At 40.2% G+C, this 144,179-nt stretch overlaps 6 protein-coding genes across 10 annotated transcripts in view; 3 read left to right on the top strand and 3 right to left on the bottom strand.

Moving 5' to 3' along the window:
* Positions 1-1,933, top strand: part of dmrt2b (doublesex and mab-3 related transcription factor 2b) — a 4,176-nt gene extending 2,243 nt beyond the window's left edge. The window contains exon 3 of the mRNA XM_084911121.1: positions 706-1,933. Coding sequence (XP_084767247.1) covers positions 706-1,556 — 851 coding nt within the window. The 3' untranslated portion in view covers positions 1,557-1,933. The remainder of the gene's footprint in view (positions 1-705) is intronic.
* A 35,032-nt stretch (positions 1,934-36,965) lies between these two features.
* On the top strand, positions 36,966-40,891 carry cfap144 (cilia and flagella associated protein 144). 2 transcript variants are annotated; one of them, XM_084910875.1, is made up of 4 exons: positions 36,966-37,167; positions 37,533-37,592; positions 37,703-37,806; positions 40,787-40,891. In XM_084910875.1, exons 1-4 carry the CDS (start codon positions 37,047-37,049, stop codon positions 40,865-40,867), a joined length of 366 nt encoding a protein of 121 aa, XP_084767001.1. In that variant the 5' UTR covers positions 36,966-37,046; the 3' UTR covers positions 40,868-40,891. The 2 variants fall into 2 exon arrangements, with proteins under 2 accessions (XP_084767001.1, XP_084767000.1); XM_084910874.1 differs by lacking the exon at positions 40,787-40,891 and adding an exon at positions 38,381-38,524.
* On the bottom strand, positions 38,535-41,689 carry ebna1bp2 (EBNA1 binding protein 2). The gene is made up of 9 exons (XM_084910873.1): positions 41,587-41,689; positions 41,235-41,318; positions 40,879-41,051; positions 40,396-40,519; positions 40,018-40,107; positions 39,831-39,906; positions 39,623-39,713; positions 39,346-39,508; positions 38,535-39,254 (listed from the first exon to the last, which is right to left on the bottom strand). Exons 1-9 carry the CDS (start codon positions 41,680-41,682, stop codon positions 39,207-39,209), a joined length of 945 nt encoding a protein of 314 aa, XP_084766999.1. The 5' UTR covers positions 41,683-41,689; the 3' UTR covers positions 38,535-39,206.
* Positions 41,690-72,488: 30,799 nt separating this feature from the next.
* On the top strand, positions 72,489-90,074 carry tmem125a (transmembrane protein 125a). Of its 3 annotated transcripts, XM_084909553.1 has the most exons (3): positions 72,489-72,876; positions 78,950-79,472; positions 83,644-90,074. In XM_084909553.1, the coding sequence occupies exon 3, from the start codon at positions 84,105-84,107 to the stop codon at positions 84,801-84,803; it is 699 nt and encodes a 232-aa protein (XP_084765679.1). In that variant the 5' UTR covers positions 72,489-72,876; positions 78,950-79,472; positions 83,644-84,104; the 3' UTR covers positions 84,804-90,074. The 3 variants fall into 3 exon arrangements, with proteins under 3 accessions (XP_084765679.1, XP_084765680.1, XP_084765681.1); XM_084909554.1 differs by lacking the exons at positions 72,489-72,876; positions 78,950-79,472 and adding an exon at positions 79,489-80,416; XM_084909555.1 differs by lacking the exons at positions 72,489-72,876; positions 78,950-79,472 and adding an exon at positions 80,444-82,714.
* A 502-nt stretch (positions 90,075-90,576) lies between these two features.
* On the bottom strand, positions 90,577-125,106 carry ap1m3 (adaptor related protein complex 1 subunit mu 3). 2 transcript variants are annotated; one of them, XM_084909552.1, is made up of 12 exons: positions 124,883-125,106; positions 114,892-115,048; positions 114,207-114,274; positions 113,386-113,516; positions 105,219-105,366; positions 103,528-103,654; positions 98,964-99,106; positions 97,877-97,948; positions 97,431-97,589; positions 95,263-95,388; positions 94,643-94,718; positions 90,577-92,049 (listed from the first exon to the last, which is right to left on the bottom strand). In XM_084909552.1, exons 1-12 carry the CDS (start codon positions 124,922-124,924, stop codon positions 92,027-92,029), a joined length of 1,272 nt encoding a protein of 423 aa, XP_084765678.1. In that variant the 5' UTR covers positions 124,925-125,106; the 3' UTR covers positions 90,577-92,026. The 2 variants fall into 2 exon arrangements, with proteins under 2 accessions (XP_084765678.1, XP_084765677.1); XM_084909551.1 differs by having other exon boundaries at positions 90,577-94,718.
* Positions 125,107-125,655: 549 nt separating this feature from the next.
* Positions 125,656-141,833, bottom strand: c17h1orf210 (chromosome 17 C1orf210 homolog). Its single transcript, XM_084911006.1, has 4 exons — positions 141,702-141,833; positions 128,900-129,435; positions 128,510-128,695; positions 125,656-127,522 (listed from the first exon to the last, which is right to left on the bottom strand). Exons 2-4 carry the CDS (start codon positions 128,946-128,948, stop codon positions 127,320-127,322), a joined length of 438 nt encoding a protein of 145 aa, XP_084767132.1. The 5' UTR covers positions 128,949-129,435; positions 141,702-141,833; the 3' UTR covers positions 125,656-127,319.
* Positions 141,834-144,179: the final 2,346 nt, after the last annotated feature.

The following is a 144,179-nucleotide window of genomic DNA, read 5'->3' as shown; positions in this document are numbered from 1 at the left end:
ATGATATTTAGGTTCATGCAACATCATAAATTAAGCTTTCCATGGAGCATATCATCATTCACCTGCTCCGTGCTGACATGGTAAAGCTTTTGAACGTCCTGTCAAAGCTGGAAGAGAAATAAAATTGTGCAGACGTAGTTTCCCTGTAGGTTTCCTCCAGCTTTAACCAGTAGAAACTCAATTTTAACTCTAACTGGCATTGTGGGAAACAGCTTTTCCCCCCAAATAAATGTATATTTGTCCCCAAATGGTGACAGTGACCTTCTCAGTGACATTTGCAGCCCCTGTGTAGAAACGTGTAATTGCATTAGCATTTGCAGGTCCTTTTGTAGTCAGTGTGCCACGGGTATTCCTTCTTAGTTTGGCTAGACACACTTCATTTATCCAAACAAACCCCCCATCATCGAGACTTCACTATTTCATAACAACAGGCCATTATTGTAATACACTGTGTGCATTATTACCTGCTGGCTTGCAGTCAAGACCTGCTGGAGGCTTTGTCTTCTTTATAGCCCTCTCTGTCTTCCCTGCGCTCTCAGTAAAGCAACAGTGACGCGGCTAACCAACTGCATTATTAAAATAATAAACAACAAAGTGCTCAGACATAAACACAGCAATTAATTGGTTGGAACAATATCATTGTCCATAAATTGACTGCATAAACAAATGTGTAATAGCAATATGTGGCTTTGCTCCCACGTTCAGGGATCAAACTTGCTGTGCCTCCAGAGGACGACACCCCTTGCTGGTCGAAGCAGACGCAACGTGATCAAACACACTTTACGTGCCCCTCCATCAGCGCCCGGATGAGGAAGAGACGAGCGTTTGCAGACAAAGAGCTGGAAAATGTGATGCTGGAGCATGAACTGAGACAGAGGGAGCTGCAGAATGACCTTTTCCCCCCCTCGGCCCTCCTTCCTATGCTTCACCCTCCACCCTTGCCCATCTCCCCTGGTCTCCACTGCTGCCCACCCAGCAAGGATCCCACAACTGAAGGGCAATCTAGCTATGTGCCCCTGTGCAAATACAAGCCCTTTTATGAGTGTGACTTCCAGCTTTATCAGTTCTTTCCCCTGAAGAGCAGGTACTCCACAGGAAATGACTATAATGACTTCTTGTTATGTCAGAGCTCCCAGCAAAGCAGACAGGAGAAGGAGGTGCAGAATGGATGGAAAGACAGCGAGAAGACAAAACAAGCAGAGGTCATTCCTTCGACATCCATACAAAGACTCCGAAATGATGGCAAGGCCATGTCATGTGCTATTCCTGTCAAATCCCTTTCAAAACGAGCAGAAATAATGGACTCAAATGGCTCTTCAACAGTCACACTTGCTATTTCTGCATCAGATCAGAGTGTCCTGGGTCAGCCAGACATCAGCGCACCCAGCAGGACTTTTGATCCCAGACCTTTGACAGCTAAGAGCTGGAGCTCAGACACTCCTGCCGCCCAGGCAGCTCCTCATGCCGACTCTGTTAAGAGCCCTCACGGCGGCTCAATCAGGACTCCGGCTGTGAGGCCATTACCTTTTTCTGTAGAGGCTTTGCTGAGGGCCTGACAGACAACTGCAAGCAGAGTATAGTGCATACTTTATTATGCACAACCCAACCTGAACTGTCTGAATATAATTACAAAAACTGATTTTATGGTACAGGTTTGGAAACGCTATTCTGTAAAGTGCCAAAAGTGAGAGATTTTTTAAAAACTATTTCTATAGAGTAAAATCACAGTGTTTGTGTTTTTTATTTCCATGAAAAGTTATTTTACTATATTTTATCTATTGAAAAAAGTAAAGCTAAAAGATATGTATATGTGCTACAATACCATATTTGTATTTCCATTCTGGGCTAATTACATCTTGCACCATGCATACTTTGAAAAAGTGTTTTCTTTTATCATCCCATGTCAGTAGTGCCATAAAAATCTACTGAACCACTCTGTCTGGACTCTCTTTCATCAGTCACGCTTTATTGTCTTCATCCTCAGAAGAAATACACAATACAGACATAAAACAAAGCCAATGAAAAAGTCAAGTGCTTGTTGAACTTGTGCCCATTCCTTACTCGATGCTCTGATTTTTAACTTGCAGTGCAGATGTCCCTGGCTGATTTCTGTGGTGCTCTCACAGGGCTGTTTAGGGTCTAAACAAGGTGCTGCTGCTCAGAAATAGAGCACTAGGTGAAGCTGGTTGTTTGTCAAGGAGACAGTTAAAGCACAAAGACTTTCATAAACAGCTTAACATTTATCTACTCCTTTTTTTTCACCAAAGAATAAATGCAATGTGCTTTAAATATTTATTAGCATTTGATAAGCTTTGCAGTTCTTCAGACAGAATACATGTAGCCAATCTGACATTATGACTGTATAAATATTGATCACACAGCACGCGGTTCAATATTTCACACAGTATCATTTCATCACACCAGCAGACTGAGGGGATATGGGAAATGCTCACCAAAAGGTTGACTGGGAGGCTGCCAGTGTTGCCTAGGCGACATTGTTCTTTATTGTATGCTGAGCCTGACGCCAGCCGAGTTTGTTTGAACACGCATTTGATCTATATCCGGTTTTTACTTCTTTCTCTTCTCCAGTTTTTTTTTGTTCTGCTCTGTAATCTCGCAGAGATGGAGGTCAGATACTTTTGACAACTCGGGACCTTGTGGCGTCAACACAGAGGTGATAGCGCAGAGGCTTTGTTTGCGAGAGTCTACCAGCATATCGGAGTGCCTCTCTCCCCCGTGTCTTTTCACAGACAGACAGGGAAGGGAGATTGGCACAAAAAGGGGGAAAAAAGAAGATGAGATTTTGAGCATGCAGTCGCAGAAGGTGGGGCGTCCTGTTTTATTGCGCGCTATCTGTGTCATTTTTTTTAAACAAAAATTAAAACCTGTTCTTTTCCAGGGAACACAAATGGCCAATTTCACAAAAGATACACATCAGTCACTGAGAGCTGATAATGACTTCTGTGAAGAATAACACAAATGATCTAAATCAGCTTCTCCTAGGAAAAAAGCTAATTTATCTGCTTGCTTTCGTTTTTGCAGTGTCCCTGTAGCCAAGCTTTGTGTCAGCTTAATAGGCAGTGAGTGCTCTGAAATGTCAATCACTCTCCAAAGATCTTGTTAGGACTGTGGAAAAACAGATTAGCTTTAATTATACTCTGTGCTCTTTTCATATGATATTGCACCTCCAAAAAATCCATCCAGAAGCAGAAGACTGAACGGGTTTCACTGCATTTAAAATACACTTCTGAAATGGAGGCCACTTCATGGGCTGAAAACTGATGCTGGTGAACACATCATATTGCTGGACAAATACATGTTAAAACTTAAGCCCCCCTCAATATTATTTATAAATAAGATTCAAGTGCTGCTGCATTCTCTGGACCCAAATTAATTTAATGCAATCTAATCCAACTTTAATTCTAGGGAAGTTTAACAAAGTAGATCAGTTAAAAGACGGCAATAAAATACAAAAACACATATTAAGATGCATCGATAAATAAAAATAAAACAGAAAATTAAAAGTCTGATGAGAAAGATTGAGATGTCAGAGGCAAAGAAACTGCTCTGTGGTATGATAAATCTGAATTTGAATTATGATTGGGCACATCCAGGAAAAATGAAGAAAGAATGTGTGTGCTGGGGAGGTGGGAGGTGGTCTTTGGTATCAGGCCAGTTTGCTGACAAAGTCATTCCAACAGGTTAAAACACGTTTTTGAGTCTTCTCAACCCCTCTCCTTAATTCCTGCCCCCCTCCTTTGGTCGGCCACCTCTTGCACTCTTGCGGTTCAGTCTTGCGTTGTGTCTCATTTCCATTTCAGCCAGATCAATTTCACTCAGTTCAGGGTAGAAAAGATTTGATGTGGCATTTCCTGTAAGTCTGATATGTATATTTTCATCTTACAGACTGCATCATTATCAGCAGTAGGAACAGTAAACGTTGCAGACACTATAATGCATCAGCCAGCAAGAGCTGATGTAGATGTGACAAAGAGCAACCTCTAGTTTTACATGCATTAAAAAACAATCAAGTTCACCTCCGATCGATAAAAATTCAATGTATAACCAAGAAATTGCAGTCTGTACCTACACCAGCATAGGCCTGTTCCTTTACTAGCACAAAGCCATCACACTACAAGTTTACTGTACAGTACTATCAACATGATCTTTTCCCCCTATTGCCTTCATTTACTTTCCCACCGTTCTGTGTTTATGCTAGGTGTGTACACAGGTAGACATGCAAGGAAGGTAAATTCTCATCAAGGGATTGTTATTATTATTTTTTTTAATAACTACACTCCAGCCTCACTTTCAGATCTGACTGACACAGCCTGAACTCTCTGCTTGTTTGGTATGACCGGTTAGCTCCCCCCTTGGACAGCTCATCAGCAACATTTAGTATCAGGGCTCAGTGGAAAGCCTTTGATCGTCCTGCCAGCTCCCCTCATTACAGAACGAGAGTGAGCTAAGAGCATATGTCTTGGCCCAGCAAGGTCATTACCCCTGGCACTTCTAAAAGAGACACAGTCTGAATTTAATGGTGTCGTAATAAGATGTGAGGGCAGGGAGAAGTACTCTTCAGGTTGGTGAACATCCTCTGGTCTGAATAGAAATAAACAGAATTCCTACTCACAGGGTCTTTAGTAGTGATCTTGTTGGCCTGTAAAAAATAAATTCATTTGACGAGGTGTGAAAACTCGGGTATAAAATTGAGTATATTTGGATAATAAATACTAAATTTCAAACATATTTCACTGAAACAAAACGGTTTGACTGCTATCTGAATGTTTACCCATCCAAAAGCCAATAAGGTGACAGATTTCCACATCTTGCCAAGAGCCTGAATATTACCACTACTACAACGAATAATAGGAGCTTAGAGCTAAGATTGGTGTTTTGGGTATATTTAATTCTTTATCACTCAAGTTTTATTGTTTTATTACTTCTGAGTTTTCTACAAACATAAACCTTGTTCATTAAAAACAAAAAATGTATTAAAAAATAGTATTATACTTATTATAATCCTTCATGTCGGGCACACAATACACAGCTCTGGGCAGAGAAGAAAGTGCCCTTTTTCTCAGTACAAAAACTCAAATTTCCTGTATGTTTTATGTGTTTGTATATCTCCAAGACACTATATTTAGTGTTCTGATTAATGTTATCATTACATTCCAATCTGCATTCCCTCCATTTATTTTTAACAAGTAGAATGCAACATTGAGTATCATGGTTCAGGGCAGCGCGTTTGATCTGTCTGCCAACTTGCACTTTGGATTTGTTCCTCTCCTACCCTGCCCTGCAACAGCCCTGCATGCTCTCTGGTGTTTGGTAGCCAAGCCTGACTCAGAGATACTGGTGTAGGGTTTCGTTGCTTACTTGTGTGTATCTGTGTAAGTGTGTGTGTGTGCTGCATGTGTGACAGACAGAGGTGCAACAGTCTTGCAATGATTTGTAGATACCGAACAGTAATGAAAGCATCTTCCGTGCTATACTGCATGAATCAGCTCACAGTGATTTTGATGCTTTACAGTGACCACTAAAAATACAACAGTCTGCTGTTTGACTGTTTCTAAAGCACAACTGAACCCAAATGATAGAAAGGTGTGCCTTCACCTCTTTGACTAAAAAGCTTAGTGTTGCATTTCAATCACAGTGGCCGCTTGAGTAATTTCTTTAGATGTTAGAGAACCATGCCAGGAATCAGTCATAGAGGATTTTCTAAATTTAACCAAGATAACTGAGATCTTTGTGTTTTGTTGTTTGATCTACAGAGTTTAATTTTTTTTAAGTCTGGCTCATAGTAAGAAGATATATGATCTCTGCGAGTGTCAGTTCAAGACATGACATGAAATATCTTATGAGGGATAGATGGTAAAAACAGAAAAACAAGACAAGATCAATAGATCACCAGACAGCCTGCCTAACTCTGTCTGCACACACCGATTCTGTGCACTGCAGTCCTTACTTTTAAATGAAGGACAACTTTACTGGCTTGTTACCCCCAGAAAAAAGGGGGTAACATGCCAGGTTTTTACAAGAAACAAAAAAATGCTTATACTGTTAGTATATTTAGGTAATTTTTGGCAATTCATAAGTAAGCGTAGGTAGTGCATGAGCATTTCTAATTATAGCATAACTTCATGTATTTTACAGGAGTGAAGAAATAGTTACATAAAAGCATAAGAAATTCATTAATACTCTGTAATAGTAATGGGTGATTTAGAGGAAAGGAGACACAATTATACTCTAAATAATTTTAAATACTGCATAATTTCTTGGTAATTTTGAGGAAAAACAAACAATATTTCCCCATCTTACATTGTAAGTATGCTGCACTTTTATTATGGAGTGGGCTAACCTTGCCTAACTTACAGGAAAGGAGACACTCCTGTACACCCCTTTTAAAAAATATGCTTGAACAGTGACTGTGAAAGAATAAATATAAGTTGGCTCTATCACTGTAAGATCACATAGCAAATTTTCATATTTATTTTTCTTTTAAGTTGTTAAGTGACAGCACATTTATGTTGGTAAAATGAAAGGACAAGGGAGTAATAGAAAATCTATCATGGACATCTATATAATGAATGTTATATATATGTGCGAGTGAATGTGTTAAGATGAATCCACTCCATATTACATCCACCGACCTGAAGAATACCTTGTATTTTAGATGTAAGATTGGGAAATGCTTAATTTTTGCAAAACTTTCATGAAATTGCACACTGCTTCCTTTGTATCCTGTAAAAACTTATTCTAGTGTACCAGTATTTAGGTATTTGTAGGTAAATGCATTTAGATTTCAAATAAAATAGAATCCCATTTAATATATGGGGAATTGCACCCTTGCTTGTGGACCATACAATAAAGTGTTACCAAAAAAAACAAATATCATTGCTTTGTGTGATTGTGATACTAAAGGCTACGTTTGTTCTGCTTCAGCAGATTTATTCGCAAGGATCAGACAATTCAGTCACAGGTGAAAGTGGTCTGTTTTTAACTTTTCATGCTACTTTAAGGTAGCAAATTCTCCATAAATTCTGTCATCGGAAGACAGAAACAACAAGGCTTTAATAGCAAACAAGAGTCTGGTCTGCCCTGTGACACAGACATTCCTAATTGAACATAGTTGGGTTCCCGTCTGACCACCACCACCCTTCATTTAACAGAAGAACAAACATACAGGCTCTCAGCTTAAAAGACAGCTCTGTGTGTAACCGAGTCTGCTGTGGTTGGACTAGAAATTTCACAGCTTTAAAAACATCTTTGAAACAGGCAGTGTAGAGTTCTCTACCCACTTACCCCCATCCTGTAGTATTTGGGATTTTCCACCCAGTGATGTGTGTGTGTGTACAGTATTTGTGTGCTCGCATATGTGTGTGTGTGTGTGCGTAGCGGCCCTGTCGCTATTCCAGCGGCCTTGGGGACGACCGAGGGTGCCCATGGCTGCAGCTGTGTGGCGATCCAGTTACCATCACATGGTGCAGCTTGGCTCCTGAAGAACTACCTCTGCAATATTAGAAACCGAAGGAGACCACAAGACCGCACTTTCTCTCAACTCTCATTCTCTCTCTCACTAGCTGTCTCAGCCTCCAAAGACCATTAAAACACCGAAGGAAAAACTGAAACAACAGCCTGCAACAAGCTTGCAATCCTGTGTAAGCATAACATCAAAATTATAATGAAAATTATGCAACTTTAATCATTTGTCCAGAACTTCCTGCTGTTTAATGAATCATTTATTGAGCCACAATACTGCAGCATACCCAGGATGGGTTTTATATGAGCTAAGTTGGATGCTACTGAACGATGTTGCTTAATCCTTTTCACCCCTTTCCTTCTCATTAATATGCCTTTTCCCTGCTTATCATTGCTCATCCCTTTCCTCCCCTAGGTACAGAGAATGAGGTACTTTTTGGAGAAGTGAACCCAAACAGAGCGAAGGGGGAAAAGGGGAAGAGCGCCGTAATCTTTTTCATCAGATATGAATGTTTAGCATATAAATACATTGTAATGCAGGTTTCCCAAAACCTTCTAGCAGCTCCACTCAGCTTTAGCTTAACCTTTGCAGGTCTGTACCTCAGCCTCAGGACTCTTACCTTTATAATATAAAACTAGCGCATGCCAGGCAAGTTCAGGAACTTTATAGACCAAGGGTGGCAGCAATAACATCAATGCAAAAACAGCTCAAACTGCCCCACCTTCATTAAAGCTGTGTTTATCCAGCTTGCTTCGGGTTTTATTCTATAGAAAATTCTGCAAACCCAAACTTAAACAATTCCATTGACCACATTCTGACTCCCGGTAATCCAATCCACCCTGATGTTATTCATGTCCTGATCTGTACCCCCTCCTTATGCTAACATATTGGCACCCTTTAACAAGTGATTGATTATCCCTGAGGCCTATAAGGGAAGGACAGTGGAGTTTAATGACATATAAACCTGTGTTTTGATGTGAGGTTCACGGACCTTTAAGAATAACAGCTGGCACAGGCAGAGCGCTGGGAGGGAGTGGCAACTGTTCAAGGAAAAGTGTCAAGTTAAGATGGCGTGATAGCAGGAACCCTGCGGCTCGCTATAACCCACGACAACCTGCCAAGATCAGCAACATGTTTTAAAACATTTTACTTTCCCTTTTAGTCAAAACAGATTATGCTCAGAGATGGACCCCTCGACCATGCAAGTGTCTGAGGTATTAAAAACACAGAGAGGAAAGAGGACGACATGCAATTGAATAGCGTTTACAGTGTAAATAGGGTCAGTAAAAAGATGTTATTAAACATCTCGAGTGTCAGCGGCGCACGTGTTAAAACCATTTACGGGGAACAAAGCGTCTATTTCAAGTTGGTGTTTTGACTGGTGGTGGAGTCGATGCCACTGTGTCTGTCTCCCTGCTCAGTTCCCTCGCGACTGGTTCGAAAATGTTTTTTTGTTTTGAAATGAAACATTTCCCTGAATCCAGATGGTGCATCCTCCTTAGAAATACAACCATGACAGATCCCAGAACATTTGCCCTCGCTCCCTCCCGGCCAGTCATGGCACATTTATAAAAAATTCTCCGGTTCCCTGATATTGTCAGGCATGCACACAAGCATCCAGCACGATTTTTCTCCCACACTGAGATCTGATGTGGTTTCTAAGAGTTCTTTTAATTTTTTGAGCAGTGTATGACACGGTAATGGGGGCTGATGGAGGATTGATTAAGCTCAGCTGATGTCTATTGCAATCTAATTTGCATCTCTCTCGGGTCCAGTGGACTGCTGACTTTGAACCAACATGATGTTATGAATCATGGATCTAAGTTTAATGATACTCTCTGAAATGGACATCAGGGTATTTAGAACTTCCAAGAAGCAAACAGGTGGAATACATTCAGAATTCAGGAATGAAACTCTCCCATAAATCTAGGCTTCAAAGCTTAAATATGAAATAATTAAATAAGAAAAATGGGATGCTTCACGCTGAAAAAAACAACAACCTGAGAACAAACATGATGTATAACTAGTAATAAACCTTTCTGCAGTTACAGCTCATTCCAAATGCAGCAGCGTATGTGCTGGGAATGCAAAGAGGTCAAAGAAACTTTTCATTTCAAAACTTATTTAACACACACATTTTCAGACACTCATCACATACATCATAAAGAGTACTCTTAAGCACTTGCGTTAAAGTCAGCTAGACTTCATGAATCCTCTTATGAGGCTTCTTCAGGTCTAAAACACTGATTGGGAGACACAGGCATCACCTTGGAGGTAGTGCTTAGAGGTCACCTGAGCCAAGGTGTAAATCAAAGTGTGGATCTTTAGATTGAAGGTGTGAATCCTTTGTGAGAGACTGCTTCACTGTGCCATTGTGTGATTTGGTAAGGTCACATGGGTCAAGATCTGAGTAGCTGCTTAGGCAAAGATCCCAAAAGTCCATCATAGGTGGCTAACAGCTGGTGTCATAGGCCACCACCTCTGTTTATTAATGGTCACTCACAGTCTTGTTGGTCCAATGTGTAATCTTCAGAGTCCTCATCTCATAGTAGATGAGGACATACAGATGAGTTTTGTCCTGATGATTGTAAGACTACCAAACTACAGAAATACCTAGCAGTACAAAGCCTGTGAAAACAGTTGTAGAATATCTCCTGAGGAGACTTCCAAATTTTAAAAAACAGCCATAATGGTGTCTAAGCAGTGGTCACCACAGTTCATTGCTTGGTTTCTTCATATTTTTTTAAAAGTTTGTTTTATAAACTGGAGGACTGGAACTGATTTTGCACTATTCAGACTTTAAATTTGGTATTTTTGTTGTGACCACAGAAAAGATGAAATAAAGTGGAATAAAAAATGGTTCAAGTAAAGGCCAAATGTATGCATACCTCTTCAGATTAGTAATTATTAAACCACAACACCTTGCCTTTGTGTTATAACTGATTTAGGTTCATAACTGATCCCCAGGTTGGAGCTACAAGTATTTCATGACCTGCACACAGCTGTTTGACAGGTTTCTGTCTTTCCAACAAAATCTTAAATCACAGCAGCAAACCAGCACTGCTGTGAAACAAAATGAGTGGGATTCACCATGATGTGTGTGGTTTGATGCTGGAGCTCTGCCTCTCCAAAACCTCGACGCCTGAGGAAAATGCAGCCATCTCTCAATCCACTTGAGTGGAATTGCCTCCTGTTTCAGAGTAACAAGACTTTTCAAGGTGGTGGTGTGTTAGGGGTGAGGGAGAGCAGCAACTGTGGAGGAGAAATTTTAGATTTCCACAACTACAGCGCAGATAAAGTGTTGTTGAGCATGCTTGCATGGATATGGGAGCATGACTGCTGTCATGCTGTCTTGTTATTGAGTCTCTCTGAAGTTACTCGCTCTCTTTCTCCTTCTAACACTCATTCATTCTCACACACAAAACTCTTGTAAGACAATAATAGGAATGAAACAGCACTCTTTTTCTCTCTTTTTTAACAGACAGCTCTGCGTCAATATTGCTCTTTCCCCAGCAGTGATCACACACAACCCTATGTCTCAATTTCCGTCTACACACAGCCAGCTCCCAAATCCAACACTCACACAAATGCGCACTGTCTTTTTAAAAAAAATATTCCCATTAAGTTGAGCGCCTAAATATCCTAGGTGTAGGACTGCTACCTTCTCCAGCCAGGCTACAGTCTTGCCACTGATGGATTTTTTCCCCAAAACATTTGCTCTGTAACACAAGCTAGTCTGTCTTGTGTTTTCACTTCAAACAAAGCTATTAATCACCTTAATCGCCCTCAATTAACCCCTTATGCCAGATGCTCGCTCTGCACGTCACACAAGTGACTGCTCATTCAGTCACCTCTGCCAAACAGGTGATGAATCACCACCACAAGGCAATCTCCACCACTGGCTAATTCATATGATATCACTGCTTCAGATGACAAAACATTAGCTAGAGGGAAATGGTGGAAACAGCCACGGGGGGCCCCAATAGAGATTAGTGATGCAGAAGGGTAAAGCATACGCCCAAAGCTGTGTGTATCTATATGCTGCATGCAGGAGGAGAGGGAATCCCTGAAGCACAGAAACACAAAAGAGCATAGTGCCGGAAAAGAGAGAAGAACAGTTTATTTTCCAAATTCTTAAAGGCAATTTAGTTCCAATCTTTACTTTCCCACAAAGACTGTTTTTCTCCCAACACTGCAGCAGGAAAACAATAAAAAGGGAACAATACACAAGAACAATGTAAGCGTGAACAAGACAGCAGTCCGTGAGATTAGTGATGTATTTTCAGCTTTCTGGGATGCTCACAAATCTATTTGGTGTTCAACTACAACCAAAACTACATTAACAATTACAATCAAATAACTGAGAATAGCTGGAAGCAACAAACTCTATGTCGATGTAATAACTCTAACTGCTGCTGCCAAAACAACCACGTACATAATTTGTTCCTGCAGTGTGTGAAACGATCCAAGCTTATTCGCAACAATTTGGTGTGACAGTATAGCTCATTATTTTTATAATATATTTGTCATGTGACACGGCTATTGTAGAAGGCACAAAGACAGTGAAACATCACGGCCCAGGTTTGACTGAGTGCTTTTTAAGGTTAGAAGACCTAAACTTAAAAACTTACGAACTGACTTTGGTTTGAACCAGAAGAAGAGATGCTGGTTTCTCCTGTTAAAGGCTGACATTTTCCTGACCCATCCATCCTCCCTGACCTCATTCCTACGTACACTCTGATTCCCTCCATTGCTTACATCATAATTACTATGGTAACTAGAGGGCTTTGTCACTGAGACAAAGATTAGCTTAAATGACTGACACGCTAATGTTTCAGAAAGATCACAGAATAACAGGCTTCAACCCAGCCATGAGGTAGGAAGGCTGCAATTACAACTTTGCAACTGAAGCAGAATATCTTGATTGTCATTGCCATGTGTTTATTATGCAGTGCATTCACATTTAGTTTGAGGCCCTACAGATCTGCTCTGTAACATCTTACAGATTGCAGTAGCTCAAAGAGGTGATGGCATGGGTGTGTGGGGTCCTCACAGATGCTGGTGGTGTTGTAGATTTCCCCCAGTGCTGACTCTCAGTGATCTTCTGAGCACTGGAGTCTACATGCAGGAGAGCCTCCTGGCCAGCTGCAGTGTAGCTGAATTAGTAAAATAAAATGTAATATGTTAAGATGCTCTCTATAGAGCAAAAGTAAAAGGTAGCCAGCGTCTTGGAGTCCATGGAAAGAACAGCTGCTGCTGTGCCTTCTGCTGCTGTGTAGTGGTGTTTTTGAGCTATGTGAAGTCCTCTAACACATGAACTCCCAGGTCCCTGATACTGGACACCTTCTCAACACCACTCCATGGATGAGGACTGGAGCGTGATCTGCAACATTCAGAGACAAAGTATTCACTAAGCACCAGTCCACCTGATTGTTTACTTCTCCTCTGTAAGCCAGTTTGTTGTTGTCAGTGATGAGATCAGTAGCCTCTCTATGGCGTTAGTGTTGTACATGGGGACACAGTCATAGATCTTGAAGAGGGATAATGGGATTAAGCAGTGTACCAGTGCTAAGATGTTTAGGGGCCCAGTGTCAAACCTTGAGCTCACTCTGACAAAAATGGGCTCAGCTGAACAGTGTTTCTGTCATACTGTTGGAGGATTAATCAATTAAATTTCACATTAAACCTTGAGGAAGGCATGGTGGGATGTCAGCACTGTCACCTCACAGGAAGAAGATCTTTTTCTCTGTGGAGTTTGTTCTCCCTGTGTCTGTCTGGGCACTCTGGTTTCATCCGTACTGAATAGTTCCACTCAAATATAAAATTTCTGTTTTGCTTTAACATAAAATTAATAAAAATATACTGCAGCACATCAACTTAAGGCTCAGCTTGACCCATAAAGGCAACAGGATAACCAGCTTTTTTTTAGAGATTAGGTATCTTACCCACGGGATCATCTTTTATCCTTGTACCGCTGATTGCTCATTGGGTTACTCGCACCAGGGTCTGCTGCCAAATGTTTGATATCCAAGATGGAAGTATGCTCCTTTGAACACAGCTTGTGGTGCTCTTCTGCTATAGCCTTTCATGAGCTGGATCACCACAGATGATGCCAACCATGCTTGTTGACAGCAAGGAAGACAAGTGCAGATTTAATCAGACCCACATGTAGCAGTCTGTGGGTGATATTCACATTGCAGGGTGTTGTCTTTCTTTATGAAACATCAAGGGGAATTAAAAGGGGATGGGTAAGTTGTTGGGTCGTATCAATGTGCTTGTAGAAAGCTATAAACAGATGGTGGACAACATGAGAGAGTAATTAGAAATTCATTCATATAAACACTTTTAAAGCAGCGTTCAGACAAGGCAGCTAAGCTTAACATGCCTTTGGGAACTCAGTCAAGCAGTTTAGTGCCTTCTTCAATAGGCGTGAACAGTGTTTAATATTAAAAGAAACAAAATATCAAGTGAGATCCTAATTAGCTAAGCAAGGGACCACAAAAGTTAGTGGATAATCCATCACCTGCTTACCCGGTATAAAATATTCAAAGATTAGAAGGAACACTGAATCCACTCCCACTCATCCCAGCTAGGATTAAAACCATCTGTCATAACAATAGCACAATAAATACTCCCCCAAATCTGAGGATAATAAAAGAGGGGAAAAGTGGGAGAAAAAAAGACAAGACTCATGAGATCTTAAAAAAAGAACATACATTTTATGACACCTTGCCACGTTCCCCCAGGAATGACTTTCATTGTGTAAATGAATCATTTCTAATCCCAAACTTCAGTGCCAGTGCAGTATATAAACCCCAAAGTGGGTACTTGCATCAATCATCCTACACAAACTCACACACGCACAAACACTCAATTAACTTGTTATTAAAATCTTGTAAATTTTGCATTTTCAATAATAATAATAATAATTCCAGTTTTTTTTTAATTTCAAATAAGCTTGCGCTATTCCGACTTGCAATTTCTGGCAAAGTGAGCTTCTGCTTTGAGTCCAGTTTATAATGGATCCACAGTCCATGTCCAGGTGAAATTGATGTAAGTTTAAGGTGGTCTAAATTGGCTTGAAATTGCAGCGAGCGGTTACCACTATTTTCTAACAATCAATCAAACTGATGAGTGTGGCAGAAGACTAACAGAAGAGCTGTAGTCACTCCAGATTAGGAACATATTCACAGACAGTGGCTACACTGTTACAGGCAAAAAGAAAAGAAAGACGGAGAGACAGCAGGCTGAGAGACAGCAGTGGAAGGATTTAGTCGCGTGTCTCTTCTCACTACGTAACCGGTTATTACAGCAGGGCAGCGAAGGCTCGGAGGCCCCCTGACTATCATTTATCAATCATCATAGGAGGAGGGAAAGACCTTCCTTCCCTCTGTGAGTTTCCACTTGTAGTAGTTATGTTCCTGAGCACTAAATCACTGCCCTATAGCGAGTCACTGACACCCTAGCGAGAGTGAACCACGAGCGAATGAATGGAGGGAACTGGGCTGCTGTTAAGTCACTGAGCCGAATCACTGACAGATAAATGAGAAAACATAGCAGTGACGGTGCTGACAAATGGGGCTACTTTCCTCTCACAAAATTAGAGTGCATTATAGTTTGTGGATGGATTAGTGGCAAAAATAGGACTGACGTTACCAAGCCCCGCTCAGTTTTCCGAGGGTTCAACCATCAGCGGTGATGCTAAGTAAACGGAGATCATATTGCATGAAAGTGCATGTCAAGTGTTACAACACATGTCGTAACACTTTTTAGAAGTGTTTTTTCCCCTTGTAATTCAGAACATTTTTCCTATGACCCACCAGATAGGGATATGATGTAAAGGTCTTGCTTCTATTAATGGATTACATGTTTACTGTGAACATTTTCAGTTCTATGAATCATCACAACATCTGAAAAAATATCACTGTAAGCTCCCCAAAAACATTAAACGTCCCCTTTATTATTTTTTTCCAAGAAAGAAAATGAATCATCATCATCATCATAATCAGCTTCTTTTCTTATGTGCCAGACTCGGCGCTTGTGTGTGCAAGTGAAAGCAAATGTGAGGGGAAGATAGAGACAGACAGATAGAAATGAAGAGAGTGGAGACAGCAAGGCTGCTGATTGTCAGACTGCGTGTCAGACCCGACGCCTGCCCCTCTTCCTGTGCTCTTTCCCTGTCATCCGGCAATCTGCCCCATCACAAATCTCAGACGCATCACTGTTCTTACACACACAATCACACATACGCAAAATCAGACTCAGAAACTCTGACTCTGGTTTTTGTGTGAGAACAATGTGTGTTCAGTCTTAGAAGTAGTTTTCTGTCCTCACACATGAGCTTTTGTTTGTTGCTGAGATAAAATAACCAAAAATGTGTTTAAAAATAACAGCGAGCATATATTCCGAGAGCCGAAGGTTTTGATGAATATGACAGAAAGGACCGTAAAGATACGTTTCCTGAAGGAAAAATTGTTCTTATTTTGGTCTGCTGCAAAGAAGTAAAGGAGATATGGGCAAGATTAGATAATCTTAAATCTCTTAGAGCCAAAGAAATGAATGTTGTTTGTTGCCTGGTGATGGCTTTGTTTATTCTAGGTTTATGCTATCCGCCTTCTGTGCTAAATGTATGTCCAGGTTGCTGGAGAACAAGATGAGAAACAGAGAAAATATGCAGTCAAATGATGTGAATTCTTGTTACCAACTTAAAATGAGTCATTGTTCCCTGGGAATCATCAGGTCAGGGGCAAAAAGGAAAGCTTCTGACGCTAATGAAGAAAGACATTTGTCAGACCAAAACCACAGAAACAACCAGCTATTACTCAGCAGTGATGCCTGAAGGTAGCTTTGCTTGTCACATGTCTTGTTCTGGGTCCTGCAAAGCCAATGCCATTCGAAAACACAGAATCGCATGCATCGCAAGACAAATTTACCTCTGTAAGTGACACACAGAGAAGTTAGTCTTGCACAGACACACACTGTCTCTCCAGCTGTGTCAACAGGTGCACATTTATTTAGTTGTGATTCAGTATTTGACATCACGATGGTAGTTACATAGGGACAGTGTTTAAATTTGTGTGTAAATGTGTTTTTTGAGGTTGATAGGTATAATGACTGTAATTAATGATACTGCTCCACTGGCAACACCTCATGATTTGTCACCACTTATACTGCCATTCAAATACACAGCATATAACTAATAACCTCAGCGAACAAGCGCACCAATACTGTGTGTAGAGTCATGTGAAAAAACACGTTTTCACAGGGCTCTGTGCAGTCCTAACTACACCATTACTGCTTCCATAGGAATTAAGAGGGTAAACAGCCGCTGCAGCCAGGTGCTGTTAATCAAATGCACGTGATTTACTGATCATTAGCAAGTGTAAGGACCAATATAAAAGCAGAAGTTTTGGCAGTTTGAGATCAGGAGTATTTAGCACATTTTCACAATCTTCATGGGAAGTGAAGCAAGAACAGAAAAAAAGAAAAAAAAAACAACAAAAAAGGACAGATAAAACCAAACACGGCATATCAGCACAAACACATCATCCTAGCTCCCAAGCACGGTGGTGGAAGGGTGATGATTTGAGCTTGTTTTGCATCCACAGGCTGAAAACAAAAGAATGAAAGTTCAGGAATTGTCTAGACGCCATCTGACTGAAATGCTGTGATGGGAAATTAAAAGAGCTGCACAGGAACTATTGCAATTGTAACATTGTAGCAAAGAGTTGATCAAAATTCCCCCACAATGATGAGAGAGTCACACAGAAAATGATTACTTAGAAGTTATTGCTGCTAAAGATGGTTTGATCAGCCACTGAATGTACTTGATTTTGCAGTCCTGTGATAATATTCTTTTCCACATAACTGTATGTGTGAGGAAGAACAATTTCTGCTTATGTGTAAGAATCTTTGTGAGCTTGAGTGTCAGTATACTGTCAGTATAACACAATGAAAGAGAAAGAGGGAGAGGGCGACAGAGGGAAAGAGAGATGGAGCTCTGGGAACGAGCTCTCAACATCTGTCACTTTGGAGAGCATCATAGCTGCCAGGAGGGAATGGACGATATTCCATGTGGGACAAATTAGGACACCGAAGAGAGAAAAAATAAAAGACAAACCCGCCGCCCCCGATGGAGTCATTTATGCTGAAGTGTGCCACTACATCTTACTTACAAAAAGGTTTTATTTTCTATTTGGTGGGGTCCCCAAAGTCTTTGGGGTTTCAATAATAAACCCTCACACTGCTTTTCCTCAGGGAGAGATTTCTCCTGGACATATTACTGCAGGCTGAAATTAATGTGGCAACATAATAGTCCAACATAATGTAAATAATATAATGTAATGCAATACACATCACCTGTAGCACACAGTCACAAAAAATGGGTTTTGGCTGTTTGGGCAAATTATTTCATAGTGATTTATGTTCTTGTGTGAGATTGACTTTTACATGCTGAAATTTCACTCCAATGCAAACAGCGCCATTGCTCACGGTTTGGTCAGAAGGATGAAACGCCATTAAAACTTTTAACTATCATATACATTTATGTGAAGCGATTAAGTTGTCTTGTTTGCTGTAACACACAAGAAGCCCATGCTGTTTGTCAAAGTGCACACTGTAACCATATTTTATTGAACCCAAATGACACTGGGTTTGTGATTTTCGTTGCACAGCCAGGAGGAATATAAGGTGTAATTAGAGAGGCGTGAACCTTCGTTTGAAAATGAAAATGTGCCTGGTTATGTATATCCACGCATGCTATATATTTAGTTGCAGAAATCATAAAAGAGTTCACAGCCTGCGCACTTGCACGCACACACACACACACACACACACACACACACACACACACACACACACAGATCCAGAGGGAATGCAATGAGTGTGTCTACGCTCTCCAGAGAGATACACAGAGATATATTCTTTCACAAACCCACCCAGCTGTCACATTACTGGCTTCAAGCTGTTACTTGGTAGATAAGAAATTTAAATAAAATGCTTGCGTTACACAGAAAAAAAAAAAATCCTCAAACGTTAAAGTCAATCTAAGAGCCAAACTATATCTATATTTGAAATCAGCTCACACTATAACAAACACTGAGCGATAAATAGCTGATTACATGCTATACAAGCCTCTGAGCTGTTGTAACAAACCACAGAGATACAGCAGACTTTGAGCCACAAGTTTAAAAAACATCTATGCACGAATCTGTTTCAGTTTTTCGTTTACTGTGTTGAAATCAGAAAAGGTTAAAAGGAAAATCTGTTGTCCTTGAGATGAATCAGACAAAAAATTGGTCACAAATGTATAGTAGCTGAATATATTTTCAGTCCTTGAAGGAAAAAATAGTCTCCTTTCAAACCTAATTTAAAATAATAAAAAATCAGAATGTCTTAAACATTTTAAGCTTCATATTGTTATAATAAATGTGTCGACCCGGTCAGTGTGCACTAGTAAACTTAAAGGACAGGACTTGATGTTGATTGCATAAAAACTGGTTAGCATTTCTTATCCTTGTGCTGGAAGGTTTAGGGTTAGGCCCCAAACAGATCCGCTCATGTAAATTAAACACTGAAAACCACTCTTGCCCAAAAATATGCTTATGACCTCTAAATGCATTCCATCACCCAAAACAGTTATCATCATTCCAAACAGGAGCCTGCAAGGAGTGAAAGGTTTTTGCAAGTAATTCCAGCAAAAGCATCTCCAAAACACACACACATGGACACTCAGTCTTGGTCGCTGCATCCTTTGCTGTCTTTAGAGGCCAGTCATGGCAGAACACAAGCCCCATCTCTGACGTGCCTGGACAAAGGAGGCCTCTCCAGATGAATCTCTGTGTGAAGTGGGGGTCACTGCTGTTGGCTGTAACATAATATCTGTTTTTGGATGGTGAAGAGTGACAGAAAGCAAGATGAGCAGTGATCCCAGAAAAGAATGAAAGGAGGGAAATGACGGAGGAGTTGTGTTAGTACCTGGGTACCACTTTAGTGCAACTGAAGATTACTTTCATTCAGTTTCAAGAATAAATACCTTAATGCCGTTTCAACGTGGTGAATCAGGAGTGACTGAAGTTGGTGAAACCTCGCATCATAAGTACAAACAGGTATGCCCCCCTTTTTTTAAATTTATAGAAAATGCACCCATTCATCTTCTTAACTAGTAATTTTGCTGAATAGTGAGTCACTCAAACTTGGGCACTTGATAGCAAAATTTGGAAAAGACTGATCCGTCTTTTCACTGGGCCGTTGTCTTCTTCCAGAGTTTGTGTCCTCGTCCTAAACTTTTACCTTTCTCTCTGTTGCTGTCTGTATTCGAAGCAACGCAACACAAATGCACATAGAGAAGCAACACATCACCGGCAGCTGGTGCTGTGTCAACAAATGCAATCGTTTAAAGATGAAACCCATTACGAGTCATAATGTGGCTGGAATGAGGCCCTGCACATAAACAGCCTCCACTGTTGTTCCATGTCTCAGCATACACTTCACTTTGCCAGCACTTTATTTTGTGACACATTACCGTATCAGAGACGCACACATTAACACCTGCGCAGACACACACTCACATGCAGACATGGGCCCGTTTTAATGGGAGAGCTGTAAAAAGATGGACTGCCGAGACACTGCCAGGTGAAAAGTGTGATGATGGGTTGTTGGCAGCAGCTCTTGGCTGAGTACCAGCCATCCATGTAAAGCCATGTAAGCCCTCCAGGTGTGTGTATACTGGACGTGCACACAAGCTTGTGTGTGTGTATGTGAATGCATGAAGATACATATTGCACATGTTCTCAGTCTTGCTACAGGAAAATGCCAGTCAGCGGTTTAACCATCGCGGGAGAGCACAGGGGAACGTTTAACCCACTTCCCGTTGATGCGGCACCTCTCTTTTCACTCTACACACACACACACACATAAACCCAATCCTATTTTGCATGATGTCGCCAGGCATTATACAGAATAAGAAGCAAATGTCAGCTAAGCCATTTTTCTTTTGATGCTTACGTCTGTAGGAGCCGTGATCCAGATGTGGATGAGACATTGGTTCATTTTTTTCCAGTTAAGCCAACACTTTGAAAGCCAGGAATCCTTGAAGGGATACATCGCTTCACTCTGGAAGGGCATGTGAAGACAATAGAAGCGGTGCAATGGTCGACCTACGTGTTGACCCAAAGTCTAGCAGAGCTCTGCAGCGATCGATCTCCAAACTCAAATGGCTCTGAGGCCGAAATACGAATGATTACTTCAGAATAAAGAAAGGCGAAGGGTAAGCAGCGTTTCTGGAAGCACAAAAGACAGTTTCTTTTTTTGTTGGTGTGCTTGCTATCACTAACATAATGCACCTTAACCACACAAAAAACATTTGACAACTATGTCCATAAGTCTTCTTTCAAGTGTTTGCCCTGACAGAATAAAAACAATCTGGATTTTCTTTTTTTTTCTTTTTTACTGTCTAGAGTTTCTTTATGATGGACAAGCTCGATTTCTAGCAGCTACTTCACTACTGACCTGCATTGTGAAGGGCTCCAAACGCTGTAGTTTTAATGAGCTGTCTGTCTGGGAGTCCATTTGCTTTTAATAAGCTCATCAATCTCTATATGCTCTCCTCCAGGCACAGCCAAATCAAAAAACGATTGCGGTTCCCATCTTTCACCTTACAGTCAGGCACTCCTATTGATAAATAGTCCGGCTTAATTGAAGCCCAGAAAAGAAGTTGTTTACTTTCCTTTTTTTTTGATCTGTATTCGGCCTCAAGTTTTTCCGGTTGAAGTCTGAAAAGCGGAATATGAAAGAAATGATGAGTTTGTGAAGAGATGATATAGAGTTTGTGGGTGATCGTGAGAGATGAAGAGTAGTAAACTGGAGAAAATGAGAGGAGAATTGCATCACCTTTTCTTGGCTGATGAAATAGCTTAAAACTTAAGGTGATGACACCACGCCTGGCCGCCTCACCGTGAAAGTCTGGTCAGCCATTTTCTTGCTCTGCAGCAGATAATGATTATTCAAACAAGGTCTGACGGCACCTGTCTTCGAGTATCTCGGTGGAAGCCACTGGAAGTGTTGCCTAAAACCTCCCGTCCTGCATTAACATAGATTAAAGACATTTTTCCGAATATTGAAGTGTCAGTGAGGCAAGATTTTTTCATTTTGCTTTCACAAGCACCTTTTTTTTAAAACTTTATCGCACCATTACCTAGACCGTCACTTTGAAGTTCTGTTTCATCTTTTATAAAACTTTGACCGGCTTCAACAAATTCTCAAATAATACTTTGCAGTTCTTTACCTCAGCAACAGAAAGATTGGGATTTTATTTGGAGAACACTGGAATTTTATCCCTTTCCCAAAATTTCCTCAATGCGTACTTAATTTCTTGATCATTTTATACTTTACCAGGAAAACACCTGCCTTATGGATGGTTTTTGCCAGGCCTTCTCATCCAACCTGGCCTCACAGAAGCGCCTCTGCAAGAATGGTGAAAAATTAAAGAAGAAACATTTTAATGGAAAAAAGACTTACAGATAAACATCCATGGGTTTATTACATTGACAAGAAAGATGCAGTGTAACAGAGAAGGGAATGAGGAAGACTGTTCATTCCGAGTCCTTCAAAAGATTTGGTTCTTCAAGCATTCAACATATTTGTTAGGCTTCAAGGATGCACAATGCATTCTGGGAGGAAGACATTTATTTTCTGCAAATTTAAACTGAAATAAAAAACCCACGTTAGTAAGCACTTTGTGCAGCTAGATGCTTAAAAGCAGTGCTCACATACTTTTTGAAAGGCAGTTTTTATTGCTATAATTTATAATAAGTTGAGTTTAAAGACAAAAACGTGGACAAAGAGGTGATTTTTTTTTTAAAGCACATTATTTTACACTTTGCCAACTTAGATGTCTGTTGTTGCTTTGAGACGAGTATCTTTAACTCCAGAAACCAGCTTCTCAAGTGTCAAGCTTCTACCAGTTCCTCATGAAAACGCTGAGCCGCAGCCAAAATTCGACTCCTCTTTTGTCGCTCGGTTAAAGTGCTAGCCGTTGACAGATCTGACATTTAGCTGGACGAGAAGAGAAAGGAGAGCAGGAACTTAGTTCTGATTTCTCAAACTTCCAAAACGATCCACTTACAAGTGCAGGTGTGTAGAGGAAATATCCCCTTTAGAATATGTAGCACACCCAGTATTTAGCCTGGCTACATGTTTCCTGTAAAGGTTACAGGAAAGGGATTTTTTTTTCAGCAGATAATGAGTTTTGCCCACTTGCACGGGGAAAAGCTTTTGTTTTTACAACATGCATCACTGTCACCTCATATTTCTGATACATTTTATGATTCCTTAATCTTACCACTCTTATGCGTTGCTGTTGCAGGTTTTTGACTCACTTTTCTCACCTGGCATGTAGAAACATAATCTTTGTGTGACCTTGTGTGAGCCACCGTCACACCTTATTATATCTGTGCTGATACAGATTCAGCAATGCCCAGCTCTACCTTGGACCTTACATTCCTTGCCAAGTTATATACGGCCCGTTTTAAGTTTCCTAATTGATGGCTTGACATATTTATTATCCCAGCATGTCATGGCTGGTTTGGAGTCTTTCACTAAGCTCATGTTGGGAGTGATTAAGTGGCCCTCTTCACTTTCAGTGTCTCATATCCGTGTCAGATGAAAATCTCCTATCTTGGAGAAGGACTTTAGCGAAGCTGTGAGGTAGCTTTATAACTTTATTTTATTGTTTTTTATTAGTCCTTTATTTATCCAGGTAAAAATATAACTGATGCTAGATTATTAAAGAAAAGAAAAATGAAATATATCAAAGTGCGTTACAAGCATGAAACCTCTGAGCTGATGGAGAATGGTGTATAATTTCTGGAGGATAACAAAAAAAATGTTTCCGTTTGCTTTAAAATTAAAGATCTCCTCAGCGTAGCGATGGTCTGTTGAGTGTTGAGGTCTGTCTTGAGCTCCTTTCACTTGATGGGAGTGAATGAGTGCTAAGCCGTGATACAGCCAGATCTTTTTCAGAAAAAACAAAGTGGACCTCTTTGACCAGGAATTTGACATGAGTGATAACCCCATCGCTCTCTCCCAACAATCTCCCTATTCAAGAGATCTGAGCCATGGACACTTGGGTTTGTGTTATCAGCCCTGGAGCTACAGAGGGTTAATGATGTAAAACCAGTGAGGCAGTAAACACCATAGTGGAAGAGAGAACTGCTTATCTAAAGGTCAGAGAAACGACAGGTACGCTGACGACATTAGGCATCACTTAGATTTTTACCAATGAATTATAAGAAAAATAAACCAGACTGCAATGACGGGAACAAAATGAGATAAAACACTCACAACTACTGGCTACTTGATTGACCTTGCATGAGATCAGCAAGAAATGATAGTGTTGCATACAACTCAGAGCTCATTCACTTACCTGGGTGAGGAGATAAGGGGAGAATCATACAAAGCAAGTTTTATCTAACATGTTGCAAAATGCATAAGCATTTTTTAGCACAATTGTTCTGCGATTTATCATTTCATGCTGAAATCGTAACGTCAAAAGAAAATTAAATGTCTGTCAGTTATGGCTCCACTGCTCAGACTTTATAAATCTGGAGGGTTTTATTATAGTCACAATTGTAAGGAGTGGTTATTTTCTCTTAATGTATATCTTGATATTTAAAATTTTCAGTGTTGCATGAATAAAGCGTATCAGCTTCAAGTACTCCAAATCCACTATTTGGCAACTGTTCCCATTAAGGTAATTTTACTGTGAAGTGTTAAGCCCACCAGCAGTGCTTTTAATAATCACAGGCTCATCAATTCTCCTCTATGTATCTCTTGACTTGCTAAGATACTGTCTATTGACATTTTTTGAAATAGTAGCTGGTTTATCTTGGTCTTAATGCAGAGAATATGAAAAATCCCTGAATAACAAGACACTTAAGCGCTGGGCTGAAAAGCAGTCATTATGAAGATGATTGTCTGAGCAAATGCAATGACGGGGATTCATGGCTCACGTCTCTTTCTCGGGCAAAATTTACTGATGTTGTCCAAAAATATTCTCTCATAAGATGTTTAGAAGCCAGGAGGGGAAGGCTGCTATTAAGTCTCAGTGTGATCTGTTCTGTTATTTCACAGTAGCACTGAAAAAATCACTGCATTAAAATAATGTGGAATCACTTTTTTATAAATGGGATTGTTTCATGTTGTGATAAGGCTTTCGTGAGCTGTCAGATCAGACAGTTTTATAAAACCTTGAAATTGTTTTTCACGTTCCTGAGGCAATTCTTTCTCCTGCTATAAACTAATTTGGATAGAATATTTTCCAAACAAATTAAAAGGTTGGATATGCCTGCAAACTCATTTCAGCTTACTGAAAGGAGACTTCTGCTGCTTTCTTAAATAAGCTGCACACATTCTTATCTTCTGCTCCCCAACTTTTCATCTCTAAAATAACATTATCTTAAAGTCACAAAACAGTTGACAGCAAAGTGATTTTGCTTTGAGATCGTCACAGCAGGTAGCTCTGTTTTACTCTACTAGAGAAATGTGGGAGAAATTCTAATAATAAGAAATTCTTAATAACTTGACTGACACAGAAAATATGGTGAAAATCAGTTGCAAGTAGATGCAGTCAAATGAGGAAAACAAACCAAATGAGGATTGATGTAGGGAAGCAGGAAATCAACCACGCAGCTGCCAGGTAGCCATAGTGAAGCAAAAAAAATGATTACACTCAGATAACTAGAAACAGGTACAAAAATGGTTTGGGTGCTACAGCTGCTTGTAAACACACACAATTTACCCAAGTGGCACCGAAAAGTGAACTCTATTTACGCTGGGAGGTTGATGAGGGACTAGAGGATGGCTGCCTGAGCAACTGCCAGTTGAGTGGGTCATGATGGCTCGAGTAAACTAGAAAGGAAAACAAGAGCTGTGTGCTTAACACGGCTGCCTTTTTTAACTTGGATTATACTATTGTTAAATAGTTTTAATTTTATCTTCTGTCTTTAGAATGTGTTATCACATTGTCCTTATCTATATACTGTACAGTACTGTGCAAAAATCTCAGTTTTTACAGCTTTGCTTTAAGGTGGCCTTCAGCACTAGTGTGTACTTGTACCTGACCATTTTTAGAAGACTTATTTTTTTCTTTTGTTTGTTACTGACCTAACAATCAATCCAAGCATAAAAAAGGTGCCTAAAACAACTTATGAACCAGTGTTGTTGTGAATACACATAAGTTAGCAAAGAACTAAGTTTTAATTGTATCTTTGTTTTGGGCAGCCTGTCACAAAAATTCATATTTCTTTATCTGAATGTATGAAAAATGCCAAAGACAACACAGTTTAATAGATATAAAATAGTAAAGTTGCTATTAGTTATTAGATAAAAACTTGGCATATCTCAGCATGGTGTGCGATGTGTCCTTAAAACTGTTATGAAACTGGACAAGTGGGGGACAAAAAAAGAAGTGGCAGGTCTAAAAACTATCTGCAGCAGATGAAGATTACCTGAAAGTCATGTCCTTGAGAAATAGAGAGATACATCTGGCCCTTCAGTTAATCCATTTGCTATTTACCACAGTCTCATCAGAAAGGGTCTCGCTGTTAAGAAGCCATTCTTAAGGAAGCAAAACAGGAAGGAAAGGCTGAGGTAGATTACGCAAGAACTGGACTGAAAAGTAGTAGCAGCAAGTCTTAAGGAGTGAATCCAAATTTGAAATTTTGGGTTATCAGTATAAATGAGGAGGTTAGGAGGGAGAGAGAGTGTCTAAAGCTTTGTGTGAAACACAGTAGTGACTCTGGCATGGTTTGGGACTGCACTTTAGCCAGTGACATTGGGAATCTTGTCAAAATTGATGGAATTCTGACCATAGAAAAGATTTTGATTTAGCATGTAATGCAATCTGGAAAGCATCTGATTTGCAATGGATTCTTTTTTAGCATGACACTGAACCCAAACACACTGCCAATGGAAATACTTTATCTAAATTTCGCACAACCTGGTGTTTGTTCTCGTTTGTTTGTGTGTGTCTGAGGCCTACCCCGAAGCGCAGCTTCCATTCATGCTCACGCCATCTGCTATTATCTACCAGAAATACCATCAAACCTAACTGAGGATGACATCCCAGCTAGTCAAATGACTACAAGGAGTACAGAGAACTGACCCATGACTTTGTGGACTGGTGCCAGCAGAACTACCTCAAGATCAATACTAATAAAACCAAAGAGCTTCAGACTTCAGCAGGCACAAACATCCTTCACTGCAACCACTGAACATCCAAGGTATGGACATTGAGGCTGTGAACGGTTACAGGTACCTTGGTGTTCATCTGAACAATTAACTGGACTAGACTCATAATTCTGAAGCCCTCTACAGGAAAGGGCAGAGCAGGCTGTACCTGCTGTGGAGACTCAGGTCTTTTGGAGTGAAGGGCCCACTCCTGAAGATCTTCTACGACTCTGTGGTGGCCTCAGCCATCTTTTATGGTGTGGTCTGCTGGGGTGGCAACATCTCTGCCGGGGACAGGAAGAGACTGAACAAGCTGATCAGAAGGGCCAGCTCTGTTCTAGGATGCCCTCTGGATGCAGTGGAGGTGGTGAGTGACAAGAGAATGGTGGCTAAGCTGTCATCCCTGTTGGACAACACCTCCCACCCCATGCAGGAGAAACTGACAGTACTGAGCAGCTCCTTCAGTGGCTGCAGCACCCACGGTGTGGGACGGAGAGATTTCGCAGGTCTTTCCTCCCCACTGCTGTCAGACTCCACAACAAAGACTTTGCAGCTGATCAAACACACAAACCCACACATGTGCAATAAGACTAAGTGCAGTACTCTTATTTTATTTTATTCTATTGTATATAGTATTTTACTTTATTCTATTCTATTCTATGCAGTTGTGTACAGTATCTTATTCTTATTGTATTCCAGTGTTCTCTAATTTTTGCTATATAACTTTGCACTGTCCTCTTTCTGCTGTAACAAAACAAATTTCTCACGCATGGGACTAATAAAGGTTATCTTATCTTATCTTATCTTATCTTATCTTATCTTATCTTATCTTATCTTATCTTATCTTATCTTATCTTATCTTATCTTAACTTAAAAACAGACCTGGGCAGAAAGACACACAGTGGAACATGACCAGTCATGGACTGGCCTCCTCACAGCCCAGACCTCAACATTAATGAAGCAGTATTGGGTGAGCTTCACAGAGAAAAAACACTAAAAGTAGCCAACATCAAAAGCAGAGCTTTGATTATTCTTGAAGAAGCCTGGAGAACTACTCCCGAAGAAGAGAGTCAAAGCTGTGCTGAAGAATAAACATGGTCATACCAGTTACTGGCATATATACTGTACTTCTATGTATGTTGGCATGTTTTGATAAATTACAACACTTATTTTCCATTTCCTAGCAAAATATAAAGAAGTAGTGGGTGGCTCAGGATTTTGGAAAGTTAGGGTACATCCCTGGAATTTCCTACTAAGATTAATGGAAAAATTGTGTTTTGAGAGCTAAAGTTGAATGGACTCCAAATAAGCTGCTAGCACAGCATCTGTTCAACATGCAACAAAATTAGGTTTTTTAAAAAAGCCCAAACAATAATTACTAATTAAATGAATATTTAATCTAGTCTAGACTTGGTGAGAAGTACCTGATCATTGAATCATTGCACATATGTTTTCAGCATTTTTGTGTGTAATGCAGGAAATTCAGTTGTCTTCTATGATACACGATTTAGCCAATACATGTAGCTTTCTATTAAGTTTTGTAAAAAGTGATACATCTGACACAAATGTGTCCAAGTAATAAATGCTGATTCCAGAGGGGAGATGGGATATTCACTCAGAGAGGTTGTGTACCTGGCCAGGGCATTTGTACAAGGGGAACGATTGTGTATTTTAGAGCATGTTTCCTCTCCTCAACGCAAATCCTTTGATTCAGCAACCCTACATAACACACCTGCTCACATAATCAGATCACATCTGGAACGCTGATAAAAACAGATCAATTGCTAACGCATGACTTTGTTTGTATGTGTGCAACTCTACATGTCACATAAACTGGGTTGTCTTCACCAGAAGACCAAACACACACATTAGTGGTGATAAGAGGCACTGAGTGAAAACACAATCTCTTCAGCAGATTGATGGAGCGTGAGTCATAGAGCACAAGCAGTCTCTCACAATTAGAAGCATTCATGTTTTCTCTCCTCTATCCTGTAGGAGCCGGTTTTTGTTTTGTTATAGTGTGTGCCACTAGGGGTCACTTTTTGTGACTTGAGAGTATGGTATGGTTTTATGGTACGGTATTTAAGGTGGACACATGCAACAGTTTGTGACCGCTGCACTGTTGTAATTTATGTTAAATGACGTTGGATACGAACTGTTGAACAACAAATGCAACCAATAGAAATCAATACAGGTGTTAAACAGACAAGATATGTACGGCTGGAGTTAATGGACTATGTCAAGTTTCATTCATAACAGTCGCACCGTGTAGCCCCTGCCATCAAACACCTTAGTGGCTTCAAGCGTAGGCTTTGCCTCTACATATGCATTCATACTGCCCCTTGCAAAAAGAAGCACACACAAACCTAGGGATGCACTATTTTGCCACCATTTACCCAACCTATGTTTAGCTAATCACTTGCCTTCGCTAGCAGTCAAAGCAGAGAAAAGCCATCCATGTAATACTCATTAGAGGCCATTGCTGCTCATGATTACAAGCTTCTGCAGTCAAGAAACTAATTTTTTTATGAAATAATAATAGCAAAGGAAATGCCAGAGATTTTTATTCACCTTGCTTTCTGGGATTGAAACAGCCAAACATCTGTTCATGGTGTCCATAGCCACCACAGACTGACTAACTCCCCAAAACAACAGTGAGGCCTGTTAGGAACCACCTTCACAGTTATATACAGTAAATGCAAGCATCTGTGTTCACAGGCAGATGTTTTTGAGGTTTTCAAAGAGACAAAAAAAGGATGAAAAATTAGACCATTTAACAATTTAATATAGAAATATACAAACATCAGTTTGTAAGTACTTATTTTTCTTTAGGAAAAAGGTTTAATATTGGGTTGTTGTTTTCTTTTTTCTATTTCTTTTTGGTTTGGTTTATAAATTTTCATACAGGAACAACATTATACTCCTCTGGCCCATGCAGCTGACAGTGACTAGTTAGGGTTCCTGGCACGAGGGAAAAATATGTGTTCCCTGAGTGGTTGTTGGAGGTTGCTGGCTGTCGCTGGGTGAAATCAGTTGCAAGGAGGGACGCGTACCATGACAGTGATAAGTATCATGCAAACCTTTCAAAATAAGAGTTGTGCCTTACTCCTGAAACTAACACTTCATAATGTGTAGCTTTTACTTTGGAGGCGAATAATCTCAGTTTCCAGTTTGCATCCCAATCATCACAGTTTTACTATCACTTCATGAGAATTTCAGTGTTTGTAGACAACGCGGTGTCCTCCATACAAACTTTGTACTACAACCACACCACTTGTGTCCTGTGCTTGTGTGAGTGAGGCTTAACTGTAGGTAATGCTAATGAGCAATCAAAATTTTATTATGGTTAATAAAACATGCGTAAAGCTGTTTAAATGACTTATGTGTAACTTTGGGGTGTCTACTATTTCTGCTATCATAGAGCTACAGTTAAGTCTAGCCTAATGTTTACGGCACTAATCTCTGCTGTTGTCTGTCCTACCTGAGAAAGTTTTCTTTCCTAAGACAAAACAGGAGATTACAGACAAGAGCAATGGTGACACAGAGCAACCATCTGATGAGAAGACAGCTTTCCCACGACCATGATGTCTCCAGTTAGCCCCGCACACCTACATGACTATCAAAACAAACTGGAAAGCGCAGGCATGTAAGTGTGTGTTTATCTATGTGGAAGAACATGAGCTCAGCTATCACCTTTTGTTTCCAGAGCAAGGTGGACAGACAGTCGCAGAGGGGAGGTGAACGTGAGCGTGCTTCTGCGTAAAGGTGCCCCGTGTCTCCAAACATGGCTTGTTTAAAATAGAGAATAAAAATCTATAATCAGATAAGCAAACAACCACAGTCCCACTGCAGGGATGGAAAAAAAGAAAATGAGAGATAAACCTGTGATAAATTATTATCACAGTACGTGAGGAGACAAAGGGGTGACATGAGTGGGATTTTATCTGCTGTTAGATTAGTGTTCTGCTTGACGGGCAGCCACAGACGGAGCAGCCAAGGGGGTCCAAAGGCAAACCACAAAACCACTTTCTCACGATCTTGACTAGACACATTTGTTGAGCTTCTTGTGTCTCCCCCATAAAAAATCCTCGGAGCTTTCTTGTAAAAGAAACTTAAATTAACATTTGAATTTTTACATTATCCCTAGGAATTAATCTAAATGTATTCCAAACATGCAATGTGCTTATCTTAGCTTTGGCAGGTTACCGCACTCCTTAATCATTCACTCACCACTGGTTATACTGGTGTATTTTCATTGAAAGCAGCTCTTTAAAATTCCATTCTGCTATGTATTTGAGCAACAGAAAATCAATTTCCATTTTTATTAAGTGGTGCTTGATTTAAAAAAAAAGAAAGAAAGAAAGAAGAAGAAGCACTGATTCCTTTGAATTTCAGTCACAGAAACTCCATACAAAGGTCACCAGCTAGCAGGATGAGGCAAGTGGGGGTGGGAGGGAATACAGGGGGGATTTCATTAAGGTTAAAACCTCAGCAAACACTTCCTCCTCTTGAAAAATATCAGCACCTTTCATTAGCCATCATACATGTTAGAGGGGATTAGATGGAGTGTGACGAGACACAGTGTGTACCTCTCATTTGTTTTATGTTGGAGTGGTGGTTGGGCTGAATAATACATGACATGGTGTTTTTAATTAGCAGGCAGTGGAGGGCACTTGCTAATTAAAATAGAGTCTTGTTATGAAAGGTCAGGGGATCGCGTTGGGGCCTGGGAGTTTGTTTAAAAGGAAGGAATCAAGTGATCTCCGAGATAAATGCAGGCTCCTGAGCCAGTCACATTCCAGTTGAAACTGAGTCTCATTCTGTGTGCTTGTCTTATCTTTTTTCACTGTCTGCAAGATCATTTGTAGATCATTTGTAGATCATTTGGGCAAATTAAGCTGAGATTTCTTTCATGAAAGGAGGTTTTGACGGCTTGATTGAAGAAGCTCCAACAAAAATATCTCATCGCGTTTGCTGTTACTCTTTGAATATATTTTTAAATTGATGGTGTGTGTTGTTCAGACCTACTGTCTTCTCATTTTCTCCAAATTGTATTGTTATCTGAACTGCGCACACAGAATAGTTGATGAGCGGACAGAAATGTGCCTCTGCTGTAAACCAGCTAGTAAAGTCACTGTTTGCTTTCCTTCTAACACAGATGAGGGAGAATAGGCAGCATTCCACTGATGATGAAAAGTCATCTGATACATTTTATGTATCAGATGACTTTTTATTAAATATTAAAATTTTATTAATTTTAATATTTAAAACTAAAAAATGGAAATTGTCTCACAAGAAATGAGTCGGCTGAATTCATGGTTTGATGGAAAGCAGTGAACATTAAATTTGAACCCAAAAAGCTGATCCTGTTCCTTCGGACATAGCGTTGCCTAAAATCATTGTTAGTCAGCGGTGCTGGTTTCTCTCATTATGCAAATGACGAGGTGATGAAACGTTTCTCCCACTGCTGCATCCAGGTGAATAGAATTAACTTTCTGTGATTTTCTTACCTGGATGATTGATCATGCATCAAGACATAAATTTACTTACTGTTCAAATTTTATGTAATTTGGAAACTGTATAAAAGATACTGGAGTAAAAATTATGATAAATATCGGTGAGAAAGAGTAACACCTTTAACATTGCTAGTTGCTTACTGTTCATTTCTGTTACCTTGTTTAGATTACTGTTTAAAAGTCTGGGGCAACACATTCAAAAGTTCAAGTCAATCATTATGGAAACTTCCAAAAACAGAGCAGTCGGAATGGTTCATCGTGCAGGATTTAGAGTCTGCAATTACATTCTATTTTTTTGAAGTTCATGCACCTCATAAAATAAAACTGCATATAATATGCTACCAGGAAATCTGCAGAGGATGCTTTTTGACAGAGATGGGGACAGTAACCACAGGAGAAAGTTAAACTTCAAGTGTCTTAATTGACAAACAATATAATGTGATATAGATAGTTAATTTCCATTTGTGGAGTAAAACTGTGGAACAGTTTTCCAGCAGGACTACAGCAATTCCATCCATCCATTCTCTTGCACTCTTGCAGTTAGCCAATTCCACTAACTGCAAAAATTAACATTAGAAAGAAAAAATAACAAATTAAATCATGAAATAGCACAGGAACCTGGACCCATGACTAAACAATGACTGTAAAAAACTACAGTCATTGCCAAAACAACACAATGATTTAATTTATTATAAGAATAGCACCAAATTTGCTAAGAGTCCATTTTTATTTACACAGACAGCATATAGACACTGTGACATCAACCAGTGGTTCATGAAGTGCCACTGATAAACCACCTTGTGTTTAAAAACCAGATGCGGCAGTAAGAGGTGGATCTGACTGAGAATGAAAGAGGAGCATTTCCATGTGCCAGTGTACATGAGGTTGTCATCTCTATATTTTGGCCAAATTAGATGTTAAAAAAAAGTTAAGAGACAAACATAAAAAAAAGATAAGAATTTACCTGATAACCATCTGGACGCTGGCAAAAGATTGTTTTAAACGCCACAATTTTAAAATTGTGTTCACGAGGCAGGTTGACAAAGCAGCATGGCAGGATAATACTTTCATCACAGTTCACATCACTTTGTTTCATCGTTAATATCTCTTCTAAACCATATTAAAGCCAAACAAAAACGATCCCTTCCCGTTGACACTCAGGGACAAAAGAGATTAGATCCACTTTCCTAACATGAATTAGTTAACATAAATGGCATAAAATGATTCCTTTCTACCTGCATGCCACACGGGGAGAATGGGAAAGAGTTGTCATATTTGATTAAATCACACACCATCTGTAGTACCTTCCTTTGGCAAGTAGAGTTTGAACAAACTCACAAACTGGCCTTTGACTGTTCTCTGCCTGAGGAGCTCAGTGGCTGCTTTGATGATAACGTGGTCCGACACTGTGACAGGAGCCAGGGAACGAGGCTTGACACCGCAAGCCCTCCCATCCTCCGTTATACATATTGCTCACTCTTCCTCGCGCACGTACACAAACACCACAGGGGACTTGTCACCCACCCACGCTGAAATCTACCGCCCTGCTGTTCCACATTTTGAGTTATTACCTGTTTCTATTATATCGTTCACACAGTGCCAATAAAGCATGAATCGAGTTATGAGACGGGAACCAAGAGCTGAACATTTAAGCCTTTATTAAGCTGTCTGTTACTGCAAGAGGGAGCGTCCGCGCACGTACACACACAGAGTTAAAGTTCCCACAATCAACACAGACAGAAACTGGAGGAAGAGGAAGGCGAAGAGGGGAACTCAAATGAAACAGGAAATTAAATAAGATATCCTAATGTGAGGAGACAATTGGTAAGAAGTCATCAGACAACGTAGGCCACAGCAGCCTTGAAAGTTTATCAGTGCCTTCACAGGAATCACACAACCATAAGTACTATTTAATAAATGTGAAAGGGTCGTTATTCATGTGTGAATTGTAACGCCACAGAGTGCAGGGACAGTCAAAGGCGGTACAAGGAACTCGACTTTTTTTTGGTTTTTAAACACACTGCGCTTGTCACTGGGTCACTTTTCTTCTTTGTCATTTCAGTTGCATTCTTACAAATTTGTTTCCAGTTAGTGTGACACGCTCAAGGCCAATAAACCTTCACAAACATATTTGTACAGTCGCCGGCTTGTGCGTGCTCGGCAAAAACGTGTCAACATGTTTGTCTTTGTGTGCGTAACTCGGAAAGTCCTGGTGAGTGAACCGAGCAAAATGCCTGAACAGTCAGCTGTCGCCCCAACAGAACATGTACAAACTAAGATCACACTGTAAACAGGGGTGGCTATATTTTCTCAGTGTGGACATGCAATGTAAGTGATTCACTTTCATGTTTGTCTCGTCACAAAATAGTCCAGTTTGCACTTAGAGGCTTAGAGACCTTTAGTGAGATTTTCTAGAGATTACCTCCTAAAGTTTGGAGGTGTTTGATGGGCATTTTCTTTAAACTATTCCCACAAAACCTCATCGGTTTAATCATCAAGCAACACAGGGTGTAGTGTGGCATTGCAAAACAGAGTGATAGACTGTTATCCTGTTTACATCTGTGGTCAGAAGTTTATGTACACTTGCACATTCATCATGGGAATGAATGCTGTGATAATATTGGACTTGAACTGTTCTTATTCCCGGGTGGAAGGAGTGAGCATCATACAGTCATCAGAGTTTGTGTTCTTCAACCAGGCAGTATCAAATATGGCCTTTTCTTTGCATTTTGCCTAGAAGTCCAGCATCTAGGAGTCATGCTGGTTGATTCCGAGACTGGTGTTTTGTACATGCCATTTAATGACGTTATCAGCTGAGGACCTGTCAGGTGTTTGTTTTATCACAGTAGAGACGGAAACACTGCCTCCTTGCCCAGGTTTGCCTTCCATTTCTATACCTATACTAGTATGCAGCATTCTGTAAAGGGAGTAGTACGTTCCTTCTTCAGTTTTCTTGAATTTTATTTAAATCTGGAGCACCAGGGCTGGTGGCAGACACTCAGCTAGCAGATTTTATTTCTATGTTTTCAGTGAAGAATTTCCCATTTGTAGCAAACACAGCCTTGAAGGCCTAATAAATGGGCCGCTGTACGCCTACATTGATTTTCCAGCAGTTGTCAATAACCATTTCCAGTATTTGAGATTCAATGAATGTCATTTTCATTCAAAAAAGAGTGTTTTTTTTTCTTTGGAATACAACAATATTTCTAAACTGATGGGTTTTGCTATTCACTCAGAGCTCTTTCTCCACGTTTTGATGGGTGTGTTTGTTACAGGCAAACATTTTCAGCATGGTTTAGTGGTTTGGATGAAATCCAGTGTAAACTGGACTTCCCGTGCCCTTGCATCAGAAGAAGGGCATAAGAAGCATCCTGGCTCATAGCCAAAGGATGTGCAGGATTTTGATCAGCCTCCACCTTTCCCGAAGGCATCAAGTCACAGGTATTTTCTGTAACTTTGATGATTAATGATTGATAGTGAAAAAAACTGTTGGTTTTTATTCAATATTTAATATTCAATATTTAATTGAATATTAACCTCTTAAGCCCCAAGCCTAACTGATCTCCTGTCTTTTGCCCCCGTATCAGGGGGCTTGGGGCTTAAGAGGTTAAGAAAAAGCAGTGTCACTGAATTTATTTCTGTATCTTCTTTATCTTTAGGTTCTAATTAATATGTTGTAAAGATTAGTCAGCACTTTCTGAGAGCAAAGTGCTCCACACTAAATATATTCAGAATCCTTGACTAAAGGAGCTAGTAAAGCTTCAGATGAAAAGACTCACAACATTGCCTCATTTAGGCTATAATTTTCTAATCAAACACAAATGGAGTTCAGAAATGAGATTACACGAAAGATGCCACATCTGCTCTCTAGCAACATTTCCTTGTAACACTCAAATGTTTTGGGGTTCTCATATTTCTTTTAAATGGAAGGTTTTATCTCTTTGCAGTATTCATTAGGAGGATCTGTTCGAAAGTGATGTTGAATAGCAATTGCACACTGCAAACGCTAATGATTTAGACTGCATAGAGTTCAGCCTGACAGAATCCAGCCAATGCAAAGCATCTTAAAAATTTCACATTAAAATGTACTATAAAAGTGAGAAATATATATTTGAGTAAGCAAATCAGTCTTAAATTGTGAAACCAGAAGTAGGATGATTTCAGCCTAACCCCGGTGTATTCACTGGATTAATTATACTGACCTTCACACATGGTGAGTCTCTATTACACATAATCATACATAGAAATTTCATTGTTTGCGCAGCCACTAAGTATCCAGGAGGTAAGAGTAGAGGTGAAATGACCTCATCAAACAGACTGACAGAGAATTAACAGGCAACAATACTGGCAAGTTAATCATGTGTAATTAATAACTAATAAATGTCATAATAAATCACTAGTGATTTCTTCTTTGATTTGAATTGGCAGCTTAAAATCAACCAATTCAAAACATCTTCAATTTTTATTTCATATAGTGTTTAACCTGCAAGTGTCACTTCTCTTTGCTGATATCACAGACTGAATAATTGAGGATTTAGAAAAATAATAACAATGAAGAGAAAAGTAGCTAGTTAGTTATTTTTTCCTCCAAAATAAAATACATTTGATTACATAAATCGTCTAATATAAACTGTTACTGTTACCAGTCATGACCAAATCTGAGAGCATGGCGCCATCGCGTGTTCGAGTCTCGCAACTGCAGCCAGCATGAGGCGGTGTTTACTGTTGCTAGGTAACGCGCATACGTAGTTTACCGCCAGTGAAAGGCTTTCTGCTGATTATCCAACCCTAACTGTCGGCGTTTTTATTTTTCTCTCATCATGGCAGATAAAGATAAACTGGATTTGGTCCATCGGGACGCGATTCACGCCGAGCGAGTCCGGAAAGAGCAAAGACACCAGAAGCTCCACACGGAGTTCAGCATCAACCCCCACAGGAAATGTAAGTAAGCTAATCTCCCCTCTTGCTCCGTTTCTCCCTCACATCAAAAATATGATAAAAATAAGAACTATCACTTACTCAAAAGTGTGACTGGGCAGGGTTTTTTTTTCCTTCAAAGGGCTTTTGAATTTCACTGCGATTAGGGGACCAAAATCAGGGCTCCCAGCACTTTAGCAGTGCTTGCAAGCAAGGTTACACTATGATTCAGTGTCCAGCATGCTTATTAGGAAGAGCCACACACTGAAAAGCACGAGTGCTGTGGATTTCATGGCAGTTTGGTCCTCTTTTGTAGAGCTCTGTATAATTGTTGTACTGTATACCTCCTTTTCTTATGTGTGTGTGTGTGTATGTATGCTGTGTTACAGTGCATGTACTGCCAGACAAACCCATGTGTAGGAGAACAACAGAAGTGATTCCAGAGGACGGTAAAATTTCCATTGAAATCAAATATGAGAAATATTCTATCCATCTATTCTGTTATATAAATTTGTTTTTAAACAAGTTGGTTTTATAATTTGATTTTTTTGGCCTCCAGAGGATTTCATCAAGGCTTTCCGCAAGGCCCACGAAGTTCCTACGAAGAAGTATTCTATGCCACTCACTGAGAGCCAGGAGATAGGATGGATGTCGACTCCACTGGTGAGTAAAACTCTCTGTTAGTGGATTTTGGAACAAACTGTAGCTTAAATGTGTGAAAAATTAACACTAACAACCCCAACACTACTATGAAGACGTCATGAAACCCCGCTTGTGTAAATTTTGAAGAATCTGCCCCAACCATTCTTTCTCAGTGTTTAGTCTGGTGTGGGATATCAAACTCGAGTAGAAATGGCTGGGACACAGCTGGGATATTTAATGTGTTTAGTTTAATTTAATGTCTGCAGCAAATGGTGTGACACCCAAAAAATACTTCAGGGAAGAAGCCGTTGTCACAGCCTAATGTAAACGACAATTATTGGTGGAATAACTTGAAAATTGGGAACACCATTGTTAACATGTCCAAACATTCCTCTTTTAATTAGGGAAACACTTATTTTAAATTCCAGGGCTGACAATGATGCCTAGAATAACACAATACAGATATTTGTTTATCGTTTATTCATGCCATTTTGATATTTGAAAATTGTTTTCCTTTTTTTAAGACAGTAAACAACACCAGTAGGCTGATGTAATCGTGCATCCACCTCAACTCTGTTGATTTATTTTCCACCAGGTCCCGGAGTCCCGCCAAGACACAAGATTCAATTTCTTCCGATTTATGACAGACGTCACCAAACACCATGAATTTGGCCGAAGAACACAAAATTAACCCCCCCGCCACACACACACACACACACACACACACACAAAAGAGAGAGAATAGAAACTGAATGCCTACTGAAATGTATTTGTTCATCAAACAATCATGTGGGTGTCAGCACAGAAGCTGACCCTTCTTAGAGAAACACTTGGGGGGAACATTTGTACAGGTCTGTACAAAACACACACGCCCATCACATACTAATCGTACTAATGAATGGAAAAGGGCAAAACTGACAGCTGCTCAATATTATAAAATGTCATGTAACATGGGAGAGAATCAACGAGTCAAAAAGCTGAGTGAGAAAAGTAAAACAGAACACACAAACCTCAGGAGAACAGTGCGTCATTGAGAAGGTGGAGATACGGAGGTGTAATCACAGAGAGTGGATCTAAAACCACCTTAGGGTAGGGACAACTGCAGCCACAGATGCAAATATCAGGGTATCTACAGCAAATAACATTGTCCTTCTCAACCTTAGGAAAGCTCTGTATTTTGGAGCTGTGTGCAGTCCATTCTTGCCTTTACAGGCCCTTTGAATAGCTTCCCGAGCTGTGTGATCGGACTCAGTCCATCTGTGGTTTGAATATGATTAATATGGACCTCCATATCAATCCAGATGCATGTACGAAAGGTATATTGTACCAAAAAGTGTAGAAGAAGAGCTCATAGTCCCTTTAGGCAAATCCTGCCAAAAAGCAGAGTGCAAAGTCCAGTCTGCTGAGCAGCCCGCCAGTCTCTAAGAGCGATTCTTCATCTTCTTGCGCACAGACTTGCCTGGACGTTTCTGGAAGTCAAAGAGAAAGAAATTATTTGTTTTCTTATTTACTCATTTGAATAAAACAGTCAATAGATAACCATGTGTGTGAGAGACTCACATTTTGTTTTCCTCCTTTCCCCTTCTTCCCTCCCTTGCCGTGAGCTATTTTGGCACGGAAACCGGAAACATCGTTGTAGCTTTCCTTGGTGTTCCACTTCTTTCCACTCTTTTTGCCTCCAAAGCCAAACTTCTGGTCCTTGAATTTTCTCTTAGCGCTAGGCCTGTGGAAAAAATAAATAAATAAGAGTTTTATTGTAAAAATGCCACAAATCTGAAGTGGGAGCAAAATAAAAAGCAATGACTGATGTGTGCACTGATGAAAAGTTCAAACTTACCCCTTTTTGTTCACTGCTTTCTTTGAGCCCTGAGAAGATTCTTTATTCATCTTCTGGTCACCTTCCAAGAATTCCAGTTTGTCGGTCATTCCTAGAAAGAGAAGATGTTGTTCCCAGTGCTCAATAAGTGACGTGTCCAAATTGGTGTAGTGACAAAACAATAAAAGAAATAAGGAAATAATTCCATGCTACACTTGTAAACACCCACCTTTCTGGTATTTCTTTACAGCGGACATCATGGCCTTCTTCTCCTGCTGTCTCTTCTGGATCACTTCTATTTGGACCTGGCAAAAAATTCAAAATTAGAGTCAGTCTTTTAGCCATGTACAGTCGAAGTATGATACACATATAACACTTACAGGTGTTAAGAAGAATTTCTGAACTCAGTCACCAACCTTTTTGCCAAACTTCCTTTGCTCACGCAGTTTCTTGGCCTTTTCTGACCTCTCCATAATCATCTGCTTTGAGATCAGCTTTTTCCTGATCTGAACAGACCAACAAATGAAAAAGTATATGAATTTAGGCCCGACAGAACAAAAGAACTAAACTCAGGTCCTGAACCAGTATGTGCAAAGAAATGTTAATTACTTTACTATATGGGTGAGAACTAATACTTAATTACAGTGATGCTGTTTCAGGTGTTATGGAACATGTAAGGAGAAAAAAAAGCAAACAGCTGATGCTTTGGCGGTTTAATGTAATGAAATACAGTTTGAGCTTTAAACATATTTGTCAAAACTGAACCTGCATCATCACATAGGAGACCAGCTCACCTTCTGCATGTGCTGATCAGATTTGGCCATCTCTGCAAAGTAGTCTTCGGGCCTCTTGGTGGCTATGCTGTGCCTGTTTAGGAGTGGCAGTGCCTCGAGGACTGTAGCCTGAGCTTGACGGTAGCTGTAAATAAAGAAAAAACACAAAGTAATTGGAATGGTCTCTTTGTAGCTGTGTTGTATTTTTCCAGCATGTTTTTTAGGCTATTCTCTAAAACATTCAACACCGTATGCATGTTTGTAACTCTTTAGCTGAAAAAAATTACTTCTTTGTCTGACTTGTAATCAAACTATATTAGTGTGGTTACAAAATACAAGTATATGTGATGCTTTTTTGCCTATCGTCCAATCTCTCTCTGCTTCCTTTTCTTTTTCTCTTACCACCAACCAGTTGCAGCAGTTGGCTGCCCCTCCCCAACCCTGGTTCTGTCTTATGAGCAGGCACTATATAAATAAAACTGAGCTGAATTAACGGTCACTTACAAGAACATCTCCCTCTGGAAATCATCATCAGCATCCAGTTCCCCAGCGGCTGGCGCTGAAGCTTTCTCTTCAGCTTGAGAAATGATATTTGCAGCTGGTAGGTTGGTCAGATCCAATCTCTCCACCCAGGGAAGATCTTTACGAAAATCAGCAAGACACTGTTTCAACCCCTCCTGTGTGACAACATAGGAGCAATAAAGGTACAACAAGTAACAATATTATTCACTTTACAGGGAATTTCGTAAACTGTTCCATTGCTACTTTAAAACTATTACAGTGGTATGGTTGTTATAGTACGTTGATCATCCCTGTGTAGCATAACTTGCTACTAACAGAAGATGTGAGATGCCACTCACCACATTGTTGACGAACTTTTTGGGTTTATCCACCAGGACGTTCATCCCAGGCTTCAACAACCCCGCTGCGAAGGCTTCTTGCAGCTGAGCAATGAAATGAAGATGAATAATATTAACTCTGACTTATCTAAACCACCACTTGCTACAGCAAGACTACACGGTCCTACTAAACGTGAATTTTCCTGCTATCTAAAAAGCTTGATTAGAAAAATAAAGATTCTGATACTGATAATAGTACCAGGTCTCTGTTTGTTTGATTAACTTTATAAACAGCAGGCACAGTGACGTTTAAAACCTTAATACTTAACAGGAATGTGGTTAGCTAACGATGCTAGCATGTTAGGAAACTGACCTCATCGTCCGATAATTCACTGTTTTCCTCCTCTGAATCCTGACCGAGCAGCGCTTCCTCCTCTGCGGACGCCATAGTCTTGCTGTCGATAACCATGAGATGACTATATATGAACTATCAATGTTAAAACGTAAAACAATACGCCTCGGATATACAGTGCTCCTCACATGGACTATAAGGAGCCTTTCACGTGGAGCGGAAGTGACGCCTCTGAACGTCCTACCTGTTCAGTTCGCCGGCGGATAAAAAGTGTAAAAATAATCGTTCCAACCCGGAAAAAATTCCAACGCAGGAAAAGTAAATAAATAAATTAAAAATAATAATACAGAAGTAAATAACGTTTAAGTCACACTATCCGATAACTCAATGTCCGATTCGCTCTTTGAAGAGCGGCGAAAATCACAAGTTATATTACAAGTAAGTTTCTGATGCAACTTTTGTCACGTATCATCTTATTTTATTTAAATCTCCGCTTTTCATATAGATAAAAATGTTGTTTTGAATTCCATTCCAGTCTTTAAATTTGATTTAACATATAAAATAAAATGCCTTGGGTGGTTTAGAAAACCAATGACTGTATAAAAATCTACGGTCATTGACGAAAGCACGTTTCCGTTAAGTCTAGTGTGTAATATCAAATAAGTCCTCTTAGAGGAGATGTTGTACACCTGTGCAGACTGGAAAGTACAGTGGATGGGTCGATATGAGAACTTTACAGTCTAACGTCAATTTAGAGATTCTACTTTAAATCTTTTCCTACTGTGTAAAGGAAGACTCAGGATTTTCACTTGCCACCTCATCAAGAAAGAAACTATCGACATTTCTTTCCCATTACTCAATTCCTGAGTCGATTTCTGTCACTTTGACATGGCACGACTGAGAAAAATGTCTGCATTTTTGGCCCAGTGTCACTGTCAATGGACATTTTGTCTGTGGGGAAAATCAGGACAGCCCAAAATCTGGTGCTCCGAGTAAAGTTTGTTTCTGCCTTCATTAGACATTCAAAAATAAATAAATTCTTTTATTGTTTATTTCTTGGGATGTAGCCTCTATGTGTCTTTAACATACATATCTCTGCCTGTGATCCTTTCCTCTTTAATCATTCTACCCAAGGAACCTTTTCCTTAAACTCTCCAGTGGACATCACACACATTTTGATCTGTACCCGAGAGAAACCAGTGGATGTGCAGTATGCAAAGGCCATCAGCATTGAAATGTCCAAAACCGAGGAGTACTTCCAATGGGAGTCACAATCATTCACTTTAATGTTAGCGAAGGACAGTTTGTATTCATCTTATGTGGTCACGTAGCAGTTGTAGAGTGAAGGGCTTGCAGTTAGAACCAGAGTGCGTATGTGCTGAATGCTAATGGTGTGCTTTGCCTATGACCATGGAAGTAAGTTGATCTTACTCAAAATGTCACTTGAAAGGGATTCATCTCAAGTGGTCAAGCAAGGACCTCAACCATACCAAGGGCAAGGCGAAGAGCTGACATGCTTTAAAGTGTGCATACTAAAAATAAAACTAAGAGATAATTTACCCTTTCGGGTGGTGAGAAGTAAAACACTCCGAAATGCAATTAATGGTTAGCGGTGTTATGTTTATGCTGCTTAACAGATATGGTTTCCTTTGGAGGACAAGGTAATTGCAAACCTTTATTATAGCCACATAGCAAAGAAACAGATAATCAATAATCACCCAGAAAGTAAAGCAGAATCAGACAGACGTATCTTTGCTTTTTTTCATTGTTTTATGTGGTGTCCAGGTTTCTCAGTGTGAATGTAACATAAAGAAAAATATAAGACATATATCCTTATATTGAAACTCTTTTGTATGGTAATTACCTGGGTGGTTGCTGGTGTCCTAGCTTATGCAATGTGCATCAGAACTGCTAACTGAACAAAACAGCACATAGCATCTTTGATTTTCGCTTTCATACGCCATTCAAATAACTAAAAAAACATCAAAAGATATTGAATCTGGAACTAATGCAGTATTTTAATATTTTGCCTATTTTATCCTAACTTTTTTTTCTCTTTACATGACACTGCTGCTCTTATCTATGTTACTGAAAGTTAAATTCATTATCTCTTTGAAGGTTGCTTTTGAGATTGACTAATAGTAACATGAACAGCTTTCTTCTTAATAAGCGTCTCGCTTTCATGACACCTGGACTACAAAAGTGATCCAGCTTTACAGGCTTACTGACATTACTTTGATTTGTCAGGAAAGCTCAGAGTAGTCTTGCAGAAATGTGTTATTTTTAATGAATAACAGTTGTAATAATTAGAACATACAGTCATGGTGAAATGACAGTACACCTTCTGGCAATTCAGTTAATAAAAGGTCATCTGGTCCTTACCCAGTCTTAAAATTAGGTAAATGCAACCTCAGGTGGACAACAACACCTGATATATTACACTGAGCCAAAATGCAGAAGAAAACTAAGTATAGCAAATAATTTAATAGCTTGTTGAACTGTAACTTGAAGTTATAATTTCTGGATTAACTATATGTCTCTCACATTGTAACAAAGAAATTTTGGCTCACCTGTATTACAAGGCTGCTTCAGTTCATTGAGGTTTGTGGGCATTTATGCACAGCTGTCTTTTGGTCCAGCTAGAGCAGGGGTGGCCAACTCCGGGCCTCGAGAGCCGGTGTCCTGCAGGTTTTAGATGTGTCCTTGATCCATCACAGCTGATATAATGGCTAAATTACCTCCTCAACATGTCTTGAAGTTCTCCAGAGGCCTGGTAATGAACTAATCATTTGATTCAGGTGTGTTCACCCAGGGTGATATCTGAAACCTGCAGGACAGCGGCTCTCGAGGCCTGGAGTTGGCCCTGAGCTAGAGCATTTCTCTCAGTTTGAGGTCTGGACCATTGCAACACCTTGGTTCTTTTCTTTTTCAGTAATTCTGTTGTAGATTTGCTGCTGTGTTTGAGATTATTCTTCTGTTGCGTGACCCAAGCTTGAGCTGTCAGACAGATGACCTCACATGTGACTTTAGAATATTTTATTATACAGAGAAGCTTGTGGTTGCCTCAATGACTACAAGGTCTCCAGGGCCTGTTGCTGCAAAACAAGCCTAAATCTTCACCCTTCCACCACCGAGGTGTTTGTGCTGATATGCTGTGTTTGGCTTTCTTCTATCCAAACGCCACCTTTTTTGTCTCATCTATCCAAAATAAATTGTTTTAGACGTTTTGTGGTTTGTTCGGACTTTGCAAACCTAAGCACTGCTGCCATGTTCTGTTTAGAGAGAAGAGCCACACTTGTGCCGTTTGCTGATTGTTCTACCATGAACTTTAACATTTAAGATGCTGACTGATGCTTGTAGAGTCTGAGATGTAGACTTTGGCTTTTTTTCAGGTTTTCTGAGCATTGCACAGTCTGACCTTGGGATGAATTTGCTGGCACATCCACTCCTGAAAAGATTGGTAGCTGTCATGAATGTGTCATGTTTTCCACTTGTGAATAATCTTTCTCACTGCAGAATGATAGACTTCAAATTGTTTGGAAATGGCCCCATAACCCTTTCCAGATTGATGGGGAGCAACCGTTGCTTCTTTAAGATTGTTGCTGATGTCTTTCCTCCTTGGCACTGTGCTAATTCACCTGAATACTTCAGGTCAGAAAACTGCCAAAGGTTTCAAAGATTTCTGTTATGTTTATGCTGCTTAACAGATATGGTTTCCTCAGATATGGTCACGCTTTCTTATGACTTAAGTGCATTTGATTATCAGCACCTGTCTGCTATTTACTATCTTCATTCCTATGGAAGCAGTACTGGCAGACAGATTATATTTACTACACTGGAATTTAAAGAGAGTTTACTTTATTTTTCTTACCATGATTGTAGATGTAATAATTAGCAATAACAAACTGATTTCTATGTACACTGATGATGAAGAATGATCTTTTCATGTCACTTTAGCATATTAATGAGACATTTAGTTTGGTATTAAACCATGCAAATTTTGTTTATTTCACAGCTCAGCAGGTTAGAGGAGTTCCACTATCACTAATACCAGATGGGCAGGATACGAAGTAGACTGGGGACTTCTGTGCTGACAGCCGCTGTTCATTTGAGATGTCATCGTCCTCTTTCAGTGTTTTATCCTCCTAGTCCTCAAAGCACAGGCTGTCTGAGCCCCCCTGAGAGTGACATTCGTTCTATTCTGATGGAAATCGATTTCTACGATTTGAACATCACCACCCTTAATTCTTCCATTCTCTGCATGGTCAGAGCCCTGCTCTGAGATATCTTCAAAAGGAGAAAAAAAACCCATAATTTACATTTCTGTCATTGTAATCGCTTGAGCCAGACAGAAATGTGGTCTATTAAATTCCCATTCTGCTGTCACTCTTCATATCAGGGCAAGAGACTGCTTCCTGACACCAGATTGAAAATAAGTTGGATTCACTCTGTCAAGCTCCTCTTTTGGAGTTATTCCTGGCTGCTGGAGGATTGGACAAAAAACAATAATACAGTCACGGATGTCTGGGCCTAAGATGGGTGAGTGCTTTAGCTTCTACGGCTCTCAATCAGCCTAAGGAGATTTAGGGATGTGCAAGTAAACAATACTGGATGAATTACTGGGAAAAGTTTTTAGGTCATTTAGTCTTGATCTGTCCTTTCTTGAGTGGATATCCATTCCTTCTACATCCATCAAAACATCTGTGAGATGACTGCTAAAGAACAGGCCTATACCCATGTATTACTTTAGCCACACAGTAGCCACATTCTGTTGTCTGTCAACCATGAGCAGCTAGCATGTGTGACCTCCAAGGAATGGGCTTACATCTATACTGTTGCCAGTGTTTTCAAGATCAAATATTATTAATACAAAGCTAAATTTGAGGATGATGCCATGGCTTATGTTGTGCTTTTTGTTGTGCCATACCCCCAATAAAGAAAACAGCAGCCTGTGGCATTTATGAAGTCCTATTTAGACACTACAGTGATCGCTAATATCAGTGCGTTCATATTTCCAGGCACAGTTTTTACCATGTTCACCAGATGCTTTTGCCCTCACTTCCTGTGCCCCAGGCATTTTTGACTTTTGGAAGTTACATTCTGATTTGAATGTAAAATCTCTAAAAATATCTTTTATATTTATTGTTTGTTGTTGCTCATTTCTCATATTTTCTGTTTGCACTGTCTTCTCAACAGCTCCCTGCCCTGTTGAAAGCTTCTTTCTGTGAAAATTGTGGGTTTTTCGTCTGATGCACCTTTGCCAACTATTTCCAAGATAAGAAAATCTTGAGTTTCTCATAATGCTCTTAGAAACTGACCTTAAAATGCCTGGAGATGGTTGGTTGTGTATGGATTGAATTCAAATACCAAAAAGTACTGATTAGACAGATGGGACTTGTTTAGTTTTGTGGGTATTGGGACAAAAATGAAAGTAATGCACAACTACAGTATTGCCATGGTTATAATTCACCCTGAATGGAAGAGGCATGAGTAAAATTTTACATAACAATAATAATCCATGCAATTGCCTCTGAGGGATTTCCCTCAAAACCACAAATTTCAAAATCGCCTTTATTGAGAACCTGGATCACCATAGTCACCATCAGTCAAGGTTGCTCTTCTGGCCAGGATCAACACTCTGTTTCATGAAGTCGATCTGACAGTTACTGTTACTGGGAACTAAAAGCCAGAAATGTCACTCCAAGGCAAAAATACTGGCTTCATTTTTGTAAGCAACTTTAAGTATTGGCGTTAGCTCTCGAGGCTAATGTATCTTTGATCCCCAACACTATTACACTGCAGTAGGATGTGTTTACTTCATCACATCAGCATTTATTTTGATTGTCATTCTCAGAAATAGCCAACAGCACTTTAGTTCATCTGTTTATTCTCTCATAGTTCATGTACTCCTTTTGCTCAATCTTTGGTCTGTTGTGGGTTACAAGAACAATACACAGTCGTGTGTAATTGATGCTGCTGCAGGCAGCTGTCCATGTGTTTTGTCTGCAAGGGAGTATAGACCAAAATGTACTAGTGAAGAGGAGGCACACTGTGTGCCAAGCATGAATAAATACATTTTAGCCTGTACTCAATGAACTTTGTAAATTTGCAGTTCAAAAGGTCGTGTTGCATCCATCCATTCACTTCCATATACAGAAGTGAATGGATGGATCGCATCAGAATGGAGCCTGCCCCAACTGTCATAAGGCAACACCAGGTCAGGGCTGACACAGAGAGACAGACAGACGTTCATATGGGCCACCAAATAACCTAACATGCATGTCTTCAGACTATGGAAGGAAGCCAGAGCAATTAAAGAAAAAAACACAGACAATAGAAGAGCATACATCCAGAAAATGCCCCAACCAGTCAGTGGATTCAAGCTTGCTATGAAGCAGCCGTGCTAACCACTGCACCACCGTGCCAACCTTTAAGAAAATGTTTCACAGAAATTCTTTATTTGTGTTCTACTTACTAGATTTCTTTTAGGGTTTTCTGTCACATCTCATGTCATCAGTTCATGAGGAAGGCATGATTGCCACCATACAATGTAATTAAATGGCGATAATAGAGAGCAGATGTTTCCAGAGGAAATCTTAGTGAGAAAGCTTTTGGCAAACTAGCAAAAAAGGAAAGGAAAAAGGAAAAAAAGAGAGGAAATGGCTAGAATTGGAAATGACGAGGCCAGAAAGCAAGAAATTTCAGAAAGGTCTCCGACCCTGAGTTCCGACCTTGACTTTTGTCTAAAATGCTGACTGCTGACACTGTCCAACCCAGCCATTAAGTCAGCAGACATTTTGCTTTGGACGGAGGAAGCACAAAGTCCATTTGTGCGCATTAGTGGGGCACTGGTTGACAGACACTCATGTGGTCCAAAAAGTAACCACTGGCCAGGTGACAAAGTGCTTTATAATTCAGCCTATACTGTAGATCCTCAGGTGGTCATTAAGTGCCTGCAGAAACCTTGGTCACTAAGTGTTACAGTGAAAGCAAGTAGTCCGTGTTGGGCAGAAAAATCCACTCATGGCTTATACCCTTAAGAGTGAATACTGGTCGCTTCCCAGTGAGTTGTTATATTCCAGCTTTTTCTGGCCCAAGCTCAATTTGCTGGAGAGAATCAGGCTGAATAACAGGTAAGGATAGGAACGAGACAAATCACTATAACGGGGAATTACAGTAGAGAGAAAAAGCAGTTCATGCATATGTTTATTCACATTATCTAGATGATAATACCCACCCTTTAATGCAGATTCACTGGCAGAATTTGCTTTGTCAAATATCAGTTATGAGGCTACATTCAAGATGGAAAATCACTGGTTAAATTAAAAAAAAAAGTAGAAACAGTACATTTTGTGCTTTTTTCCTCTGTTTATACTGTGAAAAATAAAGGCCTTTTTTTGTTGGTGGTGTTTTATTTTAAGGAAGAACAGCTTATAATAACCCAGAGTTCTAGCTTACAGCAGACTGCTGTAAAACAAATGGGAAGGGGAATTTTGATGTCCACAGGTTATCTGTGTCATATCTTTTGTCTTCATTGTGCTCAGGGTTTGTTCGAATATTCTGTATGGCTGCAACTGTTTTTGAGAAGGAGCGCTTCCTGGATTCAAATTGTTTCTGTCTGAGGTGCTCTTTGTAAGCGATATACACAGGCTAAAACAAAAGTGTCAGAAAACTGCTTTATTGTCATGGCATTTTTTAACCTGAAAAAACTAATTGCTAATGGCTATTTTGGTTTCATTTGGTAAGCTACATATATGAAGCACCCTTATATTCATCTCAGAGTAGAGCCACTGCTCCTCCACATCGAAAGGAGCCAGTTGAGGTGGTTCGGGCATCAGACAAGGATGCCCCCTGGGCGAGGTTTTCTGGGCATGTCCCACCGGGAGGAGGCCCCGGGGCAGACCCAGGACACGCTGGATTATATCTCTCGGCTGGCCTCGGATAAGCTGGAGGAGGTGGCTGGGGAGAGGGAGGTCTGGGCTTCTCTGCTTGGGCTGCTTCCCCCGCGACCCGGCCCTGGATAAGCGGAAGAAAATGGATGAATGGATGGATGGACATGCCTTCAGTTATGCCTTCTGCAACCTTTACTTGAAAGGACTGAGCAAACTAAAAGGTATATGATTACCAGAGACACTGGTTATTAATTTTTCACCTGGTTGCTCACATTTTTTTTCTAAATTGCATTTATTTTGGAGAAAAAACAGCAGACATTGGTTCTTTAGTCTTCAATATGTCTTGTGTGGGGTTCTGGGTACATTCTCATTCTGCACACATGGTGTAGTCTTTTGAAGTTGGGCGTGATAAGATCTCTTTTAAATCAATAATGGAAATTTAACAGAAGACAATAGTGATGAAAGCTGACCAACAGCAGTGAGTTGCATGCAGTAGTAGCTCCCAGTGGCCCCTAGTGGTTGAAATATTTATTACATCTCTGGTTGTGAGAGAGTTGTGAACTCTCTCACAACTCTCTTATGTGATTTGTCACCTCCAAGCTCTCGCCTGGAGGAGACAAATCACATGCGAACAACCAAGTGACATAATTGTGTCTTAGCATCTGTTTTTGTAAAGCAGAGTAGACCAGCAACAATTTAAAAAAATATTCGCCTCTTAATAAACAAACAAAATGTTTCTGTTCATAAGCGTGCCAAATTCCTAAAATCTTGCATTCTCAGTGGCACTATCGTTTCCTTATTGCATCCACCATACACTAATTCTGTTGCTTTAAATGAGCTATAATATACCCATACAAAGTGAGAAACAGGCTCCACAAGGCTGCATGGTTTGCTTTCATGGGAGTGTTTCACTCTCCATCCAATTAGTGAGCTATTCCCCCACATGGCCAGGTGTTCTACTGCCCATCCGAGCCATTTTATCTATCACTACCTCTCTGTGATTCCCCCCCAACCGTTGCTCCTATCAACAACTTTCTTCTTCTCTAAATGAAGTGAAAATTGCATACTTGCTATTCAGCATCCTGGTGAATCACTGAATCAGGACACACACGCACATGCACACAAAATACATAAATACTGTGTGAAATAACCCACTCTCTCTTCCTGAACTGTGAGCTAGCTCTCCTACTGTATTCTTCTTGGATTTTGTCACTGCTTCTCTTGTTTCTTTACCATTCCCTGCAGCCAAATATTCTTTGGTAATTCTTTAGCGTCCCTGAATTACAAGACTGGGATGATTGGCCTATTAATCAGTTATGTGATCAGCGATACTACAATCCTCTCCAGTTTTGTTTTTGTATAACAGACAATTATCTTCCTTTGATTGCTTGTGGCCTGAAATAAGCAGATGCCAATTAAAACGGTCATGAGACACTTAACCAAATGGTTGTAGTCAAAAATGAGTAGAACATTATCTAGCTGAATACATCAAGTTTCCCAACCTTTGTTGTTTTTTATCATCAAAAATTTCAGCCTATTCAAAAGAAATCCTCATACCTGATTTAAGTTCATTTAATATCTGCTCACCCTGGAAAAAGATTCCACAATATAAAACACAAATGAACAAAACGATCAGCGCATTATGAACTCATCATGGACGTGCATCACTGATTTCACTGTCACAGAATCATGGACAGTGAAATTAGTGATGCACGGTGCAATTGATCAGAAGTGGGCCATAGAAGCGGAGCCAGAAACGTGCTGTGTGCGTGTGAGTGAGCTGATATTTCACCTTTACTTTGCTAAACCTCTATGCTAAAATGAAGACGTGCAGCAATCAGCCTGATTAAAGGGTTTGTTGTTGTTGCTCTTGCTGTTGTTTGCACCACAGGTAAGACACACCAAACACAGCAATCTCTGAAACCTTGGTGTATTTGTCATGGGGCTATTATGGGTGTGCAAAGAAGCTGAGGTGGCTGCTGAAGTACGGCAATAGAAGTTTAATCACCCCTATTCTGTGTGCTGAGTTTGGGGATTTGATCTGAAGAGGTCTCCTGGTGGACTCTAATCAAACATTTAGAGGGACCTTCCTCCCTTCCTTTCTTGCTTTCCTCTTTCCCTGCCTCCTCCTCCTCTCCCTCCTTCTCTCATCACTGCGTTCCTCCTCTGTCGTGACACTGATTAGAAGCGAAGAGACAAATTAATCGGGGAGCACCACGTTGCCAGCTTTCTCTGACGGAGAACATCCACAGAATTTTTAGGGGAAATGCAACGTCAACTTCCATCAGTGCTAAAGGGGCAGGGTGTATGTGTGTGTGTTTGTGTGTGTGTGTGTGAGTATGTGTGTGTGTGTGAGCAAGAGTATGGAAGCAGCGCGGGGCCCATGCATAATCACCTTATTATATCCCTGTGAATGGAATAGTGAATTGATCTGATTAGAGGTTGGATGAGAAGAGAAGGCAAGAGGAGAGGCCTGGCATGCAGAGCAGCTCGTGCTGAAAGATGGGGAATAAGGAGAGGAGGAAGGGAAGGGAGGAAAAGAGCAGGATAAAGGAGGAGGAGGAAGACAAAACTGCAGAAGGTTGGGAGAAGAGAATGGAGGTTTAAAGATGTAGAGGGTGGAAAAGAAATTAGGGAAATCAGAAACAAAGACAAGAGCGAAAAGGGGTGAGGAGGGAATACTAACACTGAAGCCAATAAAACTGTCTGACCAAAAAAAAAAATCAAACCAAAGGGCCATTTAACACGCTGAAGCTGTTGACTGAATAACTTGCTCGGCAGATGGTTTTATTAGAAAATTTAGTTTTCATGAACACTTGGGTGTTTCCAGGGTCATCAATGGAGTTTGGCACTCATTGGGAAAGGGCATAAAGAGACAGTTCTTCTGGGGAACGTCTGTAGTTCACCTCGTAGGGCATGCATCCCACATAAACCTAATGAACTGTGCCAAAGCAAGTGCTCTCCGCCTAATTTAGAAATTAAATGCACTTAATAAACCCCTTTTTTTTTAAGGTTATTTAGCTTTAATGATGGTTCTGAGAGTTAACCCTTGGGAAGTCCTTTAAAATACCAACACATTTAACACCAAGGACAACAACTTAAGTATAATCAAAATCTATTGTTTCATTATTCATAGGAAGCCACACTGATCCAAATGCAGCAAAGAAAAAGGCTCAAACTACCGCAATGTTTCACAGATAGAAAAAGCCTATGAGCTAGTACTTTAAAGTTTCCTTTGAATACAAAAACTGTTTCAGTAACCCTCTGGCTTTAGCAAACTGCAGATGGACAGCAGCTTTCTTATTGGAGAGTGGTGGCTTTCTCCCCGCAGCCCTGATATGCATGCCATGTTTTCTCCTGATGGTGGAGTCATGAACACGAACATCATGGCTCAGTCACACTCCAGTTAAAATAGGACAGCATCTTTCTTATGACTAGGAAAAATCAGTAGCTTTGTGATTGCACTGGAATTGCATTTCTCACAAGAGGTGCTGCACAAGTGTGCAACACTCGGGTGTTACACAGTCAGATAGATTGAAGAAGGTCTGCAAATAATTGCAGTCTAATTTATAAATGCAGGCAGATTGCCAACACATTGCTGTTAGTCAGAGTCAAGCTGTGCCAGTGAGCGCGACTGGTTTGTGACACATCTCTTTGCAATGCATTCTTGACTCAACAACTGGTTGTATTATAGATATATACGTAAATAAAGTTTATTTTTGAAGTGCTTTTAAGAGACAAGGAGTCACAAAGTGCTGTACGCATAAAGTTCATATTTATTTTACTCTAGCCATAAAAACATACAATAAGACACAAAATAAATAAATAATAATTCAAAACAAATTCTGAACAGAAACCCTATTTAAACTTTTTAGCAGCTTTTTGAAAGAATCCACAGAGTCAACTAAACGCAACTCCGGTGTTAGACTCTTCCACAGCCTTGGTGCCACAGACTGAAAGGCTCTGACTAACAAATTCTGAGAGTGTGAACAAAGACAGCCATCAGCAGTGTATTTTGTAGGAAGCATACATTACAATATCAAAGCGAGATTTTATATAGAAGAGCAGCAAAGGCACTTTGAGGTTTTGACTAGACTCTGAATGTAACTGGTTAATGTGAATTTCTATCTATTGTGAATGTCTTCATAGAGAGGAGCAGATGGACAAAGGACAGCAGTGGCAATGTTGGCTGATTTATCACAATTAATGACTGTAATGTCACAAACAGATTGCATGTAATTGCCAGTTTGACCACATTCAATTGCAAACTGCTGTTTTATCGCCATCTTGATGCACCAAAGTCGCTTTAAAGGTGGCGACTGACTCTGACATACGGGATCATTTTGGTCATGCTGCATCCTTCAACTGCTCTTCTCCTTACTGTGACTCTAGCATTAGGCAACTCTTCAGAGATAGTTCCTTACCCACTGAGCATCAACTCTTTTCACTGAAGAACATAGGAATATAATTTGTTCATGCCATGACTGAGTTCTGCAAATATTCGTTATGAAGATCGGGTTTTGATATAGATCCCTTTTTTAAGTTAAAACACTTACACCTGATTAAGCACCTGATTCTAGGGTCACCTACAAACTTACTGCTAATCCTAGAGATGCGCGTACGATTTCCCCTGACAGATATGTGCTATAAGCTCATTTTCCTTTATAAATAAATGACTATGTGCTTAAATGTCATCTTTTTAATTGAGTTCTCTTTCTAGAATTTGTGTGAAAATTGGATGACGACTCGGGTCATATTTCTTAAAAAGAGACTTTGCGTGGTTTGAGTTTGCAGGGTCTAAATCACCAGTGCATTGCTGAAAACTAACAGAAAATTCTTCCGCTAGATTATAACAGAGCCAAAAAAGGGTATTTTCTAATTAAATCTCACTGATGGAGCTGTTTAGCTCTAGATGACTGTGGGCTTGCAAAATTAACTTGCTAACAGCAATGAAATACCATGCAACTGATAAACTGCAACCAATCAAAGCCCCCCCCCCCCCCTTTTTTTTTTTTTTTGCTGAGGCAATCAGATGCTGAGACAAATTGTTTTCAGGTTGCTGCATTACCATATGGCTTAACTAAATGTAAACACAACCTGTTTCTTACTTGCTCAACACCTTTGCCTGTCCTATTTTCCCTGTGAAAACTTTGGATTCACCACAGAAGGGTGTGCACATACACATGCATACGCACACGCCCTCACACACATCCATACAACTCACATCAACCAGTCAGCAAATCTCTGGGAGGCACGGCAGTAGATCATAATTAGAGCCAATCAAAAAGAAGTGTGGAGCCTGTTACTTCCTGCCAGCCAGCCAGTTAGTCCATCTGTCCGTACTCAGGCCTTCTGTGCTCCACTGACTCTTTCACAACAAGCAAACAGATCACTTTCATTTGTGGGGAATGACTTGAACGCATGTCCTGGCACAAGTTTAACACAAGTACATGACATCACACTTAAACACTAATCAGTGGGTGTGTGGGTTTTTCATTTTAATACTGGTTTCTTTTTTGTATTTTGCACATGTGTGTTTAGAGATCGCTGTAAAATTCCAACAGTGCGAATTATGAAAGTTGCCACTGACATTTTAGTCTTTGTGGTCTTTCATTCCATTTATTCATTTCTTTTTGTTTGTTTTCATTCTCCAAGCGCCTCTTTATCTTTGTCTTTCCTCTTCTCCTTGGCCTCTCATCTCCATCCTTTCTCCTTCTTTCAGTGTGTTCCTCCCCCTAAATAATTGCCTTGCTCACTGACTCAGTGTCCACTCATTTATCTCCCGTCTTCCTATCTTCACTGATCACTGCTCTGCAAATCAGGTTTCTTCGTACCTTCAAGCTTCCCAGCAACTTATTGCTCCATCTGTGTTGTTGTTGTTGTGTGGTCTCCAGCTTATTTGCAAAGTATATTTAAACCCTTTCTGCTGTTTTATGTTCATGTTATTGTTAATATACACACTGTGGTGTTATTATAGAGTAACTAGGTCTAGAAAGTCATGTAATTTTTCAAAAATAAGATTGTATGACAAGATATAAAGAAATTTTATAGGCTATCTTTTAAGACTCGCCTTTATAAATTGTGTACAGAGAGAATATTTCGGGTGGGGGGTAAGGAGAAAACATAACAGCACAAAAAAACATCTCAATGTACCATTTTAAAATGAAAGAATTTTCCATATTAATTCTTTAATGCCAGTCCAGCACAGAGTTGTAGGAAAAGTGCAAAAAAGTCTATGGCTGCACATTATGTAGTTGCATACGCCTATTTTCTCTTTTCAAACTGCAAGATGTAGTAGGGCCTGCCCTGCAAAGAGAAACAGGATAACGTGACCAAGCATTTAGCAGGATCGTAACTGTAAAGTTCACAGAACCACAAAAGAATATTTACTATAAAAGTATTGCATTTAATCTCAAACCATATTAAATATGGACTGTATATATAACATTGCTGAACAGAGAAAATGTGAGAGCAGTGTTAGTAGATCAGAGTGGAAGTGCAATCAAGTACACCTGTCCTCAGTTAACTCAACCCAAGCACAGCCATTGGCTCACAGCGACTACAAAACACACAAACATAAGAGCTCTCTTAAATCTGTTGCAGTTGCAGACTTTTCGTGTCATGATTTATTTAGCTGGCTTGTTCTGCATATTGCTTTCAGCAGTTTACCTTTTGTTATTTTCTCTGGTTCCACTTCAAAACACACTGAAAACAGTGTGGGTGGAAATAAACTTCTTATATATAAACAAGCAAGATTCTGCAGAGATTTCTGATGAGTGGCTAAATCATTATGACTGCTCAGAGTTCATTTAAATATAATTTTGACATCAACTGACATGTCCTGACAGTGCTGACCGCCAAAGAGGTAACCACCAGAAACAGTGTCTGCAGAAATCACAGGCAAATATAACCTAAGTGCAAGGGAAAGTAAACAACAATAAAAGAAGAAAAGAAAAACCCTGGAAGCTATTGTGACTTGGCTTGGCAGCTACACTGTTTGGCCTACAGCCCAAAAACTACCAAGGTTCTGGCCTCCAACTATTTTTTTGTCACTCTCTTTAAGAGTTGTACACACCGTGACCCTTGTTTTTGGTTCATGAGACTCAGAAAGTTCAGAAACACTCCAAACAGCTCTAACATAAGCTGAGGTCTAATTAGCCAGAATACGGAACGCCTGTGTGAGTGTGCCAAACCTTTGAAGTGGCAAGGTTAAACTCATTAATACAACATTTACAGACAAGAATATGCACATTTTATCATCGCAGCTACTTTTACATTTTAGTTAGTTAAGGCAACAACATGGTAATTAAGACTTATAGGGTTATAGCTATGAATTGCAAGTAGCACAGTGGTGCTATGGTAAAAGGAGCAACCTTCCGGGAAGAAGGTCTGAGGATTGAACTGCCACTGGCTGGGTGGGGTTCCTCAGAGAGGAGTTTGCATGTTCTTCCTGTGCTTGTGTGGGTTCTCTCTGGGTAATACGGCCTCTCTGCCTCAGTCCCCAGCATGTTAATTGACAATTCTAAATTGGCCATGAGTGTGAATGGTAACCTCGCCCTCTGTCTTAGTCCTGCATTTTGCTGTCTTTCTATTAGAGGCAGGCAGAGCAATCGTATTGATAGTATCAGTATCAACACTGGTATTGATATCGGATTGACCGTTGTGCGGTAGGAGCGATATATCGTTTCTATCCTTGAAGTTCAGTATATAGCTCACCGAACTGTGTTAAATAATTTCTGTTGGAAATGAAAAAACATGCAATATGAAAAATGTCTCAGTCTATTTGTGTTGACTGCCTCGTCTCTTTTATTTATGACCTATACCACATTAAAACTACACAAGTTGACCCAAAATTTACTATAATCGATGAGAAAAATTTACATCCCAGGTCTCCACTTTCAAAATGCATAAAAGCTTAAAGTTGAGTTTTATTGTTTTGAATAATTATTGTGGAAGTAAAAATATGATTTAGTGGTCATAAAACGGTCCAGACTTTGCAATTTGATGTTGATTCATCTCATAAGTCGTGTCACCTCTACATAAGCTGCCTTTAAAAGTTTAAAGTATCAGTATCAATATTGGTACTGGCCCTTTCTTTACCTGGTATCAGATCGATACATCGATATATATGTCTATTATGGAACTGTGGTTTCTAAGCTGAGCAGATGCACAACAGCTCCTCCAAGAGGACTTTCTTGACATTACATACTATAAGTAACGGTAACGAGTTTTCATAATGCACACATTAGTCTTTTTTTTATATGGTAACTCAACTTCCATCTATCTATCTGTGATGCTGTAAACAGATTATCATTGTCATCTGAAAGCACAGTCTTTCACCAGGTAATGAAGTCTCTAGTGAGTTATTGCTGTTGGACTTGCTCAGTAGTGGATTGTTTGACTCATGAAGTCAGATATACATCATCGTCACTCTTTCTGTCAAATATTTAAAGAAAAGGTAGAAATAAGAAGATCGAAGATGTGGCTTCCTATGAATAATGAAACAATAAAGATGTTGGTATATAAAGTATTCCTTGCTCTTTATTAACTGTCTGAACATGTAAAATAACTTTTTGAAACTATTTGTTTCATCTTCTAAAGGTTGTACTTTTTTCTAAAATTATAGAAATACCTGAATCTGTGTTTATTATTTTCAGGTAAAAGCCAGGCAGGATGGGCATCATCAAATCTTGCTATGCATTCCAAGATTGCTGCTTTCATCACACAAACCCCAAAGCTCAAAATAGCTTGTTTTAGCATAATATCGATTTGTCATGAATGGAAAGAAGCATCTCTTGCTCTCTCTCCCTTTTGCATTTTTAAAATGTCACAAACTAAATAAATAAATTATGTCATTTAAGAAATAATTTTGTCTGAGCACTTTTTTATATCTGTGGTCTTATTTTACCTGAGACGGAACAGTGTTTTAAGGCTTTGTTGTCAGTGGCCATGTTTTCAGAGCCACTTCTAAAGAAGGACAGAGAGGAATGAAACATGGAGGCGGACAAGGTGAAGCTGGCAAAGCAAAAAATCACAGTCCCAGGAGAGAAGAAATAAGACTTGAAAGAAGATTATCACAGAAAAATCAGAGCTTTCATTAAGCAGTTGTGACATTAAGTCTCCGAACTCTTTAGAATTACCCATTTACCTAATTAAACGTAAAGCATAAAATGCAGTGACTGACATCTTTTAAAGTCCCATGACACTGCTGATGTAACATTATACTCACCGGACACTTTATTAGGTACACCTTGCTAGTACTGTGGTGGACTGCCTTTTTACTTCAGCACTCCTTAATTCTTCATGGCATGCATTCACCAAAGCGCCCTCAGAGATTTTGGTCCATGCTCACATGATAGCATCACACAATTGCTGCAGATTTGTCGATAGGCAAATCACCAATTCCACCACATTCCTGGTGTGCTCTATTGGATCTAGATCTAGTGACTATGGAGTAGAGTGTCTCACTGTTAAATTCAAGAAACCCAGCCACTGGAATATAGGTACACTATAGTCTTAAAGGGACGGACATGGTCAGCATTAAAACTCGGGTAGACTGTGGTGTTTAAAAGATGCTCAGTAAGCACAAAGTAGCCCAAAGTGGCCCAAATTTTTTTCCCTAACATCACTACACAACCATCAGTCTGAACCATTAACACAAGGCAGGACAGATCCATGTTTTCATGTTGTTTACACCAAAATCTGACCCTGCCATTTTAATGTCACAATAGAGCTCGAGACTCACTCATGAAACAAGGCAATATTTTTTCCAGTCTTCTATTGTCCGGTTTTGGTGACACAGTGTAAACTGTAGTCTCAGTTTCCTGTTCTTAGCCGACAAAAGTAGCAGCTATGTGTGGTTTTCTGCTAATGTGGTGCATGTAGTACAAGCTTTGACATGTTGTGCATTCAGAGATGTTCTTATGCATCTCTAAATTACAATCTTGGTTGTAATGAGTGGTTACTTGAGTTACTGTAACCTTCCCATCAGCTTGAAGTAGTCTTGCCATTCTCCTCTGGCATTTTCACCCAGAGAACTTCGAGCTCACTGGAACTGCTCATCAGCAGTTTCTGGAATACAGCCCATCTGCTACCAACAACCATGCCATGTTCCAAGTGACTTCTTTCTGCTTTTTTGCCCATTCTGAAGCTCAGTTTGGACTTCAGTAGCATCTAGATGTTTAAATAACTGAGTTGCTGCCATGTAATCGGCTGATTAGATATTTGCATTAAGAAGTTGAACAGATATACCGAACACGGTGGGAGTGTTTGACTATATTTTGTTTCACTTCCCTTTACCCAAAAGATAATGTTATTCAAAAATGTGGGAACTGGTGCCTGATAACGTTCTGAATGCACGATTCCATTTTGGAAAAATCATTTCATCATCAATCACATTTGCACACCTTTCTAAACTCTTCACAAAGTTCTCACCTTATTTGTGCTCAATGAGCCTCAGTATCATTCATCACAGTTGGCAAGGTGACTGAGCTGCAGTCTGGGTCAGGAATGATGACACTGAATCAGCACAGATGTGAAGAGAAGTGGAAGTGCATGCATGTAAAACACATCTAAATTATCAAACAGTGTGAATTCCTAATGGCCTCCTCGTATCTTCAGCTTTGTAAGCCCAAAGTAAATAGGAATAATTGTTACTACTTAAATTTATTCAAAAGCTTTATCTGGTACACCGTCTAAAAGGATATCTGACTTGAGGGCTTGGTAAGAAAAAAGATAGAGAGTAAAACACCCTGAAAAGGTTAAAATTGATTCTGGCATCAAGAAGTCCATTTAATCAACCTCTTTAAGCAATGCAAACGGTGTTGTACCGACTGCTTGCTCGATACAGCTCATTAATGTTGTCCCAAAACTTTACCCATTCATCACAGGCTTTGTAGAAGCGATCCTCTGTAACAGAGCTCACTTCTGTCTACCTTAGCAGTGTGTGTGGCAGTCTGGCATTTGCCCTCTTTGGAAAGAGCAAGTCCATATTTCATCACCACCATGCTACTGTCTAGTCAACAGAAATTTACATCCCATCTGCGATCACTATGCAGTTTCTTTTGTTTGGCTGGAGAGGAGGGGATGGAGGGCGGTCATTGATACGTTTTTGTTAAAGTGTCACAGATGTTGAATGTGAAAACCTTGAGGCTCTCTATCAGAAAACCGATTGCACTGTAAAATAATTTGGACTTTCTGTCTCTGTTTTGAACGTGCAGAGGAATTATGTGTATTTTTGGCATTTGTGTGTGTGGAAGTGAGAGCGTGTATACATTCACAACTACCTCATGATTAAAGATTTGCTCGTGGAGCAGCTGCTGCTCACATGCTCTGTTGTCAGATTGGTTTGTGGCTCTCTCTAATTATAATCCATTTCAATAGAACAGTTTACACTTCATTTAATCACATCAGTGGATTTGGGCATGCTGAGAGGACCGTTGGTGAGACACAAGTGACATTCATTGTCTTTTATTGGGTACAAGCATTTTATTTCAATGGTGATTCATGATTCCTTAAGCATAGCACCGAATGACAGAAGGATTAATACAGTAGGTGTGACTGTGAGTCATGATGAAAAAAAGAGAGACGTTTTCAAGGTTCGTCTAGAGTACAAAAAGAAGAAAAGGGGTGAAAGAAAACATATTGAATCCCAAGAGAATAACAACAAAGAAACATTAAAGAACACATACACAGATTATTTATTTAAAAAAAGATTTCAGGTGCTTTACTCCCCTGTTTAGGACTGTGTAAATCATTTTTGGTGAATGTTAATGTATTTTTTCCAAGCTCAACAGGAACAAGGCCATTTGCAGTTTAATGTCCTACTGACTGAATGGACTTAACTGTTTTATTTCATTGCACTGCAGAGCATGAATGCAGCTCTTTTGATTTTATGTTGAAAGTAGCTTGAACTCCCACCTGTGCCACTTCATTTCATGTAAGCTGGAGACACTATGTTTGACACGGAGTACTGGGTAACTTTAGTCCAAGAGTGTGGTTTCAGTCAAATGCAAATAAATATCTCATCTGAATTTATTGTGGTATTTTTTGTGTTAAAGCAAAACTAAAATTTTCCCTTCCTAAATTTCAACTAAGTGTCCTAGACTGGTCTATAGTCTGGTGTGCAGCAGAGCTGACGCTTTTAGCTAAACTATATTGAGGATTCTGTTAACCAAGCAAGATGCTCAACCTCGGCATCATGACTGCAAGAGGTTGGCAAAGTGGATAATTTTGGACATACAGCGCTGTGAAAAAAGTATTTTCCCCCTTCTCAATTTCTAGTTTTTTTGCACATTTGTCACAATTAAACCAAATAAATTTTAATATTAAACAGAAATAACCCGTGTAAATACAAAATGCAGTTTTTTATTTTAAACTTATTTGTACCTCCACCATGTTTGACTGTTGGTATGATTTCTTTCTATGAAATGCTGTCTCAGGTTTTTGCCAGATGTAGCAAGACTCAAAACTTCTAAAGACTTCAGCTTAAGTCTTTTTGCCAAAAGTCTTGGGGACCATCAAGATGTTTTTTGGAAAATGTGAGATGAGCCTTTTCCTCGTGTTCAGCAGCGTTTTTCTCCTTGGAACCATTTTTGCCCAGTCTTTTTCATATTGTTGAACTCTGACTTTAATCGATGTTGTTCTGGATTCTGTTGTTACCTCCTGAATGACTGTGGATGTACTTGGGCACATGTCCAGTTAGATTTAAATAGCTTTTCTTAAAAAGTGCATGATGGATTTACCTGGATTGCTTTTGTCTAATATTAACATTTATTTGATGAACTAAAACATACAAGTGTCACAAATGGGCAAAAAAGGAAGAGGATAAATACTTTTTCACAGGACTGTATAATATGCATACAGCCCAACTCTGGTGGTGCTAGCATTGACCCAAAGAGTCTGTCTCGAGTATAGCTTTCCCAGGAGGGATCTTTTCGACCCAGGTTAGAGCAGCATGAACCTAACTTCACCCCCCAAACAGCCATAATTGACATTCATTTGGTCACAAGTTAAGGGGAAGCCAAAATGAATTTTGAATTGATTCCAGTGTCCTAGGCCTTACATTAACATCCTATTACCAATACTGCAGTGCTGGCTTAGAGTTAAAACACTTTCCTCTTGGATTTTCAGCCCCAGAAACATAGTAGGTCAAAGATTTTGTCTCAACACTGACTGGAAGTGGCGATCAGTCGAGGACACTGTTGTTTCATTATCTAAAAGTGACCTCTTATCAGACAATTCACTGTTATCATGCACGTCTTTTACTGAGGTTTATCACTGTCAGCTCTGATGCTACTCTTAAAACTTTGTGTAGCACATCATTAAACAATTTATGACAAAAATCGTGTTTCCAGTTCACATTCACAGCTAATGCTGTTTTAATCCAAAGTATTTTTGCTGTTTCATTGCCTTTCGAAGTCACCTTGTTCTTAAAAGTCTGAAAGTGGTCATTTACATGCATCTTAAAAGAGTTTTTCAGCCGCACCAATGAAAAATTAATGAATTCTTGGAAAACACTTGTCCAATCATTAGAAAAAGCAAAAACAAACTGTTATTGATCAAAGGGCTGCTGTTATTGGGCAAGAAAAGTTTCTGTTCCCTTGTCATTGGTGATAGTTTGTATCATCTTGCCAACTTAGGTTATCTTTAATTTAAATGGAAATGAGACTCTGGTCCTTATAGATCGAGGATCAGGTGCCTGATCAGTGCTGGATGAGCTTCTCCTCTCATTTGGTATGCTTATGTGTACGTGTGTGTGCGTGCTTTTCAACTGCTATCTCTGTGCGCTTCAAACTTTCAGGGTAGGTATATATTTAGTGATGGTTAAGATACTGTTCAGGGTTAAATAAAAAAAAGTATGTCAAGTACAACTTTTTGGAAATTGTGGAGTTAGTTGAGTATATGTTTAGCTGAATATATAGCCTTTCAGAGCAAGGTCGGACAACGTATCATCTGTTATGTTGGAAAAGGCACCCACGCGCTAAAAGTAAAAATCAATAAAAGAAATCAATAGAAAAGGCTACAAAAAATAAACATTTACACTGGAGAAGATGTGCTTTCTAATGCATGTTTGATGCAAAATGTATTTCATTTGAATATGGAAGCAGCAAGTGTTTATTATTATAAATCCTACCCTGTGAAAATGAAACATTGTGCTGAGAAGAAAGAAGATCCTGTAAGTAAGAATGTCTAAGCCTTATCACTTATTCATTTAGTTCACATTTAACTTGCCAGAAAAATATGCTATTGTTCCAAAGCCTGTTGATCGTGTTAGATTAGAGGATTACATGATGCTGATATTTTTTATTTGATCTATACTTACTTTTGTTTTCCCATTTGGATACTTCTTTTCATGTGTAGAAAAATTTATTAATTCTTCCAGGAATCTAACATTATAATTGTAACAAACAAAGAATAAAGTGTTTAAATTCAGTGCTGCAACCACAACACAACACATAGAGAGAAAACCCCAGCATGACCTCTTATGAGCTACTACCAAGCAAAAGTGGGAAGGAAAACCTCTCTTTGGACAGGAAGAAACCTCCTGCATGACCAGATTCAGGCAGGTTGCCACCTGCTGCGATCAGTTGGAAAGAAGGTGAGGGAGACACAACAAAAGACATGCTGTGGAAAAGAGCCAGAGATGAATAATAATGATTAAATCTAAAGTGATGTATAAACACACAGGTGAGTGAAGAAGAAGACTTGATATGCTGTGAACAGACACGAGCTTTCGCTTTAGTTTTTTTTTCCAGGTTGTTGTGTATGTTAAAATTAATTCAAATGCAGATAAAGACAAAGACGTAGCTCTAGATAAAGGTTAGGATAAGGCTGAGGAGAATAATCATTGTTCTGAATACAGATCATTGCATGCATTGATTACGTATACACAAATAATGTGTGGCATTGCAGTTTGCCACTGGGCAAAAACGGAGGAGTGTGTGCAGGTGCATGGGGGTGCACATGTGTGAACACTTGTTAAAGTGACTGTATTCATTAGTGCCGACATTACTTATTACTCCCATATGTCAGCAGCAATATTGCACGTCATCTCCTATTTTCTCCTCTCCACTGGTTCCTTCCCTAACACCTTTCCTCTAATTACAAAAAAGATAAACTAAATTACTTTGAGGTTGTAGGACATTTTTGTATCAAATGTCAAGATGAACAACTGTGATTCACATATTCATAATATACTAGCCTAAAGAGTTATTTTCCAGAATGAATGTAGATTTCCTCCCTGTATTTTAGGAATAAATCTGATGTTTTCTTATGGCGGTGTCACCACTATTAACAGATTGCAGTGCATCTGTTCATGAGAACACTCCCCTTTTCCCTCAGGTGGGGCCAGAAGTATAATAAACACAGATGGAGTGTTCCTGCCACAGGGAGCACCTGGAGAGAAACATGGTGGCTCTGAAGAGGAACATGATGAAAAACAAGTTATTGAGACTCACAGAATGTCAACCTCTAGGCAATAAGACTGTGTGCAGGCGACAGTGAGCAGACTCTCTTCCAAGTTCAGTTCTTCTAATTTTCTAAAGTGTGAGGTAGTGCATTTTTATTATCAAAGCATTCGATACACATGGTTGACCTTTAATTATCAGAGCTGTGGACTATAAAGGCTATACTACATAGAAAAACTACTGAGCACATTTGAGAGGACTTCTTCGAGACAGATGCATGCTTTAAGCAGATTCACACTTCAAGTTCTCACTTTATTCTGTGCCAAACATATATATTTGATTGATAATAATATCTATAAAATGAAAGACTTGTTTGAAATGTGGCTTTCTTTACAAAGATTCAGGCAGCTCTGAATAACATTTGAAAGTATTAGGTTCTAAGTAGGCTCTGGGCAGATTTCTCCTTTCTCGCAGTGGTGAAGAAGACCTTGGTTGTGCTTCTGCCTGCTTTTTTCTTTGTCTTATCCATGTACGGTATTTAAAGTCCGAACACACCGAACTCGGAGCACCGACTTGTTTCGCATTCGAGTCCAAAGTCCTTATCTCTGTTTCAAACAGAGTTAGTCAGTTACTGCGAAAACAAGGACTCCACTCTTGCTCACCTGCCTGCCCACTCCTCCTCCGCCTCCCTTGGATTACAGCCTGCCCAACTGCTACCCCTCCAATGCCCCAAATCCAAACTTAACAAGCAACTCATCTTGTTCCCCGCTCACCTGAGCCATTTGGCAGGGAGTTGCTAAGATTTCCCGCTTCAGTGTACCTTGTTGTTTAAGCTCTTCCCAAATGGTTATCACGAGATTTCACACATTAGTCTGTTAAAGGTTTACACTCTTCAATTGGCAAAAGCCTATATAATCACTAACTTCACCGAATCTGTCAGCTATGCCTAATTTAGTTTTTGACCAAGAGAAAGAGTTTGCCTGCTTTTCATTGAATCTTCTGAAAGCTAATAAGAATTCTCAGATTTCTCCTTATTTCGAGTTATGGCTGCCTAAACTGGTTGGGAAAGAAAAAGCCCCTCCCTAAATGATCAGATAAAAGATAAATTGTCATCTTGAGATGAACCAAAGATTTTTATTAATAATAACTGCCTGTGTGACATATTGATCAAAAGAGCTGAAGAGACCCAAACAAACACATCCTGATCTTTCTCTCTTTCCAAAGGCGTACTTGGGTCCAGTATTCAATAAAGAGAAGGCTCTGTCACTCCCTCCACACCAAACAAATGCACAATAGATCTCGTCTTCTCTCCAGTCATCCATATAACCTCTCTCATCCCGAGAGAGAGGTCACGGAGAAGAAAAGATTAACTCGAAGCTGGTATAATTCATCTGTCCTCTTCCCTGGTAGGTGCAGAGTCTGAGACAAGATTCCCAGACGCAGTAGAAAACAAGTATTCATTCCTATTAATCACATCCACTTTTGAGCTCACATTGCACCAGAGCTTTCACTAAAGTAGACCTTTGCTACTGCTATTGCTTATAGTCATGTCCAGATCAGGAAAGAGGATGAATGGAAAACTGCACTTTGCACTTCTCTTGTTTAGTTTGAATATCTGGTTCTACCCTTTGGGCTCACTAATGCTCCCACTGTCTTTCAGGTCCAGAAAAATGATGTGCTGTGAGAGACATCCTGAACATTTTTAGACATTTTGATTTTCTAAGACTCCACCAAACACCAAAGACATGTCAGACTTAGCTTCAAGAGACTCTTGGAAACAAACTTGTTTGTGAAGCCTGAAAAATATGAGTTTCACATCAGCTCTGTCATTCCTGGGTCCTAAAAAAGGTGAAGACGGATCCAGAAAAGCTAAAAGCAGTCACTGATTGGCTTGTTCCTCATGCATCTTGTAAACAGCTGCAAGGTTCTGAGGTTTACAAATTTCTTTCAGTGGTCAATGCTGCAGCCAGATTGCCTCACTGATAAATGTTTCCCTCTTTCACGCCAATTACCTAAATGCCAAACAAACTATTTGCTTCACTTTCATAACCTATTGCTCTAGTTCACGAAATGTCAAACCTGATGCTCTGTCCCGATAGTTATCTGCAGGCTCCAAACTGACCCGAACCCTGCACCCATCCCCCCAGGTGTGCTGTGCTTCTGTGCACTTGCAGGTAATTTGCTTAGTCCACACTGCTAAATTTGCATGCCACCCCAAGGTAAGCTGAATTGTTTCATCATTAAAATGTTCTTTTTGATGGCCCTCAGTAGACAATGATGGAACAGAATATGTTTTGGCATGCACTGTATATTCTAGTAATAAAAGTGGCACACAACCACCTGCAGGTCATTTGCAACCACTATCCATTCCACATCGATTGCCGTTCTACATATGACTCTAGCTCCTCTGCTCCCATCTGAAGGACGCACAGCCATTTACAACTTTACCAAAGCTACCCACCGCTTCTTAAACTGCTAAACTGAGCAAGTCATGTGCTCAGGTTACACAGCATCTCTTAAGGCATAGTCTATGTGGCGGGGTGTGGTCTGTGGCTCAGGTGCAGGGGAGGCTGAAGGACAGCTGACAATAATCGTCTAATCTCGCCTCCCTTATTTCAGTAGCGCACCAGCACCTGGGAATAGAGGAATGAGAGCTGATGCTGAGTTTGGTGGTAGGACAGCTGGAGCCCTGATCTGGGATGTTATAGTTTGAAAAGATGAATCACTGTAAATAAAGAAACTTGAACTGAGTCATCCTCGTATGTCTGTGTGTGTGCTGGGACCTGTAGTAACTGGCAAGCATGACAGTCTCCAATAGGGTTTCTGTTTATTGCCCAAGTTTAGAAGAGCTTTAGTGAAGCTTTGGGTGATAATGTTTGTTTGACCTCTGGCTGTCACTCGACTCTATTGGACAAATCAAGAACTAAAACTGCTCTCTGCTTTTCTCAAACACTTCCCTGTGGAGATCTCATTATGATGGATTGAATATGCTCACCTCTTCTACCAGTTAGCGCCATGACAGGTTACTGACCTGTCCAGGGTGTACCCTGTCTCTCGCTTAACGTCGCTGACATAGACTCCAGCCACCCCGTGAAGTAGCAGTATTTGGAGACCAAGCCCTTCTTTGGACTGCTGATGAAAATCTTGCCATCTTGCTAACAGGAAGAGGACCTGGGCCCTGCTAAATGTTCCAAGTCAGAATGTTTGATTGTCCTTCAGAGATATTGTTTTGCTGCCTCTCATCCATGAAAAATCACCCAGCCTTCCGTGTTTCACAACTAAAGCCAGTCTCTTCCAATCCCCTGTGCCCTCCAGCTGACGCCTGCCTCCCACCCAGGTCATTGACAAAAAAGGAGTTTTTTCCTTTTTTCTTTCTTGTTCACTCTCTGTCTCTCTCTCTCTCTCTCTCCCTGTTTTTAGTTGGCCAATGTGAGTTGATCATCTGTGCCTCCACCTATGAATGGAGTTGCCCTGTCCTAGGCTTGCACACATGCACCTGCAGTGCAGTGTCTTAACAGCATATGCTATTTAAAGACCAGATTGTTGTTTCCACAACAGTGGTAACTTTGCTCTTCCTGGTTAGTGCTTGTCCTAGTGTATTTCAGAAGCCTTTCCTGCTTCCCTTCCTTGAGTTCGTGATTTGTTTCCACAGTACTTACCTGTTTTCCATCAAGGAGTGTGAAGATCAGAGCTGCCCTCTTACCTCTTATGCACATGGAAGCTAGTCGATCACTGCGGAAACATGGGTTCTTTTGTTGCTCACCTGCCTGCCAACAATCCATCAAACCTCCTCTGCCTCCCTTGGATTCCAGCCTGCACCTGCTACCCCTCCAACGCCTCAAACCCTAAACTTAACAAATAAGATAAGAAGTTGAATACAGCATCTGTTTTGCAAACTTCTACTACCAGTTGTCGATCACCATCAGCCCACCAGCTGTAATTAGTTCCTGCCCTGTTGACCTCCTGCCAGTTTCCAGTTCACTTCATTCTGTAAATAAATCTTTTAGACCTTTTGTCAGTAGTCTGAATCTGCTCCTTGGGTCCAGTTTTTGCAAAATCATGGCAAAAAGGTTCTTTCTAAACACCGCTGCAGCAATCAAAGGAGAATGTGATAATCAATATAATGTGCCAGAGTGCTGTTGAGTGTGTTTAAAAGAAATGTGACCTTTTCTGCAATTTAATTTGACTTTGAATAAAATATACTGCTGTGAGACTACATCAGTAACATTTTGTTTCACTCTCACATGCCAGCGTCCCTCTCTGGAGTCATTTGATGGCAGCCACTTTAAATTCAGTCATTGTTGATATTTGGTTTACTTCAGTTGGGGGGGGGCATAATGCAGCTTGAAAAAAAAAAAAAAACGAGTATCACGAAAACAAACAAGAGCTGCTAATGTAACCAAATGATAGGCTGCTTTTGTTTTTGTCTGTTACCCCCCACTACAGCCCCTTTACCTCCCGGAGTGAGTGTGCTGGTTGGATCAACAGCAACACAGTGCTGTGCTGGGTTAACACATCACCCAGCGCTACTATTTGGAAATGCAAAACAACAGATTTTTAGTTTTTTGAATGATCCATTTACTTCAGCTTGGCAGACACTTTTTAGCTGGAGCCCGATACACTGAAAGAGTAAATTGTCCCCTTATACAGAGAACAAAATCTCTTCACCACAGCCAAAGTGAAAGGGAAACTCACACATACACAAACAACATCTTTAGCTGCACCAGAGGTCTGACAGTGTAACCCAAAACAACCTAAAATGTTAATACATTTGTGATTTCTTCTGGTGGTGGCAGGATGGTGCGGTTATTGCCACTGCTGCCTCGTAGCAATGCTATAGCTTAGTTAAACTTTTGACCTTACAGGAACATTATTAAACATCTGGGTAAAGTTCTTTGAAAATATAATTACAATATTTGTTTTTTGAAAAAGTAACATCTGGGAATGTTCCCATCTAGCTGGAACATTATTATTATTATTATTGTTATACAATATCTTTTTAAGCGTGGCCATGTCAGTGTGTCAGACTTTAAGCTCTGGAAATACACTGGTTAGAGTGACATGAAAGTGATAGCAGTTACAATCTCTCTTTGATGAACCCCTCCAGTTCTGGTGAGATTATACCATTTACTCTGACACCATCAAACCAAAATGTAAAAAACTGTATTCATGATAACAGCACAATAAATAAATAAACCTTGTCACATCTAGACTTTGGTTAAAACATCAAATGTGATGTTTTAAAACTGACATTCATCTGCAGTTGCCTCACAGGTCCTAGGGGTCAATCCTGGCAGGGCCTTTCTGCGCGGAGATTGTTCTCCCTGTGCCTGCATAGTGCCTTCCTTCTACAGTCCAAAGATATGTTTCTAAGGTTAACCGGCAATTCTATGTCTGTCTCTCTTCTTTAGCCCTGTGATGGACTGGAAATCTGTCTGAGGTATACCTCACCTCTCACCCTATGAGAGCTGCTATAGGCTCCATATCTCCACCAACCCTGAACTGGATAAGCGACTAATTACATGGATGGATGGCCTATTCTTTAACATGATTTGTGCTTGTGTCATGCACAGACAGCTTGATTTTTTCTAACTTTCTGACATATTACACATCAGACATTGAACGAAAGAATGACATTGCCAAATGGAAAAGGAAACAAATAAAATTGTACTAAACTGTAATATTACAGCCATAGAGGTAATTCATCACAGGACACCATGTCTGAACATTAGTGATGGTGACACTACGTTTTCACTTTTATTTTTGTAATGAAATCGTTTTACTCTTCTTTTTTGTTTTTATTTCCACAAGAGGCATAAAATGTTTTTTCTGTATTATCCAATTGATGGGGCATCACTAGGCTACAAACGATATAAATGGATTATAGTTACTCTTGGCAAAGCCCCTCCCCCTCAAAGAAATCACCCAATAATCTCCTTTGTGTCAGAGATGCTATGCTCAATGTGTTATATCACAACGAGGTTATTTATCAGAAGGAACAACTCACTGTGAAGTAGTATGCAAAAAAAACAAACAAAAACTTTGTTTGAACAAAGTGTTGGCAACACAGTCTGATGTTCAGGTATGTATAATGTACAGATGAAAAGATAATAAGGGTCCTTGGATATAGCTCCACTCCCACGTTCACTCTCTTGCTCTATGGTATCCATCCAACACATCTACTCTAATCAGCTTTTGTATCTTTGGTCTAAAAATAATACTTCTCTCCGTGCACATGACATTCTGTGGTCGCACCACAGTACGTGAGTGACTAACTGTGAATGAAGCACTTGATCTAATTTTGGAATGTGGCCCTGAAGAGGATGAAAATATCAAATGCAATGAAGACTGTGCTGCAAGAAGGAAACCTGCAGATGTGTGAATATGATCCAGACTCCAAATGATCAACAGATGAGGAGAGGCACCAGTTTAGTGCAGTGCCGTAAGATGTGATCTACGTGGATGTAGCTCCCAGACGTCCACACAAACAAACCAAACACATGAGTTTTCTGGCTCTGGAAGTTTCTTTTATTAGAAGAATCAAATGATGTTGTGCTTTGAATATAAACTGGAAGTATGGGCAAATGAGTTTTACTTCAAGACACGTGAAAAAGCTGAAGGCCAAAGGTCAAATCTGAATTTGCCTGTCTGGACTTTGGCATAGCCATCTGAAACATTTGAAAATAATAAAAAGTAATAAAATTGGAGCATCATTCTTCTTTCGTTAAGGATGTTTTAATCTTATTTTTTTTTATCCTTTTTTCAAATGCATCTTGAAAGATGCTATAGAAATGTAATGTTACTTACTTACTTTATTTGCTTATTACTTGTAAATGCACCATATCACCTGTAGTAGTTCTATTTAAGAATGTGAAGCAGGCTTTTGGCTCCAGGTGTAAAACTGTAACCAGAGTGTATTATTTTTGCTTGACTCTGTCATATGGGGCCTTTAAGTGGAATAAATTGTACATGAGAAGGACATGTCACAGTATAATAATTTTTTTGCATGCCAATAAACTACACAGATCTGGCCTTTTATCGGATCCCAGCTTCCCAGCCTGACCACGCTTTAGCAGATAAGTCGAATCAGTCTTTTTAGTTTCTGTGGGCAGAAACTGTGGTGATGGGGGGGCACAGACACATACACATCCATATATGGCAAACACGTTATAAGAATAGGTATGGATTTAAACTTATATAGGCTGGATACATGGGAAACACAACAGAAATTGTTTTTCTAAGAAGACCAACGGAGCCTATCACAGACGCAGTTGCTAAAACAATCTATTAAAGCGCTCAATAGCGCACAAACATCAGCATGATGGAGAGTTCCACAGGAGCAGCAATAGAAATTGCTCAGAAATTTGCTTTCTGTCTCAGAATCAATCACGTTATGTCACTGCTAAGTGATGAATGGCAGAAAAACAACAAGTGCACCGCCTTATAGCCCTAATGTTAATCAGTTAGATTAATATTATATCAATCTGTTAACACTAGCTACAGTTATTGATTAATCTATTGATCAGCAGACTTTTCGCCTCCTTGTGGACTGGAAGGGTTAAACCAATACTACTCTGTAAACCTGACAGCCCTCCACCACAATCACAGTGAATCTTTTATTTATCAGGAGCAGCCGTCCTTCGTTTCATGTGCTGGTTTCCCTCTGGGGACCCACGGCAGTGCGGAGGTCGATTCGCTGACTCTCTGTCCCCTCCCATCGGCGTCCCCTGTCGCCGTGCGCGGCCACACCTGCATTAAACGGGGGAAGTCCGTCCGGTGGAGAGGCAGAGAGACTGTGGGCTTTCACCGAGAGCGAAAGGGGGAAAGCGCGGCACCCACGGCACCTTCATTGCTCTGGACCCTCTCATCCAAAAGACGGCTGAAGGCATGCGGCGACATACGGCTGTGGGACTTTGATGATCTGGACAACGAGCTGGGAATTACTGAAAAGAAATCGAGCGCAGCTACTGCGCGGAGCTGAAGGCATTCAGTGTGAACAGCTTAGCGCACAGGTAAGAGTGGCTTCTAATAAACAAGCTCCAAACACAGAGGAGTTTCAACTTTTTACCAACAAAGGGCTTTTTTTTCTTAAATCCGATTTATTTAAAACTTACATGCGAGTTTTTGTAACTGCTACATTATTCACGTTCCTTTATTCCCGAATGAACAGCGGTATTATAAAAACGAGTATAAAAGAACGTCACTGTCGATCAGTAATAATAATAGTAATAATAGCGCTCATCTGCGCAGTAGTGCAGGCTGGTGTCACTGACATAGCACCTTTATTTTAAAAAAATTAACAATTTAGTAAGTTGTATACTAAACTGTTAAAGTGTTGTCATATAAAGGTCAGTATCCGTGTCTCTTTTTAAAAATGTTTTTCTCTCTTGGCTTTTGTAAGGACTTAACTAAAAGCCTAAATCTATCTATCTATCTATCTATCTATCTATCTATCTATCTATCTATCTATCTATCTATCTATCTATCTATCTATCTATCTTATGATAGATGTAAGCATGACTTCTTAAAGAAATCCATTGTATGTAGATGTAGGGTGCCTGGATATTGGTGTCACTTTTCCCACAATAATTGCATTGTCATGCTCGTATGCTTTCTGGACTTTCCCGGAAGAATAAATTGTCTATTTTACACTGAGGAAAACAAGGAAGTAAAACATATTGACATTATGCCATACCCACTAACCTTTGCTCTGGTAGGCTGGTCCACAGTTATCAAACACAGGGCTTCAGATACGCTGTAGATCATCACTTCATAGGGCTGCTGTCATATACTCAGCTATCAGTTTTGCTGCATTGTGGAAAATCCATAAACCACATAGAAAGGGAGTGTTGTAGCTGTATTCAAGCCTTTGCAATTGCAACAGATCAATAGACTGTCCAGGCATGACCCCTGCTGCTTTGCTCATAACCTCTTGATCTGTTGGTACTAATCTAAAGGCCGAAGATGAATCATGGCAGGGCATCTAAATGAGCCGAGGTTACATGCTGACTGTCAGTCTCTCTACACCGAAAGCACTTTAAGGATCATTTAAGATGAGGTCTAACTCTTAAAAACAAGTCAGGCTGAAAACAACATGTGATAGACCTCGTTAAGAAAGAGCCTGAAGTCAACACAGAGTGCAGGATGAAAGAAGGAGAAAAACAAAGTGAGTCAGTGATTGAGTCTGTGGATAACTGTGCAACACAGGGTGCGTTTTTTGTATGTGTTTGTGTGTTGGCTTTGAGACAACACACAAATCAGAGTAGAGAGTATCAGACAAGAATCTTAAATATCCCCCTTTCTCCACCGTCAGCAGATGCACACAGTCAGGTATGTAGTGTGGCATCGGTAGCAGCGGTAATGACTACATCCACTCCTGTCCCTGGGTATAATACACATCCATCAGTACACATAATGAATTCCATAAAGGGGTGAGATGAGGCTAAACTGCCAGACTGTGTTCAGAAAAGGTGATTCTTCCTTTTGTACTTGCCTCAAATTGACGATCATAACTTTAAGCTGTTTGCACAAGATTGTTTTTACATCTACACGCATCCATACCGGCAGCTTGTAGAGATAGCGCTTTACCTCTGAACACCACCTCCACTGGAGGAGAGAACAGCGGGCACCACAATCAAGGGCTGAATCACTCGCAAAATGACTGCAGCTGGCTAAAAATATTAGATTTCACCACATCAGGGGATTATTTTGGCAATCTTTGCTGGTAGTTAATGTTAGCTATATAAGCATTCTGCTGTGGTTAGCGAAGGCACTTGCAGTCAAAACAGTGTCACTCGTATCATTCTGAAATACGTCTGTAACACAAGCTGAATAATGTCAAAAATGCTTCAGCTTATCCTGCAGAAATACAGTAAGCTTAAAATGACACTTTGATTTCTAACTTATCAGTGAGAAAATGCTTACTGCACACACAGACATAGCTGAGTGTCAGCATCCTGTATTCCTTACCAGTTTCTCCCACTGAAACCCTCACATCATGTTGGCAGGATCCACTTTTGTCTCATCAGTGGGAGGTCCCACCTTTTTAAAAGATGAGACTAATAGCATTTCCAAACATGATTCAGGTTTTCACTTACGCAGCTTATTAAAAAAATACCATGTTGTTAGTGCAGTCTATGCTGGAGCTTGTTGGCATTATATATGAATTAATCAGTTATTTATTTCTATAACAGACTGAATTGACAAAGAGGCATGTTTAAGTTTGATGAAGCCGCTGTAGATCCACGGGCTGCTTTTCCCTTTGTGATCAGGACTGCAGCTTTAAATCCACTGCTAACATGTTGGTGTTTTAGTGCTTGCGTCATTGTTTTTAACTGGTTAACACATTAACATGTGTTTACTATTGCTAGAACAGTGCTATTAAAGAAACCCGACAGTGATGGGAAGGCTATTTGCTTTCCAGGTACTTGTGAGCAGTAGAGACTCCAAGAAGTTACAGATCAAGCCCAAGTACAATTTATGTAATAAAATAAAGAGCCAATGATCTGACAATCTCATAGGAGGAAGTATTTTGCGACGGTGGGAAGACAAAGATCCATTTTAACAGGAAGATACCCTCAGGCAGAACCGGCTCAGAGGAGGGGTAGCCATCTGTTGTGACTGGTAAGGGAGTGAGGGGAAGAGGAGATGAAGGAGAGCATGGGGAGAGATTTTTGAAACTTTATCAATATCTGGCATGTCTCAGTTTGCTTGCTGGCTCTCTGTCTGTGATATATATAAACATTATAGCAAGCTGCTCGCTCTAGTTTCATGTTAAGCATATAAAAGTGTGGGGGCATCAGTGTTTTTTCAATCTTATCGATACAATAGTAATTAGAACATCTCACTTAACCGCAGGTGTCCTCCTCATATAGGCACTACAGAGAAAGTTGGGAGCTCATTATAGTTGTTAGGTTTCATCCTCCGGGGAACATAGATGTCAAAAAAATTCCTGTCACCTAAGACTAAAAATCTGTATTAAAAGTTCAGCCACAACGTGCAGCTGCAGGATGGAGACATCAGTTCAGGTAGTGAGGAAATAGCCAGACACTGAGACAGCCATCTCATTCATTACAATTATCATCACCAGACAGCCAATATCAAATTAAAATATGTTGAAAATCACCTTTAAAACCCACAAGAGGAAAGGGTCAGGGTTAAAATAAACAAAGACAGAAGATGGGGAGGTGGGGGTGAGCCTTTCCCATCGTCAGCGGGAGTGAAGCAGAAGGGGACCAGCATGTTAATTGGTGATTTGATTAGCGTTTTAATATTGCAGCTGTGCATGACAAGGGAAAGCAACCGGCTGGACAGAAGTTCTTCCCTTTTTTTCTTTTTCTTTTTTAATCAACACTCCTCCACTTCGGGGACCGAGGGTTATTACACAACTTAGTCATTATGCACGTCATTCAGTTAATTTCCTTCAACTTTCAAAAAAAAAAGAGAGAAAGAAAGAAAAAAAAATCTGGATTTTTGGAGTCATGGTAAAGGAGCCAGTTTGACGGAAGCAGAAATATTCAAGCCATTTTGAATTGCGCTCAGTGTTTAAAAGCCCCATTTGGCTCCCATCGTACCGGCTGAATGAGATCCAGAGCCTCTGCTAAGCTGAATTAGACTGGTCTACATTTTTGTCAACAGCAGTGTTTCCAGTGAGAGGAAGAAGTCTATTTAAAAAGAGAGGAACACCATATTCCAGATAACAAATTTGTGCAAATCGAGTTTTGGCTTTGATTGTTAACATGTGTTCGCGTTGGGGATTAACAATACTCAGCAGTTTTACCGAGGCTGATGAATTGGCATATTTTTTAATGTTGGGAATGATGGGATGTGAATACAAGAATGATTGAAGGGGGAATAGCATCAGAATTTCAAGGAGAAAACAATGTAAACACCAAAACAGGGAAAAGGGTCCAGGTAGCTGTGTGCATGACACATGTTTGCATGGGGCTTTGAGTCAAACAGGCTTTTACCTGAATCCAGAGGGACCTCTGTGAGTAATCCTCCCTCCACACCCCATGCACATCTCTGCCTTCACAACACCCCAATACCCACGCAGACAGAAAAGATAAGAAGTAGCCACACAGAGGAGCACTGGTAGTGAGACAGAGAACGATATGAGAGGCATAGAAAAAAGGGAGGAAACGTGTGTAAAGCTATGGAGATAAGGAAGAGTGTGAAGAAAGCAGATGGGGATGAGTGTGTGTGCTTGGTTGTGGATAAAGTGTCAGGGGGGAAGGTCTTGGCTGGTCGTGCCAGTCAGGGTGATATTGTGTCATAAGCTGAGATATAAAGCTCATTTGGGAAGGAAGAAAATCACCTGAGATGAGGCAGTGGGTAAGGAGGAGAATGGAAATGGGAAGTTTAAAGCATCTAAAAATATTAATATCGCTTGCAACTGAAGGTCTGCAGCCACACTAGCTGCTCTGTGAAGCTGCCTAATGCATCAGATTGCAATGTCGACAAATTTTCACGTTAGCCATATTAACGCTAGCTAATTAGCAACAAAGTGCAGGTGGAGCAGTTGGGAATGCCATTAATGTAGAAGGGGTTGGCAATTAGCCAAAGTTTATGACAATAGATGGGGTAAGAAAACAACAACTTAGCTGCCAAAACATCAGAAACGTGTAGCTCAATAGCCCATAAAGGTAGAAGATTATGCTAAAAGAGGACCCCAGTTAAATGGATTATAAAAAAGTGAAGAGCTTTATCAATCATAATGTCAATGTGATACAACAAAGAACTTAAATCTAAAATGAATGCTGGTATTGTGGTATGAGAGAGCCACAACCTCAAAAGCACAGTCACCATTTTTTGTCTTTAACCTGGATCTAGGTGCAGTCAGCAGTTATTGATCACAGACCTCAGGGATCTAGATGTTATGTTTGGTTGTAGTAATTCACTGACATACAGAGTTATCTGACCATGGAGGGCTCTGAAAGGGCTTACCAAAAGTTTTAACTGAAGCGTAAACTTTAGGGGGAACCAGTGTGAGGAAGACAAAATCTATATCCCATGGGACCTGGTGCGTGAAAGAGGCATTCCGGATCCTTTGTAGGCGATCCACGGATGATTTGCTCAGGCAGAGGAATAAGGGATAACAAATAATCAAGACAAGAAGCCATGCATAATTATCTCCATTTTACTTTGAGACACAATACATTCAAGATGGACAGAGGGTGGTAAGGATCTGTTTGCTATACATAGGTACCGACCACGTACACGGTCATTTGGATGACCTTTGTGGCAGCTGATGGAGGAATCCAATTGAGAAACATTGTTTTGCAGTAACATATCTGGTATTAAACCACTTTTTCTTTAATCACAACTACTGCAATCCATTCACATTTGTTCTTACCACTTAGATTAATGTCCCTGTCCACCCCAAAAGTCCCGAAGCCAAGTACAGTCGCACGATGAAGTGTGATTGTAGCAGTTTCTCGCTGCAGCACTCCAGGAATCACATCAAACTACTTCCACTGTGTTCCCTCTGGGCTTAATCACACCTTGAGTAATTAATTAGTAATGGCACAAGATTAAAATTTAAGGCATCGACAGATTCATCATGAATCATCCCAGATGGTACTTGAACCACTTCTCATTTGTTGAGACTTCTCACCCGGGACCAAAAGTTCATCCTGACGGGTGGCGCCGGACAAACTGAAAATGAATGCCTGCAGTAAATTTCATGGTAGTCCATCCACCAGCTATAGAATTAGTTAAATCCAACCCACACTGCCATCTTTAAAACCCCAGTGCCTATGTAGCTGAAAACAAACCATTAGTTTCTGAAAAAGAAACATGGTTCTGGTTGCGGTGTTGCGGGGGCTCATCTGGGTATACCATTCCTTGATAATGTGCAAGATTTAAATTAAGCTCGTTAATCAGTTTGACAATCACGCACCGGTTTGTAGACTTGAAGCATCTTTAACATTTGAACACAGTGATTTGCTTGCCGCTAGAGGGATAGAAGCTGAATTTCAGTGGCAGAACAGGAGAGGAATGAACGTGTAAGCGCTTTTAAGGTGAACCATAGGGTTAAAGAACAGTATGTGCAGCTCCTGTAAAAGTCTTTTCTTTTTCTCTTAGGTTTTCCCTTGTGATGCCTGGCAGAGTGAGGACAGTAATACTGACTCGGCCATTGTCTCATCACTGGTTCCGGACACAGCGAGGCTCCCCGAGTGCCTTGCCTGTCCATTGTGACTAGAGAACAGACGAAAGATCCAGCTTGCCTGCATAAAGACCTATTCAGCATCATTCTTCTTTGCCAGCCACCTTTGTTATACCAGGAACAAGAGTGAAGTCTCAGCACTCTCCTTAGCCCCTAGCCTTTCCCTCTGTCCCTTTGCTTCTAACGCCCTTATCCCCAATCCACTTCCCTGAACCCCTTTCCCACTCCCCAGGCCCAGTTTCAGCCCCATTCGGAGTCCCAGATGACTGCTCAGAAACATCCGTTACCCTCCCACTCCGCACAAGCCTTCTTTCCTCTCCCTCCAGCCCCCGTGGCGCTTGGCACCGATGCCCATCACATAGACAGATGGAGCCAACCCTGACCCCTCTCTTCGCCCGTGGGGACGCCAAGAGAATCAACGCCTGACTAGAGGAGAAGAGGGTGGGTGCGAGTGTAAAAGGGGGGGGGGGGGGGGAGACAGGAAGTACAGCATTGCTTTGTCACCACGGCAACACATCGTCTAATCTCCCATGGACTCCCCTTCAGCCCGTCCCGCCGTCCTCAGATAAAAAATGCACACAGCAGGAAATTCAGCAGCAGGAGCAGTAGGATCTATCTTTTTTCTGACATATTTTTGCTTTGATTATTTGGCACTGATGCCTTGTTCTACATTTGTGCAGTAAGAGGATGTGAAGATTGAAAAAAAAAAACCTCTAAATATAGTGAACATAATTTAGAGGAAAGCAAATAAACTGCAAATACTGAAGGAAAGGCTGTCTATAGCACAACAAGTTTGGTTTTGAGCCCCAAACTTCCTCTTCCCCTCCAGTCTGTGTGCTCCAGAATGAATGCACAGAAGTTGCAACAGCCTGGCAAACAATATTTCAGCTTTTTTTTAAACAGCATACAAGCCACTTCTCATTGTGCTGTGCTTACCTGAATAAAGCTGTTTTCTCTTTTTTTCCTCTGACAGTCAAAACGTAGTACGCATTGCATTCCAGTCTGAGCTTCCCTGGATGTCAATGCATGCTTTTATCTGCTGTAAGCTACCACGTTCTGCACTGCACCTTTGCCAAGCACTCAAACATCCACTTCATTTTGGGGTTATTGCGCTTTCATTCTCCCACCTGAGTCCCTGCATTTTTCTTTCTTTCTTTGCATTTTTAAAATAAGCAAAATTTTGCCTACTTCACTTTCTTTGGATGCTTTTGCTCTCTTCTATCAAACTCTGCTGACTGGCACTCTGATTAGCATACGATATCCTGACATCCAACTTTAAAAAGAACCCCTCATCAACAGTAAAACGAGGCACTAATGGCCGGTGAAATGAATTCAGCTGGCCAACATAACAGAGGCGGGAATACCGGAGTCCCAAAGCTTCCCAGGTAATTGGAGTGAGGTATACTGTATTTTACTCTAAAGCACAGCTCCTCTTGTGACCTTGTGGGCTGAAAACGTAGCAGAGACGTAGAGAGCGAAAGAGAAAGAGGATGATACTCTGTGTCTGAGGTTTACAATTACAGTTTCTTTGGGATTTTTAATGACTTTAATTAAGTTTTGGTTGCATTAGCAGTACAGAGAATGTTTTTACTGGTAGTGTCAGCCCATTTCAATCATTTCAGTACTTCTGCAGAGCTGAGTGTCCATGACACACTTATTATTCCTGTCACTTAAAAGACAGCCATCTACGGTTGTCTTCAGACACTGTGTCTTCTGATAAATTGGAATAATAATCACTAGAGTAGCTTTCAAATGCCTTTATAAGCTACTTTAGACATCAAGATGTGCTGATTTATAATCAGCACATTTTTGATATGCAAGTACCTGCCACATTCATAGGTCACGACAAATGCCGGGATTGTCAGTCCAAATGAAGGGATGAAGCAGATTGTCAATAATGCTGCTTGTCAACTCAGCCTCGCTGAGTTTTACAGTCAGCGGCAGTAGTGCATCTGCGGATCTATATTTTATGAATATGCCAAGAGTTGTGGGAGTGTGAATCGACGGCTAAAGGTGTGAAGATTCATTGTTAGACATGGTGCACTGAAGGTTTTAGCGCACGGGTGTAAAACAGTGGGATGAAGATGACTTTGGGCAACAGCAGTGCCGCAAAGTCTTTTTGAATTTTCAAGCACGAGGAGATGGCCCTACCTCATTCACAATCTGTGTCAGACTGTATCAAGGTTTCAGACTGACAACCAAAGATTATTTCAAGCTTTTACTAAAGAAAAAAAAGTCAACTTTTGACATTAGTGGCTTGAGCAGAGCACAGTGGAAAAACTGAATAATGTGTTTGTGTAAATTATTTGTGCCTCTCTACTTTTCTATTTCTTAAAAGGAGGCCAGCACAGAGTTGGGCAGTGAGTCAGTGCTTTTGTGGAGATATTTATGAGGCCAATAAGACACGGATGATATGACAGGGTTTAGAGGTCATATAAGTGATAAAAAGAAGAGAGGCAGACACAGCCCAGCAGTTCTGTCTCTGTGTTTTGTCTCTGTGGGGATTCGACTGCGAAAAACAGAACACGAAGTAAGATATACTCGCGTCATCGAGGGTTCAGTTTCATCTTGTGTCACGTGCCGCTGCCTCTCGCTCTGTCGCCCTGTTGATCGCGCGCTTCATGTTACTAGGAGCTTAACGAAAGAGTATAAATAATGTCTCATAAACGAGTTCAGCAGGAATCAAAGGGATAGTTTCACAGCTTTGGGTGGCGTTGTAGCATCTTTCTTTTTTTCACCTTAAACCATATGTTTCTTCATCTCAGTGACTGTGCTGTGTTTTTGGCCTCACCTGTCAGTGACACTGAGCTCAAATCAGCTGGGATTAATTAGTGACTCAACATACATACACAGGTGCACACACAGAGACACACACGTGCACATATGCAAAAACAAATGCAGATACTCAGTGAAACATGCACAGGCTTATCATATGATTAAACGTGATAACTCACATGTTCTTTTTATAGCATTTCTTTTGACTACTTATCTACAACTGTAAAAAAGCCAACCACACACACACACACACGCGTGCGCGCATACTGACACAGCACTCCACCAGATACAGGATGTGAAAAGCTTCCAGAACAGCATGTTGCCAATAAACACCCTCCTCCTCGGCTGTAATTACCTCACTCTTCATTTCACACCTTGTGTATGCAACTCATATCTCCTCGTGTCACGGTATAACTGCTCCACCTCGATACAAGGCGGTACCTGTCCATACTGAGAAAAATGTGATCTTGCATGTTTGTTTAGTCTTTTCCAAACAGCGTGTGTGTGTGTGTGTGTGTGTGTGTGTGTGTGGGTGGGTGGGGAATTCAAAGATGCGATTTCAATTTCAATTTGGATCCACGACCGCTGAGGACAAACTGTGACTACTGTCAGCTTCTGTTGGACAGTGTGGGCCTGTGACTTTGATAGAAATAAAGCCGCAGACAGTTTTTTGTTTTTTTTTGAAAGACAAGCTGTGGAGAGCCATAACCTTGAAGTTGTTTGCTTGCTGTTTGTTTACATGACTGTGTTACGGGTGTGTGAAGAGGTTACAAACTACAGTGTGGACGCTAAATGTGCTGAGGTCAGCACGAAGGTTAAATAAAGGGGTGGTGGTGATTTGGGGGGTTTACTCCAATTTGTGTTAACAGTGCATGTGAGGAAGGAAAAGAAGATTTACTGGACTCAAGGTAATAGAAAGATTCGTCAAGTGAGGCTGTGTGGGTGTCTGTTTGGAAGGATGAAAAGAATGAAAATTTACATTTGTGGATTAGCTGTTTGATTTTCTGTGTGTGTGCGTGGATAGGAATTGTTTATTCTATCGACAGCTGATGCTCCTTTTATCCAGCCGCCTCTGTAGTGGCAACTCATTACCATAGTGATAACGAGAGAAAGAAAAGGTTGCCGGTGTCAGCACACCAAGTTTTTTTTACATAGAAACTTTGTGTGTATATGTGTGTGTACGTGTCTTTAATTTGGCTGTTTTTTATCCGTTGCTGCAAAATATACACAAACTTAAAAATTTTAAAGAGAAACTTGACACCGAGCTGAATAACACTGTTTGTGCTTGTTGCTTCTCAGGTTTCACACAGTGTCAGAAAATAAAAGAGCAGAAACAAAAAACAAACTTGTTGGTGAATAGGAGGCAAAGAACTTCAATCTCTGGAGCTCAGCACGCAGAGGATTTTTAGCTGGTCTGAAGTTTTTCTTTAACTTATCTTGTACTGATCACATCCTTCAGGGTGTGGAAAACAAAGAGACCCTTAAAAACAAGAAGGAAGAAACAGAAGTCAAAAAGTCTTCGTATATAAGCCTGTGCTTAGCCAGACACTGTTGAACGTGGGTGGTTAGAGCACCTTGAAGTGACTGTTGTTGTGATTTGGTGCTGTGTAGATTCAATTGAATTGAATTGATCTGAAAGTTAAGCTATTACTCCTCTCCACGTTGTGCTTGGGGAAGAAATGATAGACGAGCACTTCTTATCCATGCATTTCTGTGCTGTGACTTATTGTTTGGTTAGTAATTGAATCTATGTACTAGTTAGTGAGACAGTTATCTAACTAAGTGAGCTGGAGAGGCCACCTACAGCACTGAATGAACTGTATGTCTTGTCTTCCAGGTGACTGCTACCAACTAACACTTTTGCCGATGTGTGGATTCTTTGATTCAGAAAATAATGCATTAAGGATGACTGGGATCTGCCTCTGTAGCCGGTGTTAACTACAAGAAAAACTACAAGAAACTCCATGAATTTTCAGGAACAATACATCCAAACTAACTTTGTGGAACTTTTGAGTACAAACCATTGTGGATAAAATACAATACACTGATCTCAGTAAAATTTTTTGGAACATTTTTTGGGGAATTACATTTAACTTCTTTTTAGATCTGCTAAAAATTGAAAATTTCTGGATAATTTTGAGCAAATTTCCCCATAAAGCTTCTGGAATCTTTTGCTTGTCCTGATTGACCTGCAGTAACCTTTGGTAGATTTAAGAAGGACCGAAGTAACCTTGTGGATTCTCATTCCCTCGTTGTGGTGGTTGCATCCTTCTTCAGCAGGCTGGGAGTACCACTACAATGCCGGAGCTGGACAACCTTCCCCCCGCAATGGAAGCTCGGAGTCCTGAACTGGGCCTTAATGGTCCAGCAGACCCAGCACAGATTCAGCACAGCATCCTAGAGGAACAAGTGGAGCTGTGGTGGTTCAGAGATCCTGGGAAGTCTGTCCTCTGCTACTGTGTCGCTGTGATTCTCATCCTGGGTTGCGGACTCGGGGGCGTCGGCCTTCTTTCGACTACCACCAGTGTCTCGAGTGAGTGGCGGCTTGGCACGGGCACAGCTTTGTGCCTGCTAGCCTTGGGAGTCCTGCTCAAACAACTTCTCAGCTCAGCCGTGCAGGACATGAATTGCGTTCGGAGCCGACAGCGGATCGACATGCTAAAGAGCGGCGGTTTATCGGACCTTCTAGTGGTTTTAATTACCGGGCTGTCACTGTTGATTTGTGGAGGGGTTCTACTGCATCTGGCCATTGCCAACCATATGCCAAAGCCTGGCCAAGCCCTTAATGACATGTACATTTCTGGAGTGGTTTTGCTGGCTGGAGGTGGAGCTGCAGTTGTGGGTGTTGGGATATACTCTGTAGTGGTGATCCTTCTTGAGAGGACGAGGCACGGACGGCGGTTTGTAGACCGGGTTTTGCACATCTTCACTGTTTCAGGACATATGGACCGTCACGCTCGAAGAGAGACTACCTCCAGTTTGGCTAACCTTATATGAGATGCAACCCCAATAAAGCTTTTTTTTGCCCACTGGCTCAACTAAATTAGAACTGGCTTTATGCCCAGACACAGATTCATACCATGCATGCTTCGGCAGACTGCGTACGAGATAAAATAGTTGAGTGTGTAGTATATTCTTAGTGAACACGTTAGTTATTGGCAGTCAGATCTCTGTGAGTAAGGATGCAAAAATGGAAAATGCCAGAAGAACCGAACACTGCTGTACATGGTGATGGTCTGCTTTTTATCTATAGTGGGTAAATGTTACTCCATTCTCACAGGACAAATACTAAACAGCATGGAGAAGACACACAGAACAACAACAAAAAATATTTAAACCAGTTCTGATAAATTACAAGCACAATTTTTATCCCACAGGAGAAGCAAGCTACAACTGAGTACAGCTAACCTACAGCAGGAGTAAAGTCCATGAATGAACTTTGAGCTATTCCCTGTCTATCAATTCCAAGAACTGTAAGCCTACAACCAAACAAACCCATCTTGTTCTCTAAAAGATGAAGTAATGTTTTTTTTGAGTCCTCATTTGGAGGGCGGCAGATTCAAATTTATGCATGTGATTTGCATCTGTGATAATTGACTAGGGACCACACATCTGACCACTACCTGCTCACTGAGGCTCTCGTAGTTGCAGATGAGAGTGTCATCTGAATGGATGAAATGGAAATTGAATAAGATGGAATCTGCAAGAAATGGGACAGTATGAACATGAACAAAATCCTATTTATAATTTTTGATTCATATCCCATCCTCATGATCTTCGTGTATATGTGAAAATATTGCCTCTGCAGTTTCTGGGATGATGAATACGAGGGATTCTTTGGGAGTTTTATTGCCTCGGTTTAATAATAATTTAACAAAATTCATGCTGCGGAGATATAGTGTTTGTGGCAGCCTGTCAAATGTGATTGTTGGAGACTTGTATCACAGCACTTTAGAATGTATGAATAACTTGTGTTTTTTGTGCATCAACACTGTACTGTCTTAATTGTGACTCTCGCGGCGCTTTGTTATCTTAAACCAGTGTTAATCGAGATTTTTGATATCGTCACGGCATCGCATTCCACTGTGTACTGTAAAACACTCATTTAAAATAACGTGGAGGTCATAAAGAACAACCACCAAGCTTTGCAGACTCATTTAGTCTCGCTTTGTTGAATGGATTTCTCTCATTGTCCAGGTGGGCTGCCAGGGTGAGCATTAGAGTTTTGATACCACCAAAAAAAGATAATGCAAATCTTGCTGGATTAAGACTTAAATAATAGGAGTTAGTCTCCAGTTCTGATTTTGTACCCACTATCTTGTGATGGCATCACATTTGCCACAACAATTGTCAACATGTTGTTCACATTCTCAGGCATGAATAGCCTACCCAGTATTCATTATTTCTTTATTAGATAAAGGATTGGCTCATGGCCGTGCTCAGACTGAGCCTTTATTTGATGTCAGCTACACACTTAAAATTTCATGGCTACATCTTGTGCTGTTGGACAAACCCACGTTCAGCTGCTTTCATGGTAGATTTATCTACAGCTGGTGTTGCCAGGGGCACATTTTGCTCTGATGGCACTCTGAGGGAATCTGGAAAACAATAGCCAGTATGCTTTAGAGGAAAGGCAAAAAAAAAAAAAAGGCATCTGGACTTTAAACTTGGAACCAACAGGAAATACAGAGATCCATAAGGAAAGTTGTGTGTATGAGCTGTGTATGGGCATGCATTTATCCAGTCTATTTAAGGTGTTTCCAACAAGAACAACATGACAGCATGGCAGAACTGGCCTCAAGAAGCAAATACGTTATAAGGATTATTTCATGAACCAAAATCAATCAGTGCCTCCCACCTAGCCAACTTAGAATCAACATTTTTCTTCAAAGTAAAATCATTTCATTACCTTTGACATAACTATGTGAAATTTTACCTTTAAAATGTGAATATTTTCTGAGTTACAATCCCTCAAAGTACATATTGGATAGTTTTGTGTTTTGTGCTTTTTAATTTACAGTTTTTCCAGCAAGTACGGGAGATGATTTTGAAGAAAACACATTTAAGCCTTGTTAAAAATCGCAATAGAATCACCTTTTCAACCACTCCAAGTGACACAATGCAAAGCTAAAATCTTTTTGTTCATCATAAATGTTTTTTAATAACCAACTCTGGGATATATTATAGTTTCAGTGACAAAACTAGGCAAATTTAATGTCTATCACATAGAGTAGCAGAAACAAGCATTGGCACACTGGACGTTTTATTTACTTTCTGGCAATCCACTGGTGAAAACTTTCCATGGGTCACATCACCGTGTGGGATACTTGGCTGGTCAAAACATGCTGTTGAATCTGAAAGCTCTCATTCCAACTCTCCTTTTGGCACTAGGCTCATCTTCTAGCCATGATTTCCTTAAAGCTTTAGGTGATCCTGAAAAGATGATCCAGAATCTTTGGAATGAGGATGCAGAAGATCACCTTGATCACAGATGCTTCTTATGAGAGGTCTTGTTAAGCTGCTGACAGTTTTCTTGTGGGAACCATGGCACGTCTCTTTGCGTTGCCTAACTAAACTTTAGAGAACAACATCCAGTTGGTGTGACACTCGTACTGACCTGCTGGCTCATTACTCAGATCATGCATTAATCCAGATTTTTTTATTATTTACAATAAAACTCATTAAGATACCAAAACCACCACTATTGCACTTCTCTAAATAATACTGAGACTTTACAAAAATACACTTTTAATTTAACCGCGGTGCATAGCTGGAGGTGTCATCTGTAGTCTCGGCACTTTGAATTTATTAGATGTGGGCTATTTCTGGCTCAGATAATAAGCCATAATCATTCCTCACAAAGCTGAGACGAAGAAAAATCAGTGAAATTAAATCCATTGCATCAGCCTGGCCAGTCATAGAATTTCAGTGCATTTGCAATCGTTTAAACTAGGTTGTCGATATGTCTACGTGAGTTTTTCTCTGAATTGGACGACTCCACGCTATGCTGCTGAAAATATAGCTTTGGTATCATTTAATCCTTCTTGTTTCCAGAAATATAAATATATATAAATATATATATATAAAATATATCGCAAAAGCAATCATGTTTCTTCCTTTTGGAAAAGTTCGTTCGATACTTTTAAGACGCAAGGACAGAATTAGAGTAGAAGATGCAAAAGGTCATTCGTGTTTGCAAAACGCTTACAGAAGAACCTAAAAAATGGCCTTGCATTGTATTTCTGTTGTGTGTGCGTATGTAAGTCAGTAACGCCTCTTATCTGTCCGCACATATGCACAGGCTATTGCCTTGAGACAAAAGGGTCACACAGTTAACCATTGTTGGTGTGATGATGGACAGCAAGCTGAAGGCACAATGCACAACACAGTGATCTGTGGGGGCTGGCATAGACCAGCACCACTTTCTTTCAATACACACACACACACACACTGAGAAAAATAAAATAGCATGGACCCTGCTGGATTTTGACAACACGCAGAAATCCTCTGACTTTTACTTACATAAGTTTGCCTTTTGACCTGCAGTGGCCTATACAGTAGAAATGACTGGCTGTGAACCCATGCATGACAGCCAGAAGAGGTGAACAGAGCGAACTGGGAGGCAGTTCTGATACTGAGGAGAGAGGACTGTGTGGGAGGAGAGGATTCAGAGCTTTTCTGTCAAGCTAAACAGAAGAAAGAATACAAAAACTGGACAAATTGTTTCTCTGCTATACACTGGATTTGAAAGACATTCAGACCGCTCTTCTGCTCGGTATCGTGTTGTTAAATTCATCTTAAAAGGATAAAGTGGTCATTCTTGTCCACAAGTTTACACTGCAGTAAAAACACGTTTTTTCCCGCTGAAGAATAAAACAAAAAAAAAAATTCTGATTTACTAAAATATTCAGACCTTGTACTGTGGCCTCCAAACTTTGTTCAGGTGCATCCTGTTTGCTTAAGACTTTCCCCAGATTGCATTTGAATGGAGTTCTCGTTTGATTCCAAAACTAGGCTTCATTTTGAACACAGTATTGCTGAAACGCCAAACAACATCTGTGGGTGAGACGTGAAGATGCATATGGCAGCCCTTCAAATTCTACTCACAATTCTTCTAGCTTAACGCTATGGATTAGCATGTTGCATACATTTTGTTGTGATTTGGCGCTATATAAATAAAATTGAATTGAATTGAATTGAATTGAATTTATTCCAATGACTACTTAGCTGTCTGCGGTCTAACTAGATAACAATTATCCCTAACCCCAGGCAACCAAAACATGCCAAAAACCAAAAAACACTTTTTAATCAGAGTACAGCATCGAGTCAGTTAAACTTCTGAGATATTGACCTGGTCAATTAAGTAGCAGAGAGGGTTTTTAATTAGTTTCAGCTGCTTTGCTGTTGATGAAATTAACAACAGGAGGGGCAACAGTGAGACAATCCCCAAATACAAATGGTTTTAGGGGTTGAGGCCACAAATTTTTTTTTCCACTAATTTGGCATTTGGCTAGGGTCTGCAGTAATACTACTGGTAACACAAGGCAATACCCGGACCCTACAGTGATGCCACAGGTGGTCTAGCTCCTCCAGCATGTTCCATTGCCAGAAGGTTTGCTGTTTCTCCCAGCACAGTCTTAAGAGTATGGAGGAGATTCCAGGAGACAGGCAGTTACTCTAGGAGAGCTGGAATGGACTTAACTCATTAGCAGGACTGATATCTGGTCTTTTGTGCAAGGAGGAACAGGATGAGCACTGCCAGAGCTACCAAATGACCTCCAGCAAGTCACAAGTGTGAATGTCTCTGATCAAACAATCAGATGCAGACTTCATGAGAGTGGCTTTGAGGGGCCGACGTCTGCTAGTTGGCCCTGTGCTCAGTGCCCGGCACCGTGGAGTCCGATTGTCATATGCTGGTGCAGTAGGTCCTGAGTTTCTCCTGGTGCACAACATAGCCTGGCCTCATGTATGTTTGCAGACACGTCCTGGAAAATGAAACAACTGATACCAATGACTGGTCCCCACCCTTTGCCTGACCTAAATCCAATAGAAAACCTCTAGGACTTTGTTTCCATCCATCCAGTGCCACCAGGTTGCATCCCAGACTGTCCAGGAGCTCAGTGGTGCCCCAGTCCAGACCTGGGAGGATAGCTCCCAGGGCACCAACCATCATCTCATTAGGGGCATGCTCTGGTATTGTCAGAGCTCTACAAAGGGACCTCATGAGTGTCGTTATGAGTTGCTGAAATTAAATTTTGGAAAAATGGACTAGCCTACCGTGTAATTTTTTCATTTTGATTTTTAGCCCTCTGTAGGCCGATTATTGTCATTTCCATCAAACAATGTTGCATTATTTGAAACAGTACCCAGTCCATATCAGTATAGATATCCAGCATGTTTTTTTTCCTACTGAAATCTCATGTATATTCAAAATGCTCCTTTAATTTTTTTGGTCCGTGTAGCAAACTGACATGAGATTGGCATCAATTACCTCATCTAACGTCCCGCAAGAATTTATTAGCATATTTCACAAAATGTCAGGCTAATCATTTAAAAGAATTGCACCTCAATGTAGCGCCTTTATGCCGTTAACTCAGAATAATAATGGAGCACTAATCTGAGATCTGTTCACTAATGTGACAGATTGTCGATCTACATTTCAGAGCTGGCAAACATTATTTTACCCACAAATATTAAAATTTGCTTGACCAATGTAGTAAGGAACTATGTGCAAAAATTACAACCAAACAAACAAAACACTGATATCCCATAACAAGATACAAAATTTTTTATTTCCAAATATATCCCTTTGTTTCCTATGGACAAATTGTCCTTGATAAATTAATCAAAACACATAACACAGATCTATTAAAATTGTCACTGGGGTCTCAAACAAGTCTCCACATGAAAAAAAGGGACTGATTGTAATAGTATGTTTTTGTTTTAACAGCAAACATGGTAAAAATGACTCAGGACTCTTCTGTGTTGTTAGCAATGCAGCTGAACTGATGTGGTGAAAAGCGTGCACAGTAGAGGGAGTCGAGAAGAATCCTGGGGGAAAGAATTCTTCACCATTTTGTCAATATTCTCACATTCTGCACAGAAACTCTCTTCAGGTTAATTTTACCTTTGTACCCCCTTCTGTTTTCCTTTAAAGTCTCCTTTCCACATGGCAGTGATTAGTGATTACAGTATAAACAACAGATATAAGGATAAAAAAAAAAGAAACTCCAAAACCCCCCCTCCACCTTTTTCATTCCTTCAGTCTGTGCTCAGAGCTGGAAGCTGATTTTGACAAGGACAAGGTTACAGGCCCCATGAGAGTGTGTCGACGGTGTTGCGTTACACTGCCGATGCCTCTGACAATATTGTGCCTTATTAATCATTGATCTGGTTGCTGGTGTTAATTTCAGTGCACTGGGGGATTAAGTTCACAGTGCTAGGGGTGATGAGACGCAGGCATTTTTTGGGGCAATGAACGTGGCACACAGAGGTTCTAGAAAAAAAAACATGCTCCAAGAGGACAAAAATCAACCACTGAATATAGTCATAGGGTCATAGGAGTGATTGAGAAAGATGAATGTTAAAGATGCTGACTGGTTTTGTGTTGAAGCTAAGATCCTGCCTGGAACCACATGTAACTTGAGTACATGGCGTTTTTCAATATAGAGAAAAATCACCAGTCTGCAACATTATGGCCCTTAGAGAAATAACAAGTGGCGATAAACAATCACAGCTGCTGTACACTGGGACTACATAATCAGTAAGATTACATAGTACTCAGCAGAAAGCCACTGGACAAGCTGAGCAGCCCAAATTGACCATGTTTCGAAAACTACAATAACATGTTTTTTCCCTTTCTTAAGAAAACTAGAAAAAAAAAATGTTAAGAGTCCAGAAACTTCACTCTAAATGAGCCCTCCATGTTCATTTAGAGTGAAGCACAGTTTATTATTTACGCTTTACTGAAGACTGGAGGAATCTGAAATAGAAATTACAGGTCAGAGGTGTTGCACCACACTTTCCCGTCTGAGTCAAGTTAGTTTTAGAGGAAGGGATGACGTCCTGTTGCCATTCAGTGTAAGGGGAAGGGGAAAAAAAATTGTCCTCCTGCACTTGTCCTCTGCTGTCCGCTGCAGAGAGAAATCTGGAGAAATGGAGGCGAGACGAAGACAGACAGAGAAAGAAAATATCCATTCGTCTAGCAGCGTCTGTGCCCTTTAGTTCGTCCGGAGCTGGTAATCTGCCAAGAGACGTAACAGCAGAGCATTAACGTGCAGCTTACTTCCCCTCAGTGCTCCTGCACATCACTACCACTTTATAATGGCACCATTAAATCTCAAAACAAGGTGTACAGAATAATTACGATGCACGTGTGCGCCCCCGGAGGTATCACAAAAAAGATGAAGCAGAAGTATGCGAACATCCCATTTGCATATGTTATGCGCTTTTGTTTTGACTCTTTTGAACTTCAACTTAAGGTAAATATCAGTGGCATAGAATACAGAGTGTGTGTTAACTGAACCATATGAATATTGAATAGTCTCCCAGAGTTTGGCATATAATACTTAAAAAACGGAGAGTTAAATATCAACAACTCAGTGAAAGAGGTGAGTTTAGGGTGTTTCCAGGGGTCAGGGTGAGCACAGATATGTTGGTAATAGCAGCAAGAAAAAAGGGGGATTAAATATCTGCTTAACTAAAAGTAGATGGTTCATTTACAAAGTAAGAGTGGAGAAAGTAAGACAGGCAGGACCTGAGGAGGGAAGAGGATATATTGGGTAAAGGATGTTGAAGATGGAGCTGCCCTGAAGGAGAAAGAGGAAGACCACAGAGAAGATTCTCTATGGATGTAGTGAAGGAGGACATGCAGAGGGTTGGTGTGACAGAGGAGGATGCTAGACAGAGGGTGAGACGGGGGCAAATGTGGTTCCACTGAAATAAAGCAGTCGTTTATGATATCAAGAACCGCATCTCCACTAAGAGCTAAAGTGACAACCTGGATCAGTGATGTGTCATGTTAAACATCCAGCTAATGTGCATCATCACCTGATCAGTCAGATATTAGTGGTCATCACTTTGACTTACTGCTGTACAGTACAAGCAAATGCCTGTTCATCAATCATTAATGAGCCACTAGCTACAGTACACAGCATCAGGGTATTATTTAATCAGTGTGAGAGTGTCTGCCTGTAGTGTCGAGTGAAATGTGATCGCGCCCGTCTCCCTCTGTGTGCTGCTGATGTTAACAGTAAGAGAAAGGGAATAGCCATCTCTCCAAGTCACCCAAACTTCATCCCCTTTCCTTCTCTAACTTGTTCTCATCTTTTCTCCTTTCGATCCCTCTCGCTTTCTCTCCTTTGCTTCTCTGCTGATGTTACAGCAAGGTGATCGTAACCTTGGCATTTGCCAAGTTGCCACCCTGGGAGCCTCCTGGCACCCTGTGGTATCATTCAACCTCTGCATCCCCTGACTCATCCCTGACAAAGCCAGGTAATGGATATGATTGATGTAATGCAGTCAGGTTCATTCCTGGGGCAGATAGCAGGTATGAAACTTGAAGATTTCTGGCGGTTGTCCAGCAGAGGTACCGGGCTCCCATCTCCATATCATTACCATTTGCGTCCCCACTGAAACCCGTGAGCCTGTGTGGAGGACTTTGCTGCAGTCTCATCAATATACTGCAGCTTTAAACTGACCTGCTCAAATGACAAGTGTGTGTTTGGGGCGAAGATGTGGCTTTTTATTTCAACATGCTTTGCAGGTAACATCTCAGGTTAATGGGATGAAACAAGCTCAAAGCTGACAAACACTTCCTGGTCCTTGTCGCCCTTGTTGTCAGCAGTTGACGGATGTGGGTTCATTCCCAGGGCAGCAACTGAATCTCAAGATCCCAGGTGCTAACGTTGCTGCAGAAATTCGGCTGTTTCTGTTCAAAGTTGGACATTAAACACACTACCTAAGCCTCGAAGAAGCCAGAAGGTTTCTATCCTTGGCAACCTGCATTTTGTCACTCTAAGCCCCTGATGACATGGCTCGTGGTGATAGAGCCAGGTAATAGATATGATAGATGCTATCCAGCTGGGTTCATTCGAGGGACACACACTGAATACTGATGCAGTAAGACCGATTGTGACTCTGATCTCTCTTGGGACTTTACTCCTCTCTCTTTCTAGGAACACCAACTTGGAATCCAAAAAAAAGCTCAAAAATATGCACCGTGTAGTCTTTCGACACTTGATGTTAATTGTCATGTTTTATGTGATGTTTTTTTCAAATTAGCTAATCTGTGGACACACAGTCCTGATGAAGCAAAACTGTGTTTTTTCTTTTTGTCTCAACTTATCTGAAACCTTAACCACCTGAGGTCCATGTTGTCACAGGTCTGCTACCCCCAACTATCTTAATGCTATTATTTGGACAAAGCTAAGAATGAGTATTTTTGAAAATTGTGAATATGTTTTAAATTAGAATAATTATTCTTGCTTCCCTGGTTGCCTAGACTTTTGAGAACAATTTCATAAAAACAAAAATGATTCTCGATATGATGACTACTTTGACCTGAGAAGATTATTACTTAATGAAAGAAATGCTAATTTTAAATCCAAGGGCTTTCAAACCACAGATGCAGACATTTGCAGCTCTGTCATACATGAAAGTTTCATCCTTTAAAAAGTATTTGTAAAATTCTCTTAAACTTCATCAACCGTGCTGCCAAATCAGAGCAGCAGCATTTCCAGTTAAAAAGTGGTCCTAAGTGGCCAATCTGCAGTGTTTGTGTTTGTTTTTTAAGGGTGAGTTGTAATGAGTTCCATTTCCCTGCGTTATTTTCTCACCTCCACTTTGCGTGATGTAGCGCACCCATGGCAACGCCTGGTAACCACTCTTCTCTATGATCTTTAGGTAGCGCACCTGGGGGAACATTGACATTTTAACTACAGTTATTTCACTCATTCAAACACATTATGAACCCTCATTTTCTTTAGTAGTTTGACATTACAATTTACTATAAACAGACTGTGCGCTCAGGTAGGTTTCTGTCAGTTCATTTACAGCAGATATAAATGCCTTCTATCTAGCGAAAACCACAGATCTCCACATTTTGATTGTTTTTTCCCCTCAACAACTGAAGAAATAAATGACATTCTGAAGAACTAAAAAATGTCTCATTTTTAATGGGTTGTAACAAAAGAGAGATTGAAACATGTGAACTCTAATGTAGTCAGGTAGAGCTCACTTATAAATGATGTTTGCCATTGGAATGTGAAGGTAGTTTTGCTCTATGGTTTAAATTCAACAAGGAGTGAATTGAGACAAAGTGTGTAAGGAGATCGTTGCCATAAACTTAAAAGATGACTTAATAAGTTATCCATTTAGTCAGGTAATAATTTTTACTTTACAGAATGCAGCTGTACAAGGAAGCAGTGAAGGCAAACGGTGTGTTGTCATCTCCTACCTGAATCCCAGACACAGTGAAATAGGGTATCTCAAAATTAACTGTGATTGGTCTCTTTGCCTCGAGCTCGTCGCTCTCCACGCTGGGCAGCCCAAAGTGTGCTCGCATCACGTACTCCTTACCCCCCTAGACACCCAAACAGAAAAGAGAAAAGGCCACAGAGCTGTTATTGGGTCTGTTAGGTAAACTCTTAAATTTAGGATGATGCCATTTATAAAGCTCATGTCTCAAGGGGGCGTCCCATTCCAGTTAATACACACAGCCACACGAGGCAACTACCTTATCATCCATCCATCCATTTGCTTCCGCTTATCCTTTTCAGGGTCGCGGGGGGCACTGGAGCCTATCTACCTTATCATATCAAGGTGAATCAGATATAGGTTTTTTTTAGGATTTAGCATATACTATATTAAGCACATGCAAGTTTGTTCTCTGGTTCGACTTTCTTGAAGCCTCCTATTCACTTGGTTTATAATATAAACCACATAATATAATATATTTACTGTTGACTTTAACCTGGGTGTTCCTGTTACACCCAAAGTCGACTAGGATTGGTTCCAGCTCCAGCCACCTGAGGACCTTTTTAAATAATAAGCAGCTCAAGCTAACGGTTGGATGGATTGATTTTAGAGTGATGAAGCGACAACTGGAGCATTCTTGCTCATTTGTTAAAAAATAAGAAAAAGAAAAAACAAAAACTAATCTATTCTGCTTCACTAGTACTGTGCAAGTGAATTTCTTTTTTTCTGTCCAAGTAGCCTGGCAACAAAGGAAAAAAAAACAACACAAGTGTCATTACAATTTTGAAACGCTGTTGTATGTGACATCACCTTTGTCCGCCTGAACCCTGCCCACATTGAACCGAAGAGAAGAGCTCAGGCAGAAGCCCAAACACAGAAACACTCTGCTTTAAAATAACTATTCTAACTGTGGCGGAAAATTGTGCATTCATGCAGCAACCCATCTGTCACAGGAAGAAGCTGATTAAGCATAATAATCATTTGGTAATGTCGTTTCTAAACTTCAATAAACCGACAAACCGAAATAACTGCAAACAAAAAAAACCTCATTGTTGAACTGAATATGAAACATTTTTTTTTTTTTACACGGTTGCTATGGGAAACCTTATCAGCTCTGCCCTCGCTTAAGGCTGATAAGAAATATCCAATAAATGATAAATATGTCAAAGATACATATATTCATGCTTATAAAATAGCTGAAGGCAAATTGACTTATAAATGCTGCATAAACATTTCTGGTGTTTATAAAAACAGAGTCAGACGGAGCTGGATGGAGCTCACAGCTGGTTGACTGTGGATGAGCGCTCTCTATAACCGCTTTCTGTTTGTTTCCTCAATCTAAACCTCGAGACTGGAGAGAATACGTCCTTTTACAGGGTACAAAGGCTGCGAGTGATGGAAAATCATCTGCACAGTCACACGCAAGTTAGTCAACTATACTTTACAGCTGCAATTGCTAACCCTCCCTGACATATTAGATGTGTAATGAATTACGAAAGGGGATATCAAGACTTGACAGATAAAAGAACCTGAGCTTCAAGCCAGTTAAATTTTCCTTTGAGGAGGCTACAGAGCAGAAACTGACACAAACTGAAAACAAAGTGGAAAATAGGGAGATAAGATGTGATTGTGTCTGGTTTTGTATGCAGGAAGTTTGGCGATAAAGTGATAAATGGCTGCTGTCTAATATTTCTCACAACACATCTTCATTTCTGACAGATATTCTGTTTCAGGATTATGTAGAAGTGCATCGAGCTGCTGCTGCTCTGCTTTCAAAGCATCACTTGGGAAAAGGGGAGCTTAAAAACCTTCATATATATATAGTGGATCCATAGTTGGTCCTGAGCCACTACATTTAAAGCAAAAGCAGAATTTGCGCCATCTGCTGTACGTTTTGAAAAATGGACACACGTGTCTAACATAGATCAGAGTATATGAATTATAGTATAAACAGGAAGCACTCTCAGAACGCAAACCTCGGTCAAGGCAGCTCACTCTCTGGGCAGTATTTACTTTTAAGGGACTAATATATATTTGATTTAATCTATTATTTATTGCTGCTTGTTGAGAAGCACTATGCCTGTGAGTGTCTGTGAGAAAATATCAGTAATGACAACATGATATATTTTGTTTACAGGCCACACTAACAGGGAAAGATTTGATGTTCCACTGCACCACATTCTTCTCAGGCACCCACTTGGCGCTGCCTGTGCTGGTCTTGAACTTGGGTGAGTCAGCATCACTGGGCACCGGCACCAGAATGGACACGTTGTTGGCAGTGGAGCGGCTCTTAAACTGACTTTTAGCCTGCAGATGGTGTCAGAGAACAGAGTTCAAGTGTCATTAAAGATCTTTATAACAAAAAGCACATGCACATCCAAATTCAAATAAGACCTTGCAATTATGCAACAGTGTTGTTACTTTGCATCACCACACTGCGAACAAACAGATGGCAAACAGCAATCCATTGAATGTGTCATAAATTATAGATCAGCTTTAGTGAAGGCACTAATGCACTTTAAACCCAGATAAGCATACGGTGCATTTTACTCTATGTGTGTGCATTCATATATTTGTGTGTCATTCATCGTTACCTTAACCTTGATCTCCACACGGCTGTGAGAGAACTTCTCAATCACACTCTCAATCCATATGAGAGGCTTCACCTGTCAGAGATCCAGAGGTCGGTGAGGGATTCAGAGAGTGGACACAAGGTCAGAAATGCGCCGAGCGCACAATCGAGTGCATCGCTGCACACATCATAACAAGACAAACAGTGCTGAGGCTGTGCTTGTAGAAGGCTGTAAATAACATTCACACATCCAATCACTTTATCCTGGTTTATCTTGGTTTTAAAGTCTCATCATGCTATCTCGCAGTAACTGGAATAATTATTTTATCCAGGTTTCCTAACAGTATTTGTTTGTGCAGAAACTATTGGCTGAGCTGCTGAAGACCAACAGAAGTACTTCAACATTTTGAGTGAAAGGTGAGTGACAACAGAGGTGCCCCTAGCTACTAGCTACCTGCTAGGCATGACATCAGCTAGTTTGAGTTTTGTTTTTTTATTCTTGGTCCTTTTTACAGCATCTTAATCAAAGTTAAATGTCAAATAATATGGCCTGATGTGCTGCTAATTGTACTGACATAAAGTTTGTGGTTTGATATTTCTTTACCAATAATCACTATTTATCTGTGTATATGTAATACACCAATACTGTCTTATTGTAATACTGGTGCACCTTGCTAACAAAGCTAAAAAAAAAAAAAAAGGTCACTCCAATAAGGCTTAAGGTTTCAACCCCACTGGGTAACATTGTGGAGGCTACATCTATTTTTTATAAATACAGTCAGCGACTCAGATACAGTAATGTCCATGCAAGTACACTAAAGGAGTGAAAGTTTTACTTCTTTATTGCGATTGACCAAAAAGAGCTGGGTAATGCTATTTTTAAAACTGAGTCTTTTAAAGTGTTGGATGTTAACAACTTTACCAATTAACTATGACTGTGAAGATCAGTTATGATCAGCAAGCTTCACTATAAGTAGATAGCTTAATACAACAAAAATGAACATCAAAGAGTATAAAAACAATAAAATAAAGACACTTTTTGGGTTGTCATGTCATTTGACCTAATGTGAAAAGAATGTGCTCTTTTGATAATGTTTATGTGTCCTCACTGTAGTGTTGAGGCGGTAGGACATGAGCTCGCTCTCGCCATCAGGGGGGATGAAGGAGATGGTGCGGTCGTTCTCAAAGCGTGACAGACGGACACACTGATGAAACTTCACATCCTCCAGCTCCACTGTCTTGCTCTTCTCTCCTGACACAAACACACACACAAAGATTGAGAGCTTTGTACACAGCCTTGGGGAAATCAAGGTCAAGGTAATGATGACTGACAAACATTCACTCCATCTCTCTCTCTCTCTCAGACAAACACACACTGAAAGCAGTGTGTTACCAGCTCACAGTGCCTTCTTCTCATCCTCCACTAAACAATTAGTTTTGCTGCTACACACAAGTACACAGTTTGTATTTAATACCTGCTGCCATCATCCCCCCCAAATGAAACTCACTGATTTCTGCAGACATTCAAGCGATATGAATGACTTCTGATATAGTCACACCTGCACTGTACGCACTGTTGTTTTAGCTGTTTATAACAATTTATTTAGTATTTCAAATGTGACAATAATGTATGAGGTGCCGTAAGGGACATTATTACTGAAACGCTCTCACACACACTACTGAAACGCTCTCACGCACACTACTGAAATTTTAGCTCTCACGCACACAACTGAAACGCTCTCACACACACTACTGAAACGCTCTCACGCACACTACTGAAATGCTCTCACGCACACTACTGAAATGCTCTCACACACACTACTGAAATTTTAGCTCTCACGCACACAACTGAAACGCTCTCACACACACTACTGAAACGCTCTCACACACACTACTGAAATTTTAGCTCTCACACACACAACTGAAACGCTCTCACACACACTACTGAAATTTTAGCTCTCACACACACAACTGAAACGCTCTCACACACACTACTGAAATTTTAGCTCTCACACACACTACTGAAACGCTCTCACACACACTACTGAAACGCTCTCACACACACTACTGAAATTTTAGCTCTCACACACACAACTGAAACGCTCTCACACACACTACTGAAATTTTACCTCTCACACACACAACTGAAACGCTCTCACACACACAACTGAAACGCTCTCACGCACACTACTGAAATGCTCTCACACACACTACTGAAATTTTAGCTCTCACACACACAACTGAAACGCTCTCACACACACTACTGAAATGCTCTCACACACACTACTGAAATTTTAGCTCTCACACACACAACTGAAACGCTCTCACACACACTACTGAAATTTTAGCTCTCACACACACAACTGAAACGCTCTCACACACACTACTGAAATTTTAGCTCTCACACACACTACTGAAACGCTCTCACACACACTACTGAAACGCTCTCACGCACACTACTGAAATTTTACCTCTCACACACACAACTGAAACGCTCTCACACACACTACTGAAACGCTCTCACACACACTACTGAAAAACCAAGGCATTTCAGTTAAACAGGAAGGCGTTTCAGTTGAACAGGAAGGCATTTCAGTTAAACAGGAAGGCATTTCAGTTGAACAGGAAGGCGTTTCAGTTAAACAGGAAGGCATTTCAGTTAAACAGGAAGGCATTTCAGTTGAACAGGAAGGCGTTTCAGTTAAACAGGAAGGCATTTCAGTTAAACAGGAAGGCATTTCAGTTGAACAGGAAGTTAATTCTTGACAAGGAAACTGAAGGAAAAAGTGGTAGATTTCAAACAAACCACTACACAGATGTCTACTCAGCAACCTGCTAGTTAGGGGTGGGTTTTTATAATCGATTAAAATCGATTCTAGCTTGGATAACGTGAAATCGATTCATTAAAATCCTGAATCGATTTTTTTAATATAAATTTATTTTGCCCGAAATGCCAGAATCTCTGGTGAAACCTCACAAAATTTCAACAACCACCAAACAGCTAAGACAGTAAATGAGAGCAGGTACACGGATTCTGCACAAAGACGTAAACACACAGCGCGGACCCGCGGATCAGAATCAGTGAGATGTCGCCTTTCTCCCCCGACGGCACGGAAACGGTCGGGGCTGAAAGCCGACAGCTAGCTGATTCTGATCTGTCGAGGGTACGGCTTTGTTTTCACGCCGTTTTTGCGCCGATTCTAAAGCTGTTAGTTTTATCTCTCTCCAAACAATATTGACCGAACCAGCAGCAAAAGAAGATCCAAACTGAGCATGTCTTTAATGCACAGTAGTAGACAAGAGCATCCTAATCTGTTTTTCTGTCCACTGTCACACAGTGGGGGAAAAAAAGAGGTTATAGTGACAACTGATAAATGCCTAAAGCATCTTAATGGTGCTTCGAGTGGCCAAAGGAATATTTAAGCGCCTTAAATGTGAAGATTGATTAGTCTAATGTTTGATGTATATTATTGTAAACAACATACCTCTCTGTTTTTGATTGTCAGTTATAAACGTAAGTAATTAAAAGCTGTCACCTTGGGCATTTTTATGAGTCTTTGACATTTTGTGGGGAAACTGATTAACTAAGAAAATGATAAGAGTGCAAACTGATAACAACATAATTGTTAGTTGCATGCAAAGTAGCCTGCAGCTCATAATATGATTATATGGGCTGCTTTGAAAACGTCTGTCATTTTTACCCAATCCACACAGTCTAAAAACCTAAAACTCCACTGACTTTAAACAAGCCATTGAGGCCACTGAGAGAGAATTTTGAATTACTTAGAGAATATGCGAGCAGCTGTAGACATTCAAGGGATATAAATGATTTTCTTTGCTTGCTTTCAGTCAGTAAATAACACAGGAGTGACTTGTGTTATGGTTATTTCAGCTCCGTGTGGTGACAGTTCTGGACTTCTGCCAGCGGAGGGCAGCATTAAATGATTTATACTTCCTCTTTCTTTCTTTTTTTGTCTGCATCAAGCTGTGACTAAAAAGTACAAACCAAGCAACTATGATAATCCAATGACTGGGAAATGATATGTAAAATGTAACTGCAGGAGATGAGAGTGCAAAACACTTTTTAATATTTAACATTCACCCTGAGTGTGTGTGTGTGTGTGTGTGTGTGTGTGTGCGTGCATGCGTGTGTGTGTGTGTCTGTGTGTGTGTGTGTTTGCATCTGCCAGTGCGTTTGTTTGATCATTATTTCTGATCATTATTTCTGAGGATATGCTATATCCCAGACTCCTACACACAGCAGGGGGATTGCAGGCTGCATAGGATAGCCGGGGACCCTCACCTTTCATCTGCAGGGCTGTAGCCCGGGGTGAGGATTAACACAGAGGCAAAGACGCTAGACAGTGAAGGAGCCTTTCCCCTTCACTAGAAACAGTAGGGGGGGAAGAAATGAAGGCAAAGCAGAGGAGGAAGAAGAGATGGAAGAGGAGGAGGAGGATGTGCAGGAGTAGGCGAGAAAAGATGTAGCAGTGGGAAACACCGGTGGAAAAATTGGTAGGCAGAGAGGGGGAGGTAGAGGTAGGAAGAGAGTTATGCATGGGATTTAGGTAGAAAGAGGAGCTAAAGCGTGAGGGTGAGTTCAAGGGGAGAGTGAAAAGCCAAAAGCTCAACCAGCACCAAACAAAGCAGAAAGTGTATCAAAAAGCAATAAAGCATTCTACTGATCGTTTAGAGGCTTACTGTCATTTCATCAGTTACAGAAAATAGACTGCATACTACACCGATCAGGCAAAACATTATGACTACTGACATATGAAGTGAATAACACAGGTTATCTCTTCATCCTGGCACCTGTTAGTGGGTGGGGTATATTAAAGAGCAAGTAAACATTTTGTCCCCAAATCGATGTGGACAAAAAGCTGGAAAAATGGGCAAGTGTAAGTCTACAGCATGTCCAAAACAACAGCTCTTGTGGGCTGTTACTGGTCTGCAGTGGTCAGTATCTATCAAAGAGGTCCAAGGAAGGAACAGTGGTTGACTCGCAACAGGGACATAGACGGCCAAGGCTCAGTGATGCATGTGAGGAATGAAGGCTGGCCCGTGTACAACTGTAGCTCAAATTACTGCAAATGTCAATGCTGATTCTAATAGAAAAGTGTTAGAGTACTCTTGACCACCGATGAAAGCAGGATAGCGCGCCCTGCCTCAAAGCAAAAATGGTTTAGCAACAGCAAGTTTGAGGTGTTGACTTGGCCTCCAAATTCCCCAGATCTCATTCCAGTCAAGCATCTGTGGGGATGTGCTTGAAAAACAAGTCTGATCCACCTTGCAGCTTACAGGACTTAAAGGATGTGTTGCTAACATCTTGGTGGCAGATCCCACAGCACACCTTCAGGGGCTGTTTTGGCAGCAAAAGGGGGAGCAACACAATATTAGGCGTGCATAATATTATGCCTGATCGGTACATAATAATGTTTAAAAGTTACTGTAAACACATGCAGGTCCAGCTCCAATTAAATTTTCCTCACTGACTTCAAGTGTTACAACCCTTATGTGTGCTGGATGTTGTTTTTAAATGTATAATACTGAGATAAATCCACAGATATACAGGGATTCTGATCATTTTTCATTCTGTCAGCTGCCTGCATGAGTGTTCAGCTCTGTAATAAAGGCTTCTAGTGACACAAATGGCTGTGGGTGACTGTTACTTACTGCCTGTGAGCTCAAACAGCACTTTGTCATTGAGGCCCAGTCGAAGTTCAGGCATCCCTGACAGGACCACTTTGAGCTTGATGCTACCCACTATTTCACTGCGCAGGACACTGCCGCTGGCGCTCACCTACAGAGAAGAAAATAAATTTTAACATTAGTTTGTTTAGATTCTGTGAATACATAAGCTACACAGTCACATCTGCCCCTTGCAGCTGTGAAAGCTCAGTCTGATGATTACAATCTTTTCTTGAACTAAATACATATTCGTTATTTGAAGAATTACACTTTTCAGATATGTAGTTCCCAGAAGAAGAAAGCAACAAACCAATCAACCTAACCATTCAGAGGATGCACACAGTCTGAGGGACAAAACAGAAAGTCTTTTAGCATGCAGTGTAAGAACAGTAAGTAAAACACTGGTGAGGAAGACAAAAAGAAAAATTGGGGTGCTAGTTTCACTCAATGGGTGAGGAGGCAACCATTTACCACATGGCTAAAACCCAGCAGCCTGGGTGTGAGTCCAACCCACGGCCCTGTGCTGTGTCTTCTCCTGCTCTACTCCTTACTACTTCAATAAAGGAGAAAATACCTCAAAATAAAAAAATAAAGAAATAAAACTCTGTCATCATAAAAAAAAAGTCCCTGTTCACAGAGAAGGAAGCGGTTACTGGTTTTTACACCCCTGTGTAGTGGTTGAACACCTCCACCAAATTAGTTTCCATGACTCATAACTGCAGTTGTAACTTGATTGTCCTTGAGGTGTTGCCTCAAACACGAGGCACATGAGAGAAGATCTGATTCTTTTGTGCATTTGAAGACGCAGCATGTTCACGTATTCAAACGTGTTCTTCTTTTGCTGCAGGAAATCTTAGACCTTAATAAAAATAGAAGTTCTTCTAATTGGGTCATGAAGCCTGACAACGTCACATTTGCACACCGTGGTATTACTGTCCATTTAAGCCCGGTTGGGGGGGGGGATGTAATAGCTGTAAAGAAAGGGAAAATTACAATGTAATGAAATATTTTGGATGTTAGCATTTCCATACTTTTAGTTAAGAAAAGTGTTTTCCACCAAGTATTTACTGAAATAAAGCAGGTGGGCATTTGAACCTTTCTATTTTCCAGCAGTTAGACCATGAATTAACTAAAAATGCTGTACAGTCATCTCACTCACAAGAAACATAGTGTGTGACTTGTCCTGAGGTATTTTGTCTGCTTGATTTACTGAGTAACCTTAGAAATAAACTGAGTCATTCAAAGAAAACACAACAAAAATATTCCACTGGAACAGAATGGATGATTATTGATGCAGAGACAATTTACTCAGCGATTCAATTCAAGGAAAGATAATTTTAGCACTAACGCACATCCACTTAGCCTCAAGGAAGCCAAGTCTATTTGAACCGCTTGAGAAAGTCCAGCGATTTTAGACAATGGATTTAAAAAACGGATAATGGTGTTTGAACAATGTACAAACTGATAGTGAAATTAAAATGAGACTCATGTGTTTTCTATTATGTTAGTTTACTTCCTGTAACTGAATTCAATGGTGAAAAAAAAAAAAAAAATTCTAATGAAAAACAGCCATATTATGTACATTAAATTTGTTTTGATGACACCATGGTCACCGCATGGCTGGAAATGAACATTCTTACTGTACAGCTCTTTATGATGTTGTGATATTGACTCACCAGAAGATTTACCGACTCTATAACATCCATAAACACTTCATTCTTTCTGTACTTGATGCCCTCTGACCGCCAGGACACAGCATTGGTGACGGTGGCAGGAGGTCGCGGTGCCCCGACCTCTAATTTATGGCCCTGCTGTGTAATGTACCTGAAGGAGACAAAGGCAGAGAGAAGCTCAAGTTGTGTTCAAAGTCAGTCTGTAATCCTGCTGAGTAGGACACCTGAAAACCCATGCACATCATTCATCAAGCTAGTTTGAAAACTAATGATCGCAGCCTTCATGAAGGTGTCTGGGAAAGAGGCAGCACTTTCTAATTTTGGAGGAGTACCACGATAAACTGCAGCAGGCTGAAATTATAATTTAATCTCCTCATCTCCTCTAAAGACTGACAGCTTCTCAGAGGCCTAAGAACAACAGTGAGATCCTTAACTCAAAGATATCTAAATGGAAAATGGCAACAAACAGCGTGTTTATCTAGCAACATGAACCAAATCTCTCTTGAGGAACGTTTCTACGCTTTGCATTAATCGCACCCCACGACTTTAAAAAAAATGAGTTACTCAAGCGTGGATAAATTAAAGGAGCTTTGTATTTGTGCTGTACGAAGATTATTCATGAACGTAATTAGAAAACAGATTTACATAAATCAATTGGGGCTGTAGCCACGGATAATAATGCGATACATGCATTTGTTTACATGAGACTAAACAATGACATATTGGCTGGGTAAATACGAACCAACGAATCAAGTGTCTACTGGGACATGAGGAAAGACTGGGACAGCTGATTCAAAGGAACCGAACCTGCAGCGTGTAACGCATCTTGAAGCAAGTTTGTCAGTTTTCTTTGATTTGTTGAGGCTTCTCTGTAGCTTGCAACTGTGTTAGGATGCACTGACAGAAATAATGGAGGTTAGAGGCCTTTTATTGACAAAAGATGATCAGTTACTGGCTGAAGTAAAGCCTTTAAAGTTGGATTCATGCTTCTGCTCAGTTATATATACATACTCTGTTTTCAGCTCTAGTTTTAATGCCACCAACCAACTCTTTAGCTGCTGCTGCATTCTGCAGATAATCAGTCAGCTCTTTGGTACTGAAAGTTAAATTAGAGTCTTAAGACAGAGATCTTGTCTACGGGAATGAGCCACCCTCTGCTTACTAAGACTGGCCAAGCCGACTCAAAACCTCAGATGTGAAACCAAAACAATGTGCTAAAAAAACACTAAAAATACTCAACACTAAGAGAGAATTATGGCACTTGGGTGATATTATTCAGGATATACAGACACAGAAAACTTCTTTCCCATTAAACACATACATTTACATAATTTAAGTGGTAGGCTGATGACAAAAATATTTAATGGTGCAACTTCTGAAAAATGTCAACAATGTACATATACTGCTCTAAATTAGGTCTAATATTAACTGTACTAAGAACAAATCAATAAACTCATTATACATTTTAACATGTAACTATTCTGCCTCTACCCGAGAACAGAGCACTGCATTACCTCATCGCTCTTAACCAAGCTGTAAAGCTTTGTTTCACCGGTCCTCTTCGACTCCAGGGATGTATAATGACTTGTCATGAGAATAAGAGGGAGCTGCACTATGATAAACATCATGTGACCAGGCCTCTTTTACCCAAACACCTGCCCCCCATCACTGTTTACCTCTCAGTGGCCTCATTCCCACTGCAGAGCTGTCTGGATATTTCTGCCTCCCAATTATTTCCCCCCAGAATATGAAGTGTAAACAGTTATTCCAGTTGAAGGGTTATTAGTCATTTTTGTATTGTATATATTTAGATATATGTTAGTGTCTGAGTATATTACTATTTACAATGATTAAATGCTGGTACTTGGCAGGAGAAATTGAAATTAGAGTTCATCGTACTTCGAAAAAGTATCAGCTTAAATTGAATTTAATCAGTTTCTTTGACATTGGCACAAAAAAGACAGACTGACAGTGATCCAAAGTGCACTCTCTGAAGCAGCTGCTTATCTCCACCCTCTGAGTTCATTACTCTGACACTTTCTCCTCTCCTCTGTCTCCTCCTCCGTTTAGCCGTCTCTCATCTTTTCATTCTCCCACTCAGGCCTTCAAGCTTTCCTTAGATAAAACCACATATCAATGACCTGAATGCTCCAGGTGCATTTCCAAACCTCAAAAATCTCTATTTGCTGAAAATGAGAATCTCTAAAGCAGGTATGCAATGTTTATCATTTCACCTTTCATACTTTTCAGGAATATATTGAATGTAACCTGTATTATTAGTGCCATCTAAGCCACTGCTCCAACCACTCAACAGTACTGGGCAGCATGGTGGTGTGGTAGTTAGCGCTGTCCCCCCACAGAATAACGCGTACAGGTTTTAATCTCCTGATTGGCTCAGCTTCCTACCATAGTCCAAAGAGATGCATGCTAGGTTGACTGGTGAATTTAAATTGGCTGTGGGTGTGAGCTGTATGAATGCACAGCATCAGTGAAGAGTTAAAAAGAAATGTGACTTCAGTACGATGTTCTATAAGTGCAGGTACATCAAATCGCTGGGCACAATGTGTTACACTGTAACTACTTAAAGTACTAAACACTACTTTAATCTAATGAGTTCATTCTGAAAATCAATCATTTAGTTTAGTTTTGTTTTTGTGATCTTGGGTTTTTTTTCCTAATAAGCAATCCATTTCTGTTAAATATTGTATTATATCGGCCTTTTGATTTTGTTTTCAATAAAACAAATAAAATAAAAATTCCCTAATGTGCTAGCAGTGTTTCTGTCTCTGGCCCTTTCCTCACAGCTGCTTACTAGCAGAGAAGATCCCCTTGACACTGTGAAAGTATTCACATTGTGTGTATATGGATAATAATACTTTACTGTCACGTTTGGTAAAACAAAAGTGCTCCAACAAGTTGCTTTTGTCACGTATCACTGTAAAGTAACAGACTAATGTTAATGGCAGTAATCTTGTAAGGAGACGTGTTACTTCTAAAGGCTAACGTATAAAAATACTGTCCAGAAAATTAACTTTTTAAAAAGATGTTCTTCAAGCCTGCAATAAACACTTTTTTCTTAGCATCAAGGAGACCATATTGCTTAAATGTAGTATTTTTTTATTACACAAAATGCCATCTAAAATATTTCCCCTTTTTTAGCAGACAACACCAAAAAAAGGACAAAAATAAACAAAACTTGCTGTGAAGCCTCCAAAACTGAAGGATTTACTTGGCAGCTCTCTGTGCTAAGTCTTACTATTCTTATTATAAAACGATTTAACTACGATTGTTCTAAACATACTTGACTGTGAGATTGTGTGATTTCTAACTGTGTGAAATCCTGCTAAACAAGAAGAGTCTTGCTTTCCCTTAAAATCAAAATTTTCTATCTAATCTCATCCACAAAATGTGCCAAATAAACAAGTTTTGGATTGATTGACGGATTGAGGCGGAAGATTTTTCTGTGTTTTCTGCCCTAGTTCCTCCAACCTAGCGGGTCTTGAATGCATGCTGACATGTAGGAAAGTCTGTAAGTGCTGAGAGATGAAAGGCGGCGACAAGTGGGTTTGGGGTTGACGCCGGATTGTTTTGCTGCTTTGCTGTTTGTTCTGTTTTGCCCTGATTCTCCTCAGAAATGCTAATGAAAGGGTCTGGAAGCTGATTTGGCAGCAAACTGATGGATTAGCATAACAATAGCAGTCAAAGGAGACACACACACAGACACGCCTACACGCCGATGAAGATTTCTACGTATGTGCACACATGAACTCACTCATGTGCATGCGCAACCCTCCAGTCACACTTGCATCCACCCACACAGACACACAGTTATACTCTTGCCAGGTAGATAGTGTTAAAATGTAAGAGAAGAGCAGTGTTGGGGGCATGAAAAGGTCAGAGAACTGAAGTAGCCTGCAGACAGAGAGACAGAACGTGTGTGTGTGTGTGTGTGTGTGTGTCAGAGAGAGAGAGAGAGAAAGAGAGAGTGTGTGAGAGACAACAATTGTATGGCTCCTTGGGGAAGAGAAGAGCAGGGATTTCTGTCTGAGTGTCTTGAGTGTGTCCAGCTGATGGTGTCATTGTGTGTGAGTGCCAACAGGAGCCTGGTAATTATCAGCAGTACTCAGACGCTCAGACACTCATACGCACGCACGCGTGCGCTCGCACACACACGTAACCAAAGCCAAAACCACATTAAATTAAACATCCATCACATAAAACATGAAAAAGGTAAACAATACACTATGCAAATGTGAAAGTTTCTGATAAAGCACCCTGTAAATAAAGATGGTGACAAATTGTTACAGCAGCAGCTAATAGCAATAACAAAAAAAAGACAAAGAAATTGCGTGCACAATATATTCACAGCAAAATAAAATAATCAAATAAAATGTACACACTAATAGCCTATGTGCCTGTGGTGCTGTGGGCTTCAGAGTGAATGTTGATCCTTCTCCTGGAAACAAAAGTCTCTCTGTGGAGCCATGAGGAGGGTAAAAGCAAAACAACCCTGTGTACAGCTCAAACACAAAGCATGAGTGGTCCAAAGAATAGCAGTGGCTTCACTTCATTTCACTCAGTGTATAAAGCTGAGCCATTCATTACAATTTTAGTCACCAGTTGTGCTCAGTTGAATGAGAAGGAAAAAAATGGCCTAGAGCACTTCAAACAGAATCATCATTTGCTCTCATTCCCTCTCTCCCGCTAACTTGCACCATGAAATATGAAGCTGTTACCTCACTGAAAAACTCTTGTTTTGTTCCCTGATGGATGATACAGGTATCACTTGAGTAAATGTGGTTACATTAAAACCAGACAGGAATGCAGCAATTATGGGCTTTGAGAGTTTGTAACTTTCACCTCATCAGCCTGATTAGTGTTCACTTTAAATGCCATGCTGTTTCACGGTTTGTCCAATATAAAAATCACCAAAGCAATTTCTACAAGCCCTCTTTTACGTCCACCGCACAGAGTGTAAGTTTTGCCACTGGGTGTCTCTCTGAGAAAATATCAAAAGACAGAGTTTGATGGTGTTGCAATGAGAAAGATAATGTATTAAAGTTTTATTACTGTCGCGTTTGGCCATTCATGATGTCTTTTTTTCCTTTTTCTTTTAATGAAAGGTTAGCTAATACTTTCAAAATAGTTTAAACACAAATATCAAAGAAATATACCGTACCATGCAAAAATCTTTATTCACCACTCTTTATATTTTACCTCCAAGGAGCTTTCTCTTTTGCAATAGTCCTTTAAGGCTTTCTGAGGGTTTTTCAGTTTTCTTTGGACATTGGCTGCTTTTTCACTCATTTTTAGTTCAGACGTGGACATTTTTGGAACGTTTTTTTTTCTTTTGCACATAACTCAGGGGATGAACCAGTGTTGTGTCTTAATATTAGAGATGGCATGATACCACTTTTTTATGTCTGATACCGATATCATAAATTTGGATATCTGCCGATACCGATATGAATCCGATATAGTGTATTTTTTAATCAATAAAACTGTTTTTTTATAAATATGTTGCTACATTTTGTTCATTCTCAAGTTTTAAAAAACAAAACTAAAGCTATTCTGTTATACTTGTATGCAAAAAATACACTGCACCCAAACTATTTTATAGTTCAGCAAAACTGATCAATCTAATAAACTTAAAGCTGCACCATCATTCCTATTCTGGTATCTTAAAGAGTACTTAGCAGAAATATTAAACAACCTAACTAATAGGTTTGCCAACTCCCAGCAAAAATATTAGGCAAACCCCCCCCACCTCACAATGCTTAATTGACATAATCAACTTTAATTTAATGCACGTGTAAAACAAATGCACAGAAATCAATTATTTTTCTACAATATTTATATAGATTCAACATCTTTCTACAACAGAATTGCAGACTGCACAGATGGTACCTTCCCAAAGGAAAAAGTACTATAGCTTACTAGGATGTATATTAGACTTAATAGTTACTATATACAATAATGAATTTCTATACATTTAATCAGATGACCACTTTGGTTGTAAGATTCAGATAATTATTTATTAAAAGTTCATCATTTTAAATGAAATAAGAAAGAAAAGTATTTTTTGTGCCTCCCTTTTCCTGTTAATGCCCCACCTGCCCCCTGGCAAAACTTTGTTAGACCCGCCCCTGCACAGTTACCAGCTGTCAGCTACATAGAAAAGGATCCTGGTGTTATTTGTCTCTCAGAAACAGTTCATAGCTTCCCTTCCACTCATTCATGTCACATAACAGGTAAACCTGTTTGTCCATCACTGTTCAGCTGATGATTCAGTAAGGACATCTCCTGGTTTCATATCCATGTTTCCCTCTCACCACATATCCAAACTGATATCATGACCAGCAGCTTTTACAGCCATGGCTCCAGCAAACATCAGCTGATACTAGAAATTAATATTAAATCAAGTCTAACAACAGCTTATCAAGCAGCTGTTCTTTATCCGCGGGTCTCCTCTTTCTGGCGCAAAGTGGGCGATAAACAAACAAGTAAGACGGGACTTGCGACAGAAAAGATCATTGATCAGTTCCATGATTGAAGTAGCAACAGGGGAGGAAGGGGGGAGAGAATGAGAGAAGAAGGGCAGCTGTGCAGCAAAGACAGAATAACTCCAGCCTTTTTTTGTGCCTTTTTTTCATTCTAGCTGAAGTACGGGACAAATCGCTTCCATTCGCCTCAATATGGAACTCCGATGGCCAGTCCAGCTGTGGCTCCATATATCAGTTGTTATGCTTAAAGTGGAAATACTATGCAAACATTCAGAGATGCACTTACACACTTTACTTCTCTGGGATAGTTTTCTCTGAGATAGAATGCCACAGTTTGGAAGCATGTAGCGAGGCTCCAAATGCTCCACCAGACCACCGACATGTCTCGCAGACAACAGCCGCTCTATCACGTGACACATACTGCTCCGATGCGCTGAGCTGGGTTATGCCAAGTAGCGCGTTTTGTGAGGTTATTTTGTGATACTTCGGATCGGATTACATTTTTTATTTTCTCTCCTATATCCGATCCAGTAATTTAGGTCAGTATCGGATCGATACCGATACGTAATATCGGATCGGTCCATCTCTACTTAATATTACAGACAATTTTACAAAGACTCCATTTTAAATTTGGTAACACTTTGGTACCAGCAGCCTGTCGCAAAAACACATCATTTGCTCCCATTTCTCCAGTTGAATCTAGAACAAATACCAAAGATAACACAGTTTGACAGGCATAAAATGGTATCTTTGCACCAACAAGGTGATTCCCAAAGAACCACGTGCCAAAAACCTGGTATGTCTTGCCATGGTATGCAGCATTACCTCAAAAAATGTGAGGAAATTGGATAAGTGGAGGACAAAACAAGAAGTGGCAGGAAAAAAATTAAATAAAAATACCTTCACCAGACATGCCATGTCCTTAGGAAATATGAAATTCAGCAAAGACCTGAAACTGGAACTGAGAGATGAACTACTACTGTTCACTGTAGTTCACTGCCATTTTTAAGGACGCAAAACAGGGAATAAAGGCCGATGTATGCCAAATTACTCAAGTACTGGGCTGAAAATCAGCTGGTCTAATGAAGTGATAATCCAGATGTAAAATTCTTGGTTTAAATTTTTATCGGAATGTACAGAGGAGGACAAGAGATACTACTGTGTCTACAGTTGTCTGTAAAAAACAGTGGAGGCTCTAACATGGTTTGGGAAAGCATTTCAGTCAGTGGTGTTGGAGAGCTTGTCAGATTTTGCCATGCAATGCCATCGGAAGTTTAATTTTCAGCACGAAATTTTCAACAAAAGGCAGCCAACATCTACAGAAGAGCTTTGAATGTCCTTCAAGAAGCATGAGAACTATTCCTGAAAAATACCTAAAGAAATGACTACAAAGCTGCTTAAGAGAGTTCAGGCTGTGTAGAAGAATAAAGGTGGTCATGCCAAATATTAACTTTTAAGCTCATTAGAATTGTATAGTATTTTTTTCCTTACTAATTGTATTTCCTGTATTTCCGTCTATGCTTACATATTTCGATAAAGTGCTGACTTATTATTTATTTGAATCTAAAATGCTTCCCAGTCTGAGGTATTGTGTTTTTACACTTGAACAAACAGACGTGGCGCAATGGTTTGTGGACTGTTGTCAACTTGTGTGACATTTGTCTTACTCTTGTAGGATCTTGCTCTCAGTCGTCTGAGGGAACCCAAAATCCATCACCTCGTCCATCAGTTCGTACACCGTCACAAAGTTGTCGCGAATGCTCTCCTCCTCAAGCTCCTTAAAGTACTCCTTAAATACCTAGAAACAGAAATATAAACAGCTACTATGAAAAATCCTATGCAAGCTGCTGAGCTGTACTTTTTACATTGAGTGCACACATACTGTATGTTATTACTATCCCACAGTAAGATTTTTATTATTATCTTTTCATATATCAGTGCTGAAAAGATATGTATAGGGGAAAAATAAATAGATATGCTTACACTTCATAGTCAACTGGTTAATACTGCAGTTTATTAAGACCTATTCCAATAATTTATACAATGAGCTGGTTACATTTATTCCTCTAGCAAGAAAAGAGCTCTTTGTTTATCTGGCCGTCTGCTAGCAGAATTATGCGAAACAGCTACTAGGCCATATTTCCTGAAATGTGTTGGAAAGGTAGAGGTGGAGATCAAAGAAGGAGCCTATTACAATGTGGTACCACTCCAGGTCACGTTCTTATAAATGTAAGAGTTTGGGAGGGAAGTATTCTGTGAGTGCCATTGTTGTTTTACCGTACATGTCACAAAGTACTTTGCAAGAAATACAACAAAACCCAAACCAAAAACCAAGACTGTCGGTGCAGAAACACCAACTGTTCCTGCATTTCATCAATAGAATCAAACCAAGTGTATTGCCTACATAGAAAATCAGACGACTCCAGAATGCAAATGCAACTTTTCCTTCTTTGGAATAAAAAGTATGAACTGTAAACATCACACTCACCTGTACTATTTTATAAAGGAAGGAGTACACGAGAGCAGCATTAGCATTCTTCTTAGTGATTGCCACCACTGAAAAAAAGACTGTTAAGAAACAAAGTTTTATCTACAAGAGGCAAATGTTTTTTAATCTGTTAGAAGACATGAAGCAGGCATGTTTTATTCTTTACTGGGAGTAATTATGAGACGAATGCAGCATAACTGAAAGTTAACAAAATGTGTGAGACTTTCAAGCAACTAAAAACATGGCCACAGGGTGGTAAAAGAGCTCAGCTGTGTAATGCAGTGCACTGGGAATACTACTAACAACTGGAATATGTTCCTGAATTAATAATGTGTAAGTAAGACTGAGTGTGGAATATTGCAGACAGTGAATAACACATCATAGTGAACCTGTGTTCAATTTTTTAAGTGGAGAAGCTCAGAAGCAACCTGAAACACAGGACTTCTTATAGATCTGTCCTGGAAAGATGCAATTAAGGAATTAAGGTATATGTATTACATGCTGTAAATGATTGATGGGAGGGCTGTCACTTTGAAGAACTAAAGCAGGAATGTCAGCCAGAATGGAAAACTATACTGTGGTAAAGTGGAGAATTCACATAGATATTTATAGTGTCTGCAGTGAAGGCTTCTTTTCAGCAGGCACCACAGAGCACATCACGCAGCAGTAAACTCTCTTTGGATACAGTAAAGGTTGTTGTGTTTGATCCACATGAAGTGTGCGGAGCCATGGCTGATCAGCGGCGTCATCTCAGCATCTTCTTCTCTCTTCATCAGAATGGGCATGAACTGGTCGATCACATTTATGTCCATGTTTCCCATGTAGTTACGGCAAATCAGAACCTGGATGAGTAACATAAAGACACACAAGATACAGAGGCAGAGGATGATATTAAAGAGGACTTTGTCATTAAATATTTATAGCAAAGATACCAAACCTGCACTCAAGCTTAAAGAAGCTACAGAAGCCAATGGCTGACAAAAAACCCTCTAACCTCCTGAATGGGGGTTATATTTTTTTTTTCATCCTCCGTGGAAATGTGCAAAATGTGTTTCCAGCTTGAATCTCTCCTTTGTAGTTTTAATGGACTGATGGGTATCTGATCATGAATGATGAATGACCAACTTCTCAACTTGAAAGAAGAATAAGAGCAGACCTTAGCAAGGGTTGGAAGATTTCCAGGTTTGAAATGATAGCCAAGGCATGCAATGTCCCTGAGTCCTACTAGACATTTATGGTATATTCTCCTCCTTGCTGTCAATTGGCAAAAAAATAAATCTTAAAACCAAATTTAAAATAAATTCTCATTAATTCTTAGCCTTTCCCTTATAAAAATTCATTTTATATCTGAAAGAAACAGTACTAAGATACTAAGTGATAATAAACTAATAAGAATTACTATCAGTTTAGATACCCATTCTGTCACAGTCTGGCGAGGGCAGACTGTATGAATTGAAAAAAGGACCCAAAATGTAGACTCCAAGGAACAGGGAACAAAACTTGAATGTTAACAAAAAGTGAATCGTTTAATATGGCTGGTAAAAAAGGTACAAACAAAGGGCAAGGCAAACTGAAGCAAAATTAACACAAACCTAAACTGGGAAATCTAAACAAACAATAAGAAAAACCTAGACAAGGAACTTGGAAGCATGGGAAACATGGCGTGGACAACAGACGACCTGACAATCACACACTGAAAACAGAGGACTTAAATACACAGGAGGTGATTAGGGGAAGTGGGAACACATGGAGGAACAGCTGACTGACATGAGCCTAATGAAGGGACAAGGGAAGTGAAACTAAATACAATGAACAAAGAACACACGACTCCTTCAAAATAAAACAGGAAACATGAGACAGACATGATAATACAAACTTGATAACATAAGACACGCAGCATGAAACACGAAGGGTGAGGGGAAACTTAAATACAGGGGAAGAAAACACAAGGAGTCTAATAACCAAATGAACTTAGATAACCTAATGAACAAAATAAACAAACTTAAAACGCTGGGTCAAACTCTGGCTGCCATTTGTCTGCATTAAGTGCAGGCTGACAATAGTGTCCATGTCCATTTACTCAAGGCTTTAAAACTTTGTGAAAGGAGTCAAATAAGAAGAGATGAGTCAGTGAAAATTAGCACTGCTGTAGGCTCATAGCACTGTTAGCTGCTATTAGCCTAGTGTTAGTGAAACTTTGGTTGAAGTGTATCTAATGTTGTTGGACTTTTAGCAAATAAATGCGAGAGTGAAAAAATTAAAGGGTTTATTGGAGGGATTTTCAGGACACTCAAACCCAACATTAGCTAGCAAAATGCTAGTTTGTAACCAGCTATTGTTGTTTAGCCAATCTACTGATAATAAGCAATTGGTATAATATCAGGAACAGATAGGCATAGTTAAGCACTTTTTTGTGTATTAGAGCCCCAGTTTAGAAAGTATGGCTTGAAGTTAGAAGGAAGAGGATACGTTTTTCATCAGATGATCAGTAAAGAAAAGTGCAAAGTCATGAGAAGCACAGTACTACCTCAAACCACCTATAAATATTATTGTCCTTTTTTTTGGGGAGGGGGGGTTGCACCACGTTACATTACTTTATATGCCAGACAACTCAAAAACATTGTGATTGATGTTAGATTTGTATTGTTATAATCTTTACAAAAAAAACCCTATTGATTTTTTGTCATTTTTTCCTTCCTCCTTTATTAAAAAAAAAGGTGTCAAATATTGAGTATTTTCCTGGGTATCGGTATCAAGTTTTAAATTCTAGTATCGCGACAATACTATTCATCACTATATACCCGCAACACTAATAGCACTTCCATCAGTCACAGACACACTTTTAAACAGTTGCAAATTGGAAAATGTGCAAACACACATCTAACAGACCTTTCCCAATGTGAACCTTGAGTCCTCTTCTTTGTCAGTGACTCAACAACCATCGAAAAAGAGCTGGAACCGGTTTGTAATAAAAGGCGGGTGTGAGCTTACACACCCACCACAGCTACTAATCTAGTTAAGTGAGTACATGTCTGTGATTGAACTTCTAAAAGTAAAAAATAAAAAAAATTACGACTGCACATATTCTGTTTTTTTTTTTTCAGACCACTGTCACAAGAGATCCTGATATATTGGCTTTGCTTTAGTTGACTTTATAGGCCAATTGCTACATCTACACAAGACACAGCGTCTACTTTGTGAAGAAAAAAAAACTCCACTGTGGACACAATGAAAATAAAACACAGCATGAAAAAGAACAATATGTGACTGAACCAAGGAAAAAGATGACCCAGAAACTCTTCTTACGCTGTTGTAAGTCAAGGATTTAAAATGATGACAAAAGTGCGCACGTTCATATCACAGAACATTTTTCAGATCTGTTCTATATTACACACTGGGGGGTGGGGTGTAATTGTATCAAGGTCTGTCTTGAGACTTGAGGCTGAATGTTGTAACATCTCCAATCAGCATGCGATGCTAGTCACAGATATGACAAGACTTGCTTCATTCAGCCCAGAGAAAGCACCACTCCTCCTAATTTTAATGAAAACATACATACACACGCACACAGACAAACATAACAAGATGAGTTAGCAGTCTTTCTAGTCTCCGGACGCACACGGTGAAGTGAAGAAAGAGATCAAAGCTTGTACGCTTCAGGGATCTAGATGGCAAGCATACACACATGCACGCACACACACACACACACACACACATGCATGCACACAAACACAAAAAGCTTCCCATCTTCTTTAATAGAGGAGCCTCTATTGCACAAAGGTCACAAAGGGGCAGATGCAACAAAGACAGGAGGAAATAAGAAATAAAAAAAGGACATTCCAGCAAAGTAAAGTAATCTGGGGGAGAAGAAGGATATGAACAGGCCACTGATCAGATTCTATGAGAGGAGAACACACACAGGCAACAGTTCAGAGGTGACCAGACAGAGAGTGAGCTGTAGGCAAGTCTATATCAAAAAAGAGCTGCAATATTGAAAGCCCATGGAAGAGTGTCCTTTGAATTGCCAGTTTTAAAAATCACACCTTGATGGGAAAAACATCAGCACACATATGTTCCAGACTTGACTCAACAGCAGGTTAACTATGTGGTGGTCATAATCATTTCTGGTTACTGCATCAAAAAGGGGAATAATTAATTAGTCAACAGTGATTTTCCAACAGAAGATACAGACATCTGCTGAGTCCAACATTTTTGATTTGATAATTCACTTATTTTCTTTGTTTTACATATAACAGTATCCATTTCTAATTGAAAAAATTGAAAAAATAAAGTATAAACAGCCCAAATATATAACACTATAACACTTGCCTCCTACTGCACTTACAATGGCATATAGAACATGTGGACCGCAAAGAAAAGGCCACTAACATCGCTGGCCGTACACAACCAATGTGCACATACTTGACAAGTCGGCTGAAGTTAATTTCTATTTGAGACAATAAATCAATAAAAGACCAAGAAAGTTTATCACTCTTTTCATTTACTGTGATGAGCTGTGATGAGTTTCTTATTGACTGCTTTATCCACCAATTTTCCTCTGTGTAATTCTCTCTTTTAGTGCATTGAGTCCACCTTTAAAAAAACAACACAAAAGAAAACCCACCAAAATTGCATCTGAGAGACATTTCACATAATCCGATTATGATGATTCTGAAAATAACTAGTCTGTGGTAACAATAACGGTGCCAATCATAAGAATGACTTGTAAAAACTTTTATATCACCTTTAGGAAACGGAAGTGTCAACATATCACTGCCGTGCCACTCTGGTTCAAACGTGTGTCAGTTAAACTCAAATTTCCAGAAAAACAAGCAGTGCTGCACTGTTTTCAGCAGAGAACCTTGTGCAATCAGTTAGCATATTTCATGCCCCGAAGCAAAGCACAGCTACTTAATAATCCGGGTCTCTTTACAACCAAGTGGGAATGTATCCCTTTCAAGTTAACCCGCAGTAGTGTCTGCTTAAAGTTTGGGAAGTTTTGCTGGAATATCAACGTGCATCACAAATATTTTTTAGATCTAATTGTTTTAAATGGCATTCAACTGTGACAGAGTGCTAAAAATCTTTATGTAGAACTTAGTTAAATTGTTTCAAAACCAAGAAATGTTTTTTTGTTCAGTGGGAACAAAAGGAAAAAACTAAAAAGGAAATAAGAACAATGGAAGCATAATATAAAAACTGAAGTATAAAATACAGCCAATTAGCCCTATTATAAACTGAATTACATGTGCTGATCCATTCTTTGTTTAATCTACAACACAAAAGGCAATTCTTGGCATTATAATTGGCTTTTACCAGCACAACACAGTATTACATATTAAAACCATCAGTGGTCTTAAAAAATAAATAAATGAAATAAAACATAATCAGCCGGGGAAAATCGCTGTGGGGATTTGATGGGAGTTTGTTACTGGGTCACACAAGCCAATCAATGACTGTTTTCAATGTTTGAAATCAATAGAAAGCACTCACTGCTAACCTCTAAATAAACATGGCAACAGACACCCCTCGCTGGGCCGTATGACCGGAAGGCAAACAGGAACAAAACAAAAAAAACAAGAACCTAATGTCAGTTTGTGTCACCCATCAACACTCTTGTAAATTACACTAAGCCCACTAAGTCCAATCTGACTATGAGATAAATTCCTGTACTAAAATAAATTTCTATGTAGAAAATGTTGAATGACGTTTCAAAGCTGCTAGTAGTTAACAGTACACAACTTGTCGCTGAAATAATGAACCATTGAAAAATACAAAAAGACACCATTGAGTTGGTCCATCAACTGCAACCATTAAATATTGTTGATACTCAAAGGGCCTCGAGAAGGGGGCTTGTTGCAGCTGCAGCATTCTTTGTCCAATAAGACTAAGTCTACAGACATAGTGGCAGCTCTATCAAACTCGCATTGTACTTCTGCTTAGCTGGTACAGTGTTTACTATATTAATCACAGTTTAGTGTGTCAGCATGCTAATATGATACCCAACACAAGATGATGATGATGAGAATGTAATTTGTTTTGCATCTAAATAAGTGACTAAATTACAAATGTGATCTAGCTGTAAGTCAGTCCACAAACTGTTACACTGTTAGCAAAATGTGTATTACCCAAGTCATGCACATTCATCCTCTAAGGTCATGGAATGTATCTAAAACAATCTGAAGGTGATCCCTCCAGTAGTCTTTCCTGCCTGCATATTCTCCCTGTGCTGGCATAGGCTATTTCTGGGTACTCTGGCTTCCTCCCATGATCCAAAGACATCCATGGGTTAGGTTAACCGGCAATTCTAAATTGGCAATAGGTGTGAAAGTGAGTGTGAATGGTTGTCTGTCTCTCTTTGTTATTCCTGCAAAAGACCGGTATCCAAGGTGTGCAGGGTGTAACCTTCCCCAAAATCATTACTCTTAGTGGGTGCGAGTCATAGAGGATGTGATGTATGGATGGATGGACAGATGGATAGATCAACCAGTATGAAAATAATTAAATTGGGATTCATGGTGGACGCAATTAAATTAACAAAAAGCTAATCAAAATGAGTCAGTCTTCTAGAAAGGTTCTGCACATTACCATTATGATGTTGATGAATGTGCATTGTCCAACATAATTGAATATACAGTGGGGCAAAAAAGTATTTAGTCAGCCACCGATTGTGCAAGTTCCCCCACTTAAAATGATGACAGAGGTCAGTAATTTGCACCAGAGGTACACTCCAACTGTGAGAGACAGAATGTGAAAAAAAAATCCATGAATCCACATGGTAGGATTTGTAAAGAATTTATTCATAAATCAGGGTGGAAAATAAGTATTTGGTCACCTCAAACAAGGAAAATCTCTGGCTCTAACAGACCTGTAACGTCTTCTGTAAGAAGCTTTTCTGTCCCCCACTCGTTACCTGTATGAATGGCACCTGTTTGAACTCATCATCTGTATAAAAGACACCTGTCCACAGCCTCAAACAGTCAGACTCCAAACTCCGCCATGGCCAAGACCAAAGAGCTTTTGAAGGACACCAGGAAAAGTATTGTAGACCTGCACCAGACTGGGAAGAGTGAATCTACAATAGGCAAGCAGCTTGGTGTGAAAAAATCAACTGTGGGAGCAATCATCAGAAAATGGAAGACATACAAGACCACTGATAATCTCCCTCGATCTGCGGCTCCACGCAAGATCTCATCCCGTGGGGTCAAAATGATCATGAGAACGGTGAGCAAAGATCCCAGAACCACACGGGGGGACCTGGTGAATGACCTGCAGAGAGCTGGGACCACAGTAACAAAGGCCACCATCAGTAACACACTGCAACGGCAGGGAATCAAATCCCGCAGTGCCAGACGTGTTCCGCTGCTGAAGCCAGTGCATGTCCAGGCCCGTCTGAAGTTTGCCAGAGAGCACATGGATGATACAGCAGAGGATTGGGAGAATGTCATGTGGTCAGATGAAACCAAAGTAGAACTTTTTGGTATAAACTCAACTCGTCGTGTTTGGAGGAAGAAGAATACTGAGTTGCATCCCAAGAACACCATACCTACTGTGAAGCATGGGGGTGGAAACATCATGCTATGGGGCTGTTTTTCTGCCAAGGGGACAGGACGACTGATCCATGTTAAGGACAGAATGAATGGGGCCATGTATCGTGAGATTTTGAGCCAAAACCTCCTTCCATCAGTGAGAACTTTGAAGATGAAACGAGGCTGGGTCTTCCAACATGACAATGATCCAAAACACACCGCCCGGGCAACAAAGGAGTGGCTCCGTAAGAAGCATTTGAAAGTCCTGGAGTGGCCTAGCCAGTCTCCAGACCTCAACCCCATAGAAAATCTGTGGCGGGAGTTGAAAGTCCGTGTTGTTCGGCGACAGCCCCAAAACATCACTGCTCTCGAGAAGATCTGCATGGAGGAATGGGCCAAAATACCAGCTACTGTGTGTGCAAACCTGGTAAAGACCTATAGTAAACGTTTGACCTCTGTTATTGCCAACAAAGGTTATGTTACAAAGTATTGAGTTGTATTTTTGTTATTGACCAAATACTTATTTTCCACCCTGATTTACGAATAAATTCTTTACAAATCCTACCATGTGGATTCATGGATTTTTTTTTTTTTCACATTCTGTCTCTCACAGTTGAAGTGTACCTCTGGTGCAAATTACTGACCTCTGTCATCATTTTAGGTGGGGGAACTTGCACAATCGGTGGCTGACTAAATACTTTTTTGCCCCACTGTATATTACAAAAACTAAGAGCTGTAGCCCCTTGAGCAAATATACTATATGTCTGAAGATGTTAGCCTCCAGCTATTGGAATCTGCCATTACTCATTACAACCCAAAAAGTCAGCTCGAGCATGTTCGCTCATTAAAAATTCTATTGGGAATCACAGAGAACAAATGATGCCATGCTGATTTCAATAGCCTGACATTTAGGTCTACGCAGCAAGTGCAGTCTAGCGCCCATGAGGAGGCACCAAGGGCTTGGGGTAGGTTGGCACACTTGAAAACACAAAAATGCTACAGACTTCTGCAGTAGCAATAGTTCAAAAGGTCTATGGATTTGTACAGTTAAGCAGGTTACCTATGTATCCATAACTGCTTTGGGTTAATGACTACAACCTTAATATTATTTTTTTTTATCTACAGTGTCACTGGGACTGTTCTCATGCTTTTTTCCATCTCAGATTTGTTTCACAATTTTCTGCTACAACAGAGGACCTCATCTAGTCAGGGCAGAGAGAGGGTGAAGACTGAAGGCAAAGAGATACTACTGATTTGCCTCAGGGCAGAGATAGATGGATAGATCGCAAGAGAGGGAAAGAGAAAACCTTTATTCTGTACAATAAGACATCCAGGCAACGACGGGACTGATCCTTCTCCCTAATGGGTAATGTTGTCAAGCATATAAGGCTTCTTCAGCAATTCTTTTTTTTGGCCCCACATAAATTAACTCTACAAGCTAATAGAGTCATATGAAGTAGTAAGAAATTGTAGAAATACTTAAAAAAAAATACAAAAATTAATGAAAACAGCAAGTACTGCCTCATTCACGATCCTCATGACTTTCAGTATCATTTCCACAAACACTGTTTCATTGTCCTAAACATAAGTTAAGGTTAGAGAAAATACATAGTGAAGATAGTCTTATCCTTTTAATGAGTTATTGGGGTCATTTATAATTCCAGCTGTATATTTATATGTAACATTGTGATATTTATAATCCTAAAAATGTTTCCCACTGTGAATGTGTACAGCTTTTCATAGTGTTTTTCCGGGAAATAGGCTGCCGGTGGAGCAAGGATAATGGAAAGGTCTTTTCCAGGCTCATCAACAGACCCTAAAAACAAATATATATATATTTATGCTTTAGTTTAACCATTTTTAGCAATATTGCTTTTTCAAAATTATTTTATCATTACTTTCCACTTTAATCACCACATTTTAATGTTTTACAGTGGAGCACAGCTATTAGGTCTAGAGTAGCAGGAGCCCTGAAACTAACTCCAACATCTTGCAGAAAAATCACTGTAAAACTATAATTACATTAAACCATTTTAGAATAGCTGTCATGGATAAAGGAGAGGGTATATTTACAACAAACACAATAGGAAGTCTATACAACATAATGGGGTCAAAATTGACCACACTCTGTCATTTTAATCACTAAAATAGTTTGGTCAGGTGGTAGACCAAGCCTAGCATTATGGTTACAGATACTTGTTACTTGTTTTGTCTAACTAAACTTACACACATGTTAGAACTGAAACACTTAAATCAGGTGTTTCAGTATTCTGGTAAGATGATCAACATAAAAATAAGTATATTTTTTGCAAAAATAATAAATAAACTTGAGACTTGTCTCCTAATGTGAACGTTAGCTGGTTTTCTCAGGCTTTTACTAGAGCAAACCAAAACAGTGATGGGTTTGTAAGCTACCCAAACAAACTAGAGCAACTAAAAACATCACATTTTGCTGTGGGTAGTTGCTTTTTATGACATTTATGGTTGGAATTATTAGATTGGACTGATTAAGGTTATGTAATAATAATATCAAATAAGTATTCATGAAATACATAAAAGTGACAAATTCTTACCTTTAGGACTGCAGATTTTTTGTAATTATCTAAGTTAACTGATGAGTACAAAAAATGTACAAATAAATGACATTTTCACCTTGAGATCACTAACCCTCAAGCATTTCACTTGAGTTTGTCTCTTAAGATGTATTTCTAATGTATGTCATCCTCATGTCCACACACATATCCCCATTATTTTAAACTAACCACTGTACGGTTTATTGCATGGCATGTAAGGGCTGCCCAAGGTAAAGTTTTAGACCTCGAAATAGGACACATCACGTACAATAAAGGCTGCATCGCTGCACAAGAACAAGCCCTCTGTGTATACTGAACATTGGTGAAACGAGTTTGACAAGTTGAGCTTCTCTTCCTGTCTGCTCTGTACGGGTGGTTCAGAGTTAAATTAGCAAAGAGTTTTCGACAAAGAAAAGTGTATGCGGCATGTGATGTACAGCTGCAGATTACGCCAATAAAAATGAAAATATCCTGTGCGACTTTCTCCCCCCCTTTTTTGGCAAACTGTCTATCTTGAGGCAGGTGCTGCGTTGATAATGTCAACTTCCTCACCAACAAGTCGCCACAAACTTACCTTTCCCTTCAGGTCCAGGATAAATATCGCTGACGCTGACATCTTCACGGAGAAAAATCCTCGAGAACAAGAAATAGGCTAAATAATATCTGGGTCTACTGTAAGATATGGGTCACTTGAGTGGAATACGATTCGCTCCCATCATCCTCGTTCCTCCTCTCCTCCACACTGTACAGTCAACGCGTTTCGCTGCAACTCGCTGCTTTTCCGGACCGTAGCATCAAGCTAGCTACTGTCACGGAAATACGACTTCCGGCTATTTTCTTTTTAAATAAATAACTCCAAATACCTTAAGCAAATCATATTTTAATGTTTCTGTTCTTCAGAAATAATACATTCAGTGGCACATTACTTTAAAAATATTAATGGTTTCGTTTTTTCTACTCCCACAGCCCACAATAATATTTGCAGGAAAAAGGCTGCCATCTGATTTACATTACTGTGACATTAAGACGATCTATATCTATAGATTAAACAGCGTAAAAAAGAAGTTTAACCTTTTCTGAATGAAAGGAAAAGTGATGATTAGTGGGAGTGGTAATATTTTAAGATTATTATAAGTATTATTTAGTTATTATTTTTTCTTGGTTTTTTGTCATGGTAGTGGTGGGTGCGTGGGTGGGGGGTTTCTAAGACATGAGACACACCCATCATAGCAAACGACGTTCCATTATTCATTTATTTTGAAGGCGAGATCGTCTTTTTCCGGTTTCGGTGTCAACTTTACACGCCGTGTTTCCGGGTGCCTTGGCTGACAGCTTCATAGACCTGTCAGCCCCTCTCATCATCGGCGTCGTCTCCTGGGATCCGAAGCGCTGCAGGCCTCTGCTCGAGGCGCACTTTCAGGCGTTATTATGGTTGTTTATAGCATCGTCGCAAAGTTTAAATGGACAGGTGAGTGTAATGATTCCACTCTGTGTCCAGTGAGACAAGCAAAATACACAAATTAATGGTGGAGAAATAGCCCTCAGAAATAACCCCGACAGATTTCAGTTGAAAATACATGACAATGCAGCAAGGGTTTCACTTACAGGTAGATATTTATTGAGGTCTAGCTGACTTTGTGTACACATCTCAGTGCAGTTTCTTAAAAACAGGATTCAAAAGGTTGAAAAGTAACTGCAAGTACTGCTTATGATATATGTGAGCTGCAGTACAATTTAATTAAAAAAAATTACTGTGGCAGATTAATAATATTAATAATAATAATAATAATAATAATAATAATAATAATAATAATAATGTACCGTAACAGCACAAATGAATGATATGACTCTTGTAATTTTCATGTAAGGCAAAATCCAAAACCATACAATTATTACAATGAAAGTCAGAGTGCAAGTGTTATACAGTACATGGTACTTAAAGTACTCTCACTGAGCAAAGCAATGTATGCTCTTGTTGTCAGTCTTACTTAACTATGGCTATGCGTCGGCATACGATTAATTAATTAATTAATTAATAATCAGTGCTATCAAATCAAATCAAGTAATCAGTTAATCAGCTAAAAAAAACTGCCTTAGCTATGTTTCCCACACCAAATGCAGCTTCGCATGAGAGGCGTGAGAGGAAGCTGTACATCTATACTGTGTTACACTAAGGCCTCACAAATTAGGCAGCTTGTCACTAATCAGTCACTGATTCAGCTATGACCTGAGGCCATTCGAGTAAAGGGGGAATAGAACTCAGCACACTCTCAAATATACCGATGAAGAGAAATAAACAGAGTTCTGGAATGGGGGAAAAAATCTTTGAATTGATGCTGAGGTAACTGAGAATTTTGAAAGGACAAGTGATCAAGAAAATCGTATCAAGCTGATATCAGAGACTGGCGAAGAATTATGAAAAAAGCTAACTATCCCTGCTAACAGGGATAATAGTAGCTTTTGAAGCTGAAGGCGTACTTCCTATTTTTCTTTTTTTCTTTTTTTTTTAAACAGGGTATACTTCCTTTTTAAAAAAACAAAAAACAAAAACAAAGGTGTATTTCCCTTTTTAAAAAGGTGTACCTAAGTTTTTTTTTAAAGGTATACTTACGTTTTGGTTTGTTTTGGTTTGGGGTTTTTTAAACAAAATTTACTTATTTTTTTAATTGGGAGATATTTTTGTTCAAGTACATTTTCAAAAATCCAGCAGTTTCCATGATATGTGTTTTTAACGCGAGCCTATTCCCATAAGAACATGTTGAAATGTTCTCCCACACTGAGAACTACTGCCATGATAATGCGCTTGACATCAGGATATTCCTTTCCAAACTCTCCAGAAATAATGGATTTTTTTTTAATCTTTATGCATGTAATCAGTTGTTAACCAAGGATCAGTTTTTGAGATAGAAACTATGAAAACCCATGGGAAAGGATCAGATGGAGTGAAACGGATAGCTCACTTCTGGCCCAAATACCAGAACAGTGGTTCAGAAAGTGTGGAGACATCCCTTCTAACCAATGCTAAACTCGCTGTCATAAATCTCTTCCTCCGTGTCCTCTTCTATGTTCTCGGCCGCTCTCTCGGCCCTCTGTCTCTCACTTGCCGGGATATAGTTGTCCTCAATGAAGCCGTCGTCATCCTCCTCGCTCACTGGAGGCATACAGTGAGGGTGCATTCCACGTCCTCCGTGCATGGTAAACCCCACTTCCATGCCTGAAAACGATGAGAAAAGAAGAAGAGAGCAAATAAAAAAACCCACAGCCAAGAATCATTAGAAACCAAGTCCGGTAAGTCATTCTGTCCACCCATGTTATCAGCACTTGCAAATATAAAAAGACTCGCCTAGTAAGTCAACAGAGCGCAGACAGCTTTGGATTTGAGGTATCAATTTCTATGAGCTCTTAATTGCTGTATTAGCTCATAACCGGAAAGTGCATCTTAAAGACACAGTTCTTCTAAACAGAAGATCTCCTGCAGCCTAATAAAAGATTTTCAAAAGATAATTGCGCAGTCTGGTTTTGCTTCAACTGTAAGTCTGCATTTCTCATTTTTGGAAACATTATGCAAGCTATTTGCCAGGACATGGCATCCGAAGTACAAAAATTAATTGTTGCCATGTTGTTATGTGTTCATTGGCTTAGATGATATTTTCATTTCCACTTGGAGGCAGTTCAATGCACTGTGAACACAGCACTGGACACTGATCTCCAGTAGTGTTTTTGTCTTTTTAAACTCAGATATTTAGTCATTGTTGTGCTGCGTTTTGGCCTCCCTCAGCTTCTAAGGACTGCTTCTGTTTTTATCTGCTTTTAATTTCTGACCATCTCACGGAGCTGGTTGTTTATTTTGTCCACAAGCAGCAGGGCCGGAAAACAAAGACAATGAGCTGGAAACCACTGTAGCGCTAACAGTAACTGCAGAGGTAGCTTATAATTCCTGTCATTCATCATACACATAATCTTTTGGTCTATTGTTGATTTTTAAAAAAAAATGCTTTAGGCTGTGACAAAGCACACTGTGAGCACAAGTACACTTTTTTCATATTGCTATTTTTCTTGTGTAATGCTTTCTTATCCAATCTGTTGCATGAATTTATAGATGTTAAATGTACTCTGGGCATTGGCTCTGCTTTCGGTTTTGAAAGTACAAACAAATGTCAGCATGCAGTAATCTCTAAAATTGAATTCATAAAAAGCAAACCTGATGGGTCACAGTGGCTAATAGAATCACTCTCCCTCAGCCGCGTGTGTCTGTAGCTCGCCAGGAAGCGCCGAAACACCTGATATTTAGCCATAATGGCAATAATAACAGTGACCAAGATGGCTGCGACGAGGATGGCTATGAAGAACTCCCAGCTGTGACCAGTCTGTTTGGCTGTCAAAGTGTCTGTAAGAGAAGACAAGGAGTCCCATTCCAGTTAATCAGTGTGGTTTTGAGGTGGTACAACTGTGGAAAGAACCCAGATACCCACACTAAGCTTCAACTATGGGGAACTGTATTTACTGTCTTCTGCCATTAGAGCAGATGCAGAGACAAATTTCCTGCTGATAAACGTTCTACCTGACATTACTAAAACAACTGAACTCTTACCATTTTTTGCTGCTGTTGGTAAAGCTGTGCCATTTAGTGATGGTTCCATTTAGCTTTGCCTCTTATTTGTGCAGTCTCTTCTAGAAAGAGACCTCCACTTTGTAGTTCAGTTTGCTTCTTGATGAATGAGGCTTTCCTCTTGCTTTGCGGCACCATTAACTCAAGTGTGAAACCATGGACTGCAGGCGTGTCAAACACATATGTCACTCTCTTTCTACAAGATCCAGCAGACCCTTGAACTCCTTTTAATTGAAGCTGGCACTTTTCAGTGGTTTGTGTTGTATTGCCTTGATCTAATTAAAGCCACTGTAGGATTCAGAAGTGATGTTGTAGGGCTGGCATCTCCCCAGATGAGGGAGTTAGTTGTCTGTTGACTAGTGAGGAGTTTAACTTTCAGAGCGCCGCTTGGCGGCAAGGTTGAGTGACTGGGGGGGAGGCCTCAGTTCAGTACCAGCTGAATGGTGCTGGTATCGTAATCGGTTTATGCATGCAATGAAATATGAGCCACAGACCTCTTGCTGTAGTTACATATGGATCTGGAGAAAGTAGAAAAGAGAAGAAAAGAAGCATGAATATTTTTATTTTACACACTTTCCTACAAAGGCATCTTACAAAACTGGGGGAAAAAAGCTCCTCAGTTATGTAGATTACCAGTAAACGATACCCATGTGCATTGGTGCTTTGAAATCTTTGTGGCATTAAATGCATATTTCATAACTAAGCCACACAAAACGAAACTGAACAATCAAACGGCTTAAATATTTCACTAAGTATCTATGGAGAGTGAGCGTTTCATCATTAAAGGAAGCTCTTTTAAAGGTTCTTTTAAATACTGAAATTATCACTCAGCACGAGCTGTCAGGAAATCAGGAGGATATCATGCACAATAGGAAAAGTGTGTCACAAACAGGAAGTCCCACATACTGTAGAACCCTTCCTTTATGCTACACAAAACACTGGCAAAATGAGTAATCTGTGAGTGTGTGTGTGAAGGACTCTTAACTTTGCATGTTTAACAGCTTCCTACAAAACTTCAGACTTAATGGGCAAGAAGATCTTACATTTGTTGTTTATTATAGAAAAATTTAAATGGAATTTCATGGAAAATCAGTGCTGAGAGGAAATTCCATCTAATTTGAGCCACATGGGAAAAGTGCAGCATCTTGGGACTTCACTTCCATTTGTGTTGTGTAGCAAAAAGAAATGGGGAACAGCCTGCCTAGTTTGGCTGAAAGCCAGAACTCTCTACTGATGTCTGCAAAGATCACAATTTTTAAAAGCGATAAAACAAATCTTGCTTTTATGAAATGAAACAAACACATTATTAATACACGTGTGATCCTCCCTGACAGAGCCAGAATCGGCGTTTCCACCCACTTTTTCCCCCCAAAATTAGCTAACCAGCTGTCAAATGTATCATCATATTTCCAGAATAGGCAACACACACTGGATTATAAACCCCGTGTTCTGCTTGCATTCAGGAACTCGCTTGTTCCACTTGTTGTATTTTGTTGACAGTAGCATATCAGCGATGTTCTTAATGCAAATACAAACCTGTCGTCCACAAGAGAACCTTTATGCACAGCTATTTGCAAAGTAGACTCATATTTACATGCACAGCACTACGGGCTGACCCCCTGTATTTACACTGGAGCTGCAAAAATGCAGTCAAATAAGTTTTGCTCTTGTCCGTGATGTCCATTCTTAACTGTTTTTTACTAGGACCTACAGTATATGTTTATGTTTGTGATCTAGATTTTAGATCATAAGATTTATTTATTTATTTATTTATTTATTTTATTTTATTTTTTTTGGGGGGGGGGGGTGTTTGCTAAAAACCTTTATATTGACTGTAGATAGATTTATAGCTCACTATAAATATAGAAATGTGTCTTAGTTAAATAAAAGAAGCAACACTGTATTGACACTTTACATCACAAGGCAATTGCCCTTTGCCTGTTGGAAGGCAGTCTTGTTTCCACATAATCACTGTGTCTCAGATGGACTACAGTTACTCTCATACAGATTAGAAATGGTTTGCACACCGGTTTGACCGCACACCAGATAAGAATCCGCTACACTATTCTCTTCACTCACACTCTCTTGTATTAACTTTTGCTTAACTATGTAATTTCAGTTTGCTAATTTAGTATAACGTCACCGTCACTCTCCGCCAATGCTCTAATTGGAATGTTTCTGTTTTTATTTCTTTTTTCCTCTCTCTCTCTTGTCGCGCACCTTGCTCTTTGGTTTATTTGCTTATCTTTTCTATCACTATGTCGATCACCTGTTTCCCTATCCATCCACAAGCGACACTGTCTATTTCTACATGCTCACTCTGCACGATCACGCACACACATTCGTTTAAAGGCAACACATTTACAACAGCCACACAGCGCACACAGATATAGGACACATGCACACATTTGCTCATATTAGTTATTATGCACAGACATAGTCAGACCTATGGAGCTTCTTGCCGCGCATTTTCTTCTCTTTACTTACCAAAAAAAAATAAAAAAATGATGCGTTTCCATTTTCCTCACCCGTCTAAGCGAGACACACAGCGTACATCATTAGCCACAAACACACAACTATGGGCATGCTAAGATTTGTCACATGGAATGTGCATGGAGCTGGCTCTAGGGAAAAAAGGTTAAAAATACTTAACCAACTTAAAAAATTACAGGCAGACGTTGTTTTATTACAAGAAACCCACATGCCTGTCACAGGTTTGAATAAACTTAAAACACCTGAGTTTCCTAATGTGTTCTCAGCCTGTTATAATTCTAGACAAAGAGGAGTAGCAATTCTAATACATAAAAATATTAATTTCACAGTACTCGATACAGTTATAGATCCAGAGGGCAGATTCCTAATCGTCAAACTATCTATACTTAACCAAAAGCTAGGTATTGTAAGTATATATGGTCCAAATGTTGATGACCCCTCATTCTTCCACGGTTTTTTTAGTACACTCTCCGAACACCTAGACTGCACAATTGTTCTGGGGGGAGACCTCAACCTGGGACTAAATGAAGAAATGGATAGGCTCAATACAGCAGGAACTCAGTGTAACTGGCAGTCCACAAATATAATCAAACAGTATATGAGCGACTTTGGTCTTTGCGATGCATGGCGCTCCCTTCACCCCAACAGTAAGGAATATTCTTTCTTCTCACATGTCCATCACTCCTACTCTCGTCTGGATTATTTTCTGGTCAGCAGCTCACTGCTGAGTAACATTACAGACACTGAGATTCATCCTATAGCTGTCAGCGATCATGCTCCTGTATCTTTAACACTAATACAGATGAATAATACTACACCAAGAAAAAACTGGAGATTTAATACATCACTGCTCAAAGACGAAGAGTTTATCAAATACTTTAAAAAAGAATGGACTCTATATTTAGGCTTTAATGACATTCCTGGAACATCAGCATCTGTCCTCTGGGAAGCAGGGAAAGCCGTGATGAGAGGTAAAATAATCTCTTTCTCATCACATAAGAAGAAAGAAGAAAACAAAAAAATTCAGGAACTAGAGAAAAACATCAAATCCTTAGAAAAAGCCTATGTGTCACACCAAGATCAAGAAATATTAAACAAAATACGCAAGACAAAACTAGAATTAAATGAAATTATTAATAAAAAGACTAAATTCTTAGTACAAAGACTTCGCCTGCAAAATTATGAACACGGTAACAAATCCGGACAATTTCTTGCTAACCAGTTAAAAATCAATAAAGAAAAAACAACTATATGTGCTGTTAAAGATTTATCTGGGAATACAATATATGATCCTAAAAAAATAAATAACATTTTTAGGGATTTCTATGAAACTTTATATACACCACAAATAAACCCATCTAAAAACGAAATTGATCAATTTCTCGACAACATAACTCTTCCAAAATTATTAGACACCCAAGCAATGGCACTGGATTCGCCACTGACGCCAGGTGAACTCCAGGAAGCTCTGATAAGTATGCCCAATAATAAGGCTCCAGGTCCAGACGGTTTTCCAACAGATTTTTACAAATAATTCTGGACAATTCTGGCACCAGTTTTTCACAGGATGTTGCAGGAAATCAAAGAAAATGGTAGACTACCACCAAATATGAACTCTGCAAATATCAGTCTCTTACTAAAACCAGGCAAAGACCCTGTATATCCCTCAAGCTATCGTCCAATATCCCTTATTAATGTAGACCTTAAAATAATCTGCAAAGCTCTCTCAAAGAGATTAGAGAAAATAACCCCCCTTTTAATTCATCCTGACCAAACTGGTTTTATAAAAGGTAGGCACTCATCAACAAATACACGTAGATTACTTAATTTAATAGACTACTCATACAGTAAAAACACTGAAACCATAATATTTTCTTTAGATGCAGAAAAAGCATTTGACAGAGTTAACTGGAAATTTCTATTTGCAACTTTACATAAATTTGGTTTTGGACCCTGTTTCATAAACTGGTTAAAAATATTATATAACTCCCCAACAGCTTGTGTCAGAACAAATGACCAAACATCCTCCCGCTTCTCTCTTCTGAGGGGCACCAGACAGGGATGCCCACTCTCCCCTTCACTGTTTGCAATTTTTATTGAGCCATTAGCAGCAGCAATTAGACAGGCTACAACAATTAAGGGCATAAAATGTAAGAATATAGAACATAAAATCAGCCTTTATGCAAATGATGTGTTACTTTTTCTCCAAAACTCACAAACCAATATCTCTGGGGTAATTGCATTGATAAATTCCTTCTCAAGTGTCTCAGATTATTCAATTAACTGGTCGAAATCAACAGTTCTTCCGATTAATTGCTCCTTCCATAATTCTTCTCCTTCCCCACTGCAATGTGGAAATATAAAATATTTAGGTATTAATGTCTCTCCTAAACTTTCAGAATTAACTAAATTAAACCACATCCCACTTTTAAAGACAGTAGAAGGCGACCTGGCTAGATGGAAATCTTTACCCATATCACTCATGGGAAGGGTCGCCGCTATAAAAATGATGATCTTGCCAAAAATAAACTATTTATTTTCAATGATCCCAAATAAGCCATCACAAGATTGGTTCAGATCTCTAGACTCGTACATTTCTAAATTCCTTTGGAAAGATAAACCCCCACGTATCAGCTTAAAAACACTACAAAGGACCAAGGATAAAGGAGGATTAGATCTGCCTAACTTTAATCACTATTTTTTAGCCAACAGGCTTCAGTTCATCTCTAGATGGTTTAAACACACCCTCTTAGATGAACCTTGGATAGATGTAGAACAGGCACTATGTAATAACCTAGAAATTTCAGACCTACCATTTATCAGCTCAAACATCAAACGACATGAATGCTTTAAAAGCATCAATATTAGCTCTTCTCTGACAGCATGGTGGGAGTTTCTAAAAATGACAGAGTCTTCATTAATCCCATGCAAACGTACACCTATCTGGAACAACCCGGACATATTACAAAACAATAATATGATAAACTTTCCAGATTGGAGTTGCAAAGGAATTAAATACTTGGAACATATATTGGAAGGAACAGACTTTATTTCGTTTGACAGACTAGTTACACAATATGGGATCAACAAGAAACGATTTTTGGAATATCAACAAATTAAATCCATAGTAAAAAAGAAATTTAATCCCAGTGAAGCTGAATTACAAACACCACCAAGTGTGGTACAATTTCTTAGTCTAAAACCCCCCAAATTATTGTCTAAAATATACAGAATGTTTTCTAAAACAGATGAATCAATATCCCTTCCTATTGCAAAATGGGAAGCAGATTTATCAATCAACTTAGACCCAAACCTTTGGTCTCAGATATGCTTAAAAACCTTTCAATGGACCAGAAATCCCAGTTTGCAATTAATACAATATAAAATATTACACAGAGTGCACTATACTGGTCATAGGATGTTCAAGATGGGCTATACGCCTTCCAACAACTGCTCACACTGCACAGCAAATACACCGGACAATTACATCCACGCTCTTTGGTTCTGTCCACCAGTTCAGAAATTTTGGCGTGAGATATGTGAAGACTTATCAAAGTGTCTGAAATGTAACATTCCAGCCTCCCCTTTAGTATGCTTGCTGGGCAACTTGGATGAGGTCACTGCAGAAATAAACACAGCCCACGTTGTTTTTACGGCCCTATGCATTGCCAAGAAAATGGTCCTCATTAACTGGAAAAATAAAAATAATCTTAATTCTAACCAATATAAAAACCATCTAATAGATCACATTAGTCTTGATACAACCTCTGCCATCACATTTGATCAATCCCTTTGGGCTCCTTTGATCGGCTTCATCACCTAGTGGGGGTGGGGGGTCATGGTTTGGTCCTGCCTTCGCTATTGTGGTTGATGTGGGGGTAGGGACGGCCTTAGGGCGTCTGGGGAGTCCCTAGGGACGTTTCCCTGGAGGGCCTAACCTGGGGGCTGTGGCCATGACCTGGTTAGAAGTTCTGGGGCTCTTGGATGGTGTTTTCCTTGTGGCTGCGTACAGCGGAGATGGGGGAGGGTCTGTGCTGGCGGACGTTGGTTACTGGCCTGGTAGCCTGGCTGCCCCTGGGAGGGTCCGGGACGGGCGTGGAGGCTTGGGGGTCTGGGGGTGCTCCGCCCCCCGGTCTGGGGTGCTGGCCGGGCCTTGGGGGCTTGGGTCCTGGCTGTTGTGTCGCCGGAGCAGTGGGCGGGTGGGTGCAGGGGGGCTCAGCCCCAGTGCAGGGGACCTCTGGTGCATCGGCCCAACTAGGGGGCTCTCTAACTGGTGGGGAGGTTGTTATATCTTTGCAGGTGGTCTCCTCACTACAGGAGCTCACTCTGCAGGTGGGGGGAGAGATATAGGAGAGGGGGAGAATGAACTCAACCTGGGTGTCTATTGTCGTGTGTAGTTTGGGAGATGATTGGATGATGGGGTGGGTGCAGTTTTCTCTGGGGTGGAGTCGGGTGGGCTGCCCCGGACTCTGTGGGGCTGGGCGGTGCTGCTGCTGCGGGCCCCGGTCCGGATGGGCCTGGGCCCCCTTGCCCTGGTGGGTTCCAGAGCGTGGGGGTGCCTACTGGGGTCAGTGGGGGAGCTGGCCCCAGGGAGGGGCCGCTTGCCCCTCCCTTTCTTCCCTCCCCATCCTCAGCTGCCTCCCTATTCCCGCTCTACCACACCCACCCACACACGCAGGGCTTGGGGTGCAGGTATGTCACCAGGGTGCAGGGGAGGCACTCCCCCTCTGTCCCCTTCTGGCCGCCTGTGCCTCAATTTTATTCTGCAACCTAGACATCCACATTACTCACACTCTCACATAACACATACATATAGGGCCTTGGGGGTGGGCACGTTTTACAGCATTCAGAGGATGGTCGTTGTACTCCAACCCACCTCTGGCACTGGTGCCCTACCCTCAATTTTAAATGCATTTAGACACTGAGGGTTTTCGGGAGGAGCCGTGCTGCTCTCTGAGAGGAAGCTAGTACCATGCTCTCCTGAGTTTTAAATGCACTTTAGAACAGCACACAGCAACACTACATATGAGCGGGCGTAGGGAGGTTTGAGGTCTTCACTCACCCCGGTTCTGTTAGCCGTCAGGGCTGGGGGGCTGGGAGGAGGTGCTGGCCGTCAGACTGGGGTCTGGGATGCGGGGCCTCCCTGCTACTGCAGATAAGGAGGTGGTCCGCTTGCCTCCACCCCAGAGAGAAGGGTTACATCTCCTGGGTCTAGGTGCGGCTTGCCCCTCTGGGGGCGGGGGTACCTGGACCTGGGATATAGAGTATGTTTGGGGAGTGCGACTGTCTGTGCAGTGTCTATTTGTGTCTGTCTACACGTTGGGTGAGTGCCGAGTATTTGGTTGTGCATATGGGGGTGGGAATGCACGTCTGTGTCCGCGTGTGCCTGTTTGTCTGTGTCTATATGTCAGGTTGGGTCTTAGACTCAACCTCTCTGGGTACATCTCAGGCCCTCTAAAGTACGGAGGCCTATCTCCCCTCACCACACTCCCTGCCGGTGGCTGATGCCCTCAGACGTTGGTGTGTTGGTGGTCCTTGTCGTCTGGGGCTGGGCGCTCATGCATGTACCGGCTCACTCCTGGTGGCCGATTGGCGGGGCCGGGCGCCTGTGGCCCGGCTGGGCTCCTTCCGGGGGGTGGGGTGCCCTCAGGCCTCTGGCCTCTCGGCCTGAAGCTCGGTCCTCTCTGGCACAGCTGGCTGCCGGCAGAGCCCGCGGGCACGCCACTGCAACCCCCTCTGGCCTCTGCTCCGTAGCTGCGGGGTGACCTCTCGTTTGGGGCTCTACTCAGCTCTTCCCAGGAGGGTGGCACGGTTCCCCCCCCCTTTGGTGGTCCTCCTCGGGTCCTTGTACTCTGGGGCCTCTGGATATCTGGGGCCTGGATCTCCTCCATACCTGCTTCATACCCTGGTGGACGGGGCTATGGCTCCCCACACTCCCTAGCAGATCGTTACATGGAGAAACCTTTGGAATACAAGCATGCTGATCCACACAGGTGTGCACACAGGTGTACACACGGGTGTTCACAGACGCGGACTACACCTTTCTTGGCTGCTGCCTCAAAGCACATTGTGCGCTGTCTATCTTGCGTGCTGCACAATATCGTTTATTATTTAGTATCTACTGTTATCTACTGCTAGCTAGTTTATTGTGATGGTGCTGTTTTTATTATGTTGCTCTTTGTTGTTTGCTTTCTCTTCTGTTTTTTTTCTCCATACAGGTGATCCAGGTGTTTTGTTTGTTTGTTTGTTTGTTTTTTCCTTTCTTCCCCCCCTTCTCACCGTCTTTTCTCCCCTTTGGTTTTCTTTCTCTCCCTCTCTTTCTTTCATTCTTTCTCCCTGTCCTATCCCCCAGTCACGTCTGTCCCGTTTGTAGCAACCGAAAATAATTATAATAAATAATAAATAATAAATTATAATAAATTCATAATTATAATAAAGGTCAATCAAATGGACCAATATGGCAAGGCCATGATGATCCACTTGGTAAAATAAATCCGCTTGGCATCTTTCTTGGCCTTAAGACAACAATTCTGATGGCTAAAGATCCAAACGGGACACAAAAAAAAAAAAAAAAAAAGAAAGAAACGGTTTGCAAGTATTGCCACCAAATTTATAATTGCAGACAAATTGCCATAACATTCCAGTTGATCTGGGTTGGTTTGCACTGATGAGCACAGCTTGTCTGCGATGTATCTATCTGCACAGCCTGTTCTCACTCCCGACGCGTAATATACCAACGATTTGTCATGTCCGGAAGCGTTCCATGGGAACGGGAAAGGTGACATCGTGGATGAAATTGAATAGAATGACGCTCCTACGGTAACACACGTTCCAGCTGTGTAATTCAGCCCTAACCATGACCACCACCTTAATCATGTTAGATAGTGTTTTCCAAAGCGATTTAAGTAAAATAAGTGTACGTGTGTAGATTCATTTCAAAAGGTTCTCATGTTTCCTAGTTTTTCCGAACTCGTAATATAGGGACGTGTTGGGTGGCCAAAAGGGTAATACACCGACGATTTGTCACCTAGCGTTTAATGTTACGCTTTGGGAGTTGTTCTGCAATAGATGCATCGCAACCACTTGCCAACCTCTTGGATTCTGGTTGTATTCCTATATAAAAACATGGTTGATAAGCACCTATGCTATTTTGTAGTTAAATCGTTGTCTTGCAGGGGCTACCTCACTTTCTGTGGGCAAGTGAATGTGAATGTGAATTTCTATATTCTTATACAACAACAGATTTGTTATTTTTATCACATTGCCACAGATGAACCACTGTTTCCACTAGTGTGACTGTAGAAAAAGCAGTTAAGTGGCAGTAAAAAAAAAAATCAACATGTAAACTGTAACTGTTATAACATCTAAATTAATTTTTGCAAACCAAACTGACACATCTTGGTTTGGTTTGCACATTGGCTGGACTGATTTATAGTCAGCAGTGATGGGAAGTGCTGGAGTAGTCATGAATATTGCAGCCTGATTTTATTCAGAAGGCTGACCCACTGAAATTACAGTTCACAGGAAGAGCGCAGAACATTGGTTCCCACAATGTGACAACTATGACTTTGGTTTTTATGACTTTGTTCCTGTACCAGCTTCATAAAAAAAGTTCAAACCAACTATGGTTTATAAAGATGTAAAGACGAATTTACAGTGTCTTTCTTTCCCCCAAAATAGTGGTGGTTGTTTTGAAGGGCGTGCTTAAAATTTCTGTGTTTCTTGCTCGCTTTCTTGGCTCTGAGGTGATTTTTCACAGCAAGAGAGCTCCAGCTCCTTAGCTGTGGCCATTAAGCGACTTCCCCTTCATCTTCTTAGGCTATTCTCTTCAGCAGTGTTGGCTGTAAACACACCGACAGAGCTGCCTTTATCTCTTCCCGTTCTGTCCTCACACAGGCGTAGCAAAACATACACATCAACCCGGAGCCAAGAATATGTGTGTCAGAGTGTGACTGCGCACTGCCGCAGTACATTTGTTTGTGCTTGTATGTGAAGTTGCGTCTGTGAAAAAGCTGCATTTGCGCCTGTGTTTGAATATCACTCTCAAACGCAAGGAGCCAGTTTTTTGCAGCCTTACTTTGTTTCGCCTCTCCAAATTGTGAGTCCAGCGTCAGTTTGTAGACGCTAATGATGGCCAGAGGGCGTGAAATGCTCTCCCTGTCATCAAACTGAATTAAACATCAAAATTATGTTCCGCTCACGGAGTGTGATGAGGTTCCTTTGAAAAGGCTAACTGTAAGCGGTTTGATGTTTTCAAATCTGATTACGCAACAGGAGGTGACACCAAATTATATGGTAAACTTCTTTCAACTTATGTAACAGCGAGCCAGAATCAGACATGAAAAACAGACTTTTTGATAAGCACTTATCACAAAAATGGATTTACTTTTCAGCTCACACTTTACGCTCTCTGCCTGGCTGAAATAATCACAGATATTTATATTCAAACCACAAGCCGTCCTCTGGGTGACCCTCACCCCAACAATCCACAGTGCAGCGTACAGGCCTCCCCCTTTGCCTCTTATCCCACTGCCAAGTTTTGTATTTTTGTCTTCCTTTGTAAATGTGTGGAGGAGTCAGGCCGTGCTATTGTTTGTCTGTGATGATAGGCACAAGATCTAATTGAGCAGCGGGTTTAAAAACAGCTGGCAGAGACATTGTTTATTAGCCTGATTATTTAACTCACATACTGGAAGTATGAAAGCTACGCCCTGAAAAATGATTAGTGTATTGTGCTGGCGTTGTCTAACTATACCCAAGATCATAATAGCTTAAATGAACTCGCAAATGACATGTTTGGTTTTTGTCTTTTGGTCCTGGAATAATGGCAGTGTCAACAGAGAAGCCTCAGCCACACAAAGAATAAAACCCAAGCTTAGGGATGGCTAATTAAAAAGATAATAATCAACCTGCAGCAAGACCAAAAACTACATTATTTGATATTTTAAAATTACTTTTAACACTTCCTTAATTAAACTCCACACATTTAAAGTGGGAAATTATAGACATGTGCTGTTTAAAAAAGAGTGAGCCGTTAATGGTGTTCTTTTGTTTGGGGTAAAAACAGCAGGTGGAAAACATGTCAGTGAGTATTCAGCAAAGGTCATTCGGACACTGTATAAGTAAAAGAGTTCATAAATTGTGTGCCATTTTGCAGTGACTTCATAAGAAATAAGGTAAAGGTTTGAGTAGCTTTAAGACGAGTAGCAACTCCAGAGTGGGAGAAAGGGTTTAAAGGTTGTAGTGTTCGACTGTTCTCTTAAAGGTTATAATTTTACCCAAACAAATCACTGAGATAAAACATGTACCTGCTCCAAAACCTTTACATTCACCTTTGGTTAAAGGTCGGCATCAACCTCCTTAGGATCTTTGAGTTGTTATTATATCGGTTAAAATGTTTTTGCTGTTGTTGGGGTTGTTTTCTTGAGATATGAACTCTTTTAGCTGCTGTTATGTACTACATTAAAGTCTTCTTCGTTTTTCCCGTTTACAGTGACAGCTGGGTAAAAGCCACTAGCTAAACCTTAGCTAAAACTAAAGCTAATCCTCGATGGACCCTCACCTGACTTGGCTACAATTTCTGCTGTCTCTCTTTGGCAGAGAACTCGGTGCTGACAAGTCCTACAGCTCACAGTTTACCAAGCCTGTGGTGCTTTATTCGGAGCCCGGGCTCCAATACAAACAGTATTGTAGGAACTACACACAGCAGAAATACTGCTTATTGCTTTTGTACATTTTGAAGGTCCTGCAGATGCACTCATTTTCTATGGTACAATATACTTTGAAATAATAAAGCACAGCAGTGAGCACACAGTTCTGAACCACTGTGTGCTCAGTTTGTAGGGCAGTGCAGGTCATAGAAATGTAAACACGCTTTGATATTGTGTTTTTTCTGTCTATAGAAAGAATGGCCTTCAGCTGCTGCAGCACTTAATGACTCCACTGCAGGAAAAAAAATATGTTACTGATTTCCACTGTTAATGAAAACCATATTATTTTTTGATATACTTCGGATTTTTCTGGCAATGCGTGCCTGAAACTGTCCTCCTTCTTCAGTCGTAACCAGTCGAGTTGTAAATAAAAGTATGTTACACTTCATGGTTTTGGAACAGCTAAATACTCCTTATTTTATTATTATTATTTTTTTAAATTTCTCCCATTGTGATATTGTTGCACAATATTCAGATATAATTCCTTGTCTCAGTTCACAACCAAACCAAAACACATATCCCAGTGTGTGGAAGACACTGGCAACCTCTCTCTTCTACAAGCTGTTGATTTAAAGCCTTACCTGGTCACCTGTCAGAGTAGATCTCCGTGGCTCGCACATTTCATGTCGACCTTAGCCACATTTTCTCCTGCCTTCCCTATGAAATGGAGAAATGCTATGCAAAGGTTGAGCGAGGTGTGCTCAGCAGCTGCTTCCGAGAACATCCAGTTAATAGGTAACTTTGTAACTAAGGTACGCTCTCTCTCACTCCCGCCTCCTGCCTCTTTTCTGGCCAATGGCACGGCTGACCTGGATGGAGCTAATGTTGTTGTTTTTGCACTGCCAAATCAGGAAGTGGTAGAATTTGACTTATGAGCTGTATTCATATTTTCTTTATATGTAAATACCCACATACAGGTGCAACTGTATGATCTGGTCTAACCTGATTTTTGTTTTTTCTTTCTCAAACACTGGTATCCTGTTGCTGTGGATACAGTTCCATCAGTAATCATATAATCTTGTTTGTTACGTGCTTTGTGCGTCCCCTCTTCTTGTGTATCGTAACTGTAGTTTAATGGCACCCCTTACTATTTAAAATGCAAACTATTGTCCAAGACCTCCTGAAATCAGAAAGGAAATCAGACAAGATAGATTTTTTTGGGTTGACAAGGAGTCATGTTTATGTAAGACGCCGCCCGCTGGAGAGGACAGACCTCTGAAAGGCTCTGAAAGGAAAAGCGAGGTGACCCTGAAAACAATAGGGCCACTTCCTGGCCACTCATCAGTGCACCCTGCATCTTTACATCTCCCTTCCTTACTCTTCCTCTTTCCCTCCCTCCCTCCATATGTTCCAGGACGCTTCAGCTGGATGTCTTGGAGCCGATGACATATATGTAGATAGGTTGGGATACTGAAATGATTGTGTGTGTGTGTCCACCACCGCGTCTAGGGGCTGTTTGATGTCACTTTCAGCCATGCCTTGCGTAAACAGCATTCCGTGTTTTAGTATATGCTGCAAAGACCTAACCTGTGACTACACTTGTGCATTGTGGGAAAATCAGTGAAGTGCAGTAGCAGCAAAGAGTTAAACTGTGAAAAGGGTGTCTTCCTGTACATGCTGAGTAGACACAATATTTAATGTCACATCTGATGATGAACATGTTCAGTATTTCCTCTCATTTCAACCCTGCTTCGTTCTTTTCTGTTAAATACATCGGTATATTAACCAGCTAACCACTTACTTTATCTGCTGTTTGATGCTGTAGTACACAGTACATAGCATTTTTTTTCTTTAACGCTACTTTCTGCCACAGTTTGAAACACCAATGATAAGAACTACAGGAAGGACCTGAATCAGAATACATAAGACCATAGAAATGAGCTGAAAGATGTTTAAAGATGCTGTAGGACTGAGATGAGCTGCTTCAACAGACTCTGGGAATGAATGACGTTGTTGTTCAGTGTGATTGACCTCACCCTGAATCGTGACTTTTAACGTTGTTCATCATGGTGACTCTTTTTTTTTTGCGTGACGTGCTGTAAAACATCTACTGCATTTAGTATCTACTGGATTTGTCAGTAAGTTTGGCAAGCATGTGTTCTTCTTTAAATCGCTGTCTTTTGGTCTGAGTTCTATTTCAATAAAGTAAAATGAGAGTTTAGTGGTGAACCAGTCATCCAAGTGCAAGGATGAATGCTTCTTCAAAGCATCTACTTTAATCAAGCCCTTACCTAATTCTACCCTACCCTAAATGTAGTCTTTGTTAAAATAAACATATTAAAGCAGCTTTAAATGTTAGCTTTAGTGGAAGTACTACACTTTTTTGCTAATGAGATCATTTGTTGTAAAGAAATATGCCATCCACAATGTAATTTGAAGTACGATTTTTCTCAAAGCATGCAAAACTTTATGTAAATAATGAATTTACTAATACATTACTCGTTTCTCCTCTCCTTATTGTAGTTATGTCTGTCAGAACTTCATTTATGTTATGTCTCAACAAATTTAAAACTCATATATGGTTCAGGACAACATATTTACATGTGCAGAAGAAAATCAGTTTGTTCAAAAAAGATCCAGATTTTTCATGATAAGCTACAAATGTTTTGCTGCTAATGCTTTGAGTCCATCTACAATGTAAACAAGGTTAAGGTCATCAGTGGCAGGTCTGGAACTGTTCTCAGACTCTGGATAAGACTGTAGAAGGAGGCCAGGGGCTTTCCCCACTTGTGCTAGCATGGGATGTTTATTCTTTGTCCTCTAAGTGAAGTGTTGGGGTCTGAGGTCATGGCCCTTTCTGTAGGGAAGATGGGAAAGCCTTGGTAGGTCCTTAAAGACTAGGGAAATAACAACACGTGCTGAATTGTACATAACAATGGACACTTGGACATGAGGAGGAAGTTATATGTGAGAAACGAACACGCCACTGGACATTTAGTGTGCAGAAAAGACAGTCGCACAAAAAAGCATCCAAGTTTTGTCTAGATTGTCTACTCCAATTTAATTTTCTCTAAGTGTATTTTTTTGAAGGCCATGCATACATCTGTATACATTTGTAC

Source organism: Perissodus microlepis, chromosome 17 (assembly GCF_051167445.1).
Source record: "Perissodus microlepis isolate ML-2025 ecotype Zambia chromosome 17, ASM5116744v1, whole genome shotgun sequence".
Taxonomy (NCBI): Eukaryota; Metazoa; Chordata; class Actinopteri; order Cichliformes; family Cichlidae; genus Perissodus; species Perissodus microlepis.
The sequence above is the reverse complement of the archived record's forward strand: the minus strand, read 5'-3'. Positions and strand labels throughout refer to the sequence as shown.

What these genes read in the sequence shown, in the direction of transcription:
- tmem125a (XM_084909553.1), top strand. Translation starts at nt 84,105, where the DNA reads ATGCCGGAGCTGGACAACCTTCCCCCCGCAATGGAAGCTCGGAGTCCT.
- ebna1bp2 (XM_084910873.1), bottom strand. Translation starts at nt 41,682, where the DNA reads ATGGTTATCGACAGCAAGACTATGGCGTCCGCAGAGGAGGAAGCGCTG. An exon ending in TTCCAGAGGGAGATGTTCTT is followed by an intron (nt 40,520 to 40,878) that starts GTAAGTGACCGT and finishes CTTTATTTACAG; the next exon opens with CTACCGTCAAGCTCAGGCTA. An exon ending in TGTAAAGAAATACCAGAAAG is followed by an intron (nt 39,714 to 39,830) that starts GTGGGTGTTTAC and finishes TTCTCTTTCTAG; the next exon opens with GAATGACCGACAAACTGGAA.
- c17h1orf210 (XM_084911006.1), bottom strand. Translation starts at nt 128,948, where the DNA reads ATGGAACCATCACTAAATGGCACAGCTTTACCAACAGCAGCAAAAAAT. An exon ending in ACCAACAGCAGCAAAAAATG is followed by an intron (nt 128,696 to 128,899) that starts GTAAGAGTTCAG and finishes CTTCTCTTACAG; the next exon opens with ACACTTTGACAGCCAAACAG. An exon ending in TAGCCACTGTGACCCATCAG is followed by an intron (nt 127,523 to 128,509) that starts GTTTGCTTTTTA and finishes CATCGTTTTCAG; the next exon opens with GCATGGAAGTGGGGTTTACC.
- ap1m3 (XM_084909551.1), bottom strand. Translation starts at nt 124,924, where the DNA reads ATGTCAGCGTCAGCGATATTTATCCTGGACCTGAAGGGAAAG. An exon ending in TCCTGGACCTGAAGGGAAAG is followed by an intron (nt 115,049 to 124,882) that starts GTAAGTTTGTGG and finishes TTACTCATCCAG; the next exon opens with GTTCTGATTTGCCGTAACTA. An exon ending in GAGAGCAAGATCCTACAAGA is followed by an intron (nt 105,367 to 113,385) that starts GTAAGACAAATG and finishes TGTCTCCTTCAG; the next exon opens with GTACATTACACAGCAGGGCC.
- cfap144 (XM_084910874.1), top strand. Translation starts at nt 37,047, where the DNA reads ATGGCAGATAAAGATAAACTGGATTTGGTCCATCGGGACGCGATTCAC. An exon ending in AGAAGTGATTCCAGAGGACG is followed by an intron (nt 37,593 to 37,702) that starts GTAAAATTTCCA and finishes TTTGGCCTCCAG; the next exon opens with AGGATTTCATCAAGGCTTTC. An exon ending in GATGGATGTCGACTCCACTG is followed by an intron (nt 37,807 to 38,380) that starts GTGAGTAAAACT and finishes ATTTTCCACCAG; the next exon opens with GTCCCGGAGTCCCGCCAAGA.